Source organism: Myodes glareolus, chromosome 6 (assembly GCF_982192425.1).
Source record: "Myodes glareolus chromosome 6, mMyoGla1.1, whole genome shotgun sequence".
Classification (NCBI taxonomy): Eukaryota; Metazoa; Chordata; class Mammalia; order Rodentia; family Cricetidae; genus Myodes; species Myodes glareolus.
In genome coordinates, this window is record NC_142031.1 from 106,069,171 (window position 1) to 106,213,349 (window position 144,179).

A 144,179-nucleotide genomic window follows, 5' to 3' on the forward strand; every position below is an offset into this window, starting at 1 on the left:
GCAATACACACATTGTTTATGGGAAACAATGAAGGCAGTTCTAAGAAGCAAGTTCACAGAGCTAAGTGCTTCCATAAAGAAACTGGAGAGATCTTATATTAGTTACTCAACAGCACACCTGAAGTTTCTAGAACAAGAGAAGAAATAACATTCAAAATGAGTAGATGGCTAGAAACAAACCCAGGGCTGAAGTCATTAAAATAAAAACAAACAAACAAAACAATACAAAGAACAAATGGAACAAAGAGTTCTTTGAGAAAATCAATAACATTGACAAGCCCTTAGCCAAATTAACTAAAAGGTAGAGAGAGGATACCCAAATAAATGAAACTAGGTATGAAAAGGAGGACATGAAAACAGACACTGAGGAAGTCCAGAGAATTATAAGAACATGCTTCGAAAGCCTGCAAATCTAAAACTGGAAAATCTAAAAGAAATGGATAGTTTTCTCTCTATACACCACCTACCAAAGTTAAATCAAGATCAGATAAGCATCAAACAGACTTAAAACCCTAGCAAAATAGAAGCAGACTTTCAGACTAGAAGTCTTCCTCCAACTCAAAAAGCTCAAGGCCGAATAGTTTTAGCACAGAATTCTACCAGACTTTCAAAGAAGAATTAATGCTAAAACTTCTCAAATTATTGCACAAAATAGAAATAAAAGAAACATTTCCCATTTCTTTTTATGAGGACACACAGCTAGCCAAATAGCTAAACCATATAAAGACTCAACAAAGAAAGAATTACAAGGGCTAGAGAGATGGTTCAGTGGTTAAGAACATGGGATCCTCTTCCAGAGGTTCTGAGTTCAATTCCCAGCAACCGCATGGTAGCTTACTACCATCTGTAATGAGATATGGCATCCTCTTCTGACCTGCAGGCATAAATGCAGACAGAATACTGTGTAATACTAAATAAATCAAAAAAAGAGAATTACCACCATTTCCCTTGTGAACATAGATGCAAAGATTCTCAGTAAAATACTTGCAAACAAACAAAAGCAAGTCAAAATGATCATCACGATCAAGTAGGCTTCATCCCAGAGATGCAACAACGGTTCAACAGATTGAAATCGATAAGTGTCATCCACTGTATAAGTAGACTGAAAGACAAAAACCACATGATCATCTCATTAGATGTAAAAAAAGGCCTTTGACAAAATCCAACAGCACTTCATGATAAAAGTCCTGGAGAGATTAGCGATACAAGTGACGTACCTCAACGTAATAAAGGCAAAGCCATAGTCAACGTCAACTTAAATGGAGAGAAATTCAAAGCATTTCCACTACAATCAGGAACAAGACACGGATGCCTACTCTCTTCACACCTATTCAATAGTACTTGAAGTCTTAGCTAGAACAAAAGATAACTGAAGGAGATCAAAGGGATACAAATTGGAAGGGAAGAAACCAAAGTATCGTTATTTGCAGATATTAGTATACATAAGTGACCCTAAAAATTCTACTAGTGAACTCCCACACTTTTATGTAGTGTTTTTGATAAACACTTTTAACAAAGTTGCAGAATACAAAATTAACACACAAAACCCAATATTCAGTTGGCAGGATGGCATTAGGGTACCTCAGAAATAAACTTGGTATTCCCCATATTCGCTTATGACGACTGAAGTTAAACACTGTCTTATCTCAGTTTCATTGTTTTGTTTGTTTGGTTGGTTTTGTTTTTTTTCTGTGTAGGCCTGACTGTCCTGGAACTTGCTCTGTAGACCAGGCTGGCCTTGAACTCAGAGATCCTCCTGCCTCTGCCTCCCAAGTGCTGATATTAAAGACCTGCATCACCTCTCCCTGTGACTAATGATACTTTTAAAATATCAGTTTTCATTGTTATGTTAATCCCACCAATCCAGAAGAAGACCACTACCACAGTTTAAAACCAAATTTGAAGGAAGCTTTAGCTAAATACTGCCCAGGTAGAAGGACTCTGGCCAGGTCCATCTCCGGGTTTCCAGAAGATGACTCTGAGTCAAGGTTTGCAGCTGCTTAAATATTTCCCATCAGGTCCAATCAGGGGCGTGCTTGCGTCCTGCCACACCTCTAGCCTACATCCACATCAGGGGCAAGCACGCATCCTGACGTATTTCCTGCCTGTCAACCTCCTCCCCCACAAGTGATCAAGCACATTTAGTGCAGATGGGTGGATCAAACTTGTTTAGGAGAATAAAAACACAGGGCTTGTTATCTGCCATAAACAACAGCCTCCAGCATTTCAGGAACTACCTGTCTTTGGGCAAGGGCCTTGCAGATCAGAGGCATTTTTGTTTCCTGGCTCTCTTAAGGCATAATAATTCAAAATTACAATGTAACTTAGGCTCTCACAGTTACACAATGAACACACAGTTTCCATTGTTGTATCAACAAAAGAACGCCCGGTCTGGGTAATTTTATAAAGAGATGTGTGCAGTTCACCCTTCTGGGGTCCCAGGATGACAGCAGAGCCAGTGTGGCCCTGTGAGGATCTCCTAGAAGGTGGTGACACCGTGGTGGGGACAGGAATTAGAGAAAGAGATGGAGGTCTAGAGGGGAAGCCAGAGAGGCTGGGAGGGGCCAGGCTCCTTACTTAGCAGAGTTTTGCCCGGTTGTGAATAAGCTGTCAGTGTCCCAGACTGGCTTCAGGCTCACTGTGTAGCTGAGCTTGAACTCTGGATTCTCCTGCCTCTACTTTTGAATCTGAGGTATGCACCTTCACACCCAATTTTACAGCCACCCTTTGAGAAATAACTCAGGGATCCAATGAGAACTACCCTAATTCCTTCCGAGGGTGTTTCCCAATGACCTATGGACCTCCTTGTGACTTCACCTCTTAAAGGTCCCACACTACTTGCCAACATCACCACAGGAGCTCTGGGAGAAAAGTCACACCCCAACCATGATGATTGGCAAATGCCTTAGTCTCATATACTTTTAATTAAAAGTAATTTAAAAATAATTGGAATATTATTATGCCCAACACTTACTCAGTTGATTCAGATGTGGAACACTGAGGTCCACACCTCCAACCTCAGCTACTCGGGAAGCTTAAGCAGGATCAAAAGTTCAAGGCCAGACTGGGGCTGTACAGTGAGACTCCTTCCTCATTCATTCCCTCCCACCAAGACATTTTCAACCGATTCAAGAGGTAATGAGAACAGCTTCCCAGCTGGACTTTATTATCAAATATGCAATTAAGCTGTTAGACAAATGTGAACCAAGTCCCTGCTTTGCATTCTTGTCACATACGCAGCAGACAGCAGCAAAAAGTGCCCCCCTTAAATCCTGTGTCCTTCCAGCTTGTGTAATGCATCAGGGTTGTGGAACAGTGGTGCGCACTAAGCCAGAGCAGCTTCGAAAGTATTTTCAGATGACTGGGGCCTGTCCTCTCTTGCTCCTGGGAACGCTTCCACTATCACATGAACGAGCTCAGGCAAGCGTGCTGGAAGCACGTGGTGCAGCCAGCAGCCAGCACCTACCAAGGAGCTACAGCCCAGCTAGACTCTGAGATCCACCTGCTGATTGTAGCTGCACAAGCAAGCACACGCGAGAGCCCACACTCCTGGCTTATGTAATCAGGGGTTAATTACGGCTGACTGTGGTCTGAAGTCACTAAAATTTCAGAGCACTCCGTTACCCCAGTCGAGGGTAACTGAAGTAGTCCACACAAATTAAGAATGAATAGCGACAGAAAGAAACAGACTCCCAAGGATGAAACAGCTTACATATAGCAGAAGCCTCTCTCGGATTTCTACACGCAGCCCAAGGAGGCCTTAATGCTGGTGGCATGATCCACAGAAATCAGGACCTTGACAGGGCTGAAGAAACCACCTCACCTCTTCCCAGTGTACTGGTTGCTGGATCACATGTCTGTCCTTGTGGCCATCATCCAAATAAGGCAGAGCTGTGTGGCAGTGTTTTCCTTAAGCACCACAGACCCAGGAGATCACAGAAAGAGTTGTAAAAACTGTAGACTCACCTGCTTTTGGACTGGAAACAACAAACCTGCAGGATGGTCAATGCAGATGGAAGGTACCTAGAGGGCTAGCTAGCACTTAAGCTCCTGTCCCACCACTCAGAAAGAGGGCACAGGGGCTGAGAACCAGTCATTATTTCTTTCTCATAAGAAACATTTTCTATAAAGGCAAACTTTCAGTTTCTCTTGGTGGCACTCCAGGTATGCAAGATTTGTAACCTGCTGTATGGATTGGCACCATTAAAGGAAGTAAAGACAGGATAATAGGAGAAAGACCAGAGACATGGGAAATTAAGAATTTCTTGGCTATGACTTAGTACTTTGATATACATAAATTATATATGTATGTATATATGTATGTATAGAATTTAACCATTTTAAGTAGACCTCTTTATATCTTTGCCAATCGACCTTAACTCTAATATCATGCTACTGTGTCTAACTTTTTGTTCTTTTAAAAAGAATATGATGATGGGATGTCCCGGACGGCTCGCGGAGTCCGACAAGGATGGCCGTGAGTCCCTGCAGCGCCATGCGGCCAGGGGAGTCAGGCGGGCGGTTATGGCAAATAAAAGGCTCATAGGACATAGTATTATTTAAAGAAGAGGGAGACATTTATTACTTAAAGAAGAGAAAAACAGAGAGAGAACAAAGACACACGTACACACGAGACGAGACAAACACACACACGCACAGGCACCAGAGAGAGAGAAAGATGGTGGCGGGGGAAGTCCAAAGTGGCTGGGGTGGGCGTGGTTAGTTCTTAAAGTGGCAGCAAAAGACTAACATAACTCATTTTCAATTTTGAGGTATGCTAAATTGTCTTTTCCAAAGAGGGACAACTGGTCTACCCACCTCACCGGTTGGTATAAAGAGGGGCAGATCCATCCTACTTCATGTGATCTACCCCACCTCAACAGCTCAACAGGCTTTGTTAGCATGCTAACTTTATATACCCCTTCCTGTGTGGTGGGCCTGTCTTCTTCCTATACACCCAGGAAGACCTTCGTGTCTTGCCACGAACCTGATGGGGTGACAGTGACTCTGTATGACTTGTGAGCTGAGATCATAAAATCCAAGCACTTTTGCCTTGTTTTCTTGGGCAAACCACACCAAGAGCCCGGTCCCTGCAGTTAGGAAGTCAGGCTGCCACTCCGACATGCTACCAGAGGTACCTTGCTTCCTTTTCCATTTGCTCTGATAAAATGCTCTAACAAGGGCTTAAGGGAGAAAGGGCTTATTTTATCACCAGACTGACAAATCTGGGTGACAGTCCATCATGACTAAGAAATCAAAACAGCAGATTTGATTTCTGAGCACTGAGTGTTTGCTGCTGTTCAGCTCTTTTTCTCCACCTCCAGTCTGCAATCCCATCCAGGGAATGGTGCTGCCCACAGTGGATCTCCCCACATCAATTAACACAATCAAGATAATACCCCAGAGGCATGTTCAGGAGCATTCTAGAGTCTATCAGGTTGACAGTTAACACTAATCTTCACAGTGGTGTTGTGGCAAAGATCTCCAGCTGAGTGAGGTTCACACTGACCACCAACATCAACCAGGAGACAAGAGTAAAGTTTTAGGCAACTCTAACCTGAACCTGTGTGTTACCACCAGCTCCAACTAACATGCATGGAGCAAAGAAGAGCAAGTGGTCCTGGACACTCAGGTCCATGGTACAATGTGGTAACAAAACAATGACCACTGTCTTTGAAGTCACTAAATTTGTTACACAGCAGAAATAATCCAAAAACCAAAGATATTGTTATATTAGTAAAGATAATACACAGAGGGCTAGGCAGCAAAATATATTGGATTGAAAAGTAGGTATTTTTTTGTTTTTGTTTTGAAACAGGGTCTCACTACATTGTAGTCAGATTTTTCTCTCCCTCCTGCAAGCTTCCAAATCATGACATGGAGGTTTATTATTAATTATTAAAGCTCAGCTGATAGCTTAGGCTTGTCCCACTAGTTCTTTTAAATTAATCCATTTCTATTCATCTACATGTTGCCATATGAATCCTGGAATCATGTCTTCTTCCTTCTTTGTCTGGCTGCTGACTCCACCCTTCTTCTTCCCAGCATCCATTGTGCTTGAAAATCCTGCCTAGCTATTGATCATTCAGCTTTTTATAACCCAATCACAATGACACATCTTCACAGTGTACAAAAAGATTATTCCACAACATTTTCACTTTTTGTTTAAATAAAAAGGGTTTAACTCTAACACAGTAAAGCTATATATAATAAGCAAAATCATCAGATAAGAATTAACAGTCACAATGTTTATTTCATTTGTATTTAACAATTTTGGAGAAAATACTTTATTATTTATCTTATTTTGGTGAGTTTAAAGTTCTGTACCTAATTTATCTTATATCAGAATTAAGGAAAACTATAACTATGACTATCTAGTCTTCAACTCCATCAAAGACCCAAGAAGGATAAAATATTACTTGAGTAAACAGGAAGTGCAGTGCAAACCACTTCCAAAGCTATAGAAATGACAGAAACAGTAGGTTGCCTAGATAGTCACATAAGTTCCTCTGTATGTTGGGGTATCCATCTTTTGCCAACAGGCCTATGACGTCTGACAGACTTTTCTATAAAGCAAGAGTTTTGAAGGACTGTCCTACCTTGTTTTGGCAAAGTAAGACAGTCAGGTTTCTATGTGTCCTACTTGTCTAGTTTGGACAACATATTGTTAGCAGTTGAGACAAGGGCAGCCCCTTGCCTAAATGGTTAGTTTTGCCATATTGAAAGCAAACTCCTTATGGAGTTTCTTTGATGTCCACCATCTTCTATGAAGTAAATTTGTACTGCCATGAGCATACATGTTCCATTATCATGAAAAGTCTTGTGAAGAAAACATTTTAAATGTCATATTCTGTAGGTCCTTGAAGTATTTGAAGACCATCTATCTAAAAATATATCTGTTTGACCTTGAAAACATACCTAACATGACAAGTTTGATTCTTATAGGTTGCTATTAATGTGCATTTCTTTATTATCCTAAATAGTTTATAATAACAATTTTAAAGGTCTAGAAATTTATATTACAGTGTTAAAAGGCTGCATAAATACAATACCTTAAATAAGAATGGAAACATATATAGAGTATAATAAAAATAACCTTAAACTTGTATCAATATACAAAAATCTATAACAATGTTAAACTATTTGAGATTAGTGGTTGTTTAAATTCAATAATTCAACCCTTTATCTCATCATTTTTATACTATATCCCTCCTTTTTTCCTTTAGAAAGAAATCCTTGAATTTCACTACTTTGTTTAGATTTTTTCCTGACCATGACCAATAACAACTTATAACCAACCCCCCTTAAAAATTACATTGATAACCTATCAAATGACCAAAATCTACCAACCCTATCTCTTGGGAATGTGGGTGTTGTGTTCTCTAGACTACTTCCTGTTGTCTGGGAACACTAGCATCTTTAGGAGACCCTGGGGAAATTGGGATAATGGTCAAGTCCTAGGAGAGTTTGTTGTAGAAGGAGTGGGCTGTGTCCCGCCACCTGGCTAGCTTAACCCCCAAAATAACCAAACCAAAATTGTATTAATTAAATTATGGCCTGACCCATTATTTCTAGCCTTTTATTGGCTAACTCTCCCATATTAGTTTAACCCATTTCTAATAATCTGTATATCACCACGAGGTTGTAGCTTACTGGGAAAGATTCTAACCTACATCTGTCTCAGGCCAGAGATTCATGGCATCTGCCTGACTCTGCTCTTCTTCCCAGTATCCAGTTCTGTCTTCTCCACCTATCTAAGGGCTACCCTATCAAAAGGCCAAGGCAGTCTCTTTATTCAACCAATGAAAGCAACACACAAACAGAAGAACCTCCTACACCAGAGTTAGCTGTATTTTTTGTTAACCAGTCTTTGTGCAAAAAAAAAAAAAGTGCAAGGTTTACTTGAAGTCCTGCCTGGGGTAGCCTGTGAGGCTTGATTGTCTCAGCCTTGAAGCTGTTCTGGATGCATAATTCTGAGGAAGCTGAAATAGAGGCATTCTGAGAGGCTGGATTACCTGGTTTACCCATTTTCATTGGTATCTCATCCCCTTACTCTGAAAACACACAAACATTTAAAGGTAACATATATATCTGCATTAATACAAGTATGGGATGTATGTTGTGCACAAGTCAATTAAAGATGAATTTTTATTCTAAGTTTGAGCAGGTAAAATGCATTTGTGAACTTTATACATTCATTTAGACTGTATAATTAAACTAATATAAGTCTCTATCCATTCCATATTAAAGGATGGCATGTAATAATAAGTCATGAGGACTCTGTAGCCAACAAGATTTATCATGTCTCATCCAGTCTCAGAGCTCTTCCCATGTCAAGGGATCAGCTTACACATTGCCTGCCCTGTAGTATTTTTTTTGGTTTCCTCCCCCATGTCTGTAACCATGATACTCAGGTCTCCCCCGATTAAATCTGATCTCTATAAATCTGGAAGGAATCAAGAACCTTTCATTTCTTTTGGAAACAAAAGCAAACCTCTTCTTCAATGCAACACACTGCCCAACTTCCAATTTGAAGATAAGACATTTTCAAATATATAGGTCGATTTGATTTAGTTTTTATAATCCAACGTCTCTCAGCAGCCTTTGTTTGCTCATCAGCAATCAAAAAATTTAAAGACAGCACAATAACATGCAGGATTTGACTCCCATGTATTTCTCATCTCTACATGGCTTGGTTTTTTTTTTTGTTTATTACTTAACGTTCTTTAATGACTTTATTATTTTTAACTATTTATTTGTTTATTTGTTATTTATTTAATTATGACTGTCTATACCCCTTTCTCTTTTTTTTTCCCCTTAAGCCTATGCACATTGGTGAACACACTGTAACCTGTTTAGAGGCTTTCTTTTTTTCATCTGACCCTGCTTTACTGCATATCTATCACCTTTTCTTTCTGCATGAGCAAAATCTTAAATCCACCATGTGGCCAGTGAGGGAAGGAGGAGGAAGAAGGACTCTAGAAGGAAGTGGGAGGGGCATATGTCCATATGATATGCATTCCTTAGGTTATGGTAAAGACTTTTTGGTGCGGAGTAAGATGGAGTCACAAGACTGAACTCAGTGAAGAAACAATATGATCTGACGTTGCATTTGCTAGCTTGATCCATCAGCTTTAGCTAAGAATGCTCATTCAGCCTTACATAAGACATTTACAAAACATGGAGGAGTTATTCAACCATGGCACTGTTAAATATTTATTATTAAATATAATTATAAAATATTAATAATATCTGATGTTAAGGCAAATTATGAATTGGAATATCATGCAAAAATTATAAATGGGATGAAGGTGATTCTTAAAACTATAAATAATTCCAAGAATATATATGCACAGAAAAGAGTCAGAAAAAGTATTTACCAAAGAATTAACAGAAATCAAATCTCTGGCCAGAAGAGAAAGGGGGAAATATAATGGATATTTTTTCTTTGTGACTTCCTTGCATTTTCAAAGGTCCCTATAACAAATATCCATTATTTTGCAGGAAGAAAATTTTTATTGGAGACTAAGGACAAATTATTAAAGTCATTGTCCTGGATGTTTTGTCACCAAGTTGACACAGCTAGAATCATCTGGGAAGAAGAAGCCTCGACTGAGAAAATGCCCCAACCATTGTCCTATGGGTAAGCTTGTGAGGCACTTTCTTGATTGATGACTGATGTGGACGAGACCAGCTCATTGTTGGTGGGGCCACCTCTGGGCAGACAGCCCTGAGCTGTACAAGAAAGTAGGCTGAGCAAGCCAGAAGGATCAATCTAGTAAGCAGCATTCCTCCACGGTCTCTGCATCAGTTCTTTTCTTGAATGCCCACTATTGTGGCTTGAATGGGAATGGCCCACACAGACTCGTGTGTTTGAATGCTTGGCCCATAGGGAGTGGCACCATTTGGAGGTGTGGCCTTGTTGGAATAGGTGTGAGTTTGTTGGAGGAAGTGCATCACTGTGGGGGTGGACTCTTGGGTCTCAGATGTTCAAGCTAGTCCTAGTGTGACTTGGTCTCCTTTCTGCTTGCTGTGGATCAAATTGTAGAGCTCTCAGCTACTTCTCTAGCACCATGTCTGCCTGTCTGCCACCATGTAGACTATCCCGCTATAATAATGGACTAAACCTCTGAATTGTAAGCTAGCCCTGATTAAATGTTTTCGTTTATAAGAGTTGCCATTGTCTGCCAGGTGGTGGTGGCACAGACCTTTAACCTCAGCACTCGGGAGGCAGAGGCAGGCGGATCTCTGTGAGTTCGAGACCAGCTTGGTCTACAAGAGCTAGTTTCAGGACAGGCTCCAAAGCTACAGAGAAACCCTGTCTCAAAACAAACAAACAAACAAAAAAGAGTTGTCATGGTCATAGTGTCTCGTCACAGCAATAGAAACCCTAAGACACCCTCAATGATGGACTGTGATGTGGAAATGTAAAATGAAATAAACCCTTATTTCCACAAGCTGGTTTTGGCCATTGTCTTAGTTAGGGTTTTATTGAAGAGATACCATGACCATGGTAATTCTTATAAACAAAAACATTTATTTGGGATAACTTGCTTACAGTTTCAGAGGTTCAGACCATTATCACCATGGCAGGGAGCATGGGTGGTGTACAGACATTATGCCAGAGTAGTAACTGAGAGTCCTACATCTTGTAGGCAACATGAAGTCAACTGAAACACTGCGTGGTATCCTGAGCATAGGAAATCTCAAAGCCCACCCCCACAGTGACATGCTTCCTCCAACAAGGCCATAACCACTGCAACACAGCCACACCTCCTAATAGTGCCACCCCCCGAGCTTACTGGGGCCAATTACATTCAAACTACCACAGTAATGGTGGTATTTTATTGTTGTTTTATATTTTGCTTTTCAAGACAGGGTTTCTCTTCATAGCCCTGGCCATCCTGGAACTTGCTCTGTAGACTAGGAAGACCTCAAACTCAGAGATCTGCCTGCCTATGCCTCCCTGGTTAATCCTGGGATTAAAGGTATGCACCCCACTGGTTATGGTGTTTTATCACAGCAATGGGAACATTTCCTTAGTTTTACCTTAAAAAGACTTGCCTTGTGTGCTCCATCTCCTTTCTGTGATAATCACCAAGCCAGTAACTGGCATGTGAGCAACTCCCTTCTTAGAAGGAACTGCTGACACCCAGCAGTAACGCTTTACGGAGTTAATGTGAGCAGATTTAACTCTTCTGAATGGTTTCTACCAACATTCTTTCTCTTTCTCCCACTCCCTCCCCCCTCCTCTGCGTGTATGATGCTCATGGTAGTGTAGAAGCCCGAGGTTAACCTTGGGACACATTCCTCAAGAGCAATCAACCTTGTTTTCGGCTGGGGTCTTTCATTAGCTTGATTTTCCTATTAGGTTAGTCTGGCTGGCCAGCGAGCTTCAGGAATCCACTTGGCTCTGGCTTCCTAGCACTGGGAGGCACAACCAGTTGTTTTCACGTGCATTTTGGTTACAGAACCCAGTTCCTCTTGTTTTTGTGGCAAGCACTTGTGACCTCAGCAATGGCTTAGCTCCTTTTCTTTCTTGAAGATCATAGCTCTCTAAATTTATACATTTCCTTTTACTTTGAGATTCTCAAACATCCCAAGACAGAAAACACTCTGTGTGGATAAGAATAGAGGGGAGAAAACCTATTCAGTGGCCATGAGTAGAAGAGCAAGTGACCAAACCTGGGGGTTGTCTATGGCCGTCTGGCAGGTGCTCTCATTTCTAGAACAGGTCTGCTCTTGTTTGCCTTTAGTGTGTCCAACTACCTCATCCCTAGTGGGATACAAAGACAACAGCCACACCTTCTCAAGTTCCTCAGTTCTCAAATGGGCTGGAGCAGCAAACTCCCTCACTCTGGCATCTCATCTGGGTGGCTGTAGTATGATGGCAGCTGGGGAGAGTCATCTAGAAGCTTCCTCCATCAATTGCCTGGTGACCAGCCTGTCTCAAGTACAAAGCTAGGAACCATGGAGATTCTCCAGAGACAGGCAAAGGTGTGCCCAGGGTTCATGTGTGTGGACACCTTCCCAGCTGGTAACACTATTTAGGAAGATTTTTGAACTTTTCGGATTCAGAGCCTGACTGGTGAAAACAGACCCACAGTCTGCTCGTCAGCTTCCTGCCTATTCTGATAACCCATGTTATGATCTTACTGGCACCTTCCAAGCTGCTCTGCTTGGCCGCTTTCTGAAGCCATGAGCCCAAAGGAATCTTTCTTAAGTTGCTTGGGTCAGGTATTTGCCAGAGCAGCGAGGAAAGCCACTTCACTGAGCCTAGAGGTTTCCACTCAGCCTTTGGAAGTAGACTGTTCCCAAGGTCCCAGGTACACCTGCCCTTTCCCTGTGTGACAGCTTGGCTTCCTGTGCTCCAATGGGGCATCCCATTGTAAGTCTCACTGTTCACTGCTCTGGTGGTTTGAATAGGATGTACCTCCCCCCCCCACACACACCAGAGAATCAGGCATTTGAATACTTGGTCCCCAGCTGGTGGTACTGTTTGGGTAAGGAGGACCTATGTCACTCAGGGTGGGTCTTGAAGCTTAAAAGGTTCACTCTGCTTCCCGCCTGATTCTGATGGAAACTCTCAAGCTTCCAGCTCCAGTCACCATGCCTACCTGCTGCTACCTCTCCCCTACATGATGGAGCCCAAGTAACCCATCCTCTGTTAGTTACTGGGTCACGTGTTTTTATCACCGTGACACAAAAGTAACTTATATAACCGTCATCAGGACCAAAAGAAGATGGAGCATCTGGTGCTAGGCAGTCCCTAGACTCAGGCCCTGCCAGCCTTGACCTTCTACACCTCCACTGCAGATTCATTTCTGAGGCAGGAGTCCTGACCCTCGTAGGCCTGCCTTCAGCTGTAGCTTCCGGAGACCTGTGCTCGGGCAAACCACTTCACCTCTCCATTTCTTCATTCCAGGCTTTGCACTGGGCAATTGTGAATATTAAATAACTCTGCTTAGCATGATAGTCCACACACAAGAGCCACCACGGTATGAGCATCATTTCATGACTACCAAATCCTGATACAAGCACATCAAAAGGCCGGTTACGTAGCTTCTCTAAGAGTCTTATTTTTGTCACTCTGTGGTCAACCTGTGTCATACACCAGATAACTTCATGAATTACTTCCTTCTACTGAACTGTCTGAGTGGTGTGATGTGTACATGTTCTGTGTGGACAGGCACTTATGCACAGGTGGGTGGAAGCCAGAAGTTGATTCAATCACTCTCCGCCTTACTTTTAGAAAAGGAGCGACTCACTGAACTTGGAGCTTATCAATTCCTCCAGGTTGTCTGCAGACCGTGAGCTCCCAGGATTTGCCTGTCTCCACCTCCACAGTACTGGGAGGCATGAACACAGTGGCCATGGCTGGCTTTTTATGTGGGTGCTGCCACATCTTGTATGGCAGGTATTTTTACCAACTTGACCGTCTCCCCAGTTCCTATTGCCTTTTTCATTTATGACTTCAGATAGTTTTGGATTGTTAGTTTCTCGACTCAATGGGAATCAAAAAGCTTAAGGAGTTCATTTCCCAAAAAGCAAAAATCCACTTGTGATACTCATTTCTCAGCATTGCATGCAATAAAAACTTCTGCAGTTTTCAAAGTTACAGATGGATTAAATATTTACATGTTTTTCAAATGAGCTAAAAATAGAAGTACTAGGAGAAAACAGAGATAAACATGTCTACAAGTTGAGATATATAAAAATCTTTTTTAAGCACAACCACAAAGGCCAAAAAAACATTAAAGGTAGCATTCTGGTCTGGGCCTGGCAGAGAGATGACTACTAAGAAGGCCAGTTAATAAGGTGCTGAGAACGTACCATTAACAAAGGAATGACTAGTGTCTAGGACAACACCAGGGAGCCAAGACAGCCATCAAAAACTCAGTATCAGCGAAGGGGGCTCAGCTGAGGTTTCTACCTGCATTATTGCTGTCACTTAGTAACTACAAAAATGTGTCTTAAGGCTTACAAACTGGCATTACATACAAATACAAACTTTCACACAAAGCTAAAAAATTCGAGCCAGGTGGTGGGCGCACATCTTTAATCCCAGCACTTGGGAAGCAGAGGCATAGGCAGAGGCAGACAGATCTCTGTGAGTTCAAGGCCAGCTTGGTCTACAGAGCAAGTTACAGGACAGGCAGAGCTATCCAGTGAAATGTTGTCTTGAAAAACAAAAACAAACAACCCCCCCCACAAGTCTGAGCTTCAAAGCATACCACAAATATACAGTTATTAAAAACAATGTGGTATTGGCATTAGGACAGACATACAGCAATAGAAAACATTAGGAGCTTAGGAAGAAAACACATGTTTAATCATTCTCAACCAGATGCAAGACACTATACAGGGAAAGACTATAACGATGCTGGGACACTGGTTGTCAGCATACCACAGAATGAAGCTAGGTGTCCACAACTCACATAGAAACTAATCCCAGGTATAGAAAACACCTAAGTGTAAGAGGGAAAATGATAGAAAATTTGGGAGAAAACACAAATAGAAATCTTTATGACATACTTTAGGCAGTAGATTTTTTAATACACTTGAAGTTCAAGCAACCAAGAAAGAAAAATAGATAAATCGTACTTCATCAAAACCAAGGCTGCCAAGGTCAGAAGTGGTGGAAAGAGAACCCTCAGGATGGCAGAAACCATTTGCACATCATAGGTCTGCCTATAGGCTAGTAGGCAGAACTCAGGAAAACTAATTTTAAAATGAGCAAAGGATCTAGGCAATTCTCCGGAAGTACATAAGCATATGAAGAGGCAAACAGCGATGCAACAGAATCATCACGGAAAGGTCAACCACAGGCAAGCGCTCCCCACCTCATGGCTCCCGGAACGCCATGAACTGTGAAACTGTGAAATGGCACAAGCAAAAAGCTTGGCCATTTTCAGCCATTTCACCAGAATTACCACATGGCCCCACAATTCTGAGGTTTAGACCCAAAGGAATTAAATCCGTGTTCACACTAATGCGAATGGCAACATTATTCAGAATTGCCAAAGTGGAAACTCCTGAGGGAATTCAGTCCGAGAGACAATTGTATGGGACAGCTGGGTCCAATGGGCGTGGTCTTCTCTGGAGAAACGTGACCCCACGAGAGGAGGGGGGCGGTCACAGCGCAGGATCACTTGGACTGAGGAGGGCCTGCAAGGCATGGCTTGGGAACTTCTGGGGACCATCCCTACCGCCACTGGGAATTAGAGGAGGCCAGTTCCGCGGAGGGAGGCATAGTAGCCTTGGTCGGTGTTGCGAGTATACTCTTTTGATTAACAAATCTGACTTGATCACCGAGTTTCCTCCATCAATACCACCCCTGGTCTCCAGCTGGTGGTACTATTTTGAGGGTTGTGAGGCATAGCCCGGCATTGAGGGAGGGAAGTCTGTGATCAAGTCAAGCAGTAAAGAACCACTCCCATCTTGCCCCTGGGTTTTATTGGGCCACTTATCTCCAGAAAAGACCACGCCTATTGGACCAACTAGCCTGATACAATTGGCTATCGGACTGAATCCCTCAACAGGAAACACCAGAGGATATCAAGAAAAAACTATCCATAGGACTATTCGTAGGACATGAATAATTCATGGTAACACACAGATGAACCTTGAAAACATGATGGCTAAGTGAAAGCAACAAGATACAGGAGGCCACATGCTGTCTGATTCCACTGATGAAATGTCTGGAACAGGCAGAGACAGAAAGTAGGTCACTGGTAGTTCCCAGGGCACAGGGCAAGGGGTTGGCGAGAGTTAAAGAACACAGACATTCTTCCTGGAGGGATGGGATTACCGGATGAAAACAGCTGCTTGAGTGTGTGCAGACCAAACACGTGGCCTGCACACCTGCAGACAGCAAGTTTGATGCTTGTGACATCTGATGCTGTGAAGACAAGAGAATGTGGTGTAGGAGGTCCCTCTGTCTATGTGTTGCTTTCATTGGTTAATAAAGGAACTGCTTTGGGCCTATAGCAGAGCTGTAGGGGAACAGAGGTAGGTGGGGAAAACTAAATGGAATGCTGGGAGGAAGAAGGCAGAGTCAGGGGGAGACGCTGTGGAGCCACCGCCAGAGTCAGACATACTGGAACTTTGCTGGTAGGCCACGACCTCATGGTGATATACAGATTAATAGAAATGGGTTAAATTAAGATGTAAGAGTTAGCCAATAAGAAACTAGAGCTAATGGGCTAAGCAGAGAAGTAATTAATAGTTTCTGTGTGATTATTTTGAGTCTAGAATTAGCTGGGTGGGAACCAAACAAGCGGCATCCCCTCCCTCGAAGAACTACTGAAAGAACACAGAGCAATCAAGACAATGACACATGAGCATGGGCACAGAAGACCACAGGGGCTAAAAAAACAAAGGGGCCAGAAAAGGGTGGAGAGAGAGAGAGAGAGAGAGAGAGAGAGAGAGAGAGAGAGATATTTTAATGAAGATGTCAAATTAGTACCATATGGAAAACACCATAGTAACAAATTATCTGGAACAGGCTGGAGGCTGGAGTGTCATACGGAGAAACACAAACCATAAACCTCTTTGTCACACAGCGCTCAAATGATTTCAGCTCTGTCACAGACCTAATTTTTTTAAGAGCTACAGAGAAAAACCTGTGACTATGTATTAGGCAAGAATTTCTTAGGACAGAAAGGCAGGAAGACAGGAAAAGAATACACTAATAAACTGACATGAAAACAGAACATTTTCAGAGGCTAGCCATAGACAAACATTTACATATCACCGAAGAAAAGATTCGTGCTCCCCCATGCTATAACTCAGCAAGGAATATGAGCCAACTAAAAACTGAACAGCCCAATGACCAGAGGTTTACAAAGACCCTCCCCCACCCCAGGAATGACAAGCCCCGGAAACTGATGAAAAGCAAAGAATAAAGCAGACTCTGAAGCAGAGTAGCTCTATCAGAGTGGAGGTGGCAGGGCAGACCAAACAGACTGGGAGTGTAGGGGGTAAATTCTGGTGTTGAACAGCGTTGGAAACGGAAGATGTAGGAGGCACAAAATTAACGATAGCCAATGTGGTCATCAGCCCAAGGACAAGAGACTCACTTTGAACAGGAACAGTACAGGCAGGCACCCAGAGGTCTGAGGAATGAGACCAACAGTGAGGAAGGGAGCTGCATCACATGCCCCAGCCAAGTCCACTCTTCAGTCCCCACTGAAACCAATGTCCATACAAAGACTTGAGGGTTGATGTTCAAAGCAGTATTCTTGAAAACAGCCATCCACAGAAGTAGGAACAATTACAAAATTCTACCAGCTAGCAGACAGATAAAATGTGGCAGAGTCATACACATTATACTAGTCAATAGATGAAGAACGGCTAATATGAACTAAGCACGGGGGAGGGTTAAGGTGCAAAACATCAAATGCAAGAGCACATTGGAGTACGCTGATATGGGCTAGATACCCAGAAATGCAGATCTGCGGAGTGTGATGGTCAGAGGGCTTCTGGCTGGGAAACAGTAGACAGAATGACTGATAATCAAAGCCTTTTTTTTTCTTTCTCCCTTTTTTTTTTTTTTTTTTTTGAGAAAAAACCTCATGCATCACAGGCCTCAAACCTATCATACAGCTCAGGCTGGCCCTGAACTCCTGATTTCCCGGCCTCCACCTATTGAGCGTTAGATTACTGGTGTGCCAATGATTGTGGCACTGGTGGGAAGTGAAACACAACAGTCACTTTCGACAATCTGACAACGTCTTATGATGTAAACACCACACAACTCGGCAATTTTACCACCAATATTTATTGAAGAAAAATGAAGTTATATGTTCACACACATTGTATATAAATGTTCATAATCATTTATTCATAATAACCCAAACTAAAAACAGCTGAGGTCCACACCATGTAACAGCATCTTCATGTAACAGAACACGACTCTCTGAAGAAAACTGACTCAAGTAACAAGATGGACACTTTTCACAGAGCCATGCTGAGTGAAACCACACACAAAATACTGATTTCACCGAGTACACAGCAACACAGAGCGGACAGTGGCGGCTTGGGCTGAGCGGATGGGTGGGAAGCTACTCAAGGGACATGAGGTAACGCTGAAGATGGAATGGTCTCTATTTTTGGTTGCAGAGAAAAGTCACGCAGGTGCATTTCTGCCCAACTCCTTAGGTGCTATTCCCCACGGGTGTTTCTGTTATATGTAAATTCTTAAGTCACTAAAGCTGCTCTGAAAAAGAACTAGTCTGACCAGGACACCACTGCTCTAGCTGAGGAAACGGGGCCACCACGTCTGCCTGGCATCCACAGTGCACACACTGGCTCTCAGTAGCACAACAGTTTGGTATGTGAGGCCACTTCCTGGGCAATAGCCCTCCCTTACTCCTTCCAAGACCCGGGGACACATGCCTACTCAAGAACAGTGTTTCAAACCTGTTGCTTTCTGAGATGGTCTAGTTACGTGGCTTTAGCTGAGCTGGTATTTACCATGGAGCCCACGTTAGCCTCAAAGTCACAGCAAGCCTCCCGTCTTCGATTCCTGAGTGTTGGAATTACAGGCACGTGCCACCATGCCCGGTTTATTCTGTGGTTGTTCTATTCCCAACCTCTTTGTTATACAGAGCAAATATTGGCTCCCTGTCTGTCCCTACAGCTTCACGCGCTCCTCTGGAGGATGAGCTGAAGGCTTATTCCGTGACCAACACAGGCTGGGGCAGCTTTTCCTGTCTCGCTGGAATGCAACATTTGTTTTTGGGAACAGGGTCTTGTGTAGCCCAAGCTGTTCTCTGGCTATGTAGAAAGGGTGACCTTAAACTACTGATCCTCCTGCCTCCACTCCTAAGTGCTGGGATTAAGTGTGTGCTAATAGACCAGCTAGCAATACTATTTTTAACTGCTATGGTCCTTGTTCCTGGTAACTTCTTGTGTTTTGGGTGCTTCTGGGAACTAACTCACTAGGGTCACCAATTCAGGTTCAAGAGAGAGATGTCAGTGCTCGGTCTTGAGGGTCAAAGCTGAGTTTATTAAATGTGAAGAAGATAAAAGCCTGAAAGTCAGAGGATTTTTGCTCTGGAGGTAAAAAAGGTTTTGAGGAACCTACTAAACTTGGCTGTGCAAAATCAATGTTGGAGCCCCGGCGAGTCACTTATTCTTTACCACAGGGGAAAGGATTTATAACATCACCAAGAACAGCTTCTCAACATTCAACAAGAGAAGTTGACTTAACAGGAAGAGCAGAAGAAGAAATGTCAAGAGCCTGGCTGCACAGGTCTGAGGTCTCTTGAACCCTTTCCTGAGTATGGATACCCAACAGAACCACACTGCAAAGATTAGCCTAGAGTCCATGTGGTAAGGCTGAGGCCTTAACAGATTTAAAGAGCTGCCCCTACATTCTCTGTTGCCTCTCAAGTCAATCTTATGCTCGGCCAATTCTGAGAAATTACTGACTTACAGGCATCAAAAGGCACAAACATTTAACATGCCTTTCCCGGAGCACAAGACCCCTCAGCAACCTGGGCAGTGGCCTCAATAATATTTAGACTTCACTAGACTGCTCCCTACACTAGGTTGTGAAGTCTATTTTGCAAATGAGTATTTTGTGGATGAGCTTAACAGCATCAAGCATGAACATGGTAAAGTCAACTGTAATTAGATGGTCAGGAATATGGCCAGGTAGAACTTGAGAGGTGATACATCTAAAAGGAGCTCATGAACAACTCTGGTTAATCAGACCTCATAAACCCTTCAGGTCCTGTGCAGGAGACCGGAGCCTGAATAGAACCATCAAAAGCTGCAGCCACACTGAAGGCCAGAGTTGTCCATGAATATACACAAAAACCCTAATTTTGCAAAGGGTTTTCAAGCTCTTCTTGCTGAAGTTGACACTATTTCCATCTACTTCCAATACAGAGCAAGAGCAGCGCACGTGCAGCTGCTAAACAAAACCAGCTCCAAATGAGGTCAAGGTCTTACTAAGCCTTCAGAACTATCCAGGCACAAAAAGTCAGAAAACATTCCTGAGGAAGAGTTGTCTGAACCCAGACTTTCCAGGACAACAGCCACTGGTCACTTAACTGCTGAGCACTGAAAATAAGGCTGGTTCCAAACAGATCTCAAAGATGGAAAACAAAACAGAAAACCAAAACCCTAGTTATGTATCAGTTGGGGACTTTTTGTCAAATTGATTACATGGCAAGATGGATCTCCATGTCTGAATAGTCTAGGGAAGTCTATGGTTGTGTTCTAACAACAGATGAACTATGTCATTTGCCATCCTTGATGTACAGGACCTGGAATATCTGGGTAGTGATTAGCCTTAGACTTCTTTTGGAGAGTTTCACTACCTATCCCTGGCCGGGCTGTTGTAGACCAGGCTGGTCTCAAACTCAGAGATCTTTTCACCTCTGCCTCCTGAGTGCTGAGACTGAAGGTGTGTATGACCACACCTGACCTAACACTAAACATCTCAGGCATTAACGAGCTACCAAGGGCTCATGATACACAACTGTTTATTTTCCTAAAGTTGTTTTACACTACAGCCAACACTATGCAGCCACTGTTCACCTAATGTTCTGGTCACTCAGCTCCCAAAGGACCAAGTAAATCAGGAATAGTAAAAAGTCAAATTTATTTTATTGGGAAGGTATTTTTTGGTTATAGTCTATCTGACTCCTGTAACACAGTAAGTTCAGGAGCTCACAAAATATTATTAGGAAAAAAGCACTATTTGACAAAATTTTAAGTTTTATATTAGCATAAGTACTACAGACATTTTTTTTAAAAGCATTTTATGTGAAATATGTAAATTTAGGGGATTTTGTCATCTTGGGACATATCTCTCAGGATATATACCACTGTTTCACAGGTCTGGTCTGTGATTTCCTGTCCTCCGAAGAGCAATCAGTTGTGGTGTTGCCATGGGTGTGCTGTTAGACTAGATCATCAGTAGGCTGCCTCCTTGACCCGTACAGCTACTATAAGGTTGCTGCTCCTCCAAGCCTTTACCAGTTCTTTCAGTCCTTTGTTTAACAGCAAAGACTATGAAACAGCAACCTGTAGCCTTCTGGTCCTTCTACAGAGCACAACCCAATCTGTCTTTAAGAGCAATCATCACCAGGATATGGATGTGTACAAGAACCCAAACCAAGTTGCACCTTTGTTTTTCGTTGTCAAGATCTGAAGTCAGGCACAATGGAAAGGAACCCATTCCAAGACAAAACTCTCAAGAGTGTTTCAGGGCACAGGTTGGCACTCACTAAGCAAGGGTCAAAGCAACAGGAGCTAAGGTAATGGGGCTTCAAGAGAGGTCCAACTTAGCCAAGCTAGAGTGCTAAGTAACTCCATGCCCCTCACTCTAGCAGTTAGTGCTGGCAATGTTTGAAGCCCTAAGGCACTGTGACGCTGAAGCAACTGCCATGTATTTGTTTCTGGCTTTGTTCTCAAACCTCTATCCAGTCCCCCACCTCAATTCATTTTCATACGTATGTTCCTTATTTATGGCTCTTTAGGATATTCCTGGCAGAATCGCATTTTCCCAGGTACTGTCAACCTTTCGTGATACATAGAAAAAGACCAAGAGTTGTCCCATAGCTCTCGACGCCTTCTGCAAAGATGACTGCTGAGGTCAATCAGCTTTCCTTCTTAAGTTTCCCATCCTCTTGCCCTCCCTTCTCTTTACTTCCCTCTCATCTCTCGAGTTACTAGAGATTTCCTAACAGGCCTTTCTGCCTCCAGTCTCCCCTTCCCCAGTATGGAATGTAAGCAAGGCCATCTTTTTCCTGTGGAAAGTCCTCTAGTCACAGCTACACACACACACACACACACACACACACCGCATGAGCTGCTGTTTGCTTGCCTCCCTAGACAGAGTGAAGGTTCATTTTCTCATTTTCTGTCTACTGTACACGTCTCTTACCCACTCTCTCCAGAGCCTGGCCATCTATCTATTCTTAAAGACCTAATCATGCGCTCATCTCTTCTGAGTCATATTACATAGTAATATGTCTGCTATAGCTCATTACTTACTCTCCAGTGTGCAACAGTAACTTAAATTAAGCTCCCAGGGGCCAGCTGACTTTCATTACTATGTTCCTAGTTCCAAGAAGCATGGAATCAAAAGCTGCTTAATGTAAAGTTGCTCAAACAGCACTTTCAGCAAATGATAAGAATGGAAATCAGAACCCACGACGCTCTGTTAATCCATGGCTTCTTCCAAAACACAAGTTAGGATCTCAGATGTTACCATCATACTTCATGGTAAATGTATTATAAAAATCATAAATGGGTACAAATGTTTTTGTTTAGTCAACATTTATGTATACTATGTATCTGACTTGGAATACATATACTTTCTTATTAATACAAGAGTCCTGATATCAGAAGACCAAGGCAAGGCACAGAGAATAAAACCCATGGCCAGAGATGCCTAAGACTAGGAGGTCCAGCCCCAAAGCCTAGTTTCTTAATTGGTTCACTACAGAACCCAATGTTGTTTATATCTTAAAAACTGCTTCCAAAAATAAAGGCATGAAACAAATGAAGTCTACAAAGTGTGACTACACACTCACAGAGCACCCTTCCCAACAGGGCTCCAGCTGCGTTTCTATGATAACGTTAAAGGTTTAGATCAGGTATTTCAAAGGACACCTTTACTTACAGTCATGGAAAAACACATACCTTTGTCCATTACCATAAGCTTATGAGAAATTTTCATACTTTTAGATCTAGCTTTGCTATTATGGGTAATAAAATAAAGAGGCCGTAACATCAATTACAGCATGGCAACTTTTCAGCATTCAGATATCTGTTTTATTGCAATGCACTGTCAACTTAGAGACAATAGGTAGGGCATGACAACTTTCTTTCAGAGCACTGTTATTTTCTATTTCTAAAGAACAGGAGAGTTTAACAAGATCATCTGGAAATTTTATTTATTAAAATATCAGTGATGAGCTGTTTTGTTTCTGTCGAGACCACACTAACACAGGCTGTTCCTAACACATTTTCTCTACTTCCGGGGCCTTATTTAACAAGAACAATAAAATACTTTCTGATAGAGGAAATTAAGAGGTATTATAGAAGAGTTAGGGAACCAGGAGCAAATCGATGGAGACAAATATTGTGATTTTCAACCAAAAAAAGCTACACAAGTCACCTGCAGAGACATACAGTGACCGCTAATCAGTGCCACCAAGTCTGATGCTCTGTTGTTTCTTCCCAGACCAATGCCTCCTGACTGTACTATGTACAACCAAACACTCTGACAAGACTACAATCAAACTTTGAGACAAGCTCTCATTTTGTAGTTCAGGCTGGTCTCAAACTCACCGTGTAGCCCAAGCTGGCTTCAAACCTGTGATCCTCACCTCTGCCTCAACCTTTCATGTATACCAGATACGCACATGGTTGGCTAATGAAGGAAACATTTCTGGTGCCAGTTACAGCTGACAATAGGCAAGCAGTTGTGAAGTTTCCCAAATAAATGATCGGTACATGTCAACTCTAACATACTAAATCAGAAATGTCTCCTCAGTGACAGCAGAATGTCACTTATGTCTGTCCAATCTTGAGATCCTCAAGGCCCAGGGACAGAGCTAAGAAACATACAATGCTAATAAATGATACAGTATCACATTCTTCATTTGTGGGGATGCTAGTTCATGCCAACTGCTCTTTGCTTCTCCATAAACAAAGAGACCAAAACAAAATAAAACAACAACAAACAATCTTATTTTCAGCCACTGGTCAAAGTTTGGACATCTAGATGATAACAAACCTGTGAGGTCATTGACAGTGCATATTCAACTGAAACTAAATATCAACATTTCTGGTGTCCAAGGCCTTTTAAGTTCTCACAGAAAGTCCACAGACCTCGGAGATCAGGTATTTCCCACTTAAGACAAGAGAACTCTTTAATTTACATTTTTTTCTATTTCCTAGTTTAAGCACATTTACGGAATATGGTAGAGTATTAGTTGGGTACATTATCACCAAGAATGCCTCATCAACAATTTCAGGAGTGGATCACCACCAGGAGTGAGAGAAGCAGCAACCATCCAGATTCAGCAGATATGAGGAGGAGAAAGAGTGGGAAGTGAAACAGGTAAGGTCACTGCAGTCATATCACACAGCTAAGAAAACATTACAAGTGACATATTTTAGGAAAAATAACAAAATGGGCTCCAAAGTACTGACATGCTAAAAGTTTTTTAAAGTTAAAATATCTGTACAGTGATTGATGAGGGGCATTTCACACTTCATCTCTTGCTGCCAGTGAATGCCGAGTTTACACCAGGGTAAACCAAACCCACAGGAAAACAGCTGAAGGCGCCAGAGTGCCTACAGGTACCAGCAAATGCACTGCAGACAAGAGCACCATTTGCCTCCAAGTAACTCTGTGCGCCCCTGACGATTGGCTCTGGTTTAGATGGAAGCCGCCTCTGTGAAGCATAAGGCTATCTGGTCATAAGGCCAATGTGCAGTGTGGTTATCAGTCAGATTACAGACACCACTCTTCAGTTTGGAGAGTTTCGTGCCCTGCTCGCCGTTAGCTCACTGCTGGGGACGTCCTCTTACTTCACTCAGGTCAGTACAGGAAAGCAGGCACTATTTACACTGACTCCATGATCCCTTTCACCGAAAGGAACATGCCTATGTCTTGCTGTAACATTAAAATGATTGCTTTTATTTGTTTTTGAGACAGGCTAGCCTAGAACTCACTATGCAGCCCAGGCCAGCCTGGACCTCATGGTAATCCTGTTTCCTGAGCACGGTGGGTGTGAGGCACCACGCCCAGAGGGGAATGAGCTCTCTGAAACCTCATCACACCTAGACTTAGAAGCACAGTGTGAAATACGGTCTGAACAGACACTGCCATTCCTGACCACTCACTCAGGTGGAAAGAGCTTTGCTGTGTGTTCTGCAGCTCTGCTCAGGATTGTCCTTGTTATTCTAGTGTCTACAGAGGTGGAAACCGAGTAATTATGTAACAAAGAATGCAGAAGACTTGCATCAGAGAACCCAAACCTATACACTCCAGTCAACATGACTTTACACTGTTGGCTTCTGTTGTCACTTGACAATCGCACAGTCTGATTAGTAGCTTGGTTTGAAAACCATCATGTCTATTGCTCTCGAAGGGCCAAATAAGGTGAACGGATGTCTAAAGAGAACAGTGCCTCTCTTAAATATCTTGGTAAAGAGGAAATGAAAATCCAGGTTAAAGGAGAAAAAATTTGGCAATAGATTCACTATGGACAGAGTGGCTCTAGAGAAACCCAAGTATGTGCCTCCTTCTCCATACACGTGTGACCTTATCCGAGAAGCATTTACAAAGACTCTGCGGGGGGGGGGGGATGATTGGCTGGGTAAGTGAGGCCCCCAGTTTTGATTCCATCTCCATAGTATTTGCTATCAGTAGTTTCAGGTGAATATTCGGATAGCTAACATAATTTTATGATTGATGCTACTCAGTGTCCGCACACAGATAAATATTATAAGCAATGCTATATAAAGTCTCACGTATAGAACATTCCTAGAATAGGAACTTTGAATAGAAACTGGAACATCTGAGCTCCTCTCTTTTCTTCTATTTCTAAATTGTTCTTTATAGGAAATCATTGCAAATAGAATTTAAAGGAAAAAATGCTAATTTTATAAAATTTGAGAAATAAAAAGGCTATTATAATGCATTTCAGTAAATACTGTCCAGACAAGCACGGTCCGTCCGTGTCCTCAACACGGCAGCACTGCGCTCTGACCTCCCCGGCACTTGGCGGCAGCGGTCAAGGCACATGAGCTGTAAGACCGCTGGAGGACAGTGTGAAGGAAGGGTGAACTGAGGCGAGACATCCAGGAAGTTGAGCTTGACACAAAGCAGGTCACCTTCCAGGGGATTCTAAATATTAATTACCACAGCTGCTCTCCAAGAAGAGAAGACAGCAGACATAATTCTTACCACAACAATACACCAGTAGTAGAAAGCAAAGCAATTATTCACATTCTAAGAGCTTGGGGAAAATCAGAGAAGAAAGCTTACAGACTGAAAGATGAAGTGGAATGGATTCAGATTCAGATTTCATATTAACAGAAAAAAAAATTTTTTCCCCGAGGGAAGAGTAACTTCCTACAACTGACTGAAAAAAGGCAGCTACAGAGCTGTGCTGGCAGCTCCCACACTGAGGTTCTGGGTGTCTGACCACTGGCCGTAACAGCCCACGGCTGAACCGCAGGACAGCTCTATCTAGTCTACAACAGGAAAGCAGTGCAGCTCTTCCCATTGTCTGGGAAGACCCCGCCCCTTCTGCCCTGGCCCTTCTGAAAAAGGGGGCAGCAGAAGTCACAGGCTGGGGACAGATGAGAGGTACAAGTAGCAGCATCTGAGAAGCACCCACTTCAACCCCCAGGGCAGCTCAGCGGGGCAGCAGGACTGTGCGGCGTGGACTAGATCGGGAGCGACCTTCTCCTGAGGAAACCGAATGTAAAACTTACTTGTAATATTCTGATATGTTTTTAAAGACATCCACTGTTGCAGCCTGACAGCGCTCTTCCAGTATTCTTAACCATCAGATGTATTTCGGGGGAATATTTATTCACATAATTTTGCTTAATACAGTTCTTTCTACAAAGACTGAATTTAAAAGTATCCACAACATTTTAAATTACAGTAACAACACATTAATAAATTATAAATTAACAAAATCTTTATATTTGCTTAAAAATCATTTATCAAATGCTAACTTCCAGATTATCTGGAAAACTAAAACTGCGAGTTGCTAGAAATCTGGCATCCCAATTATATTCTGATTTTTAAAAGTATATAAAATGTCCCTCAAATTACTACAAGTCCCACTGCAGATGTGTTTATTTCACCCTTTTCATAAGGTATTAAATTTACAACTTGCTAAACATTTTACCAAACATGGGAAAACTGCCTGGCAATGCAAAGCACAATGAAGTAGTTACACAAAAGGAAGAAAAGATCCCTGTTAGGACAGTCACTGCGGCCCCAGCATGAAGACCTGCAAATCTAGACTTTTCAAAGTTGCATAGCTGCAAGATGGTCACTGCTAACAAGCTATTGCGCAGTTTTAGTTCAGAAGAAACAATGTATTTCAGAAACTGCAATTCAGCAGACAGTTCTACATTTAATTAACTAAAATGTAATTATGTAACTTGATTTACTCTTTGGATGACATTTTTATAATATTAAACCTTTAATTCAAACTACTAGCATATTTTAGCTTTCCTACCCAGAAGTCTATTTTTCACATGGGGGGAAAAAGGAAGAACTTAAGATTATCCTCTCCATTCACAGAATATTATACTGTTTTGATTACATTTCTTGGTTTCACATTGAAGAGTTTGTAAAAACTAAAATGGGCGGTTTTCAAGTTAAAAATAGGTGAATGCAAAAACATTATGCTGGGGAAAATAAGAAGTCCCCAAACTAAAAACAATCAGACAAACAAACAAACAAAACAAATACAATAAAACAGCAGCTCTACAGAACTTAATAAAAAGTAAATCAACTTTGAAATTAGTTAACTTTGGCGTCCGAATACAAAATGTTTATCAGTATCATCTACGCAGTGACTAGTACAGGATGTGCAGCATTTTCAAAGTCCCTGTGTGTCCCTTATATGCAAGTTTGGTGCACTCAAGTTCTGTGGTTCCCATCCATCTCTGGACCACTGAGTGTCACAGAACTCAGATCCTGGCTGAGTAAGCCTGCAGTTTTCTTTTTTTTTTTCTTTTCCCAGAGACAGATCTTCAAATCTTCCAGATTTCTCAAGCATCTTGAAAAGACAAGAAAACCTGCATAAAAATAAATTATTCTAAGTCATGGTCAATATAGTAATGATAACAGAAATACAACACCCATTCTCCCACGAAGAGTACTTTATTACTGTCACCTTTCATACTACTGTGTTACTACTTCAGAAATTTATAAAGTTATTATTCTGTAGAACAAACCAAGAAACAGAATGATCAGTTAAAGCTTAACATAGAAGAAATCAGCAAAAACTGAAGTCATTCCCTTTCCACAGTAAGTGCTTAAGCACATACACGAACACACAAAAACAAAAATCACACACACCTTCTCAAACTTAAAATCATCTCCCCAAATAAAAGCAGCAAGCAACTTCATAATTAATGAAGACTGTACAAATTCATGTCTCTATTTTGGATTAGTAATTATTAACTTCTTATGTTGTTGATATAATGTAGGGCCTTTGCTACTTAAAAAAAAAAAACAACAGACTGTTAATTTAGATTTCTGCAGGCAGCTGTGTAGAAAGATCAAGCTATCTCATATAAGTTCATCTCCAAGCTCAGGTGTTACCTAAGGTTGACATGACCATGAGAGGGGATGTGTTCCAAAATCCCATGAGCTCACTGTGACATCAAAGAAAAAAGTGTAGTGATGAGACCATGAAAGAAAAAACTAGGTCTGTTGTGGTTTTAGGGTTTGCTAATCTCCATCACGATAACATCAGAACCTTTCAGGGTCAGTGATCACTCTTCTGCCATCCAAGGACACCTGAGGAATGATCAAAGACACTCTGTCTTCTGGCCCCTTGATCTAGGACTTTCCAGTGTGCAAGAAACAGAGCAGAGAGATTTTGTACCATCAGCCATCTCAGGTACTTTGTTAGGTTTCCTTGACCACACTAGAACATACTAAAAGGAGCATATTTATCTGCAGGTTAAAGATTTAGGGATACACTTTACCATGTTAAACACTAAATACCTTTTTCTGTAGCTTAGCCTCACCCAGAACTTATACCACCATGCCTAGCAAAACTTCCATTTTATTAGTACTGTTTTTTTTTTAAAAAACTATTTCTTTTAAATGGTTCAATAATTTCTCATAACGGTATTGACCCAGACATAGGGCAACACACAACAGTATTTCAAAGCATCCTCACCATCAGAAAGTGTTTCAGAGTTCGGGATACAGCTCAGTGGCAGGGCACCACCTAGCCAGAAGAGAACTTTAAGTTTAAGCTCTAAAACAACAGGATACATATTGGGACTGTGAATGTACCTCAGTGTAAACTGCTGGCATGTACAAGACCATGGGTTTGATTTCCAACACCATAAAACAAAACCAGTAAAATCTCTACCTTTCCAATAGTGAAATAAAAACACAGATGCACATGTGCCCTGATACAACCTGACTACATCCCACTGCTCGGCACCACAAATCTTACTATCCCATCTGTACTTAGGATCCTACGAAGACCCCAGGTGATAGTCCCAGTCTCCCGTGCTTTTGCTTTCACGTGTACCCAGCTGCAGTTCTCTCTTCTGAATCTGTTAAGCTTAAGTTATCCTCACCAATGCTACAAATAAGCTTCTCGACTGCACACCTCAGTGCCTAGACTTCTAAAAAGCAAGGGATACTAATTACAACATTTATTTATTGTCTGTGGAGGTGGGCACATGGGCGGAGGTCAGATAACATGTGGGAATTGGTTCTCTCCTTCCACTCTGTGGGTCCCAGGGATGGAATACCAGTTACTAGGCTTGGTGACAGGCAACTTTACCACTGTCCTAGTTAGGGGTTATCATCGCTGTGATGAAACACCATGATCTGGGTGTCTGACCACTGACTGTAACAGCCCACGGCTGAACCGCAGGACAGCTCTATCTAGTCTACAACAGGAAAGCAGTGCAGCTCTTCCCATTGTCTGGGAAGACCCCGCCCCTTCTGCCCTGGCCCTTCTGAAAAAGGGGGCAGCAGAAGTCACAGGCTGGGGACAGATGAGAGGTACAAGTAGCAGCATCTGAGAAGCACCCACTTCAACCCCCAGGGCAGCTCAGCGGGGCAGCAGGACTGTGCAGCCCTTTGTAAACTACCTGACTCAGACGAAACGGCTTGCACTAAGTTGTACATATGCAACACAAATGCTCCGGTGAGTGTGACACAACCTACTTTTTAAATCATGGGACTTAATCTCTCTGACCCTTAAAGAATGTTCTGGAAAATGTGGTCATGATATGTACCTCACTGTTTGTTTCCTCCCAGTATTAAACTGTAAGTAAATAAACAAACGTGTTTTTAAGTATCAAGAGTATTCTAGTTACTCAATACCTAATTCTACTCAAGAATCAAGAATAGCTGCTTTTAATTAAGTAGCTTTTTGCTGATGTTTTGGGAGTGGTTTTTGGTGATGGAAATTAAACCCAGGGCTTTTGACAATCAGGTCTGTATTCTAACACTTAGCCTCCTTAGTATATTTTTAAATGTGAGTTTTTATATAGTAGTCTTACAAAATACTTAGAAAACATACACAGAGATGCACACAGAAATATGCCTCCGTGAATAAATGGATGAATGACAATTAGAGTTAAGGACCTGAGGGACAGATAGCTCTGCAGCGAGAGTCATAGCTTCAGAACCTGAGTTCTGGGACCTACATGGTAGAAAGGCAGAACCACTTCCTGCAAGCAGGTTGTCCTCTGATCTACGCACACATGTCAAGGCTTGAGCATAACCACATGCTGCAGGCCCATGGGAGCACAGGAACACACACACGCGCACACGTACACACACACAGCTGAAAAAACTGAAGATGAAGTAGTAATTCAAAATAAGATTTTATAAATCAATTAAAACAAAAAAGGGACAAATTACCCATGACACAGGAATCAGATGCTTAATCTGAAGGGTGCTCTGGACAAGATCTATTTACTTCAAACCATTCATCTATGCAGCTAGAAAAGAACAAAACCAGAAAAGTATAAATCCTATGTTTAATCACACCCTACAGTCATAATAAAAATATCAACTACTTAACTTTTAGTGTCTTTGGAAAAAAATCAGTATCTTTAATGATCACACCTGACAAATACAGTAAAAGATATTAAATATACTTCAGTTATTTTACATTATTAAAGGGGAAAATCCTCGAACTATTATGCTATGACATACTTTCAAACTCAAAAAGATTAATTATTACCTTAAAGAACTACCATTTCATTAATATTCAAGAGTTAGAAAAACATCTCCTTTTCAATAGTTACACATAGGCCTGATTAGGTTTGCCTATCAAGGCAATAAAATTAAAATGCTTTAAAATTATAATTCTTGACAATATTGTATAACTTAAAAATTCCATGTTTATGTGTGATTACTGAACCTTTAGTTCTACCCTGCTCTGCAGTCCATATATACACAGACAAAGAAATCCTAATCTATTTGTATTTGTAGAGCATTCATGATCTTTCTGGAAATTCTGCACAGGGTACATACAATTATCTTCTTCCTTTGGGTTTGCGTATGTGTATGTATGTGTGCACACGTGTGGAAGTCAAACACAACCTTGGAGGTCATTCCTCAAGTGTTGCCCACCTTTTTAAAAACAAACAAACAAACAAACAAACAAACAAACAAACAAAACAGGGCTTGCTACTAGCCCAGAATTCGCTAGGCTGGTTAGTGAGGCTAGCTGTCCAAAGAGCCCCAGGGATCTACCCAGCTCCACCACCTCCTTAGCACGGAGACTGCTAGTCACCACACCGGTGAACTTTTCTGTGTGTGTTCCAAGGACTGAATCCAGGTCCTCATTCTTGCAAGGCAAGCACTTTATTGAGCTATTTTCAAGTCCATAATTACTGTCCAGTGCTCAATTAACAACGGAGTCCAGTTTTGCAGTCCCTTTTTAAGTGCTCTCAGTAGTGACAGGCAATGGCTGCTGCACTATCAGCACAGATGGAACACATTTCCCTCACTGTACAAAAAATTCTTTTTACACATTGTTCCTTCACTGTCCCAAATTCACAGAGCTGTGACAAATGACAATATTGATGTCTTCAAAGGACAAGTAACACGGCCAGCAGTGTGTGAGTCACTAAAGCAGGACTCAAACTGTTCTAAGTTCTCACTGGAGGTACTGTTAATTCCTGCATGCTCTACAGTCAGGTCAGCTAGTATCCTGAAGGGGAAATGAAGACAGGCCATTCTCATACTCTGATGAAAACACTAGAAAAAAATGTAAATGACCTCAGTAATCATTCATATCTTCCAAGTGACTAAAGTAACTACTGATACCACTCAAATATTTGCTCTAAATATCAAACCCTAATTTGGTTATGACATGTTTTCAGTCTGGACTGTACCACTGCACCCTAAAAAACCTCCCATCCACAAAAAGACATCTTAAAACAGAATGCTCCAGTGTGGTTACACTCGTAGTCCACTGAATAGCACTTATGCAGTCTAAAACGGGTTCTTACTTTATTAGCCACGTAATCTGGGCTCATCATGAGAAGGTAATAAATAACTCCAGGTCCCATTTCATGTGAACTAATACCAACCCACATAGTTTCTATTGTAAACTACCTCATTAGTTGTTCAGACTGTGATACCCCTTTCTCCTAGCAGCTCCAACAGGAAATCAGCATTCTAAATTTAGTACTTTTTATTCTCAAGTATTTTCTTACCACATAACTCTAAAGGCATGGATTTTAAAAACACACAGCATTGTCCCATGTTTAAAAACCTAAATCAGTGCTATCATAAATATTATTCCTTATTTTTGCCTTCTTCATATGTGCTTTTAAATTTGTATTCCATTATGTAAGTACAGTACATGGATTTGATGCCACAAGTCAGAGTTGCTTGGGTTGCTGAGGCAGGAAGATTAAAGGCTTAAGACCTAGAAGACTTGATATGCTGTTTCAAAATAAATATTGACAACAAGCAAGCCACAATTTACTTATTTATTCCTTTGTTATAGATAGTCCCAATTATCTTTTAACAATCTCTGAAAGGTCATACAAATTATAAATTAATCTTGTCACTAATTACAGTTTGAATTGGTATTTTAGAAAGTCACTGTAAGGCTTTTTCAGTGCTGGCTCACATCCTGCTTTAGACGCCTTCTTTCCTCTTGGGAACTTTGGGCAGTAGCTGCTGTCTCTAGACTTGAGAGTAGAATGACTGTGGCAAATATACTGTAACTACAGCTGCCTACCAACTTCAATCTTCTTTCTGAATTAAGAGCTAAACATTTTCATTTTAAAAACATTTTATCACAATTTATTCATGTGTGTGTGTGTGTGTGTGTGTGTGTGTGTGTGTGTGTGTGTGTGTGTTTACGCTCTGGTGACCATGTGGCAGCCAGAGTCCACGGGAGTGAGTTTTTTTCTTTCACTTGAGGGTTCTGGGGATCAAACTCAGGCTTAGAGATGAGCACTTTTACCCCCTGAACTATCTTACTAGCACCATTTTTTTCTTTTTCTTTTTAAATGAGCTATAGATTTTTTTCTTGCAGATTTTCAAGAACCTACTATTATTTGGGTATCTCAGTTATAAAATATATATTTGGGGTGGGGCCAGGGATCTGAAACAAGGTCTTGCTATGTTGATCGCAAATCCAAGACCTTTCTGCTTCAGTCTCCTAAATTCTGTGATAACAGGTAGATACTATCATGTCTGGCAATGTATAGTGCTTTTAAATAAACTTTTCCACAAAATTTTAAACTCAAAGTAAAAAAGTTTGATGGTAAAACTCTGACTAAAGGCAGACCATGCAACATAACTTGTTACCAGAACAAAGACATGTTCATTTCTAATAAACCCTGTATTTCTGGAACGTAACGAGTTTAGTGTCATATGTATTTCATGGCTTGTTGTAATCAAGTGTGCTCTCGTTTGCAGCTCTACAAAGTAGCACTTACGGTGCTAGGAAAGGTATCACATGGACCAGAGTATTACCACGTCACTACGCTGTCATGCTTCTGTCTGCCAACTGCAAGCATTATCTGCTCTAGCAATTAACCACAGGACTGCATGTTAGCTCAAACACAAAACTTTTGTTGTCATGCCAAAAGTCATCTCCACTACAAAGTCTAGTGTCTACTGCAAATGTAATTTTTAATAGCCACAATTTTTAATAGTCAATATCAACCTTCTAAGTTTATCTTTTAAATTTGTCTATGTGTATGTATCTATGCTTAAATGTATGTAAAGTACCATGTGTGTGCATGATCCCTTGAATGTCAGAAGAGGGGGTTAAAACCCCTGGAACTGGAGTTACAGGAGGCTGTGAGCCATGCTGTGAATGCTGGGAACCGAGCCTAGTCCTCTATACAAGAACAGAAAAGTACTCTTAGCTATTAAGCCATCTTTGAGCACCTCCTAAGCTTATTTTAGGGGGGTGGAGGGAAGAATGGTATATCTTAAGAAAAAAAAATTCTTACCAAAAGGTCAAAAACAATTTTCTATTTTTTCCCTACTTCCTTAGATATTTGAATTTCAGTTATATGGAGACCTAGAATTTTTATTTCAAACTGTAAAAATGATTCAACTATTTTTCCATATCACTAACAATATCAGGCGACCCCAGCACTGCCCAACAGTACACTGTATGCTACACTGTAGCACCGCTGTGTACAGTGTCACAGACACAGTCAATTTAGTGCCAGCACGTCCGAATCCTCACAGCTACATGAAGTTTGTACTGTTGTCCTTAAACATTCAGAGACAAGAAAATCGAAACCTGTCTAAAATCACATACTAAATTAATTAGTGGAAGGGTTGAGAGCCTTGATTCCAGTCTCCATGCCCTTAGGTCCCATGCTGTGGTCTCCCTGGTCAGGCTCATGTGTTTATGGACTTAGTTTTGTCCTTGCTTGCTTACTTTTTGCATCTCTTAGGACATATGTCCTAACAGGATTATTCTCCAAGAGGATGGGTACTGTTCTTTGGCCCTTCACTTGTTGTCCCATATATATGTATTTTTATAAACACTGTCCATTTACAAGAAACTAAGACTAGACTGGAATAACATTAGTTATATAGGCTAATTAGGGTTCAAATATAGTTTTTATAATACTGAATTTTTCTATACACACCATGTTTTACATGTATTTTAATCATATATACCTTACATTTCAATAAAGTTTTAAATTTTTTAAAGACTCAAACATCTTTTCTAGAAATTATTCCTAATACATTATTGCTTTTGCAGCCCTTTTAAAAAAATAAATTTTAATGTTACTATTTAAAGAAAAGTTCTATTTCATTTTTTTCTTTATGGGACATGAAGGCAACAATTTCCACATCACCTATCTGGAAACCCCATAAACTCTCATTGATTTTATTAATTTTTATTCTCTCTCTCTCTCTCTCTCCACCCACCTACCCATCCATGTGTATGCATGTGTGTAAGTATGCAGGAGCCCTGGTGTGTACGTAGAGGTCATAGGGCAGCATACAGAAGCTGGTTCTCTCCTTCTGCTATGCAGGTTTGGGGTAACAAGCTTGAGCTGTCAGGCTTGGCAGCAAGCGCCTTTACCTGCTGACCTATCTCACTGACCCGGTTATAATAACTCACCTGTTATTTAGCCCGAGTTTCTGCTTTAAAGTCACAAACACAAATGACTTTTCCTTAAAGCACCCTCATTTACTGAGTAGCTGTTCATCCCCAGCATAAATCCAAATTGGTCCCGAGGTATAATTTCCACTCATTTATTTGCTTATTTATTTTATATGCGTGTGTTACTGGTAACTGGTGCCAGAACCTAAGGCAAGTGCTTTCCCACTGAGCTTATCCTCAGCATGATACACTATTTTAGACAGGTATTGTTAAATCTGGATTTTTGCATTTTAAGTTTCCTTTGCACATGGTCCTTGTCTGGTGTCCAATCTCTGCTGTTTTCCAACTCATTCTCTGCATGGCAGACTCCACTGTCAAATCATCTCTGAAAGCCTGCTTGAGGGTTCATTTTTCTCCAATCAATGTTTGTCATTTTTCAGATTTAATCTGAACTTCTTAAAGCAGTCAGTAATTGAAGTTTTGAATTTTTAATCAATATTTATAAAATTACACATTATAAAAACTGTCCCTTTGTTAAAATTTCTAATTCAAGAATATTAGCAGTGAGTTTTCCATTTATTCTTAATTTGTGCCAAATTATGTCCTTTTCTACTTTTTTTCCCTTCTGGAGACAATCCTGCTGTAATTATCTCCAGCTTCAGCACACCGCTATCTTCACCCTCCATTTTCTTCTGTCTGCTGCTGCTCTGCCGACTCACCATCTACTATGAAATCCCCCAATTGCTCACTCTAGGCACGTCCAGCTGTTTATCATTGCTCAGTTATAGTTACTTCCCCAGTTCCCTGATGATTTGTTCTGTGACTTACAAATTATTCTGAAGGATATCTAAGAGTAAGTTCTGCTGCCATTCCTGGTGACTGATGACGGTGGAGGTATGGTGCCAGTTGTGAGAATTTGCTGAGATATGCCTAATAGATTAAAACATAACTGATTTCTAAAATATTCTTTGTGTCCTTGACAAGGAAATGTATGCACTCATCAGACTGAACCAGAGGGCAGGGGATCAGTTCACTGAGAAAGAACAGCTCAGCACATGCCCTGAACTCGATCTCTAGTACCAGGAAATGAAAAGAGACTGGAAAGGCGGAAGCCAAGCACAAGAGCACACCCAAAACACCTGCTCTCAGGAGGTTGAGGGAGAACAAGTGTGGGGGCAGCCTAAGCTACGTGCAGATTTTGAAGCTATCTTGAGCTATGCAATTAGATCCTTCCTATCTGCAAAAACAAACAAAATCAAAACTTGGCACGCTAAAATGGTTCAATTTTTCTGCATATTTGACTCATTTATTTTATTTGTTTAATCAGGAAAATTAAAAATTTTCCATTATGATAGCACAGTTGTCAGTTTCTTATGTTAACATAGATCATCAACAAAAATTTCAGTGTTTACCATTATATAGTAACTCTGTTCTAAATGAAGCATCCTTTAATGGTTTACATTGTGTGGCACTAGTACCCAATGTTAGGTTTAGCTATCACTGCCTGGATATAGTTCTCTATCCTTTTATTCCATAATAGCCTGTACCTTTAAAGCACGTTACTTATCAACATTATATTCTAATATTTCACCTACTTTCAGTTTATTCTTATAGATATAATTACTGGCATGTTTGGATTTATTTTAGTCTCCTTATTTTGAATTATTTACTCTGTTTTTGCTATCCTCTCCCCCATTCTTAGGTAAAATTCCATTTTATTTTCCTTGGTTTGAATGCTACAACTTCCTATTCTTTTTTTTTAATTTAAATGTATTTTATTATTTCTTTTAATTTTGTGTATGTGTGCATTTGAGTACCAGTGCCCCCTGAAGACAGGGGAGTTAGATCCCTCTACCTATACCCTCCCCAAAGCTGGAGCTGCAGGTGGCTGTGAGCTGCTTGACACAGGTGCTGGGAGCTGAACTGACCAGTGTGTGCTCTTAACGCCTGAGCCAACACTCCAGTTCCTAATTTTCTATTCTTTATGTGGCTACCTTAAATAGTGGTTTTTTGCAACAGGTCTCTCTACTAGCCCTGGAACTCACTATGTAGACCAGGCTGGCCTATAATTCACAGAGACTCACTTGTTTCTGTCTCTTAAGTGCTGGGATTAAAGAAGTATGTGACCACACCTGGCTTTGTATTTTAAACTCAAAACTGTTCTGTATTATTCTGAAAGCAAGAAGAATTAAAGACAGATGGGCTTGGGAGTCAATCTCCTGGAATTCCCAATTTGTTGGAATCTCGGTTTGCCACTTGCTAGAAATAGAGGCCTGGAGAAACCGCCTCCTTCTCCTTTTCCAGCTGTAAATGAAGTGGCTGCTCGGCTGACACTGACCACCTGCTGATCTACATGGAGACAGCTGCACCACACTAAGGGCTTTCTAAACGGCAGTCTAGCTACAACAGGCGTCTGTTCAGATTTTATCTGAGCAAGGGGGAGAGCAGGAGGTGGGTGGGGTGCTACTGAGATTCTAAATTGAGAGGAAGAATTAGAATGAAGAAACTGCTTAGCCCTAACTACAATGTTTGAAACTAAGAGAATAATCACTTTACTTTAATATCAACCTTGCTAACGTAATACTAAACTTACCCTTTATGATATACACACAGGCAAGGCAGTCGTGCTATGGTGTCTCCCTGCTGCAATTCTTCAAGGCATATTGCACATTCCCCAGCATCTTTACTCAGCACATCCTCTGTGAAGAAAAAAAATGAACTCAGTACAAGAAAACTAGCCTGAGAAAAGAAACGAAACAAAAACCACCAGAGAATGGCTCACTATACCTGTACAACTAACTATACAAAACTCAGCACCTGTACTGGAAGTGCTGTTCACACTGAATGAAGCTCATCACACCTGCTTCACCGGGGCATAAGAGTACCCAAGGACACACTACAAAAGTTCTCAACTCACACAAGAGTCTGCTCCAAACAGCCAACAACTCAGTCATTTGAAATTAATATTCTTTCTGGTATGTATCAATATTAGTGTAGTGTCCATAATAGTTCAAAAAAGTTTAGTGCAGTATGGTTAAAAAGAAATGAATATAAAATACCTTTATAAGTGTTTTAATCAAAGGAAACAAAAAGAAATCACCCTGAACCGAAAACAGCTAAAAAGTTGCTTATCTCAAAAAAAAAAAAAAAGCAGAAGGATGTCACTGCTCTTGTTTAAATTCTGAAAGCGACTTTAGAAACTTGAGGGTTTCAGAGACTGGGCAAGGAGGAAACTCTTCACAGCCCTTTTGTCGACAACGCCACACCAACCCAGATGGTGATCAGAGTGGCTTCCAGACAGTGCTGAAGATATTTTGAAGACTCTATGGTGTTTAAAAAAAAAAAAAAGGAAAATTTCTTACTGCACAGCAGATATTCCTTTAAAGAGCTCTGAAATTGCAGTTTAAATTGTTTTAATATTATTTATTTATTTACTTTTGAGGCAGGGTCTTAATATGCAGACCTTACTGACTTGGATAACTATATACAACAAGCTGACTTCAATTACAGAGATCCTCCTCTGCCTCTGTTTCTGCTTCCTGAGTGCTGGGAATAAATACCCCAGCACTACACCTGCTTAACGTTCAGTTTTAACCCGGCCTGAACTAGCACGTTAGTTAGATATCCGCCGTGACCTCAGAGCTGTGCTAACCATGCCATCACTGCAGAGTGTGAATAAAAAGTGTGGCTCCCTCTCAATGATTCATTCTGAGACAGCAGATGGAGGGAAAATAGTCTATTTTGGTCACAGAAAAGCCTGGCAATGAACAACTTCCATGAATAAAAAAGGTATCAGTGCTCATAAGCTAATGCATTATGATCAGCAACTAACACAGAGATAAAAGAAAGTGTTATACCATTTCCCTTTTCCTGTTTTCTCCCTACATTAGAGTTCTCTTCTGTCTCCTTCTTTCCCCTTTTCTTTATCTCCACTGAAGTCTCAGCATCTAGTATATCATTTAAGGACTAGTTTCTAGTTAAAGCACTAAGCAGACAGATAGCAGAAAGAGTAAAATGGATGGGATTCATTTCCAGCATTGCAAAACAAAGAAAAACCACGCTGTAAAGGTTTGTTCTAAAAAGTACAGTATATTCCTACCACGTAGATTTATCCACAAAGATAAATCAATATAAAACCAAATCTGTGAATGAGTTTTCTAATAAACTTCAAAAACAAGGCACTACTTTTTATGCAACCCATAAATGATTATGAGATGCATTACCAGTTTCATATAACTCAAGTAAGAAAAACATAGCCCTGTAAGTTATGACACATACTCTGAGCACACAGAAAGCTTAGGCAGGAGGACTGCAAGTTCAAGGTTAGCCTGAGTCATAGAGAGACCCTGCTTCTGAAGAAACAAAAGCAAACAAAACTTCAACACACAATGATCTTAAAACAAATCGGTCTCTTCCAGCTGCCTGACAATGCATTCCGGCGTCAGAAGAACTCTCAGACTCATCCCAAAATAAGATTAATGAAATGAGCATTTGAAAAACAAACATCATTACTATTTTCCTGTATTCTATGGAACAGATTCAACATAAAATAGAAATATGTAGAACTTTAACATGCTCTGAATATAGTGTTGAAAGAAAAATAACTGACTTCTAATATTTCTAGGCCAACCTATAACCAAGTCTCATTTCTTTATAACAGTAACTTAAAAAGACTTTGTTATGACAATTTTAGTATTTATTAAAGCTAAAATCTCTAATTAAATTTAAAAATAGTATAGTCTACCTATAAAACTCATACAATCAAGGCAAATTCAATCTACAAAATTATATGAGAATATAATGAAAAATATAAGAATTTATTCTAAGAATTCTAAATAATGCTGTTTTAAACTTGATGGGGGCAAATATGAACCCTCAGATATTTTCCACCTTAACTTCAGAATGCTGTACTAAAGCCAGTTATTTTGATCTTTAGTTCTATTCAGCTCCAGGACAAAGACAACTGTACTTTAATATCAAGATAGGCACCCAGACCCACACCCCAGCAGCTTACAGTCATAGCTCAGCCTCTGCTGCAACAGTGTTAACATGCCAGCTACTCAATGTCAAATGTAATCTGGTAAGCAACTAAGTTAGTTCATTCTTGAAAATAATCACTGAATCAAGGAAAAAATGTTCAGTTTTTCAAAATTTAAAGCCCCCCCCCCATAAAAATCTACCTGAAAACATCTTTACAGTTGAAAAAAAATCACCATGCAATGTAAAAATTGAAGTAAATTTTCTAAGTGTTCGTCACCGACCGAACACACCTGGAGCAGTAAAGTGAACTTGGTGCCCGGACATCATCCTACCTCTCAGGCTCATTAGCTGTGTACTAATTTTGACGTACAGATAAGGGAAAAGGAAAGTTAAGACATGATTTTTAACAAGAGGTGGGTGCCAGAATCCCTCTGGGGGTGCAGTTCATCAAAAACACAGAGCTTCTCAGTGTCTTACAATCTACACCTGCTTCAGAAAGGGGGACTGGTCACTAAAGAAGGGTAGGAAGTGCAGGAGATCTGAAGTTGAGTTGGGTGTGGTGGACAGTCCTACAGCCAGACCCAAGAGGCTAAAATGGGAGGAAGGTATTCAAGGACTGTTAGGGTACACAGTGAGAAACTGGGGATGGACACACACCGACATACACACGCGCATGCACACTACACCCACACACACACTCACACAACCCCCATCCACAAAAATTTATGGGTTGGGCATGGTGGCCCATGCCTCTACTTCCAGCACTTGGGAGGTAGAGGCAAGAGTATCTCTCCATGAGTTCAAGGCCAACCTGGTCTACAATAGTGAGCTTGAGGACAGTCTAGGTTATGAGATCCTGTCTCAAAAACAAAAACAAAACTAAATTAAAAAGCTGAGAATTGAAAATCTAAGACAGATTCCCATTTTGTTAGTAGTTTGACTAATAGTCAACCTCTGAAATATCCTACTTGTCTTTAGTATTAACATAGAATATGTACTCAAAATATTATAGTTAAGATTTTAAATTATGTAAAATACTCTAAATTACAAAACATTACATGAGATTTGCTTTATTAATAGGAAGCACTTTATGAACTTCTTCAAAAACCAAAGCCAATTAGCATCCTATCCCTTCTCCTACTCATCCTGATATTCCAGTTGTTCAAAGAATTCCCTGTTGACTAGGAACGTCTTAGGTACTTCTGCCCTAGCCATCTTTACACACCTGTTACTATGGCCAGACTAGCACAGCAGCATGCCAACGGCGGCCCAATGTTGCATATGCTGTGGCTTCCTTCCCACAGGCATACAAACCAGCACTTTATTACATTCTTTTGGACATACTTATGTTTTATGTTACTCTTATACAATAACAATTGTTATCTACATTTATACATGAGCAAAAAGGCTGGAGGAGGTTAAGTGAGTTCACAGAAGTATTAAATTAGTTGTGTTCTAGGACCAAAACTTTAGCTAAATTAAATAGGTTTTTGCCTACATCATAAATTGTGTTATAATGAAAAAAATTCACTTCATTTTTAAAAGCTTTCACATTAAAGTAGCATAAATATTGATGTAAATGAACAATTTTAGACAACCATAAGATTGTGAAATTCTCAAGCTGGAGAGGATCACATATTTAGGGAATGTATTCTTTTTTTGGTTTAGTTCTGATAAAACTGTGTGTGCTAGTGCCCTGAGGCCAGAGGCGCTGGATCCAAAAGAGTGGGAGTCGTAGGCCGTTGTGAGCTGCCTCAAATGGAACTAGTTATTGAACTGGGGTCTTCTCTAAGAGCAGCACGCACACTCTTAACCATGGAACCATCTCTCACCAGCCTCTGGGGAAGCTGTTAAGACTGGTCACACTTCATCTTCAGGAGTTAATAATAAATTATAAAGGTGGTAGTGCATAATCGCTCAAGCTCCACTGCTTCAACAGCTTAAAGCAATCCTTGCCAACAACATCTTTTATTACAAAAGAAACAGTATTATCTGTGCTATCTACAGTAGCCACATACCAACTAGAATCAGCTCTTGAATTTTCAACTTGTGGTAAAATACCAAATCTCAAAATATATAATAGCTAATGAACATACATTTAAAATCTAATTGGAAACTTCTGTAAATTGGTATTTCAGTTACAGCTTCTCAAGCTCTTTAAGGGTGCACTGTCCAAAGAAGTACTTACAATTCAAGCAGCCAACTATGCAAAATTAAAATATTTAGCAGGTCCAAGCATATATCCATACAGTTGTTGTGGATCAAGACAACATGAAGGAAAGCAGACAGCCAAAAAGTTTCCAAAGCCAAAACAAAACCAAGGCCGAGTGTGAGGCAGCCAGGACTCCATGCACAGCCTAAATCACCACAGTTAACTTTCAGACAAGCACCAAACAGGAGGCTCATCTTTCCAGCCAATACGATGCCGAGCACTATCACAGATCAGGCGTTTTACCTGAAGATTTACTTTTCCTTGAGCCCTCAATGATAGCAGAAGAAAACAAAAGCAGCTGAAATGTGAAATAATCCCTGAAAATCAAGAATTAAAAAAAATCACAATATTAGTAAAAAGCAATTACTCAAATAATGAAAAGTGGGGCTCTTTTATTAATATTTTCAGATATTTCTTAATTAGTTTAACAGAAGTCAATGCTAAGACTTGACATTTCAGATCCATGAGCTGTTTTATTCAAAAACTGTAATGCAGTTTATAAATGATACTGAACAAGTGAGGCTGATTTCTAAGTTAAATATATCAATAAAAGTACAGTATCAACCTTTATTAGTGTGCCTCAAACTAGAAACCCTGGTGAGTATTGGTCCTATCCCGTTCAGTCATGTTCTGGCTCACCTGGAATTATTAGCTTCTTTGCCTTGATGCAAACAAAGTCAGCAGGCGTATGTTTTCCTTTGTGTAAGTATAACTATGTAAGTATAACTAAGAATCAATAATACTAACCATGTAGCTAACCTTCAACTGTACTGTTACAATCTAAAAATGAGATGCTTTTTAGCTTTCAGTGATGGCTCACGCCTAAAATCCTGAGCACATAGGACTAGAGGCCAGCTTGGGCTACACAGTAATGTAGTACATATGTCTCAAAAGCAAACAATAATATTTAAGGGCAGAATTTTTAGTAATTTAAAAATTATATGCCTGGAAACTCACACCTGACATCTCCTCTAAGAAAATGTGACAAAGTAAAATGGACTTGGCTCTGGAATGGGAAAGCTGGAAGGAAAGGGATGGAAGGACGGTTTACAAACACACCCCGATTCCCAAAGAGACCTAAAAGCAAACTTAAAACACAGTACTGAATAAAGGCTTATAGCCTTATAGGCTGCAAGGAGCCATACCAGACACCTAAGGAATTAGCATTCTTTCAAACTTTCAAGCTACACCCCTTTTCTTTCCCACAAAAAAAAGCAAAATCATAATTTGCTATACTCTACTCAAATATTGCCCTAAATGGCACTCTACTTGTAAAAACAAACTGCTGAATACGAAAAAAAAAGATTAATTTGCTTTGAATCACTTACTACAAAGGGGGGGGGGAATCAGTTTTTGAGAAAACAAAAATTTATTATTATCTTACATGATTTTCAAGTTTAATTTATTACTGTGTACTTTAAAATTAGAATAATGCAGGAAGCTATAGTGTAGGCAGGCACAAAATGGCAATAAATTTGAATACAGAAACAAAAAACCCAATCCCAAGCCCATAAAAAAGACCCACCGTGTGTGGGTATAGTTTAGAGAGTTCCAGGTTTGATTCTCAACTTCCAGTTTATTTAGGAGCACATAAGGTGGCAGCTACCTCATAAAGCACTGCCTAGACATGACTATCTAGTACTTGACTATCTAGTACTGCACCAGTACTATCTAGTACTGCACCTGACATGGGACAGGTTATTTCAAAATTATTAATGGTCTATACCATTTCTAATTCATACACACACACACACACACACACACACAAACACACAAACCATTTTAGACAACCTTAACTGTGTGAATTCTCAAGCTGAAGAGGATCATATATTTAGGAAAAATATTCTTTTGATAAAAGTAACTTTCAAAAACTGTGTGTATATGTGTGTACCTGTACATGTAGAAATGCCGCAATGGAAGAGAAAGCAAAGCCAGAAAAGAACTTTAATCCATCTAGAACTACAATGGACCACCATTGTCAGGACCGGTCATTATCAGGGATGCAAACGTATATACAACCTTGACTGAGCAGGATTACAAGGCTAACATATGAAAGCTCATAATTATGTACAGAATGGCCATAAAGTAAATGCAGAAAGAACATGTTTGCATAAACACGAATGGGGATATAGATTAGCAGTAGAGGATATTCATGAGACCCCAAGTTTTATGCTCTACTACACTGCAAAAACAAAACAAACAAACAAACAAACAAAAAACAGACACACACCTAAATACCCTCTCTGCTGGAAGGAGTGTAAGAAATTAAAGCACTTCTGGAGAGAACTGGGGCTTGCTAAGGTGAAAGGGGACTTTTCACTGGGTATTTTCTGTCTCTGTATTGTAACCATGCAATCATACCTATTCAAAAAGAAAAGTTAATTTTAAAAAGGAGCAAAAACAAAGATGGCAGGCAAAAGCAAGCAAAGAAACCATATTTGGAAGGCCATTCTCCCTGGGTCTTAGGCTGGTTTCTGTGCCCTTGGGGCATCTCTTCAAGGACATCTATCTACACAGCAGAGGTCAGTTCCAGAGCTAAGGGGAGATATGCCTCAAGAAAGAGGCACAGCTTCTTTTAACTCCTCTTCATTACATCTGCTCACTGGTGTGGGAGCCAGGGCTTCAGGACAGACAAAAAGGTTTTCTGGCTGTTGTTATTTCATGAGCAACAGAATCCTTTGATTCTGACTCAAAATCAGAGATTTACACGTTGCCACCCAGAGTTCACACAACTATGGCAGGCTAACCGGTTATGGCAAGGTAAAGAAGGTAAACAAAGCATTTACGGGTTGAGAAGTGTAAATTCAAATAATATCACATGCACAAACTGGGTTGTGACCCACAGTGCTGCAAAATCATCATTGCCATCAAATGATGACATTAAAACAGAATATGGTCAAAGTCTTCTATGAGGCAGAGTAAAATATAGCATTAGGGACCAGAGAGATGGTTCAGCAGTTGAGAACAATTGTTCTTGAAGATGACCTGGATTCAGTTCCCAGAGCCCATATGGTGGCTCACCATCATTCAATTCCAGCTCCAAAGAATATGACGCCTTCTTCTGACCTTCATGGGCACCAGGCATGCATGTTGTACACATAAACATGCAGGCAAAACACTAATACACAATAAACCAAAAATATAACATAAAAGATCCAAACACAGTTGTGTGTAATTGGCAATCTCAACAGTTCAGGAGGGTGTTCAACTCCAGGTGAATTCAAGTCCAGCTTTAGCTGCATGAGACCTATCTTTAAAAAGTTCTAATACAAAAAGGAATACTCAAGCTGCATAATACTTGTGCAAATAATTTAACTAAGAAATATGTATTTAAAAAGGCTAACAGGTAGCTCAGAAGGCAAAGTACCCAGTGTACAAGCATAAGGACCTGAGTTTAGGTTCCCAGCGCCAATGTAAAAGCAGGGCCTTGTGGCATGCATCTGTTACCCCAGAGTCAGTAAGGCAGAGACAGCAGACCCCTGAAGCTCTCTGGTCAGCTAGTCTAGATGAATTGCTCAGTTACTGTAAGGCCCTGTCTTGAAAGATAAGATGGAGAGCAAGTAATAGAGGAGAACATCAACTTTTGGCCTCTATACCTATGCAAAAACACCTGCGCGCGTACACACACACACACACACACACACACACATATTACCAGAAAATTTTCTATTAGGTTATTACCATCAACAGACCGAAGAGACTTTAAACCCAAGAAAAATTGGTAAAACTAGTTACAGTGGGGAATTTATTAAAATTTCTAAATCTGTCAGATTTATGTAGATCAAACAATGCTCTCTTTAGAAGGCCATTGAATATTTCCATAATACAACCAACTCAATTTATGTATTAATAAGGTGCTGAAGTAGCTAGGTGTGGTGGCACATGTCTTTAATCTTTAATCACTATCAAGACAAAGACAGGCAGATCTGAATCTGAGCCCCACTTGGTCTACACAGCAAATACCAAGCCAATCAGGGATGCCCAGGGCTATACAGTGAGACTGTATCTCAAACAAACAAACAAACAACAACAAAACAAAATGGCAGAAGATATTTTTCACTCCAAAGGAAACATACTTCACTGATGTTCTAGTTGCTTCTGTGTAATACACCCTGACTGAGAGAAACTCGGGATAAAGTGTTTATTTGGATTATACTTTTAGGTCACAATCCATCATTGAGGCAAGCCAAGGAAGGAACTCAAAATCAAGTAAGAAATAAATTACAGAACAAATAGGAATAATTATTGCTGGCTTGGTCACAGACTCATGTTTAGCTACTTTTTGAAAAACTTGTTTTTATATATATCAACATTTTGCCTGTGTGTATGTATATGGACTATGTGTGTCCTGGTACCTGAGGAAGTCAGAAGAGGGTGCTGGATACCCCTGGAACTGGAGTTACAGTGGGTTGTGAGCTGCTATGTGGGCGCTGGGAAACAAAGCTGGGTTCTCTGCAAGAGCAGTTAAACACTCTCAATAGCTAGTACCTCAGTTAGCTTTTAATTCAGCCCAGGCTGATGGCATCACCCACAGTTGAGAAATGCCCCCAAAGACAAGGCTCCAGACCAGTCTCATCAAGGCAACTCTTCAGTGAGGTCCCTTTGTCCAGATGACTTTAAGTTTGTGTCAAGTTGACAACTAAAACTATGACAGCTTATAATCATTATTTACAGAGAGCAATGCTCTACTTTCACAAATAATCAATGAATTTCAAAAATAGAAAGGTATGGACAGTGCTTTGTAACATCAAAATCAAAATCACTTCTAGTAATTTCTACCAAAATTACCTTTAAAATCAGTAAAAGAAATAAGGCATATTAAATTGGTAAAGCTATTAAAAAGTTATTCTTAAAATGTTTATTATTAAAATATAGAGAATGAAAAATAAACTAGTACTTAGTATTAATTTATTTAAAACTATTATCATCTTTGAAAATACCATTTAAATATTTTAGCTTGCCTAAACTACAAAAACACATATTATAATGAAAAATACAACTGTGAGAAAATACCATATGAAATGTTATACCAATGAAATATAAAATTTAGAGAAAAATATTACTTATTATGTTGAGTAGCTGAAGAAGTGTCTCATATAGCCAGGCTGGCCCATAGTTCTCCTTCTCCTGCCCACTACCTTCTGGGCGCTATCATTACATAACTGCTCCACCACACTTAGGTATAGAAAAGGATTATTTTCAAACAAAATTCCCAGAATGCATTGAGGAAGTGATAACTATGATCAGATGGATGACCGTGTCTTTAAGAGTGGATGGTTTCACCGATGTGTCATAGCTGATAAATCTGCAGCACTTCCTGAATTACAGACTTCAGTGCAAACGACCAGTCTCAAGTCATAATCTTTGCCTGATTATGATAATCTTTACCTCAGTAGTAATGTTATTAAATATATAGCATCAAAGGCAAAAACCCAGCAATATCAGAAACTAATTCAACTCAATTAGACCATTAGAAAAAAAAACTATCAACACAATCTAACAACAAACAAAAAAGAAAAAACTCAGAATCTCAGTACTTGAGGAGGTCAAGATGAGAAGTTTATAAGTTTGAGGCCAACCTGGATTAAAGATTCTGTTTCAAAAATAAATCTAAATAAATCTAAATAAATTTAATAAATAGCTTCTGTTTGTTTTAAAAGAGAAGAAAATGGCATACCCGTTACTGAAGCTCAAAGCAAGCACTCATTCAGCAGGTTAATGCTAAGTAAGAAAAAGCAGCATGCCCCACAGTGTCATGGTTATCCTAAGTAAGCTTACGGGCAATTCAGGAAGACGCAGAACACTTGGGAACAATTCACGTTCAGGTGACCCATGCCCACAAAATCAAGACCCAATGAAGCCAGTATTAGATCTGGTTCTGAATGTCGACTGGCTTAGCGCCAGTTCCCACGCTGTGCTATGTAGGTGAGCAGGGAGTCAACATATACACACTTTTCAAGAACCACTGTTCCATTTTCTCTTGGACTCTCTCCTTTCTGGCCACCAAGAAAGAGGAATACCTTTCCTCTGTTACACATGCCTATCTAACCAGGGCCAAAGCAATGGAACCAAAGAATGTGTCCTGAAAGCAGGGGTCAAAAATCAACCACCTTAGCTGGCTGTTTCAATATTTCTGTCACAGTCACTGAAAAGCTCACCACAAAACCAACTACAGTTAGAATGGAAAACCGTCACTCTTAACCCCAACAGTAGGAATAAACCTTGACACTAACAACACCAATTCTCTGAACCCAATCAAATGCAGACAGACCAGGTTCCTCAATAGAAACATGTAGTGTCTCTGTGGGATGAATCTCAAGCTCTGAGTTATCATTACATTCAGATGTCTGGAACTCACCCTCTCTAAGAGTTCCTCTATAAATAGAGTAGTCTGAAAATAAACCCAACAATTCTAACTGAATTTTTATAGGTAGTTAACAGATACTTCACAAATAAATTTCAAATTTTCAGATTGAGCTACTTCTGGAAGTTTGCACAAGATACAAGTTATTAAGTATTTCACATTGAATGAGTATTTACTTGTTTAAGCATTAACATGATTTAGAGGCCCAATCTAGTTGAGTTGGTGTCAACATTTAGGAATTCAAACACAAAGCTATAAAGAGTCATGTGACCAAAAAGACTTCAGAGCCTCTGTCTCACCTAGTCTAAACTTTGTGATAACAGATAACAGATGCTATGCTTAATCCTCAGGCATTAAAAAGGCCACCTCCAATCAGATTCAACGTGGTAAGTGGTATTCTGGGACTCTTCCTTTAACACAATTACAATTTCCCAAACCCAAGTGATGTAGGATTTCCTTCTGTATATATACTGTGATTACCATTTATGAACAAAGAAACTGCTTTGGACTTATAGCAGGGCAGAACTTAGGTAGGCAGGGAAAACTAAACTGAATGCTGGGAGAAAGAAAGGTGGAGTCAGAGAGAAGCCATGTAGCCTGCCAGAGACAGACACTGGGAACTTTAACCGATAAGCCACAGCCACATGGCAATACACAGGTTACTAGAAATGGATTAAATTAATATGTACTAGTTAGCCAATAAGAAGCTAGACTTAATGGGCCAAACAGTGATTTAATCAATATAGTTTCCGTGTGGTTATTTTGGTTCTGGGCAGACAGGATGAATAAGTGGTCTCCTCCTCCTACACCCGAGATAGAGAAGAACTTACCAAGGTGCCTCTTTTCTGTAAGCCCTGGATCATGATGTACAGCCAAAGATCCCTTCTTCATTCACCTCTGTGTCATCACAATCCCCCAGACTAGTTTTAAAATGGAAAACTACATGAAATTTATGAAATATTTGCTTCTTGCTGTAAATTTTTATCGAAAGACCCAGGCCTAGTTATTTTTCAAAATAGCTTTATCACTAGCAGAGCAATGTGTGTGTGTGTTGTTGTCAATAACTACTAACAAGTACTGTAAGCATTAGGAGAAAACTCTTAACACTTGAGGAGAATCCTGCTGTTTTTTAAAAACACTGCTAACACACCTTTCAAGGGGTTTTGTCACCCCCGCTCCCAGTTAAAAATCTACAGGAGGATTTAGAGAACTCACTAAGGCCAGAGTCACTCTGACTCATTCATTATAACAACCTAGAGTAAACCTGTTCCTTATAATACTAAACAGTCTGCCCAGGAGACCCCACACCACAAGAAGACAAGGCCTTGGTAAGAGCCCAGTACATCCCTTGATTGCTGCAAGTTATAAGCCTCTCTCCATTCTGCATCTTCAGGCTGTGCTCACTGGCTTAGCACTCACCAAGACAATAGCCACTGTTTTTAGTTAGACTTTGAGACAGCCTAGTAGACAAGTTTAATAACCTAAACACGCTAAATCCGGAAATGAAAAGCTGTCAAATATCACAATATTTTTGTAGTGTTCTGGATATTAAAAAATTAAATTACAGAATACTATGATTATGTGTAAATCTATTATGCTTTTTTAAAATTTTTTTCTATTATGCTTTTTAATTCAATGAAATGTAGTTGCAATTTTTAAAAGCCAGGGGTTAACATTAAAGGGCAGTGATTTATGAATACATATATAGTAAACATAATTATGAAGTATAATGGCAGAACAATGGAGCATATACAGAAACATAATTATCACTTTTAGCCTCAAATTCTGAACTTGAATGAGAATTTTAAGTAACTGAATTTCAACTAGATTATGTAAAGAAGACAATTTTATAAGGCAAAAGGTTAGGACATAACCAATACATTTGCTATTCAGAGTAATTGCTAGGAGCTATTTCCACTTATATAATGGTTAATGAAAGAAATGCTTGTCACCACTGTTGATACTAAGGCTAGAGACGCTACCTTCCTAAACCACTTGACAAAGTTATCACAAGAATATATTCATCTCATTGACTCTTTGAGAGGCTGTAAGCCCCACCTGTCTTATTCACTGGATCATAGCACTTAGCATAGTATCTTATATGTAAGGACCCAAAAGATGGTTGCTAAACTTAGTCTGCCAACAGATTTTGCTAATTACTAGTATTCTCACCATTCCCTTCATATCTAAGCCTCAAATGTCTTTTCTTCTTTCCTAATGGCATTTAGGTAGGCACAAAGCTCCTCCACCTATTTCTTTGCATCAAGAGCCAGGGTCTTACTACAGAAACAGCCCAGGGTGGCATCAGTCTTGGCTATGCTAAAGTTATTTATAGGCAAACACCACAAAATCCAACTGAAGTTTGTTTTTCTATTAGCCAGAACTATTTGATTTTTAATTCCTGAATTTACTCTACTTGTTCTATGACGACAACGAAGACTGTATTACTAGGGTCAGGAGAAAAAACCCTGGTTCAACATACTATACCTAAAGCAACAGCCAATTAGTGCAAGAATGAAATTTCTCTGTGGGTTCAAAGAGACAGATAATGGTGACAGTAAAGTTTCCATCTCCACTTCCTGCATTTGTTTTCTCCCATTAGTTGTCTATCTACTATATTTATGAATGAACTTTATCCCTTCTGTTAACAATGCATCATTAATTACAGATTTGTTTAAGAATTACTTTTATGTGTATAGGTGCTTTACCTGTATGTATGCCTGTGTACCACATGTGTGCAGTGACCACAGAGGCCAGAAGAGGGTGTTAGGGCCCCTGGATCTGGAGTTCCAGAGTTATGAGCTACCACGTGGGTGCTGGGAATTGAATCCGGGTCCTCTAGAAGAGCAACAAGTGTTCTTGACCACTGAGTCCTTCACTTATTATATATTCTTAAACACAACTTTTTTTCTGAACAAAGTCATCATGAACACTACTTTCTCTTTAGGCCTAACCTAAAAATTTTATTCAGCACCACAGTTCTCAAGTGCAATGCAGCAATCTTCTGGAGTAGAGAAGTGAGGGAGGTTTGCCGCCCCTTTCACTGAACAAAGCCAAGACTACTTTTACGGTAGCATCACCTGTCTTTTTCATTCCCACTCACTCCTCTGCTCCATTGGAATTTTCCAGGACATCTGTATCTGATGTGTCTTACTACACACACACGAAGAAAGAAAGAAAAAAAAAACAACAACCTAACTGTAGAAATGATCATTCTCTGTCATTAAGCCAGGTAATAAGAGTTTTTTTTTTTTTTTTAAAAAACAAAACGAAACAAAAAACAATGCCACTCCTGTCATTAAATGTCTTGGAAATTTTCACTCATTAACAGATATAAACTAATTAACCTATTTTTAAAACACATATAAAGCTACCTTAAGATGAGAATTTGAGTCCTTCCCTGCCACTTAAATTTTGCTTCAAACATGAAATTCACATTATTTACGGCAATACTAATTTACAACGTTATTTTAAGGCACAGACTTACCATTATAGGTTATTCTTGGCTTTGTTAAACACATCACAAGATGCAAATCCATTTCATCTGAGGGTACAAATTTTGAGCATACCGGGCACTTAAATCCTAAAACATAAAAGAAACCCAGGTTATTTAACTATTCTGAATATCAAGCTATAGTTTTTAAGTCATGGAGGATCAAAAGCATTTAAAACTTCAATATTAAGTCTTAAATAATACATTACAGTACTTATTACAACTCAATTTTGGGGGAAAAGATTTGTGACTAGAAATCAATACGACTTAAACCAGTGTATGAAGATCATCCCATTATCTTAATAATCAAGTCAAATGAGAAGAGAGAGCCCCATCATAAATCCCCTTATCTCATTTCTGATTTTTCAAAAATATACACTTTCTCTAGGTTATTTCATGTTAGAATAGCTTCCTATATGGATCATCTTTGTGAAAATTATCTTTACCAATTTGATAATATTCCTTATAGCTATACAGTACCAGTGATGACTGGAATGAAACTGTCCCCCACAAGCTTATGTTTGAATGTGTGGTCCCCAGTTGGTGGAACTGTTTGAGAAGGATTAGTAGGTATAGCCTTACTGAGAATGTGTGATGCTGAGGGTGGGCTTTAAGGTTGCAAAAGCCCATGCTATTCCTAGCCAGCTCTCTGCCTTGAGGCTGTTGCTTTGGCATGTAAGGTCTTGGCTACTGCTGCAGTGCCATGCCTGCCTACTCCTGTCAGGCTCCCCACCATGGTCAATGGACTCATTGAAACAGTAAGCCCTAATAAACTCTTTCTTCTTTATGTTGCCCTGGTCATGGTGCCACTTCACAGCAGGAGAATTGTCTGTATTGTGTCAATCATATTTTAAATAAACGCTGATTGGCCAGACAGGAAGTATAGGTGGGTCAACCAGATAGGAAGCAGAGGTGGGGCAATGAGAACAGGAGAATGCTGGGAAGGAGGAAACCCATTCTTCCCAGACTCCTGCCCAGACCAACGAAGAAGCAGGATGTGACCTGCCCCGCTGAAAAAGGTACTGAGCCATGTGGCTAACATAGATAAGAATAATGGGCTGGTATTCATTATAAGAGCTAATACAAAGCTTGATCTAGTGGGCCAATCTGTTTATAATTAATGCAGACTCTCTGTGTGATTTTCTCTGGGACTAAAATGGCTGGGGGACCGGGCGGGACAGAACCCAGGCAGGCCCAACGAGCCTGGCCCTCATGTTACAGAATGGCTGCCCAACGTGGATAACTGCATCCACAGAAAGCCTGAGAAAGCTTGGGAAAGAATAGATAGAGTAAAGCATGTTTTCTTGGTAGCAGCAATTTCTTGGTTCTGCTCTGCTTGCTAGAGGCAAGCAAGGGCTCTCATTTAAGAGAGGCTTCCTGACTCAGCTTTAGCTGCAAAACCTTGCAGCTCTTTAAAGAGGTCGTGCCACGAAACACTTAAATGGTGTTGATGAAAAGCTGACTGCATTTTTTTCAGTTTTCAGTCATAGCAGGAAAAAAACTGCGCCGTTTCAAAATGCTGGCTCTCTGGGCCATCCTGCCAGTGCAAACCCTGATTCTTTGAGGCAGCAAGTCCAGCTACAGAGAGAGTACTCCAGTGTTGTTTGTGGACACACTGTTGCAGCTTGCTTGCTGGCCAGGACCTTGAAATGCCATAGAGTTGTGGCAATAAACAGGGCTCCGGCCAGTACCTCTGCCATGAGGCTAGAATGGCAGAAAGCAACGGAATGGGCTGGCTCCAGCTGTCAAGGCCATGACTTTAATCCTACCCATATTGCTTGGTAAATTAAAGACTCATGTAGTCAGACAAAGAGAGATGTACAGTAAAGAGAGATTCAAAGACAAAGAAATGTCTAATGGTTTACAGTGTGTTAAAAATATATGCAGGCTAAAGGTTAAAGCCCTTAAAATAAAAAAGAAAGAGAGTAGTTGGGTGTGGTGGTACACACCTTTAATCCCAGCACTTGGGAGGCAGAGGCAAGTGGATCTCTATGAGTTCAAGGACAGCCTGATCAACAGAGTGAAATCCAGGACAAATATACATAGAAATCCTGTCTCAAAAAGCCGAAAGTTAAAAGTAAAAATAAAAGAAATAGAAGTTAAAATAAAGCCACGTAAAGATGAAAAATACACAGAGAATCTTGATACTGTATGCTATTATGCTCTCTTTGAATTGTCTGAATGCTGAGGAAGGAGCAACAGCTGTTAAAAGAGAAAAGTAACTATGACAATCCCTTAGCACTATTCTCTCCAATTCAATATTTTAAACACACACTGATAAAGAACGTAAAAGCTTTGAGAACAGCAAAGCAGGTCTATCATCATCTAAGACTCCTGAGGCCTGCATTATCAGTTGCACACTTGGAGATGGCTTGTGTTTACACCAAGAGTTCTTATGTTCCAAACTTCATCACCAACTTGTTGGAAATGCAATCCTTTCAAATGAGGCTCCAGTATGTGGTTGTTAGATCAGATGCTCCAAAAAACAAAAAGCAGCTCTTATGGGATTCCAGAGTAATTTTCCCAACATCAAGCTGCTATACAAGTCTCAGCCTGAGCATTAATGGCTTCCTGGTTTCTTGTCTGACAAAGTAATCCTTTACCTCCACAACCTCATCTTCATCCCACACCCGCCACTATGGTGCCAACCACCATGAGGCCTTTGTCAGTGCCAAAGTGATGCCATAAGCCTCCAGAAATGTGAGCTAAAGCAACTTTATGAAATCGGTCGTGCTTGGGTACTTCATTACAGTAATGAAGAACTGACTGAAATGTGGCCTTTCTGCCACACCATACTAAGTCCTAATGCAAATTAAAAATAGCAACAAACCAAGAGAGGCACTTGCAGTTAATTTTGATACTTAAATGCTAGATTCTTCCATGTAATATTCAATGTGGACTAATATTTGACTGAAGTGTTCTACTGAAATCGAACTAGCACACTAAATGGGAGAATGTTACCTACCTCACTTACAAAGACACAGTCTGGAATATTCAAGGGGGCTCAGATGTAAGCTGAATTGAGAAGACAGAAACCAAGGCAAGGAGAGGAAAAGGGGCCTCTGGTCATGGAGCAGATGTGTAGACAGAAGTAGAAGCACTCTGGGAGATGAGCAGCCAGTGAGGAAAGGGACCTTCTACTTCTACTTCTAGAATGCACCAGTTCTTGTTTTTAAAGAACAGGTTTCTCTCAACTGTGAGAGCAAAATCACAGGCACCTGACAAGTTAGACTAGAATCATAGCTCCTACAAAACTAATATAAAGACAGCAGGAAAGAGTTCCCTTACTGTTCATTCAAAAATTCTGTTTCCCTAAGTGAAACAGTCTGAAAAAAACAAAAACTAAAAAAACTTTATTTATTGGAGCTGGAGAGATAGATGGCTCAGCAGTTAAGAGCACTGGTGGTACTTGTTTCTTTCCACTTCTCAAAATTTCCTAAACTGAGAGTGAATAAAACTTCAAAAAGGAGAAATGAACTCAATATAAGTCTGCAGCAAGAGTAAGAAAGTCCATGAGCGAGTTGACAAGATTGCTAAAACAGTGTCTTCAGTGCTATGAAGACAGCAAAGTCTCACTTCCTAATCCTCAAAGGCCAAGATGGAGGACAAGGACGTCCCATGACTTTCCTAATAGTAATTCACAAGGCTAAACTTTATTGCTGCAAGCTTTCAGGGTTCAATTCAAGGCATACAGCAACAAGCAACATCTGAAAACCCGAGGTTTCTGAGTCACTTCTACACCAGAAAGAGCTCCTTGGAGCAAGTGCCTCACATCCGGGTAGGGAGCACAGCCAGTGAGCCCAGAACACTGTCTGCTCTGCACCACAACACAGTGTGTGTGTGTGTGTGGGGGGGTTACTATGGAGAAAGAACTCAAATATTTCTACTAGGCTGTGGGTGTCAGAGTTAGCTTCACCTGCCAACCTAGTTCCCAGTTCAAAGGGAGCCTCGGCTGAAGAACCTGCTCACATCAGACTGGCCTGTTCCTCACTGGGCAGGAATAAGGAAGGCAGCCGAGCAAGCCCAGGTGCAGCATTCCTCTGAGGTTTCTACTTCAAGCTCCTACTTTTGAGATTCTGCCTCAGTTTCCTTAAACAACGGACTGTAGTCTATGCATTGAGACAAACCCTTTACTCCCTTTACTCTGGTTGCAGAGTTTGTCCCAGCGACAGAAGACCAAATTAGGACAGTGGAAAAAAAAGAAGAGAACAGGGATAAAGAAAAAGAATCCTCTCTTCACAGCCTCTACCTATATATACCTATTGAGAAAACTCAAACTGGTGTGGGAGAATTGTCTGTATTCTGTCAATCATGTATTTTAATAAAACGCTGAGTGGCCACACAGGAAGTATAGGTGGGTCAACCAGACAGGAAGTAGAGGCGGGGCGATGAGAACAGGAATATTTTGGAAAGCAGGAAGCTCCCTCTGCCACTCCTGCGCAGACCACCGAAGCAGCAACATGTAGCTGACAACTGAAAAAGGCACCAAGCCATATGGCTAACATGGATGAGAATAATGGGTTAATATAAGCTATAAGAGTTAACAAGAAACCTGAGCTAATGGGCCAATCAGCTTTATAACTTATAGAGATCTCTGTGTGATTGATTTTCCCTGGGACTTGCCAGCTGTGGGGTACTAGGCGGGAACAGATACCCCAACAAGCCGGCCCTCATGTTACACCAAACACCAAGGGCTCCTGTCTATTATAAGCCCTCACAGTCTCTACCTATATACACCTATTGAGAAAACCCAAACACCAAGTGTTCGTCTATTATAAGCCCTATCTTACATATAAAACAGTCAATCAGGGTTTTTAAGGGACCTTTCTATTAGGTAAGATGCAACAAAAGAAAGAAAAAAGAACCTTATAGAGAAATATACCAGAAACAAGTTCAAAAGAATGCAGACAAACAATATTTGCATTATCTATCAAAAGCAAATGGGCAGTATCTTTACCATACAAAGAACTCTTAAAAATCAATGAATAAAGCTAAACACTGCAGTTTTTAAAATGGGCAAAATTTCTAAACAGCACCAAGCACTCCTTGGTGTGATATACAGAGGACAAGATACACCTATGTATATTCCTGTCGAATATAATTAGAATATAATCATGAGGAATTTAGAAAAAAGCCTTTAACATTCAAGAGACCTCAAAATAATACAAACGTTAATCCAGAAAACAGAAGGAAATAAACAGTTCAAATCTTGACCCCTGCACTAAATACATGGGTTCTTACAAGTTACTTTGTTTGACTTCCATATTATTATGTTAAAGATCCCCCCAGCAGGGCCAATTTGTTCTTAATTATCCAGCGATAATTCAACACTGCATCCATGAAACAAGAATGAGAGGCTAGAAAACAATGAGAGAGAAATGGAAGAAAGGAATTAGGGCTGGCGAAATGACTCAGCAGGTTAAGGCGAAAGTCTATGGAGAGAACAGACTCCATGGAGCTGTCCTTGGACACCTACAAACACCATGGCATATGTGACTTGAATACACCTTTCTCTCTCTCTCTCTCTCTCTCTCTCTCTCTCTCTCTCTCTCTCACACACACACACACACACACACACACACACAAAACTCAAAAAAATATAGAAATTAAAAATTCACATAGAGTGATGGGCTCTTGATTTAAGGCAATACTACTGCCAACTAATAATAACTAACATTTACTTTACATTTACTATGTATGAGAAAATTATCTAGATACTTTGAATATATCAATTTAACGCTGCACACTTTGAATTTAGTCTTAATACCTTAAAGATAAAAGCAGATGGGCTAAGAACATGGCTATAGCTAGGAATTGGCCACAAAAGTACTCTAATAGCCCTTCCGGCTCCAGAGTCCCTCACCACAACTTTGCGCAGCCTTTTCAGACTCCCAGGAAGTAGGACCAAAATTCAAGAAAGGCAGATAATAAAATAAGATCAGCTCAGGTGCTCTATTACATAATTAAACAGAGCCACAAAAATGAGGAAAGAGGAAATCCATGTATTTTCCTAAACTGTAGTTAATGAATATGCAGAATGGAAGACTGTAAAAATAAATGAAGACAGGTAGCCATGTTACAGTACATTACTGTGAAATTAAAAAAAGACTTCTTAAAAAATTAAAATATCCAAGAAGAAAAAAAGACAGTCAAACTAAAATCTCTAAAACCCAGCCTTCTTTTTTGTAGCTTTTCAGAATCTGAATGGCATTAGTCTTTTCAACAAAGCTGGAAGCCAAAGTAACTCCAAAGTTCCAAAATGGCGCTTTACTGAAGGCACACCTAAATTAGCATCCACACTTCCACTGGGTCAAACAACACAGTTTTTGATTCAGATAGAAATGGCACCAAAGCCCTCACCTCCTGAGACTATTTTCGAGATGCTCCCAGAGTATGCACTCCACTAAACGCCGGGAGCAGAGAACACTTGAGAAGGGAAGTCTTTGATGAAGAGAGGGAGGTCTAGAAATTATTAGCTGAGATAGTGTGTGGGAGTAATTTCAGAACTCTTAGAAAGAAAAATTAGATTCAAGAAACATGTATCTTCAAATATTCAAGACTTAGGAACCACTCAAGACACAAAGATCCAAGTAAGTGGTGGTGAACTATGTACATGTGTGACTCCACTCCAGGGCCTCCATCTTCTCCTATAATCAGCTCTGCGTGAAGAGTATCACCAAAAAATCTCAATAAGTTGTTGTCTTTCTGCAGCAATCTTTCTTAAAACAATGCTTCTCCACTGGAAATTAAATCAAGTTTCCCTTTGTATTTTTCCTGGTTCAACAATTTCTGTATCACAACAGAGCAAGGAGAATATTATTTATTACACATTTATCTTATTAGCTTAGTAGCCTAATAAAACTTAATTTTGAAGCCCAAAAATATTTGTATGTGGGTACAAATACTGGTTGTAATGATAAAATGTAATACCAAATACACACTGGATTAAAGAGACTATATAGGAAGTGCCCAAAGCACAGTAAGGTGTTCAGCGAGCAGTGGCTGTGCTTCTTTTCAATATCCAAGGCATTCCCTAAATACAAAACCCACACTTCTATGAAGAAGAAAGATGGCATATCTGCTATATCAATTAAAGTGCATATACAAGAACACTGTGAACATCACAAGGTACCTAGTGCTTGTCCATGGTTGATGATAAGATAAGAGGGTTCTTTTTTCTCAATGGCCTAACCATACTTTTACTAGAATATGTACATTACTTTCTCCTAGAAATCAACCAATCATTAGTAAAAGAGAACAGATGCTCAACCTCAGCCTAAATTTGGTATCAGCAGGACAAAGTAATGGTGAGACTTTTTCCCTACCCCAAAACAAAAATGATGCAAAAATCATCCTTACCATCAGTCAGAAACTATTGCAGAAATGGCAGAGAAGTACCCAGGCCCTGTTTTTATATTTGAGCTGTCAGAAGTCAACCCCAGGGCCTCCAGCTAAATAAATCAAAATGATTTGAAATTTATGCCCTGGCAATGCTGAAGCATGCATGGGGAGCCCATATGTGGGGGTTCTGTTGACCTTGTTCATATTGGGTTTCATGGTCTATGTTGATGAAGATGATTGACTAGGTCTCTTCCTCAAGAGGGCATCAGATCTCATTACAGATGGTTGTGAGTCACCATGTGGTTGATGGGAATTGAACTCAGGACCTTTGGAAGGGCAGGCAGTGCTCTTAGCCACTGAGCATCAGGAAAGCACTTTATCAGAGATGGAAAGCCCTAGTCTCTAGTCCTTACTATGAGCTTTTTACATATTAATGCATTATTCTACAACTGCAGCAAACTACCTACATTCAGTCTAGTTAACTACGGGAAGTCATGCTTACCATGCCAGTAGAGAAGCTTTCCTGCCCATACCAGACCCTAGGCAGCAGGGAAAGAAAGGTAGCCAGGTCCAGCCCTAGGCTGTTTGTGTGGATGGCACTGACGTAAGCTTGCAGGTTCTTGCATTTTATTTTAACCTTTATAATACTTTAGTTGGCTAATAGTTTCTAGAAGGTACTGATAGATAGGCTTAAGCTTCTCTAAGTATGAACTGAATAGAAAAACAGTGGAACAAATTAATGATAGACAAATGTGTTTACAAGACTTTTTACAAAGTAATCTCTATACCAGATCTCCAAATACGGCAGTTGTCCTCTCCCATCTTCAACAATGGAGCAAGAAATAATAAAAAGGAGCCTAGAAACTCGCTTGGTTCAATTGCTCACTTAAAGAGAATACAGGTCCAACTGGAAAGAAATCCAAAGTGGCAGAAATCAGCTCAGCTTCTGGCTCCTGGTGTGCATGATCATTACTGCACACAGATGCCATCTGTCTCTGTATGCAGCTTTTCATACTATTTCCCATTATTATCGTAATACAAATTTAGCGAAACAATTTTATATCTTTTTCTCCAAGAAAACACTATGACACCTCTGTAGTTTTGCTCAAGTAAATTTGCTTTGCTTCTTGTATTTGTTAAAAAACCCATTTCTATGTCTTCAAGGTCAGATCAAATTTTACCATGTGCTCTTTTGAGAGCTTAAAACCCAAAAGCTTTCTGTTGGCCTACATATTCATTCTATATATCATCACTACTTCTATGTAAATCTTATCTCTCAAGTCTGACACCATCTGTGAGGCAGAAGTTATATCCATACTCTCTCTTTCTCTCCCTCCCTACTTCCTCTTCCACCTAGATCCATAGACAACACTGAAAACCTAAATCAAGTTTGTCTGCGTTCTACAATGGTAAGAGCAGCACAATTAGAGGCCAAACAAAGAACTCTAATTATTGCTAATCATAACTGCAAGCAGTTAAGCCCTAAACCTCATGATTTTCCAAATGTATATAAAACGAAAAATTGTTTCAAACATACCAATAAGAAAAATGAATCAATTCCTGTAAGCAAACAAGTTTTATGGCGAGTAATACGTGATGTAGAGCCAAAGATTTTGCTTTTGTTTTTTGAGACAAGACTTCTCTGTAGCTTTGGAGCTTGTCCTGGAACTAGCTCTTGTAGACCAGTCTGGCCTTGAACTCACAGAGATTCACCTATCTCTGCCTCCCAAGTGTTGGGATTAAAGGGGTGCACCACCACCTCCTGGCTTTTTTTTTTAAGGTTTATTTATTTATTATGTATGCAGTGTTCTGTCTGCATGTACACCTGCAGGCCAGAAGAGGGCACCAAATCTCATTACAGATGGTTGTGAGCCACCATGAGGTTGCTGGGAATTGAACTCAGGACCTCTGGAAGAACAGCCAGCACTCTTAACCTCTGAAAGTTTTGAAGTCTAACTTGAGAAGACAATTGTTTCAAGTGCTAGTGAGATCTCTTCAGTAATAGGCACATGTAGAATCATCTGTTTAAGAAAAAATTCTCCCCAAAATATAAGCTAAATAACTTACAAAGCCAGGACAAGATGCAGATCACCTACCTTCTTTCTAAACGACCACAGTTCTAACAGGTATAAGTTCAGCTACCAGGGAAAGGATGCTCAAGAGGTCAAAGGAAAAAACAGCAAATGAAATCTCCAGCTCTTTTGTAAGGGAGCAAAGTATGTCTAACAGAATGAAAGCGGCAGTCCGGTGAAAGCCAACTCCAAAATGTAGCAAAATACACTGCAAAACAAGGTCACTTGTTACATTTTAACCTTGTTCAGAAAGTGCTTTGCCTGTCTAAAGATCAGATTCTCTAATGAATCACCCAAAGCAGTCCTGCAGGAGCATGTCAACAGATAAGACTGCATCAAGGGATTCTTAGAAAACTCATTTCATGTGGGTCCAAGTTTTGAGCCCATTCATGAAAGTCAATGTTTTTTTTCTATTGTCCGCCTGTGTGTGACAATTCTTTGTTCATTCTTTTTCAAAACATTACTTTTGAGGATAATGGAAACAGGAAATGAATAAAGCAAAGTTTAGGTGACCTATTTTGCACTACTTTTGAAACACAGTAAGCATTCAAAATCTAAGAGAAAGAACTGCTGGTTGTTTAGACTTGAGGATACTGAAAGGATTCCTAAAGGTCTTACCATCACTTTTTAAAATAAGTCTTCCACAGTTTTCTGTACAGCTTAAAACAAAAACAAAAATCAAAACCCAGAGAGTCCTTCTTCATGAGAAGTGACAGGAACACACATTCTGGGGCTATAACGGCTCATCAGGCCACTGCCTGCCCAGGAGAAGCTGCTCTTCTGCAATCACTCAGTGGCTCAAGGTTACAGAACAGAAATGGAAGTGGTAACTCTAATCTTTTATAGATGAGAAGACAGTGAGGTAAGAACTCTAACTAGAAGTCAGGAAACTGTTCAGCAATAGGGTGAGAAACAGTGTGCTGGGTAGTTTTATGCCACCTGGAAAGTAAGATCTGGCTGTAGGCAAGCCTGTAGGGAATTTTCTTAATTAGTAATTGATGGGGAGGGAGTAGTCCATTGAGGATGGTGCTATCCCTGGGTTTGTGGTCCTGGGTTCCAAAAAAGAAAGCAAGCTGATCAAACCAACCTGCATCAGCTCCTGCCTCCAGTGTCATTCCCTTCTTGAGTTCCGGTCCTCACTGACTTTGACGATAAACTGTTATAGGCGGCTGCGAGTGAAATAAACCTATGGTGTTCACAGCAATAGCAACCCTAACTAAGACAAACAGGATGCTATTACACTTTCCAGCCCACTTATCTCTTCTAGACCTCTGTGTCTGGCATCAGTTAACAAACTCAACCAATAATTTACAATACTTTATAGAGAAGCAGGCTACCGTCACAGGGGTCTATTTTACAGCTGTCTTCAAAAAGAGGTGATATTCCTTGGAGAGCGGTAAAACTCAACACACAATGAATGGCTGAGATTAAGAGCACACATTAAGTACCACAAGTAAAAAAAAAAATCCATAGTGGGAAATCAATTTCTAGACATTTCCACAAATGTACTTCATGTATTTGAGAAACTATTAAGGATCAAGGAAGATCAAATATTTGAGAGTCAGTAATTCCTCCTGTAAAACGGGAACATTTTACAGCCATTGTTCAAGTCATAAAATACAAGCACAAAAGATGCTTCAACTCTTACATCTGACACAGTTACAATCTTAGATCAGACTGCAGAGACATCTGCCCGTTTCTTATTCACGTTCACATTATTTTAACAAGCAATTCTCTTTCACTTTCCTCAACCTCACTTCAGCTGTTTCTCAGCCGGTATCGTGGCTTTTTCATTGCTGAAATATTCACACTCATGCTCTCCCAAACTCGTGTGTGTGCGCGCGCTCGTGCGCACTTGTGCGTAAGTCTATAAATCTGGAAGTTGGAATGATTATAGCCTCTGCGAGTGGGTCACAATCCAGATGCTCTTCCCCGGCGTCGTACTCTGTGCGGAGGAAAACGGACGCTGAAGAGCACAGGCTTAGGAAAGCACAGCACCTGCCTAGGAAAGTGAACCAAGGACGGGGTTTCCTTTTGAAGTCTGTGGATGAATTAACCTATCTTACAGAAGAATGTTCAGTAAAATATGACTGTGCTCATCACAGAGCTGAAAAAGGGAACAGAAGGAAAAGAGGGAGCATAATGGTTGAAAAGTCAGAGATCGGGACAGTCCAGCTCCCGTGGAAATCAGATCAAACCCAGGCAGCAACTGTTTTTTTGTTGTTGTTGTTCTTATTGTTGTTATTGCTGTTTTTGAAAAAGGACACCAGTAAGGGAACAAAAGATCAACACTTTAACTAATAATAAAGCCTGATACAGTACACTTGAATGGTTCCTACCACCAGGGAGCCTCAAAATGGCCTCACATCACTAGTGATGAAGGGCAGTGAAGCAGGGACGGATGATCATTGAGTGCTTACAACCATTGCAAAGTTTCATGATCTGGAAACTTGGTCCTCAGCCTGGTTGTGTTGAGAAGTGATGGAAGTTTTAAGGCGAGGAGACAATGATGATGACTCAATGACGATGTGTGTGTAATTCTCAAAGGACTGCATTAGCTCCTGAGAAAGCAAATATATTAACTAGTCCTTGAATTCCTTTGGGTTCCTGTCTTGTCTTGGGATGTTTTCTATATAGACTCCACTCACTGTGGTACATCCACCATGAGACCTTCAACAAGGTCAGACAGATGGGGCTACATAGTCTTGGATTTTTATCCCTCCAATCGTCAGGCTAAACAAAACTTTCCTTTTCTTTACAATGTCCTCAGCTGCATGTTTTTCTGTTACAGAACTAAGGCAACAGGAACATGTGCAAAAGAGGTCACATGCCAAAACAGGAAGTCAGAGCATGTGTAGGATTATTACTACACAGAATACTAACCACTACCATTATTATACTTTTTAAAAAAATAGTTAATTAATTAATTAATTATGCAATATTCTGTCTGTGTGTACGTCTGCAGGCCAGAAGAGGGCACCAGACCTCATTACAGATGGTTGTGAGCCACCATGTGGTTGCTGGGAATTGAACTCAGAACCTTTGGAAGAGCAGGCAATGCTCTTAATCAGCCCCCATCATTATACTCTTTGGCTTAAAACAACACCCTAAATCTGTAGCATGGGTAAAAGTTCTCCATTTTTAAGCTCAATGTCTCAGAATAATTTTCTTCTCTATATAAATATTGCCAATTCCTTTCAGTTTGAGAAAACATGTGACCAAAGACTGGATTTCATGGAAAATCCAGACTCCAGAGTACCAACCTAAACACTGAAGACTGGCCTGTAATTGTTCTCACTTGTTATTTTACTTTCTGTCTGAAAAACTCCCCTAACCATCATATCCCTATCAACTATTTGTTGTCTTGTCATCTTTTGATTAATCAAAGAAGAAAAAAACTGCTGAAGATTTGGCTGAAATTATCCCAAATTGTAAGTCTCTTAAAATATAAACAAAAAACCCTCTACTCCTTTTAATGTAGTGTGACCAGCTAATAAATACAGTAGACTTAAAATTTATCATGAACCACAGATGCAATTATAGTCTTATTTAAGTCAATCAATCAAATGTCCTTAAGACCTCAAATATAAGTATTAAGTAATTCTAACTGAGAAGACAGTGATTTTAAAGCATGTCTTATTTCCCAGCATCACAAAGCTCTGCCAAAGCAGGGTTCAGTATGAGTGACTCAAACTGGTCCTCTCTCTACAATGCCCTTCCAGCCTGCCCAGACTGCAAGAGAATATAGAGCTCACATCAACAAAGGCAGCTCTGTCAGCTAACAGTCATTTTAAAGGCCATGCACTGTTCATCATGCATTTCCACCACCACTCAAAGATAGAAATTTTAACATGCTGCCCACAATCAAGACATAACCTGAATCAAAAGCAACAAAATATGGACAATTTACATTTTTAACAAGTAGGAAGAAGACAAGAGGGTAGATACAGCAGAATTGCACAGAGAAATTCCAAGTTTATACTTTCTTCATGTTAAATGTTAACTAGTTGTCTGGTGGCCAGTAGCTGACAGCTTCTGCGCAAGTTCATCCATAGTATGTATTAAGTATTCTCATGGTCTACTCACCTACAAGAACTTGAGGTCTTGAGAAAGCAACACAATGAGGCAAACATTCTTCTGATGTTTGCAGTATGAATCCTACCCAGCTCATCATAAAAATATAACTGTTTTTATCAAAACGAAAACAACACAGGAAACCTCTACAGTATATTCTTAGAAGGTTTACCACCCTGTATCAGAGATCCCAACTTCACTTCCTAACAAGGCTGTACTTAAGTCTGACAAAACCTGTTAGCTTCTCTCCCATGGGGCCTGACCTCTGGAAGCTACTACTGGTTAGTAATGTGTTAATTGCCTTCCTAGAGACACTGCTCTTCTGGGACTGCACCCTGCACTGCTGGCTGGTGGTTCCTTGTTTGTATACAGTTTTGCCTCTTGGGTTCCCAAACTCAAACAGAAGAAAAAAAATATAACATATGATAACCGTAAGGACATGTGACACTTAGGGATAAATGGGATTAGCATCTCAATCTCCTTACTCTCTCTTATAAGGGAAATGCACTTGGAGTAACAACTTGTTTTGTACGGCGAGCATGTCAAGGATAACTTTACATTTGTAAAAAGTAAAAAGCATCAGAATAACATGACATATTAAAACCATAGGACACTCGCATTTCAATACATACTGGTAGTTGTACTCTTTATTTTCTGATCCTCACTTATCACAGAAAAAAGAAAGCCTAAAACATTTGCTATGTGGCATTCTCATGCAAGTCTATCTTTATAGAAATCATTAGCTGTTCAGAATATCTGTTTCCAAAGGGGGAACTAAGAAAATCTCTTCAAAAAAGATTTATGACATGACTGTTAAATTATCAGAGAATGTAACCTGAAGGTTGCCCAGGCTCAGCTCAGGGAGAGTTGAGGACCAGGGTGCATAACAGTCAGACCTGTGACACATGTGTTTCTCTCATGGCCATGGTCTAGCTCAAGCACCTCTCCACCCTGAGAGATTTGACCTCTAAGCAAGTCAAATTTAACCGCTTCTCTTGATAGCCACCAACACTCTAAATTTAGCCATAATTATCTTATGTGCATTGGTGTTCTGCCTGCCTGTATGTCTATGTGAGGGTGTCCCATCCTTTGAAACTGAAGGTACAGATAGTTGTGAGCTCCCATGTACGTGCTAGGAATTGAACCCAAATCCTCTGGAAGAGCAACCAGTGCTCTTAACTGCTGAGCCATTTCCCCACCCCAACACATTTACATTTTAAACATACATTATATATTGTGATAGTCAACTTCCTAACCAACATGGCTTAGTATTTAATTCAATCACTGTAATTTCAAGAAAGTCACTAAGTACCAATCTGAACTGCTTAATAACATATTACTTAATTTTTGCCTCCCTAACTATTATAAAAGTCTTTTCACCCCCTTCCCTCTGACACTCTCTTAAATCCAATGCCCAGCATCGTGCAGAAATAAACCCCTAACTACCGGCTGCCTGGGTTCTCTAGACATTGATACTATGAACAATTGAAAAGCAAGCCAGTAGCAGATTTGAGGGCATCTGTCTGGGCTGTCTAGTCACTACTTCTCAGAACTGGGTACCATTTAGTCCTCTACTGTGAATTTTAGCACATAATTGATAAGCTACAGAAGATCTGAAGCATTCTCCTATTCTTAAAAGAATCGTGGGGGGGGGCAAAATAAGAATATAATTCCTTTATACAAGGTTACAAAGTTAATTACCTTATTTAAGTAATTATTTCAGGAAGCCTAGATTTCTCACTGTGTTGGAGAAACAGACAATATTCAGTTTGATCATATGACTAACTGAATTTATTACAGGTAAAAATTTTTGAAAGAATAATTCTAAGTCAAAACCTCCAGCTCTAAGTACCCAAACAACAGAAACTGTAGAATTACTTTGGAATGTTAGAATGTTCTTATGCTAACTCAAAGTTACACACACACACACACACACACACACACACACACACACACAAACCAAGCCCCAGAGAGGGGGATAAGAGAGGTGGCTCAACAGTTAAGAGCACTGACTGTTCTTCCAGAGGTCCTGAGTTCAATTTCCAGCACCCATGTGGTGGTTCACAGCCATCTGTAATAGGCTCTGATGCCCTCTTCTGACCTGCAGGTGAATATGCAGAGCACTCACACATAAAACATAAAATTTAAAAAACGCCCACTTGTATGTAAGACATTGTCTTTAAAACATCATGAAAATGGATCATTATTTTAGATATTCATGTTTAGCATACAGGGGTGAAATGATATCACACCCAGAAAACTGGCTTAAAATAATTCCAAGAATAAACAATGAAGCAAATGTAAGAAAATGCAATGAACCGCAGGCTGTGTGCATGGCACGAAGCTATTTGTCCAGTATATTTCCTTATACTTCCGTGTATGCTGGAAAGTTTTTCTAGCAACATTTTGAGAAAATCCTCAGTAAATTTAAATCAGTTCTTTCAGTAAATCTGAAAAAACAAAATTCAACTGTAGTTAAAAATGAACTCAGAAACCATTCAAATTTTATGTACAAAATTCAAAGCTTAAAATTAGTTTCTATTACAGAATGCAGAGTTACAGAGGCCCAACTAGCCCCAGTGCTAAGTAAAACTGGATACAACCTCCATGGAAAATTAAATTCCCAATCTGTAGTAATGGCAAGCTACAAGTGCACACAGTTGTGGCTCAGAGACACCAGTTCTAGGTGGGTATCCCAGGGTAGTTTCCCACGTTGTACTGTGTAGAGGGTCATCTTGAAAGCCTAGTCTCCTGGACCAATATCCCCAGAGATTCTGACTGAAGGGGTGAGGGGCAATAGATCTGCATTACTAAAATATTCAAGATACTTTGAGAAATATTGTCCTAAAGAAGTACATGTATGCATGTACCACAATACATGCTAACAAAGAATAACCCAGTAATAGTTTTCTTACCAGCAAAATGGAAACAAATGTATAGTTACTAAGTAAATGATTAAATAAAATCTGGTATTTTTATCATCCCAGAACATTGTAAGATGTATTCCAATGACCAGAAGTGGTGTCTAAGAAAACAATCAATCAATCAAACAAACAACAACAAAAACCCATGGGAATGGAAAACGGCCTCCAGACAGCCAGGCTGGGCTTAACTGGGCCACGTTTGCTTTCTTAGTACTCACTAATATTTTTCATAAAAGAGAACACTACAGACTCTATAACAGCTATATTCAATATAAATGTGAGTCTTATGAACAAGCCTTGTAAATGTAATACTGGAGGGAAAGAAGCAAAATCTAAAACAGGAGTATAATCGCATTTACACCAGGTTAACCGGTGTTATTTAGAAATGCACAAATAATGAAACACAAAGCAAAGAAATGATGATCATGAGCAAGGCTTACAAATTACTCTAAAAAAAAGGAGCTTTGTATCAGACGGCACAGGTGACCATGTCTAGGCAGACACTCTCCGCCTGTAAACACTGATGGCTGGGTATTTGGCATATAACTGTATTCTTATATTAACTTTGCTTAAGTATATTTCACAAAAATTAGACATTTGGTTTGCTGACAGAACTCTACCAAATTTCTTTCCCAAAGTTCACTACTTTGAGTTTAGTATTCAAATCCATCCTGGTGCTCTGAATTTCTTTCCAATTATACGTTATAGTAATGAATTTAAAGAATAAAGGATCTGACCTAGTTGTAAATGTAAATCTGAGGTAACTGCATAACAAGCTGCACACTACAGTGTAAGTCCTAAACACATGTGCACCTTTAAAGACACACAACAGCGTCTGATTATCTTGACATCTGAATGAGTTATAATGCAACCTAGAAATTAATAGAGAATTTACTAGAGTCAATGACTTTTAAAAAGTATCATGAGCCACTAGGAGAGGTGGCACATGCCTTTAATTCCACCACTCAAGAGGCAGAGGCAGTCAGATCTCTGAGTTCGAGGCCAGAGTGGTCTACAGAGCCAGTTCCAGGACAGTCAGGACTACACAGAGATACCCTGTCTCAAAAAATAAAAATAAAACAAAACAAAAGGATCGTTAGCAGACTTAGACTGAGTCTAAAGCTCAAAACCACTGGCTATTGTGCTTCATGTCACCCATTTAACAGAGACCTAGACTGCAGGAAAAATAGTGAGGATGCCAGCACAGCCTTTCCCTTCCCTCCCTGACTGACCGCCCCCAAACAAAAACACAAGAAAGAAAAGTAGGAGGTAATGCAAGCTCCAAGAAAAACATACATACTATGGCACACAAACAATGGATGCCATTTGACAAAGCATGCAAGGACAGGTACCTTAAAACAAGTTTGCTTGGCCTACACACAAACAAGGCAACAATGAAACCTGCAAAACCACAGAGACCAGCTGGAGTCTACAAAGTTTTCACCAAGTTGTGTGAGGGTAAAAAAATCCTCACTAGGTCAAAAACTTTGTACTTCTTATTTAAATACTTACCATTACACTACTGGTTCCAGAAGGACTAGGGGTAGCAGAGTAGAAAAAAAAAAAAGAGGGAAAACCCAATCAATACTAATGATAAAAAATGGCAGCTCAGTATCATCAAATTTAGGCACCCAAAATAACACGCAAATAAACAGATGAGGAGGCAGGCAGCCCACTTTCTGCACGAGAAGCAGCAGTGCCCCTCTTTGCTTCCCAGTCCTAACTTTACTTATTTGGAAACAGAGCTTACTCAGTTCTCCCAGATAGCAGAGCTGAGAAGGGAGGAAGGAAGGCCGGTTGGTTGTCCTAGCATGGTATGAACAACCACAATAATCGAATAAACAAAGCAACATCTTATTGCCTCACTTCTATCTCTAGTATTCCAGCAAAGCCAACACTAGCCACAATGGATCCACACAGCTGAAAGGGCTGTTCAACATCTCACTGAGCAAAATGAACAGCTTTATTATTTACTGTTGTGGCTGATACCAACCACTGTCCTGAAACCAAAAGTGAAAGGTCACAATTCTGAATCCACTCATTTTTCTGCAGCTCATGCCGCAGAGGCCTGCTCCAGGAGTTTACTTCGAGCTGTGTCTCTAACTCATTGCCACCTTTCACACATGGTAGTCAAGGCAAATATTGATAGAGAATTATAAATTTGATAATAAGGATGTTAGCTTTCCATCTGAAAAAAATTGCATTGAGTCAAACCTTTTTTTGCTAAATGCTACTCCATTTTGTTTAACTTTTTATTATTGTTATTATTATTATTATCATTATTGAGATGACAGAGGCTTACAAAGTTCATATGATTTAAAGCACACACACAATATGCCCATATCTTTTAAAAAAGTATATTCCTTCTTGTTACAATGAATTCTAATGATTTATAAAAAAGATAAACTGTGGGTGGTTATTTGTTGCAAAAAAAAAAAAAAAAAAAGATCTTTCAAAGATCCCTTTAAATAACAAATGTTTTAAAGACTACGGAACCGTAGCCAGGGTAGCAGATTTAGCTAACATGTTATGAGTTCAATTCCCAGCACAGTCATCAAAAAAAAAAAAAAAAGGTTATTATAAAATTGGGTATTGTAGTAGCGCACACTTGTAATTCCAGCATTTGGGAGATGGTAGCAGGAACACTTCAATTTCAAGATGAGCGTAGGCACTGAATGAGACACTATCTCAAAAGACCAGCTAGAGATACAGAGCTCAGTGGTTAAGCACTTGCCAATCATGCCCTAGGTTCCATTCACAGTACAAAAGACTAGAAGAACAAATTAGCAAAAACGAAACAAAACAAGGTGTATTCCCTCTAATTCTAAAGTATCTTTTGAAATATTTGAGAAAAAATAAAATAGTTTCATATTATCATGGAATTGCTTGAGCACATTTGCTGGGATGGTAGAGAATGGTATCTAAAAAGCAAGATGCTATACACCAAGCAGTATCTGGCGGGTACTGAGCAGCTGCTCTAATGCATCTGATTAAGAGCTGCCTCACAGGTGCTGTCCAGCCTCAACGAGACAATAGCACATTCTTATACAGTGTCCCCACCACACAGACGCAGTGACAGATACCCCAGGAACAGACACAGACTGAGCACCCTACTCCAAAGTCCAAAGTGTGTCAGGTGCAGAGTATATGCCTGTAATCTGGCACTCAAGAAGCAGAGGCAGGGACATTAGGAGTTCAAGGCTAGTCTCTGTTATTCACAATTGGATTATAAGAGCTTGCCTTATAAAACAAACAAACAAAAAAATTCCACCTCGAACTCTTGACAGGTCATAGTCAAAAAGTCATAGGCTAAAATGGCTGTACAAAATTCCATTCAGAATATGTATTTATGGGTGTATTTGTTTGAAACCCAAAAGAGAGCTGGGGCAGTGTGCACACCAGTAATCCCAGCACTTGAGTACGTGGAAGCTGAAGGATCAAAGCCTGAAAGCTGGGCTGGTTGCTCAGTGGATAAGGCACTGGGCTGGTTGCTCAGTGGTTGCTCAGTGGACAAGGCCACACAACAAGGATGAAGCCAGGAGGCTGGGTCCCCAGTACCCACACCAATGGCTGTACAAGTGTGGTGGCTCACCTGTAATGCAGAGCTCCGGGGACAGTAACAGTGGATGCCTGGCTTTTGCTTATTTTTCTCGTCTCCCTATACTTTTTGAGTTTGCAAGAAAGGAAGTCATAATTGTCCTCAGTCTATTCAAAAAGACCTCAGCTAAGTTTAATACAAATGTTCTCGATATCACAGCACAAAGGTTGACAATGTTGTCATATTAATGCCTCAGTTTGCATTTTCCTAAACAGAAAGCTAGTAAAATCTACTCGATCTAATAGAGAAAGCTATTCCATAAATATAGTGGAATAGGTACTAGACCTATCCTTCTAGTAGAAACTATTCAATACCCAAAATTAAAAAAAAAAATCAAGAGCATCAAATGAGCTGGCAAGTGTGTTATAGATTCCTGTGCCAGAAAGCAAGATGGAAACCCACAGACAGAACAGCTGTAATCTTTCTGCTCTGCACTAGAAAGAAGCCCTCAAAGGGCTTTGCCTTCATTGTTACCACAGCCTAGCTTCGATTCCTTTCCATAACCTCCAGCATCACCCTGCACATTCATGATACGAGTCAGGAAAGGGGTAAACCACAAAAATGTAGAATCACAAACAAGTACCTGCAGTTTTTCAGTCTGGATTCATAAGTTTTTGGTGGTCTAACATTGGCCATCACATTGACATTCCTATACTTGAGCAAGCATCAGAGCCACATGAGGTTCTTGAAAACAGACAGCGGTTGTCCTGCCCTACTAGGTTTCCAGCGTGTGGGGACAATAATCTGCATTAACAACCTGGTGATGCTGACACTGCTGGTCTGTGGGACACACTCTACCAGAAACACTGATGCCAAGTGCTCCAAGTGCCCTAAGTTTCAGAAAAGGCCATTAATTTTATGAAAAGGACGTACTACAGATGATTGACAAATGGTGTAGGGCAAATGGGTATAAAAATGCAGACAAAAGATTGACCTCTACCCTGCATCTTACAGAAAACTCAATCCCAAGAGTAGTAAAGTCTCAACATAAAAGGCAAAACTGCCAAGCTTTCATCTTAGTCACTAAGAGCCCCTTTCAGAATGAGGAGACATCTACGGAGTAGGAAAAGACAACTAATATTAAATAAATGACTGTGCCACACTGAAAATGATACGTTTGGGACTTGCTTGGGGGTAGGTATGGGGGTGGGGTGTTGGAACAGGTAATACTCATGAACCTTGAATGTGTGTGATAAGGGTTTCTGTGATACTGTTTTTTTCAATCTTTATGTATATTTATGTTTATCTTTCCTTGTAAGAGGAAAAACCAGCATTAAACTCAGAGATATTTGGAACTTGCATTAACAAAAAAAAGGACATAGACTACATGTAGAAACCTATGAATCACTAAGTAAAATACTAACAAACTAGCAGAAAAGTAAGCATGACATGGGCCTTCGAAAAGAAGAAACATGGGATCATGAAAAAAAAACTATAACCGGACAACCAGCCATGATATTAAGCATCTTCAAACATAGAATTCAAGAAGCTGAAGCAGGAGGATCATAGGTTTAAAGCCAGTCTGGGCCACATAATGATAGCATGTTGAAAGAGAGAAACAAAGAGAAGAAAAATAAAAGAACAAATATGGACATGTATCTTCCCACCGCTCCTAGTTAGCTTCAGCTGCCAATCTGCCACAGCCCAGGTTACCTGAGGGAGTTTCAACCAGGGGACTGTCTCAATCAGATGGGCCTATAAGCACAGGGCACTCTCTTGATTGTGAATTAATGTAGGTAGGCCAAATCCACTGTGGATGGTGCCACCATAGGCAGGGGGCCTGGGTTGTCTAAGAAAGCAGGCTGCACACGGGCCAAGGAAAGCTAGCCAGGAAGCAACACTCCCTGATGGTTCTTCAAGCACCTGTCTTGAGTTCTTGTCCTGACTTCAAGGATGGACTGTAACCTGGAAGTAAAATCTAAATAACCTCCCTTTTACCAAGTTGCTTTCAGTTAACAGTTTATCACAGCAACAGGAAGTAAATCAGAATGCCACTAACAATCAACTAAGAATTTGACAAAAGCAAATATATAATGAAAGAACAGAAGGAATGACTGGGTAACTTACTCACTGCTGGTAGCACTGCAAATTGATAAATTGATCCCAGAAAGTGAAGGGGCATATTCCAGCTGGGAAGATATAAAAACCTTTCAGGCTATCAATTAAAAAATACAGGCTTCCTTCTTATGTAGCTGAAGTGCATGGAAGTGATCATTTGCTCCTCTCCCACTTTATAAAGAAAGTCATACGTCACACCCATTGCAAATTACGTTTGAACACACTAGACAGTAACAAGAGAACCAAACAACAACAAAAACACCTGGCACCAAAGAAAAATACCTGGCACCCCAAGCTGAATATCCCAACATTTTCTTTAATTATATCACCCTATCACTCCAACCCCCTAACCTATATCATTAAAAAACACATGTATGAAGCCTTGGATTCTATTTCCAGAACTGGGGAAAAAATGCATTTCCAATAAAATCATATTTACACTAAGTATATTAAATTTTCAATTTTACTTTTAATTAACTGTGTACTATTATTAAAGTAGCATTTAATGTTTACTGTGTGGAGCTTGATAGTTCAAATTTTAATTTAAAATAGATGAAATCATATAGATAAATATTATTTGTATTTGGACACAGTAAAAAGGGTATTTTTAAAGGTCAGTATTTGTAATGGACCTAAAACTGTATCTACTGAAATGTTCAACTATGACAAAAGATGAAGTGTGGATACTGGACAAAGCGGTTAGGTTTGTTGCTTTGATTCAGGGCTGTGGACCCAATGCAGGGCATCAGGCAGGCTAAGCGAGCACTCCATCACTCACTCACAAGAGCAGCCCCAAAATGCAGCACTGAATTACTTAGTGTGAAGACCACTGCAAAGGAGCACATGGACACCCAAAACCACGTCTCCAAAGGTTCCCAGAGCACTGTTTACAATGCAAAACCTGAACAATCAACCAGCAAATGTGGCACATACATTCAATGTAGCACATCAATATGGAAATAAGCAAACTATTTAAGGTAACAGGGACATGGCACTTAAAACCAACGCCTCCTGGTTCAATGTCTGTGCTGGGATGCACCAGTGAGCAATAAAAGTATAAACTTCAGGAAAACTATGCTTACCACAGGTGCACAGGAAATATACCAAAGGAATGTTGGTAAGGTCAATTTCTGAGCAGTTACCTGGTATACAGGATTAATTTCATTATCTATGTATCGATGAACAGATTTATATATCTTTCTTGTATGTAAAACCCATTTTGTAATACAACTAATTTTAAAAGTTGCCTTATCCAGAAGTCCTATAGAGACAGACATCAGCATACAAGACTACATGAGCAGCTGACCACCAATAACAAAGGCTGACCACCAATAAAAAATTGTGAAATGTGTCAAATTTCCTTACCATGGAATATCATACAGTTATTAAAAATGAACTTGAAGTGCTGAAGATACTGTTCAGCTACTGGAGTATTTGTGCCCGTGCAGAGGACACAGGTTCAGTTCCCAGCACCTATACTGTGAGGCTCACAATCGTCTGTTACTCCAGTTCCAAGATCTGATGCCTCTCTAACTTTTGAGAGAACTGCAAGTGGTACACACACATACAAAGAAGCACACACATATACACATAAAGTAAGCAAAATGCTTTAAATGAACTTTGAAATAAAGTGAGACAAACAAGATGCTAAAGAGAGTCTATAAATCCATGAACAAACTGCACAATCAACCAAGCAAGCATCTGGCAGGTGAGGCTACAAGGGGTAAAGAAAGAAAGGGAGAGAATTAAAGAGATACTGTTATGTGAGGACCTGACTTTGCAAACTCCATTTTTTTGTTTTCCTTTGTTTTTTACTTTTGTTGGTTTTTTTGTTTGTTTGTTTGTTTTGGGTTTTTTTAATTGACTTTTATTGAGCTCTCCATTTTTCTCTGCCCCCCTCACTGCCTCTCCCCTCCCCTTCAACCCTCTCCCTTGGTCCCCATGCTCCCAATTTACTCAGGAGATCTTGTCTTTTTCTACTTCCCATGTAGATTAGATCTACGTATGTCTCTCTTAGGGTCCTCATTGTTGTCTAGGTTCTCTGGGATTGTGATTTGTAAACTGGTTTTCTTTGCTTTATGTTTAAAAACCACCTGTGAGTGAGTACATATGATAACTGTCTTTCTAGGTCTGGGTTACCTCACTCAAAATGTTTTCTAGCTCCATCTATTAGCCTGCAAATTTCAAGATGTCATTATTTTTTTCTGTGGTGTAGTACTCCATTGTGTAAATTGTACCATATTTTCCTTATCCATTCTTCAGTAGAGGGGTATTTAGGTTGTTTCCAGGTTCTGACTATGACAAACAAAGCTGCTATGAACATAGTTGAGCACGTGTCCTTGTGGCACAATTGAGCATCCTTTGCACATATACCTCAAAGTGGTATTGCTGGGTCTTGAGAAAGGTTGTTTCCTAATTTTTTGAGAAATCACCATACATATTCAAAGAGGCTGTATCAGCTTGCACTCCCACCAGCAATGCAGGAGTGTTCCTTTTACCCCACATCCTCTCCAGCATAAGTTGTCATCACTGCTTTTGATCTTGGTCATTCTTATAGGTGTAAGATGGAATCTCATAGTTGTTTTGATTTGCATTTCTCTGATGACTAAGGATGTTGAACATTTCCTTAAGTGTCTTTCAGCCATTTTAGATTCCTCTGTTGAGAGTCTCTGTTCCATTTTTTTTATTGGATTATTTGTTCTTTTGATGACCAATTTCTTGAGTTCTTTGTATATTTTGGAGATCAGATCTCTATCTGATGTGGGGTTGGTGGAGATCTTTTCCCATTCTGTAGAATGTCGTTTTGTCTTGTTGACTGTGTCCTTTGCTTTACAGAGCTTCTCAGTTTCAGGAGATCCTATTTATTAATTGTTGCTCTCAGTGTTTGTGATGCTGGGGTTATATTTGGGAAGTGGTTTCCTGTGCCAATGCATTTAAGTGTACTTCCCACTTTCTCTTCTATGAGTTTCTGTGTGGCTGGCTTTATGTTGAGGTCTTTGATCCACTTGGACTTGAGTTTTGTGCATGGTGATAGATATGGGTCTATTTTCATTCTTCTACATGTTGATATCCACGTATGCCAGCACCATTTGTTGAATATGCTTTCTTTTTTCCATTTTATATTTTTTGTTTGTCAAAAATCAGGTGTTTGTAGGTGTCTAGATTGATATCCAGGTCTTCGATTCCGTTTCACTGGTCCTTCTGTCTACTTGTATTCCAATTCCAGGCTGTTTTCAGTACTGGAGCTCTGTAGTAGAGTTTGAAGTCAGGGATTGTGATGTCTCCAGAAGTTCTTTTATTTGTACAGGATTGTTTTGGCTATCTTGGATTTTTTTGTTGTTGTTTTGTTTTTTGTTTTGCTTTTCCATATGAAGTTGAATATTGTTCTTTCAAGGTCTTTGAATAATTTTTTCTGTGATTTTGATGGGTATTACATTGAATCTGTAGATTGTTTTTGGTAATATTGCCATTTTTAATATGTTAATTCTACCTACCCAAGAGCATGGGAGATCTTTCCATTTTCTGGGTCTTCTTCAATTTCTTTCTTCAAAGATTCAAAGTTCTTGTCCTACAGATCTTCCACTTGTTTGGTTAGAGTTGCTCCACGATTATTTTATGTTATTTGTGGCTATTGTGAAGGGTGATGATTCTCTGATTTCTTTCTCAGCCCTTTAATCATCTGTATAAAGGAGGGTTACTGCTTTTTTATTTTTATTTTTTAGTTAATCTTGTATCCTGCTACATTACTGAAGGTGTTAATGAGTTGTATGAATTTCTTGGTAGAATTTTTAGGGTCACTTATGTAAACTATCATATCATCAGCAAATAGTGAGTTTTGACTTCTTCTTTTCCAATTTGGATCCCCCTGATCTCCTTTTGTTGTCTTATTGTTCTAGCTAGAACCTCAAGTACTATATTGGATAGATATGGAGAGAGTGGACAACCTTGTCTTGCTCCTGATTTCAGTGGGATCACTTTGACTTTCTCTCCACTTATTTTGATGTTGGTTATTGGCTTGCTGCATATTGCCTTTATGATGTTTAGGTATTTTCCTTGTATCCCTGCTCTCTCCAAGACCTTTATAATGAAGGAATGTTGTATTTTGTTGAAGACTTTTTCGGCATCTAATGAGATGATCATATGGTTATTTTTTCAGTTTGCTTATATGGTGGATTACATTGACAGATTTTTGTATGTCAAACCATCCTTGTATCTCTAGGCTGAAGCTTACTTGGCAATATGAATGATTTTTCTGAATTGTTCTTGGATTCAGTTTGCCAGTATTTTATTGAGTATTTTTGCATCAACGTGCATGAGTGACATTCTCTTTCTTAGTGATGATTGGGTATCAGGCTAATTGAAGCCTCATAAAAAGAGTTTGGGAATGTTCCTTTTGTTTCTATTGTGTGAAACAACTTAAGGAGTATTGGTATTAGTTCTTCTTTAAAAATTTTGTAGAATTCTATGCTGAAACATCTGGTCCTTGGGCTTTTTTTTTTTTTGGTTGGGAGACTTTTGACGACTGTTTCTATTTCCTTAGCAGTTATAGGTCTATTTAATTTGCTTATCTGGTCTTGATTTAATTTTGGTAAGTGATATTTATCCAGAAAAGTTGTCCATTTCCTTTAAGTTTTCCAATTTTGTGGAGTACAGGTATGACTCAATGATTTGCTGGATTTCCTTCATGTCTTGTTTGATGTAGGAGGTCCTTCTGTTTGTGTGTTGTGTTCATTGGTTAATTAATAAAAAAAACTGCTTGGCCTGATAGGGCAGAACTTAAGTTGGTGGAGAAGACAGAACTGAATTCTGGGAGGAAGAAAGCAGAGTCAGAGAGAAAATTGCCATGGAGTTGCCAGAGTCAGGCATGCGGAATCTTTCCCAGTAAGCCACAACCTCGTGATGATAAACAGATTATTAGAAATGGGTTAAATCAAGATGTGAGAGTTAGCCAATAAGAAGCTAGAGCTAATGGGCCAAGCAGTAATTTAATTAATACAGTTGCTGTGTGATTATTTCGGGTGTAAGCTAGCTGGGCAGCCGGGACCAAAAGCAGGCCCTCCTCCTCCTTCAACATCTGTTGTTATGTCCCCCTCTTCATTTCTGATTTTGATAATTTGGATATTCTCTCTCTGCCTTTTGGTTGGTTTGGATAAAAGTTTGTCTATTTTGATTTTCTCGAAGAACCAACTCTGTCTCATTGATTCTTTGTATTGTTTTGTTTGTTTGTTTCTATTTTGTTGATTTCAGCTCTCAATCTTATTATTTCCTGCCGTTTACTTCTCCTGGGTGAGTTTGCTTCTTTTTGTTCTTCTTCCCTGGCTTGACACTGCATTTCCCTCGTCCACTATGTTGGTGTGCTGGAGGTGTAGTCTAAACTCCAGATTGAATATTAAAAACCCTCTTGTGCTTTACATCAGAATCCGGTTCTTTGGAATTTCTTTTTTGGGGTTCAGTAACTAGTAATAGTTAGATCCTAAATTAACCTGTAAGCCCCACCTGCCCAAGGACCAGGTAATTTCCTGGGACTCTGGGAGTTGTGGTTCTTGGAAAATAACAAAAAAGTCTCATGGGAAAGTGTGGGAACCCACAGTGACTCTATTTCAATCTTGACTTAAGACCAGAGAGCTTAAGCTTGCCAAGGTCAAATAAGGGGATGTTTGACTAAGTACGTGGTTACTAGATGTTTTGCATATTAAGGAGGTAATTCTGCTTGTTTGTTCCTTGTATCATGGGAAGGAAGTCTGTTTACCCCCCCCCCCCCCTTTTGCTTTGGGTACAAAAGGATGATGAGAAATAAATTCAAGGCTGTTAGTATTCACTGAGAGCCCCACCCCAGCTCTATCTTCTGTCTCTTGTCTCTTTCTTTTTTCAATCCCACTCCCCTTTTCAGGCACTTTCGACAGGTCACCTAGTCCCAACAGGAAAGTACAGTGGCCTATGGGTTTTGTCCATATAAGCCCCACCAACATGTGAAAGTTTCCAGATGGCGGTCCTGAACAAATTCCAACTTGGTCAGTATTTAAAATTTTAGTGAAAATTTGCTTAAATTTGGCCAAAATGGTGGAACTAGTTAATACCAGGATTAACAATACATCAAAGAGTGGTTACAGTTTTAGTGGTAATTTATCTTAGATGATACACTTTCAGACACTTTTCATTTTTATGTGTTATTTCAAGACTTAACAATAGCATGCACTGTTTTATAGTTATGGAATACCAAGAAAGGCACTGTCAAAGTACTATGGTCTCTAAAATAAATAGTACATATTCTTTTCTTCCTTTCCTTCCCCCCACCCCTGCTTTGGTTTTTTTGAGACAGGATTTCTTTCTGTAAAAACCCTAGCTGTCCTGGAACTCGCTCTGTAGATCAAGTTGGCCCGAACTCATAGACATCTGCCTGTCTCTGCCTCCCAAATGCTGGGATTAAAGATGTTCACCACCACCGCCCAGCCAAATAGTATATATTCTAATTGATAACATTAACATAGACTTGCAAAACCAGCCAGTATATGAAATGGATCAAAGTGAATCACAGACCACACTAACCATGCATTGCTTTTTCCCAACATGTAAGCTACATTAATGCTTTTCATAAGGCAATATACATACAAATCTCTTGGACATTCTCCAAGTGTAGACTTGCAGCAGTGAGTTTGGAGTGTGGCCTCCATGTTTCTATTAAGTTTCTAACTAAAGAAGCCATCTGAGCCCAATTTGCCATTTGCTCATTAAAGTTGTAAACTGGCATGAGATGCATCTATACTGTGGTAAATGCATCATTTATTCCTTAACTATGACCTTCTCTAAATAGAGTTCTTCATTTCTAAGAACACAGGAACTGAACTCAAGGTTACAGGGCTAACAAAGACTTAGTAAAAAAGGAAGATAATGTTACCTAGGGTAATTGTTTTAATTAAGACCACTTGCTCTAGACTCTCTACAGAAGAAGAGGAGGAAGAAGAGGAAAAGGAAGAGGAGGAAGAGAAGAAGGAAGAGGAGAAGGAAGAAGAAGACAACAACAATTATTTTCTTTTTTTGTTTTGTTTTGTTTACGAGGCAAGGTCTTGAAATGCATACAACCCAGGTTGACTTTAATTTAATCCTCCTTCTTCAGCTTCTCAAACTGTGATTACAGGTGTGTGTGGCCACACCTAGCTTTCCAAATTTCAGGGTACTGTCTTAGTTACTTTTCTATTGCTGTGACAAAACACCATGACCAAGGCAAGTTATAGAAGAAAGCATTTAATTAGAGGGCTGGAGTTCTAGAGGGTTGGAGCCCATGACCACCATGATGGGGCCATGGCAGTAGGCAGGTATGGTATTTACTGGAGCAGTAGCAGACAGACTAACACACTAAAACAACAACCAGGAAGCAGAGAGAGCATCCTGGGAATGGTGAGCATCTATTGAAGACTCTAAACCCACCCCCAATGACACACCTCCAACAAGACTACATCTCCTAATCCCTTCCAAACAGTTCCATCAACTAGAGACCAAGTGCTCAAATATGTGAGCTTATAGTGAGCCATGCTTTTTCACATTGTCACAGGTACCTTCTTTTGTCAGGGAAATTGTAAGATGATGCTCTACCACAGTTTTAGGAACTTTATCTCAAGGGAGCATGAGGTAAAAGCAAACTTATAAAAAAAATGCAAATTCCCAGTCCACCCTAAATCTAATCAAACAGAAACTGGGGCCCAGTACTGATTCTCCACTATCATGAATGTTTGAGAGTCACAGAATAAAATAAATAAATGAAATATAAAAATAACTATAGAATTAATTTGGGAAATAGTGGTTTAAAATAAGTTAACTAGATTTCTTTATTGAAGAACTTCAGTAAGTTACAAATCTGTGTGGCTACAGAATTAATTTTTCCAGAAAATTTTAAGTGGCCAGTCTTCTATAAAATGAGGTTTCAATGGTGCCATCCCAACTGTTTTCAGGGCACACAGATAGAATCAGATACAAGAGACCTGAGTATAAACAGTTCTAAAAGCACTATTCCCATCTTATCTTTTCTCTACACACACACACACACACACACACACACACACACACACACGGTAATAAAGTTGTTGAAATAAACAAAACACAGTACTTTTTATATTGCAACAATTTCTTTTCAAGGCTTTTTATCTAGCAAGCACATACTTCCTAAGGACAATGATCTTTCTTCATCTTTATATTCCAGTACCAAAAGCTTATATAACTTATTGCAGTAGGCACTGCAATATTTTTATTGCTTTACACACAGCAATAAAAATGTGATACAGATTAAGCATGGTAATTAGAACACTTAAACGTTTCCTCCACATTCAAATTTAAGTGAGCTAAAACACAAAGATTAGCTAAGTCTTGTGCTGTTTTGCTTGTAAAAAGTCTACTGTATCACATTTTTTTGGTCCTCCCTATATATAATTAGGGCATGTAGACATAGCTACAGCAAGAGAGCAGGGTAGACAATGAACAGATTTCAACCTTCAGTGGAGTACCTGTCAATTTTCTCAATTTCTTTTAGAGCAATGGTTCTCAACCTTCCTAATACTGTGACCCTTTACTACAGTTCCTCATGTAACGGTGACCACCCCCACACCATAAAATTATTTTTGTTGCTACTTCATAACAGTAATTTTGCTACTGTTATGAATCATAATGCAGATATCTGATATGCAACCCCTGTCAAAGGGGGTTGCGACCCACAGGTTGAGAACCACTGCCCTCAGGCTTCCAACTCCCACCAAGGAAAACTGTTTTCCTCCCGCCAAGGAATGAGGGCTACAGAATTAGCTTTGCTCTCAATGGAAAGGAGGTGAAATGCCCTCCCTGTCCTGACATGTAACAAAAGCCACTCTGCACAAGCGCCCTTCCAGCACACCACCCACAGGAGCGCTTTTCCAACAGGCACGCACTGCACCCCACACCTTCGTATAACTGCTTCAGTGGGATTTTCCCTGCTGTGGGTCATTAAAACAACCAAACCATAGACATGGATTTTTAAAAACAGGCCAGATTGGATAGAGAAACTTCCAAAAATGAGAAATAAAAGTTTTAACTGACTTTAAAGTAAAATGATGCCTCCTTATATTTAAAAAGTACTATGTCAAAAGTGGATACAGGTAGCATGTGGTGGCCATTTAGGAGGCAGACAGAAGCAGGACTGCTCCAAGTCTGAGGCCGGTCTAGTCTACACAATCAGTTCTAGGCCAGGCAAAGCTACATAGCAAGACCCTGTCTAAAAACAAAGCAAAGTACAAAAAAAAAAAAAAAAAAAAAAAAAAAAACCCAAAAAAACAAAAAAACACATCCCTGATTCCCTGTAGCCAAGACCCTTGCTAGCCTTTGCAGAGCATGCCCCCTCTCTCCCAGCACATTCCCACCTTCACAGGCCCAGAGAACGGCCTTTGCTAGCTCTTCTCATATAAAGCTGAAACCTCCTTTAGTTCCAGTTGTTGTTTCAAATTGGTTAAATTGAATGCAAAACAGTATATTTGATTCATTTATGCCTCAATTGGCTTCTATAAAAACACAAAAGACTACCAAAAAAAAACCGCCATTGCCTATATCTGATTTTTTAAAAGATCAAACTAAAACCACAAATACCTAACATGCAAATTTTTGTTCTCTAGGCCTCTGTATTCCTTGAACAAGTGGAATTCCTCACACACTTTGAAACAGTGATCCGAAAAACCAAGCTCCCTGAACCCTGAATGTGTGGGGATTACAATCTGGGAGTAAGGCAACCACTACACCCCACCACTGCAGTGAGTTACCTAAACCTTGAACAAAAACCTAAAATTTAACCAATAACTGGAAACTAAAGAATGAAGAAATGGGAACAGATTAAATATGAAATTTTGATTCCTCTCTTACTAGAGATAGCCATACACTTCAGTCTAAGTGTCCATCATCAGTTAAACACCTGGTTATCTTCATGTGTGTCCACAAATCACAGCACAATATTACAGTATGGGGGAAGGAGCCCACGCCCTTTCCAATGACTCAATTCTAACTGCTCCTACTTCACATTTAGCCAAAGTCAGTGAGCACATGTGGTATGACTTCACGTATATGAAGTTCAACAACAAAACTAGTTCATGGTAACAGAAACAGAAAAGGGATGCCCTGTGTTAATGATGTGTTCATAGTGTATGCATTGGTCAAAATCTTCAAATGCTACACTTGACATCTTTGTATGCACATGAACCTCCCCTTGAAAACTGAAAACTCCAGGACCAACTTACTACAGAGCTCAGTAGACTTTTAAAGATAGTCAGGAAGAAAGTATTTAAAAAGTTTTAAAATAAAGTTTACAAGAAAAACTTGACAATCACGAAGCTCTATAAATATAATTTTCTGCTGCTACCATCTAGCACTTAGAAACTTAATAAATCTTCAAATATAAAATCACGAAAACATCACAATATGCCCCTGCTCAAGATTATAGACAAGGACTAGAGATCTGGTTTCCAGCCCAGCTGAGGACCTGAGCTCAGATCTCCAGAGCCCATGTTCCAGAGCTCCTACAGGAAGAGGAGGCAGATATGAAAATTTTCAGACTCTCTTGTGCCAGCCAGCTTGCTGTGTGCAGTAGTAAACAAAGCGGAGGCAAGGACCAACATCCAAGGCTGTCTTCTGGCCTCCATGCACAGTAGCCCAGGTGTTTCTGGACTCTAGCACACTCGATGCACAAAGTTAAAAAAATTAGTTAGCAACAAAATGAAACTTAGATCAATGTTGTGAATCAAGTTAGGGTCACAGATTCCCTTTTAAAATCTGATGAAAACTACCTAGTCTATTAAAAGTCAGTGTAAAACACAAATTGTCTATCCCATTCCATGGACTATCAGTTAACCGCGAAGTTCTACATAGTCATTATAGTGTAAGGAAACATTTTAATTACCAGATACAAATTGAGCATTTTATTTAATATGAATATACTACGACAACAACTCTGCTTTGGATTGCTCAAAGTGAAATCAGAAAATACCTTTTCTGCCCCTATGTTTCAAACTCCATCCATTTATGCTGTGTTGGGGAATATTCAGACTGTGAACTCCGAGTGTGCATTTGCATTAACTAAATATAAATTAGCCTTGGGTCAGGAGGCTGAGTCAGTAAGCGGTTGACAGAAAGTAAGTAATCCCAGTGCATCAGAGGGGATCTGGAAGAGATAGATACACAGGAAGAAGTAGGAAGGGATTTAGATAGATGCAGGCAAGGAGATGGCTAGCTAGCTGCAACCCAGCCTCTCTGAGCTAGCAGGTTTTCACCCCAGCCATTGAATTTTGAGTCTTATTTATAAACAGAGCAATAGAGATTTACCTAAAGCTACCTTTAGCAGCAGCAGCAGAGCCGGTGCCTTCAGGAACAGAACTCCTGTCAAGCTGAGGTCTGCGCAGCAGAAGCCAGCCAACAACTGCAGAGCTGCAATCGCTGGCTGGAGTAACATTAAGCCACTGTGCTGAAGTTAAAACAATAATGCTGTTTCGGAGAAAATTTCAAAATACTTATTTAGCTATCTTAGATTTTACATAAAGGTCTTTTAAGTATAATAGTGGTATATATTAAAATTTACTCAAATTACTTAAAAACCCCTTTAATCTCAAATCATTTTTCTTTCTCTCTGGTAGATCAAAAGCATACTTACACAGTAAGGGCATTCAAGAGTTAGACTGAGGTGGGCGGAATGGCCTCCTGGTTATGTCTACATATTGTAAGTCTTGGAAATAGGTTGCAAGGCAAAGAAGAATAAAGGCTGCAGGTAGTATTAGCTAGCTTAATTAGCTGATATGAAAAAGAATAACCTAGGTTATCTGGGCATAGCCAATGTAATTACAAAGGTTCTTAAAATGTAGATGAATCTGGTAAAATCCTAAATAGAGGATTCAACTGACCTGATGCTGTGGCTGTGAAAAGCAGGAAGCAGATCATAAGCAAAGAAATGCAAGCAGTCTCTAGAAGCTGGAGAAAACAAGTGAAGATTCCCTGGGGTCTCAGCAGCATTCTGCCAATAGCTTGATTTGAGCCCCCAAAGAGAGAGTTACTGCAGACTACTGCCCACCAGCACTGTAAGAGCTCAGATCTGTGTGGTTTACAGCCACTACATGTATGGCGATGTTACAGTGTCAACAGGAAACTAACAGTGAAATGGAAAAAAAAACACTGGATTGACCCAGTCATTAATATTGCCGAGCCTTAGTTTCTGATTTATAAAATGGGAGATTATATTAATTTCTTTTTGCAAAGTGTTACTTGGAGACATCAACATGACTATATCCACATGTTTTGAAAACAGAAGTATCTACAGATATAAAACAATACCCATGAGGACATATTAAAATGTTATATAGAGCTGAGTTATGAAACAAAATTCTGCTAGTGTAATTGAAATTCATTCTAATAGATATCTCTCAGTTTTATGACAAAGTATAAAGTCTTTTAATCTGTGGGCAATCCATTAGAAATAGATTTTATATCTGTATTAACTATGTGTGCAGGTGTATGCAGGTGAGCACAGGTGCCTGTAGAGGAAGAGGTCTCAGAGTTCTTGGAGCTGGAGTTACAGGCAGCTGTGAGCACCTGAGGTAGGTGATGGGAATCTGTACCAGGTCCTCTGCAAGAAGATTACACACTCTTTACCTCTGAGCCATCTCTCAAGCCTCCAAGTATCAATTTTATTGGAAAGAATTCATTCTTCTAACATATACTTCTACACAAAGCACACTCCTACAATTATTTAAAGAAATACTATCCAGATTATGGTAGTTACTAGCTTTGACTTCTCATACGCTACCACAAATAGTCTCTTCTTGGTCTTCAACTCTTCCTTATTCTTTAACATAAATGTCCAAAAAATGAGACAAACTAGCTCCATAAAATTTTACTCCTACATTCTACATACATACTACTTCATAATACTAGTTACATATAATCTAAGTCTCTATGAAATTCAATATTATACATTCTAAGTAGTAGTAAAAAACAAAACAAAGTTGGGCGGTGGTGGCACACACCTTTAAACCCAGCACTTAGGAGGCAGAGGTAGGTGGATCTCTATGAGTTTAAGGCCAGTCTGGTCTATAGATCAAGTCCAGGACAGGCTCCAAAGCTACACAGAAAAACCAAAGGGGTGGGGGGAGAACTCCCCAAAAGAGCCAAACTGTCAAATCTCTGTTCTACACATCAGGTTCCAGGTTAGCCAAACGCTTGCCACTCAGTGAAACCATGCCTAAAAAAAGGGGGGAAGAGAGGGAAAAAAGTAAAGATCTTTCTTCTTCATTTATAGAAACAGTTTTACAAATGTCAACTTAATTTAAATTCATAATGCTGTATCATTAAAAACAGTGAGCCCCATTCATAAAACCTTATTTTATAAGCCAGTGGCATGAGAAGAAATGTTTGAAATATGTATACGTGAAAAAACACTCATGTGTTCGTGTGCATTATAAATATACTATAACAGCTAGAAAGTAGCAAAGCTAAAAAAAAAAAAAAACAAGCAGTTCAAACACACATACACATGGCTAACCATAAGCCCCAGAAATGCTCTTTTCACAAGAGTCAAAAATGTAAACAAAAGAGTGATCGACAGAACAGAGGGAAAGTAGAAGTTCCTCTAATAGCAAAGTTAGCAGAAATTGTACTAGCGGCATAGAATAAATCAGTATGCCTTTAGGGATGGTCAATATCTACTGAAAATTAAAATGTGCCTTCTGTTCAACTAGAATTTTTTTTTCTTGTAACTGTTGTATACTTGTCTAGGGTTTTTTTTCCCCCTCTCAAAATTCTGGCAGAACTTTCAAATTTTTTTAGTTTCCCAAGAGGCATTCAGAATGGGAGCTAGGAAGGACTCCTTAAGATTGCAGAATGGGGAGCTGAGTCAACCCCAACCTCCAGGGAGGTTGGATGGAGATTAGAGTCAGACTGTACACTGGCAAATTTCCAGTGAATGTTGACATAATGAAATCCAAATAGCAGTGTGGTTACAAGGCTTGGAAGAACTCTCTGGTGCATGACACAGACCATGGGTTCTGCCGGAGCCACAGCCTGATCCCACAGCGCCCGGATCCCACGGGGAAGGGATGCCAACTCTGTTTTCTGGCTCTGAGGAATCTTGTCCCATGGAGGGCTCCATTTTGCTGGCCATGCTCTGATCTTTATAATACAACTGCAATGGTAACTGTAGTGTTTGTTCTCTTGAGCTTTATAACTAAGTCTTGGCAGTGAATTACAGGTGTGGTGGCATGGGACTATAATCCCAGCTGCTCTGGAAGCTGGAAGTAGAGGATCACAAGTCTGAGGCAACATAATAAGATCTTATCAAAAACAGTAAGGAGAGCTGGGAATGCACTTGCTTAGCATGCAGGAAGCCTTGGACTCAACGCCAGTACTAGAAAATAACCAAAAAAAAACCCTGAGATGTTGTAGCCTTCCTCCCCAAATCTGTAGTCAGATAGGAAGCCATGCAGATGTCCTGGGAAGGCCTGAAGCATGGCTTGCACATGTGTGCAGCTTTCTTGAGCTGTTGCCTTATACCTGAGTCTAACAATAATATTAAGCGATTAGTACCACACTATATTATACCTATTGCTGTCAAAATAGTACCCATACTAGGAAAGTGTGTGCATGTATAAAGACATTCAGTGGTACTACAACACTGGAAAGAGCTGGGAGCTCAGCAGTAGAGCTCTTGACTCCTGACTCTTAAGCAAGGTCCTATTCAATCAGTAAGGCCACAAAAACTAAAACCTTTCTAAATGCTCAGTAATAAGAAAGGCTTAAGGAACTAGAGTGCATTTATATCATGGAAATATAAACACATGCTAGTTACAAACAAGCACTGGGTTTATATGTTATTTCACAAAATCCCCTAAACACATCAAACATAAAAGCAGGTTTTAAAACAGTATGACGACATTCTTGCCCATTAAAAAGTGTGCAGTTGTGAAGTGACAAGGCAACTCTGAGAAGGAAGCACTGAACTGGGGACTGGCTTACAGTTTGGGGGAGGGCAGAGTGAGCTCTGAGAGTTCTCTTCCTCTACCTCCTGGGGACCAAACTCAGGTTCTCAGGCTTGCAGCATGTGCTCTTTCTTATATCTGATCCATCTCACCAGCCAAAAAAATAAAATACAGAAATTAATTATAAAATTAATATAATGACACAGTGAAAATATACTTGGTCTTTGGAAAGCACATAAATGATCATTTCCATGTGAAATTATGAAAGCAGAGGCACAACCTGCTTTACAGCAGACTGGGTCTTGTTGAGTGAAGGCAGGCCCAAAGGGCAACACTGCCTGAAACACCAATCAAAATGTTGTTAGCTGCCCCAGCTGTGTTCCCTTCTTTGAATGGCTAGGAAACCCCAACTGCATTAGGTTTTTGTGTTTGGAGGTACCTTTCTTGACATGAGACAATAGAATAGCCAAAAACAGAGCTATATTGAATCTGAGCAAAAGTAATATTTTTTTTAACACTCCAAATCTTGGGCTGGAGAGAATGCTCACCAGGTAAGAGCACTGAATACTCTTCCAGAGGACCTGGGTTCAATTCCCAGCATCCACATGGCAGCTCCCAGCTGTCTGTAACTCTTGTTTCAGGAAACTTAACACCCTCACACAGAACATAGAGGCAAAACCACCAATGCATATAAAATAAAAATAAATAATTTTTTTTAAAAAAAAGACTCCAAAACTTTCTGACTTTGCTCCTATAACACTGGGATAAAAAAATTATGTCTTGGGTTAGAGATATGGCTTAGTGGTCAAGAGCCTTACTGCTCTAGCAGAGGACCTGGGGTTCGGTTCCCAGCACCCAGAAGGCAATACACAGCCTCCCCCAGTTCCATTCCAAGTGATTCGATCCTGTTCTGGCCACAGCAAGCACCAGACATGCATGCAGTGCACTTTCATACACGCAGGCAAACCATTTAGACACATAAATTAAAAATAAATCTTAAAAACCAATACAAAATATACCTTCCACAGGTGGAGAGAGATAGCTCTGTGGTTAAGAGTACCTACTCAGATCATGAGGAACACGGCCTGAACCCCAGAGCCCATGTAACAAGCAGACACCACAGCTCTGTAGTCAACACACCTACAACCCATCACCCACGTGCATACACAGTCACCCAGACACAAATATACATATAAAGTAAATCTATCTTTAAAAAGCAACGTCTTCAGAGGCAGGCATGGCAGTACACTCATAATTTCAGCACTCAGGAGGCTCAGGCAAGAGTATTAATCACAAGTTTGACTCCAGTTTGGATGCTGTCTTTATAACGGGGGATGTTGATGGTGACTTCTTGTGTGTAAGGAAAGTCATTTCCGGAAAACATGACCAAGCCAAAGAGAAAACGATTTAACATTCCTTAGGGCTAAGAAAGATGACTGCATGTGCAGAAGGCTTCAGATTAGCTTACAAGTGCCCCGGTTTAGTGTTTACATGACCACCAAACATTTGAGGAAAACACCCCAAAGACGACTAAAAAAGCTAAACAAAAAAAGCAACTAAAAACTGAACAATCATGAAGGGAGAAGGCACACACCTGATCATACATGTGTCACATATATAAGACACAGTGCAAGTACATCATCAGTGTCTCAAAGGAAAGAGATACTGTTTCTTACAATAAAAAGTTAAAATCAACTAAATATTAAGAGAAAATGAACACCGAACTTAGAATTTTGTTTTCCAGATCTCCTGGAAGAGAACAAAGCATGGCTATGGCTCGGCATGCGCCCTTGCGACCAATCTTAACAACCTGAGTTTAATGCCTGGGTCCCACACTGGTGGAAGAAGAGAGCCACCACCAAATTGTCCTCTCACCTCCGCACTCTAGTCACAGTGCACACTAATGTGTGCAAACACACATGCACACACATGTATGAACACACAATAAATAAATAAATAGTAGTCAACAGACTGAGAGTGCCTACTACATATGTTACACAATGAATAAAAACAAACCCATCACATGTATTAGAAACAGTGAAAGCCTGTAACTCTGGAAAGAAGAGTCCTAAGAGGCAAGGGTTCACACAACACATCAAAAAAATCAGAACTAGCATCTGTGCACTCAAGAGGCAACAGAAATCAGAGGTAAGGATACTTTTAAAGTTCTGAGGGCAACTAATTACAGTCTGAATTCTATTTTAAGTCAAAAAAAATCAATCAAGAGTGGGGGTAAAAATAAAATATTTTCACACACTGAGCTCTCAAAGTTACACGTATTTTTTCACAGCAGGACAAAGGAAATTGTGCTCCACCCCTGCTGCGGGAGCTATGGATGCCCCAACGGTACAAAAGAACTTTGGGTGACTGTACAGGCAGCAAGATGTCTCTGTCATTTCTAGAGTTTTGGAAGCTGCTTACTTCTTGTTTACTTAGGTAATATTATATCCTTCTGGAGTCTTTGATGGAGTTGAAGAATGGATAGTTATAGTTTTCCTTTGTTATGATAAAAGATAAAATAGATATAAATATTGTGACTGTAATTCTTGCTTGATAACTGTTTTGTTATATGTAATTTTACTCTGTTAAAGTGAAAGCCTTTCTTCTTTGTTTAAACAGAAAAAGGGGAAATGGAGTAGGAGGGTCATCTGTCTATGTGTTACTTTCATTGGTTAATAAGGAAATTCCCTTGGCTTTTTGATAGGGCAGAATTTAGATAGGTGGAGTAGATCGAACAGAATGCTGGGAGAAAGAAAAGAAGAGTCAGGCAGATGCCATGAAGCTCCGGCCCGAGATGGACAGAGGTTAGAATCATTCTGGTAAGCCACAGTCAGTTGGTGATATACAGATTATTAGACATGGGTTAATTAAGATGTGAGAGTTAGCCAAGAAGATATAATGGGCCAGGCAGTGTTTAAATGAATACAGTTTCCATATAATTATTTCAGGTAAAGCTAACTGGGAGCCGGGCCACAGCCCGCTGCTCCTATCACTACAAACCCCAAACAATGGAAGACAGGAGATCAGGGAACCTGCGGAGAAAACATGAAAAAGAGAAAACCTCCTGGGTGGTAACGAGCAAAGGACTCTCAGGGCATGACCAACTATGACTGGGCAGAGCCGGAGGCCCCAGACTGACTTAACAAGATGCGATGCGGAAAGTTGGCTTTGGAAGCCATACCTGTAACCCTGTACAGAAAGTGGAGGCAGGAGGATCAGGAGTCCAATCATCCTGTGCTACATAGCTAATCAGTTCAAGGTTACCCTGGGCTACAAGCTCATTTGGAAGACAAACAAAAATTTTAAAAAAGCTAAAAATAAAACATGCAGAAAATTTTTTCAAAGATGAAATTCAGTGGCTAACATACATAAGATGAGGTAAGATTTACAGAACTGAAAACTGTAAATAAACTAAATAAACCCTTTAAAACACAAGGGAGAAAAAACAGGAAGTTGTGAAAAGCAGTCACCCTAAGCAAGCTTTGATTCCTGAGACCAAGTTCCCTCTCCCCTAAGTCTTGCCTCCAAACAAGTGAAGAATAGAATCTGCCATTCCTATTTCCAGTGAGGTCAAGAGACCATTCTTATGAAACCACTTACCTAACATACAAATTATTATAATAAAATATAAAAATTATTATATTACAATAAAATATATAGTAAATTATTATAATAAAACCATTGCCTCACTATTTTAAAAGAAAGTGGTCCATTGCATCTTGGTTTTAGCTTTTCTGAGTATGTTTTAAGACACTAGACAGAAGCCTCTGGAAAGCGCTGTGCACTGAGGTGGAAATGACTGCACAGAGAGCAGTTAAAGAACTGGCCTTCAGGATAACCACAGTGGGTCCTCCCTCCCATTTTGAGACAGGGGTAGCCCTGACTGTCCTGGAAACTACTATGTAGAGCAGTATGGCCTCAAACTCAAGAGAGTCATCTGCCTCTATCTCTTGAGTGCTGAGATCAAAGGTGTGCACGATCATATCCTGCCAGAGTGCATCATTTTGTCCTATGATAAGTAATCGGAAGAACTGGGAGCCAAGACCTGCCAGGTGGAGGCTGACGACAGAAGAGCTAGTAGCAGAGCACTAGCTCTCAACTGAGCTGCTTTGCTGAGTGCCAGGCTGTTCCAGCTGCCTGAGGGACACCACCTCACACCACTCTGAAGATGCTACAATGTGGCCAGGATGTAGCTCAGTGGTGGAGCACTTGCCCACGTGTGCAGCCCGAGGCTCAAACTCCAGCACAGGGAGAGCAAACTTTTCAGGTTCTGTCCTATAGAATCACACACTTACAAGAATGACGTGCCTACCAATTATTGTAACCATCTCAAAACACTCACACATCCAGACAACCTAAGAATAGTCTGTCACAAATTCAAATGGTTATAAAACAAAAACAAGCTGTAAGCACAGCGTATTTTACTTTCCTTCTAAGGCACAAAAGTATCTACTTTCCTTGTAGAGCACAAATAATAACTACTTTCATTATTCGAAAAGTCAAGGTAACATTTACACAAATAACATACTGCTTTTTTTTTCCTAGAGCAATACATTTTTGTAGATTTAAATATGACAATAGTTTTGGTGACCAATAATCTTGTTTTAAAATATAATAATGTAGCATTCAAATACATTTTAGGAATCAATCAATATTTACAAACTTTTACCACAAACCTGGAACAGTAAGTGTGCTATGAAGCATAATTCAATAGTTTGAAGAGAATTTTGAAGAAATTAACAACATATAAAAAGTAGGGAGCAGAGATAGGTCATCAATACAGTGGTTGTTGCACAAACGTCAAAACTGCAGTCTGGATCCCCAGCACCCCTGGTGCTTGCTGGCAGCCAGTCTAGCCAAGTGGTGAGCTCCACAGCCAGTGAGAAACTCTGTCTCTAAAAATAGGTTGGGAAGATGGTGTGGGTTCAGATCTCAGCACATAGAACAGTCAGATGTACTTCTGTTACCCCAATGCTTACAGGGAGGAGGTAGGCAGATTCTGGAGTGCCGGCCAGTTAATACAGCAGAAACAGAAAGCTCCATGATCAAATAAAGGCAGACAGTAACAGAGGAAGACGTGCAATGTCAACCTCTGGCTTTCACATATGTGCATACTCACATACACACATGGTACCCACCCACACTACTATACTGGTATACCCCCCCCCCCCCACACACACAATATGATAGAAAAGCAATTGAAAAAGAGTCATCCAACAGAACTCTGGCCTCCACACACTGCATGCACACAAATAGCAATAATTTTTTTTTTAAACCGTTGAGGCACGAGAGGTTTAACAAGAAGGTAGACTGGTACCCACCCAAAACACATTTACTTTTTTCTAGTCGTTGCTATTTTGAGCTATGGTTTGATCATTTACAGGTTCTTAAGATTTTCTTTCTGTTCACAATGTAACTAACTCACTTCTAGGTAACACTTTATGAGTTACTTTTGTTAACAAAAAGGTAACAAAACGACAAATCTGTCACCGCAAATGTTAAAGTCACACTTTAAAACAGCTCCCAGATGCAAAGTGCCAAACTATGTAGCTAACAAAATCATTCCTCTAAAGTTGTCTTTAAAACAATGAGTGTGTGACAAAGAAACTATGAAGTACCCAAAGCCATGGATTAGAGAGGTAATTAGAGTCTAATTATGTTTTAGTATTAGAAAATACATGAAAAATAAAGCAGCTACAAAAACAAATTTAACTCTAAAATGAGAAAGAAAGCAATAAAGAATAAAGCAAGTGAAACAAAAATCAATCAAAACCGAATGTATTGTTCAAACCAAGAACAGACCTTTAGGAATAAATCACATGTAATAAACTCAGTATGTACAAATACATTTTATATACGTATATGCTGCATTTATGCCCCACTCCATTTACATGTTATGTAAATAGGATAAATTATGAACTATTCAGGCTAATCATAACTATTCAAGTTACAGTAAGAATTGATTACACTTGGAACTTGAATTATTATACTTAGCTTCACATGTATTTCATAGCTTTGTCTTAAAAGATATACTCAAGACATATCTACTGTTCTGCCACCTCTTACTACCTATGATGCTACAACACCTGGTCTACAGTCATCTTTAACTAGGATTTCCATCTGCTCCCACATAGGGGCCACAGTTATCTTTTAAACCCCACCAGGTTCCATCAGTTCTCTGCTCAAAACCATTCTAGATCTCTGCACCACTCCTTAGGGCAAAGCCAAGAATCTTGGACACAAGGTCTTTCTACCCTCATGCTCACCCAGCCACATCTTTGCTCTCATCTTCAACAGCCTTCTGTGCTCCAGCTACCTAGGCCCCGGGCCGACTTGAGCATGTTCTGTCCCAGACTCAGGGCTTGGTCTCAATTTCTGCTGGGATGTCACCAGAACATCTTTAGAGCTTCTAGGAAGAACTGTGCGAGAGCAACCTCATGTTTGTACCCTTGACTACATGCACAGCCTCTTAAAAAAAAAAAAAAAGATTTATTATGTACACAGTGTTCTGCCTGTATGCATTCCTGCAGGCCACAAGAGGGCAACAAATCTCACTATGGATGGATATGAGACACAATGTGGTTGCTGGGAATTGAACTCAGGACCTCTGAAAGAGCAACCAGTGCTCTTATCCTCTGAGTCATCTCTCCAGCCCATGCACACCCTCTTAAAGGGACTAAGAGTCAAGGTCACTAATATTACACTTGCCACATAAATAACTCAACCACAACGTTTAGAAACTTAAAAAAAAAGTGTATTTAAATTAAAAGGTATGTGTTAACCTGATCAACCCAATCCTATACCGCAGTGGTGCACGCCTTGAATCCCAGAACTAGAGAGGAATTGAAGATGAGAGGAGACAGCTCAGAGACTCAGTCTCATTCTGGGGTTTCCTAGAAGCAGGATCACCATTTTCAGACTGAGGTCAGTGGCTGGCTGCTTTGCTTTTTGGGTCTTCAGGTTGAACCCCAGTATCTGTCTCTGAGTTTTTATTAATCGTGCTTCAAGTCAGTATATTACAGCGATATCTGAACATCCATATGTTCATAGTGGCTCTGTTCAAATTACAAAGTTACAGAAATGGTCTAGGTCTCCTTCAGTAATGAATAAAATGTGGTATATGTACTAACAGTAGAGGTCTAGTCAACCATAAAGAATGAAGTCAAGGAGCTGGAGGGATGGTTCAATGGTTAAGAACACTTGTGTAAACGGAGACTGCATGTTCATCTCCCAGCTGCCCAGACCCAAATAATCACACAAAACTATATTAATTACAGCACTGTTTGGCCAATGGCTCAGGTAAATTCCTAGCCAGTTCTTATGTCTAAATTAATCCAGTCCTATTAATCTACATATCGCCATGAGGTTGTGGCCTGCCATCTCCTGACTCAGCCTTCTTTCTGCATTCAGTTTAGTTTTCCCAGCTACCTATGTTCTGTCCTGCCACTGGCCAAAGAAGCTTCTTTATTAACCAATGGCAATAAAATATATTCACAGCATACAGAGGGGAATTAATGTCACACTTTTTCCTCTAACAAAGGGGCATTCGGTTCCCAATATCCACACGGTAGTTCACAACATCTAGTTCACAACTTTTGAGTTCCAGGGGCTCTGACATGCTCTTTTCAATTCCTTGTGCGGCAGGCATAAGTGTGGTACATATGCATACATGCAATCAAAACACTCACACAAAATAAGATCCTTTAAAATGACATGTCATTTGCAGAGAGATGGACAGAAATGAGTATTATAAAGTGAAATAAGACAGACTCAAACATAAATACTTCATGTTTTTGAGATCTAGGTTTAAAAAGAGAAGGGCACTAAAGGGAACTATCTGGGGAGAGGAAGGAGATGGAATAAAAGGGCTAAGGGGAAGTGAGTGCGACCCTAGAACATGCTATAAATGATGAAAATGTCACAAGCAGGGCGGTAGTGATGTACACCATTAATTCCAGCACCAGGGAGGCAAAGGCAAGCGGATCTCTGTGAGTTTGAGGTCAGCCTGGTCTACAGAGTGAATTCCAGGACAGTCAAGGCTATGCGGAGAAACCCAGTCACAAAAACAAACAAACAAACAAAAAACAGAAGAAAAAAAGTCACAACCAAACCCATTTATTCCATACAATGACTCCACACTAAGAATTGGGGAGGGGGGAGAAGAATAAAGTACTGTGAGCCTAACAACCACAAGGAAATGAATTATGCCAATCCACCTAAGGGAATTTGGGTGCAGATCCTCTGCAGGTGAGAGCAAACATCAGTCACAGTGCCCCCCACCACCAGCCTGACCTGCTAAGCTGGGCTGACTCTTGAACCGCAGACGCTGACCAATGTGTACTGCATCCAACAGCTATATTTGTGATGTGCTGCTAGCAAGCAGCATAGAAAACAAATACTCATACAACACAAAAGTTTTTTTCTGAACCTTTTGTTCACACGAAGTACCATGGTTTCTCCAATTTCTAAAGACATTAATGTCAAACAGTTCAGAACTTACAAAAATTTAAATAAACTGGCGTTTAAAAATGCTTAGGAGTATTACCTAAGAAAATAAACCTTAGAAAGTACTTTGTTATATATAAGTTTTTGCACTTTTCTCTCAGCCCATTTGCCAGTATCCCAGATTACATGTATAGACAGTGAATATGATATGTAGAACACGAAGGCAATTCTCCATATAATTATGCACAAGATGAGTAAGAGACAGGTGGACACCAGCAATAAGAACCTACTTACTGGTCAATAGGCAAAGCAACCAAGCAGAAGGGAGTTGGGCAGGCTTGCTGGTACGAGCACACAGCAGACAGAGCTCTTCCCCCAGACAGTCCTGCAGCTCTCAAAGGGCCGGCCTCTGAACTCATCCCACTCTGCCTCCAACCTCAACGTTACTTCCAAACAGTTCCCAAAGCAGGACCGTCCAGGACAGAGGCCACGCTTCAGCAAGCAACATAAGGCATCGCCTGTGGTCTTTAAAGATAGATGAACTTACAAGTGAGAAGCACTAACCATCCAAGTCCCTTGGCAGAGATGGCAGGAGTAGTCGTTAGGAGTCTGTCTTCCCTATACAGTGCAAGCATCTCTTCTGCTCCCCCCCCAAAAAAAAACATCAACTGAGTAAGAGAAAAATTCAAGAATGAAGATCAGATTAACCACAATTTCCCAATTTCAAATATTCTGGTATCTATGGTAAGTAATAACTGAGAACAACTCCATAAAACCTCACATCTGTGCTGAAAATTCATTTAAATAAATCTTCCTAGGAATACAAATCTTATTTAACACACTCAATTTTAAATGACAGCCCAGGCTTTTTCAATGTAAGTAACAGGAGACACCTGAATTACAGGCTGCTGAAATACTCACAGGCAAGCCACACCCAAACACGCTCAAGACAATTAAGCAGCCAAAAGCAGCAAAGAACTGTTGGTTCAATGCCTTAAATTAATTCACTTTACAATCTCACCACCAGACACACATACACATACATTACTTAAGTCATAGGATTTCTCCAGAAATAATCTTTACTCATTAGGGTATTTTAAAAGCTAACTCACCTCCTTTGACGGCTGCATCAAGGAAGGCTATTTTAATTCCTATTGACAGCTTTTATGAACATCGGTGACTTAGTGGGAAAATGCAGGCATAAAATAAAGTCAACCAAATCCTCAAGATACAAGGTTTTCAAATGTTAGAGATGCCCTTAGAGACCAGTTTTAAAACAAATGGGTCCAGACTATTACCAGTAATTAAGAGAGAACTTCTATTCACTATATACAACACAGTAGTCAATTCACCAATCTACAAAGAGTAAAGAGAAACAAGCCCTACTTCCTCTAAAAACTCCAGAGATTCTAACCATACTCTGATCTCCATGAGAACTCAATGCCTACCAGCTGAAATATCTGAGTTATTCACCTTCCTTCTAGTTACTTAATTCTCTAGAGAAAAGTAAGAATGTATGTAGCCCAGCCTGGTCTACACATTAAGTTCCAGGACAGCCAGAGCTGCACAGAGAAACACTGCCTTAAAAAATTAAAAAGGTGCAGCCAAAATATACATCCCAAAGAAAGCAAAACTCAAAGGTCACCACAGAAAACCTCATTTAATTCGGCATCTCACTGTGATAGAGCAGTAGAACAGCTCACGTATCTACTTGCCACACTCCTAAGCGGAAAGCAATTTAAAGAGCAATAGTTTAGGTTTCCTCTTTCAATACATAACATCGGGAGTCTACAAAGGAACTTTTATCTGAGTGTTTTTAGGACTACATTTTCTGGTTAGGAAACAATACAAACATCAATGCTTTATATAGTTACAGTAAGTACTTTCCATTAATTTTGAAATGTTCTTTTTCTCAATTTTCAGTTGGAGTCCATTATCTATGCCCTAACATTCAAAATTCAGTAAATACTGCACATGCCCAACCTTTAACAACTCTGACACATTGGTATAATAAAAATGGTGTCAATATAAAGAATCAAATCTAATTATTTAAGACTACACATCTAGCTCCATCTCAGAATGATTAGAAACGTGTTTCCACTAGTTTTTCTCATAACCCCACTCACTGACAGACTGGTACAAGTTTCATTAGGCATAGCCTTTACTAAGGATGGACTTTACAGTTTCCCTCTCAACAAGGATTCTAAGGTCACTGCCCTTTTCATTCCTTTCACATAAGAACAGGTCATTTCTGACTCCTTTTAGGCCTCGTCAACTAAAGTTTCTTACATGAATCAGGAAACACAGAAAAATGACAAAAGAACGAAACATCCAACGGTTCATAGTGAACTGGAGGAAAAATTTAAAATCCTCCACACAGTTGATGACTCAGGACTGTCTAGCAATCAACCTTACTAGAGACCTGGATGAGAAAAGCTGCCCCAGCACTGTCTGCTGCCCAGTCTTCCTCATCAGGAGGACTACTAAAAAATTACATACTACGGCCGCAAATCTAAGAATCAAGTTTTTAAAAAAAAAGTAAACAAATAAAAAGCTTGCATTCCAACTCTAGGCAAACAGGTCTTGTCAATTTATTAAGAACTAATAGCAGGAAGGCCAGCTGTCTTCCCTGCTCTGAATACTTAAACTTTAATAAAGCAAATCCATACTGATTCTTGTCAAAGAGAAATCAGCCCAGAGAAAAACTGAATCAAAAGTGGTAATCAGGATATTAAATATTAACTTAGAGACTTTTCCTATTCCCTTTTCTTGTTCCTACTTTTGATGATCATAACTGCTTAGTGAAAACTTCATTTTAAAAAGGTACATATTTCTAAAATGTGGCACCACTCTCAGAAAACTACAGAGACTCAGACCACAGTTAGGGCATGATAACAAGATTTTTTTTTTAAAAGATGCCTCAATTTTAGAAAACATATATATAATTTTAGAAAACAATAATATAATTATTGGCACTGCAAAACTTACCATAAAGCAAGTTATTTAAGTGGCAGGCTAAGTGTTTAGCTCAGTGATAAAGAGCTTGCCTAACAAGCTCAGTAACTTAAGTCAGAGTCTCAGAACCTCACAAAAAAAAAAAAAGGTAGCTAAAAGCTAAGTGCTTTCATATCAAACATGCAAAATATCATTAAGATGGTGGAAACTAAACATGACATTTTTACGAATTAACGCTAGTGTCTGATTGCTTTAGCACACAGATCAGTAAACATGCCACTTAATTTCTTACAACTATAAACACGTGAATAAAAAGGTCTTTAAAACAGAAGGTGAGGTTCACATCATTCTGCGCTCAAATATGAATGTATAATGCGGGACACATAACGCAAGGAAGTGGGAATGTGCGGTCTGAGTTCACATTTTCACAATCAAGTGCACCCTTTCTTCTGTTTCAAACAGCATAAAAGTTCATCACTGACCTCTAATTTTTTCTTTAACTCTAGTCAACACGGCTCTTCGAAAGACCCTGACCAACTACTGCCTCTGTAGGCAGAGTTGTGATCACTGTAAAGATTATCTCCTTAAATAACTGTTTTTGAACAGTTCTACAATCAGTTTTAAACTAAGCAGTACTGACATTAGCCACATGTAAAGTAGCAGTTTCCTGGGGGGAAAAGCAACACTTTGTGTTAACACAAATAACATGTACCCACCCAGTAAGAATACAGAACTATGTAGAGACGCTCGAGGATTACAGCTTTGTTAGGAGTCCATCCAGAGAAATAACTTCCTTTTTGTTCAAGCACTCAAACATCCACGTGAGTCCCTTCTGGCTTTGGGCCTTTAAAACTGCTCGCTCTCCAGCTCCCGAGCAGAACTACACTCGTCCACCGATCACCCCTAACTTCCTGGTACTAAAAACTACAACCACGAGGCTGTTTCGTCAGTTTGTTGTAAAACAATTCTAGTTCCATTCACCTCGTGGCGGGGGAGGGGGCGAGGAGGGGGGCGCGCCCCCCCGCTGGGGAGCTGCTTCGGGGGCAAGGGACCGTACCTCCAAACAAGTGCGGAGAAAGGTGGGCCGGGAGCGAGCCGATCACCAGGCGCGGCCCGCCAGGGCCCCCGCCCGCTGGCCGGTCCCGGTCCCTAGCGCCGCCGCCGTCCTCCGGGCTGCTGTGCACCGAGTCCTGCGAGCCGTACGGGCCACTGCCACCGCCGCCGCCGCCAGGGATGCTGAAGGCCGACTGCGCCGCGCGGCCGCCCGCCGCGCTGCCCACCGCCCCTCCGAGCGAGCGGCTGCGGGGCGCTGTCGGGGCCGAGGCGGCCGCCGCTGTCGCCGCCGCCGCACCGGCCGAGGCGCTGGGCTGCTGCGCGCCGGGCACCGGGGCCACGAACCGGGCCGCCCGAGCGCCGTCCGCCCCGCCGCCGCCGCCGCTGCCGGAGGGCAGGTCCGAGCCCGAGTAGGCGCGGGTGCGGCCGTTGGCGGCGGGGCCGCTCTGCTTGGCGCCCATGTCCGCGCCGCCCCGGGCCGCGAGCGAGCGAACGAGCGAGCAAGCGAGGCCGGCGGGACGCAGCTCGCGGCGGGTGCTCAGGTGGCCGTGTGGACGCGGTCGCTGCCGGGCCGCCGCGACGGGCCGCTACCGCTCGCTGCCGCGCTCCACGGCCTCCGCACCGCCTCCTCCCGGGCGGCCGCCGCCACCGCCGCCATCCTCCGGCTCCCCGGCGGCTCGGAGAGTGGGAGGCGCCTGGCTGGACTGGGGGCCGCCTCCCTGCGCGCCAGCCGCTCGCAACGGGAAAGAAGAACGGGCGGCGCGCGCCCCAGCAACCGTCGCCGAGCGGCCCGCACTGGAGGAGCCGCGGCCCAGCGAAAGCGCAGCGCGGAGATTGGGTCCCGCTGGCCTGACTCTACCCCACAGCCAAGCTCGCCCGCACTGGCCCCGCCCAGTATGTGGTGATGGACAGGCAGGTGGCCCCGCCCTCCATGCAAAGCGTCTGGCACCAATCAGAAGACGGCTCCTCCTCCCGCACGTGGCCTGTGGACGCTGGGGAAGAGCAAGTGCACCTTTTCCTGGCCGGGGCGACCGCGGCAGTTCGCTTAGAATGAGTGGACGTGACCTTCGTTGGTTTTGTACAGACAGAGTAAACAAGCAAACAAACCAACCTCAGCTTTGAGGTCGATTTCAAACAAACAAAAACCGTTATGGGGGCGAAGGACCGAACAAAACACCATGAAGACTGAAGCCAACTTGATCTGAGTTATCCTGGGGTGGGAAGCACAAAATTGGAAAAACGAAGGAAAATCCGGTCTGACCTTCAAGGGTAGAGCAAAAGCTGAGGGTTAGAGACTGTGTTCTTCCTGAAACACTGCCTTTAGGCCCAACATCTAGCCAAATTATGCAGACTGCCCATTTCTTTACCTTTTTGGATTTTTAGTTTCCTTGGCCATAATGTTTGAATTAAGTCTCCAGGGCAATAGCTGCTTTAAAAATCTTATGGTTTCTCTAAATGGAATTTGACAGAATCCTCAGTGCCTTCCTGTGTGTGGTGCTTGGGCCAGTCGGTTCTGACCCTCCCATTTGGAGGATGCCCTATGCCTTGTCTGCATGGAAAAACAGGGAGCCAGTTTGTACAAACTGCAGAAATGAATGCCTTGTCACGGTTTCTTCCCTTTTGTATTTGCACTGAGTCATTTACGTAGTGATTTTAGTCATTGTTTCAAAAGATATGGGAAGAGAGAGTAAATGTTTTGCCTGATGTTTGTTTGCCACATATGTGCCCGGTGCCTGTCGTGGAGGTCAGAGGGGGCATCAAATCCCTTAGAACTGGAATTGTGGGGTTAGCTGCCTCATGGGGTGCTGGGAATCAAGCCCAGTTTTTCTGCAAGAGCAGACAGTGTTCTTAACCACTAAGCCAGCACTTCAGTCTCAAATTTGGTTTGTTTTTCTTTGGGAAGGGGATGTTTTGTTTTTTGTTTTGGCTTTTGGTTTTTTGATAAAGGGTTTCTCCGTGGTTTGAAGCTTGTCCGGAACTCCATAGACCAGGCTGGCCTTGAACTCACAGAGATTTGCCTGCCTCTATCTCCTGGGATTAAAGATGTCCGCTGCCACCACCGGGCTCAAATTGTTTTTTTTAAAAAAGAGAGCTGAGGCCCTCTGAGCAGGCTTGCCTGTATTCCCAGCTTCTGGAGAGACTGAATCAGGAGGATCACCGGAGCCTTAGAATTCAAGGTCAGCCTGAGGTACTGCAAAAACCTATCTCAATAATAAGGAGAAGAGGAAGGAGGGAAGGGGGAGGAAGAAATGTATTTATATTTTTTTATATATTTATACATATAGTGTGTGTATGTTTATGCATTGCACATAATATTCTTATATAGCTACTCTGAGCTTTTATATAAAATATCCTGTGTGACATCATTTGGTTAAATGTCTTTTCCCTGCACATGTTACCAGCCACCCCAGACTGAAGACGATGCTGTAATAATCCCTTCATATTCTGATCATGGTATTAAACTTTTCATTAGACACTCAACAGTCTATGCCAGTACAGTAGCTTTTCCGTGAATGAACATATTTATATATTCTAATCTTGCTAAAATGAGTTTTTAAATGCTTGTACAGTTATTTATTTATTTGTATATACAAATGTATGTGGGTGCACTCATGCTATGAATTTGTGTGGCATACTTGTGTGACAGAGGACCACTTGCAGGAGTTGGTGCTTTCCTCCTTCCATGTGGGTTCTGGGGGGTTTAGAGCCTTTGCTTGCTTACACCACCTCGCTGGCCCTAAAATGATTCTTGAAAGTCGCTTTTAAGTGTACACATTGCTCTTCGATGGCACCTGTGTGGAGCGGCTCTTCTTTGTTCTTTCCTCGGTCCTCTTCACTCTCTCTCTCCGGCCTTCTCGTCTCTCTAGAAATAGAAATGCTCATGAGGACTGTGTTCTATTGCCAAGCAGCTGTAACTTCACTTAATAACTGTCACTGCATTACACCCTACCGGTTCTTCACAGTTCTTTAGTAAACTTGTTCTTCCTTCTGTGTACCTCTATTGGTCCTTTAATGAGAAGCAATGGACAGGCGCCAATCAGGACAGGATTATAAATGCACTCCACAGAGTAGGTAGATTCAAGCTGGTGTGAGGCCTTAATTCTAGCTAATGCTAGCTTTGGGACTGGGGGCAAGCCAAGCCATTCACCCTAACTACACCTATTTCCTGTAAAATATGTAAGTGCCAATGAGCATAGTACCACTCTCGGAGTGGCTGAGAGCCTCAAAAGAGCCGATATGTGTTTGAAATCACTGTCCTGCCTATCACAAAATAATAGTATGTGTATTGTCTATAGCAGACTGTGGTGCTGTGCAAAATAGAATATGCAAAAATGGGGGACTCAATTTCACTCTTTTGTACAATTAAATTGCATTGTTAACACACAAAGTATCCTTAAGAATTGATAGAAGTCGTTACTGTATGTACATCACCATAATGGCTTGACTAGATAAGCATATATAGAAAGACCAGAGGTTATTTGAAATCTTTGATATTTAAAAGTTTTTTTTAAATGAACTTTTCTTTAACACTTTGAACAGTCTTTGGTGTCCTAAACAGGCTTCCGTGTGTCACAGAAATGCTTCATGCTAGTCAGCTGATGAGCAGAGCCCTGTGTTATAGTTAACATAGATTTTAGAACCATTTTCTTTTTCAAAAACAGCTGAGACAGAATGTCAGCACCTGCTAATAAAAATAACTTGATTCTTGTTTAACAAATTAGTATAAAGTTATTAATAAGAGATTAAATATGTGTATTATAGTCTAGTGTCAATTAACTTTGGCTTGCAAACAAAAAGAAAAAAGTTAATTTAATTAAAAAAAAGAAAACTGGGGGCTGGAGAGATGACTCAGAGGTTAAGAGCCCTGGCAGCTCTTCTAGAGGTCCAGAGTTCAGTTCCCAGCAAGCACATGGTGGCTCACAACCACCCATAATGAGATCTGATGCCCTCTTCTGGCCTGCAGGAATACATGCAGGTAGTATTTTGTATACATAATAAATAATTTAAAAAAATAAAAAAAAGAAAAAGAAAGAAAACCAACATCTTGGTACTGAGGAGACACCTTAGTCTATAAACTATTTGCTATACAAACATGCAGACCAGAGTTTGGTTTCCACAGTCTTCTGCACATGTAAAAATACAAGCATGGTAGTACGGCTTGTAATCCTACATCCAAGGAGATGGGCATAGGAGGATTCCTGAGGCTCACTGAGCCATTCTATCCTAATCAGGGAGCTCAAGGACTCAATGAAGAGACCCCTGGCCCTAAATAAATAAATAAATAAATAATCTGTAGGACTCCTAAGAAACGACAGCCAATATTGATCTCTGGTCTCCACATGTATGTACAGATATGTGCACACATAAATGAGCAAACATACTTACACACACACACACACACCCCAACACACACACACACACCCCAACACACACACACACACACACACACACACTTTCTTTCAAAATCCTTAGCTCAAAGCAAACATAACCTATGTTATGCCTTTCCTGCATTCTAAAGAAACTTCTTAGATTCCAAAATATTATAAAAGGCTTTACCGGGGCCATACTGTTGCAAAGATATAAAAGTTAGTGGAGAGAATGTCATGGGCTCGGTACCAAGGGGATGTCCCAGCCTAAAACAGTGAAAAGGAGCTTGGGAAAAAAAAATGGCTCTCTGTTACATAATGCATGGGTTCTCTCCTCCACTGCATGTGCACCATCCTCCAGTCTCCTGCTGCATAATGCATGGGTTCTCTCCTCCACTGCATGTGCATCATCCTCCAGTCTCCTGCCACTCTCACAACTCCCTGCGGTAGAGCGTGAATGATTAAACAGTAGCATGAGACATTTCCCTGCGCCACCTCCTCCCTCAAGGGCAGCCAAAAGCCCCAGTAGAGGCAAGTCCTGTATTTTAGGCCCAGATTGTATAAATCCGCCAAGTCCAGGGGCTCTAGCCTACTACATCTTTAACTCCCCACGGTGAATGCATCACCAGAGCTGAGACAGTCTGTAGGCAGGCGGTTACAGGCTGGTGTGGATCAGAACAACAGGTAGCAGTCATTAATGCATGCCCTAGATTATCACTGACTTAGCTAACTGTTATCACCATGCCAGGTTTGTTGCTCTCAGTGTTGACTGCCAAAGCAGTCTATAAGTGGTCAATTCCCTTAGGGTGACATCTGAATGACCCTGGCCCCCAGTTAGGGCAGGTGGGAAAGAGGTCAGAAACGCAGGATTACCTTTAGCTGGGAATGAGAAAGCAAACTGGGTGGTGAGAGCTACTGGTCAACCTACCACACCCTCTGTTTCCCAGAAGCCGGATGCTCTTTGGCTGAACTCTAGAGCTCAAGTCTGAACCAATAGGTTTTGGAACATAGCCCTGGGCAGGGTCATCCCTGGTACACAGAAACATTAGGATACATCTGGACCCCCATGGAAGACGTCTTCATTCTTAAACAAACATTGACTCCACACTAATGTAATGTCTTCACTTCACACTAGTGTAATGTCTTAACACTAGAGACACAAAATTAACCCACGGACCCTGCCCTCCAAACCATATGTCCTGTAGCCACCATGCCTAGACAGAAAGAGATGGTTCAAGTACAGAGTATTTGCACACTACAGCCAAGGGATGGAAGTTGGGTAAAGAAAAAAGATGCAATCCCAAGTCTTGAGACAGTTGCCTTAGACATCTGTAGATATCCTAGGCTGCATGAGCCTGGATGAAGCAAAGGAGAACTGTGAGTATCCAAAGAACAACAAGCATTTCACTAACTGGAATGAAGAGGAGAAGACAGGAAAGTCTGAGAACCAGCTTTAAGAGTGGACTGGGACAGAGTCCAGCTGGCTTGGCCTGCTGGGCAAGGATCCAAAAGGCAAAAGAGAATCGCTCTCCTAGGAATCTGTAACATGGTCGTTTTTAGATTTTGAGAGGACAGGTTCTCTGGGGCAGCATTTTGGAGAATGGAGTGATGGGAGAGAGGAGAGCACACCTGTAGGGGTTGTTGGAGGCACACAGGCAAGAGGGACACTAGAGTAGCTGTGAAGGCAGGTGACAGACTGGAAGAAGGAAGAGGCGAGGATGATGCGTGAGCTTTCTGGCCAGTGCTTCTCCTGCCGGATGTGAATATGGGGGGAAGGACCACGGGAAGAGGAACTGAACAGTACCGGGTGTGAATATGGAGGGAAGGGCCACGGGAAGAGGAACAGAACCAGTACCGGGTGTGAACATGGAGGGAAGGACCACCTGGGAAGGGGAACTGAACTCATCTATACACAGGCAAAAGGAAATGTTTGTCTGTAGCAAGGCATGGGGTTGGGGGACTAAAGCCAGGATATCCTACACCAGACTGTAGATGGGATGCTCAGAGGCCCGTCCCCCACACCAGCGGCTCTAAACTTCCGTAATGTGAATGTATGCACTGACCCAATCATCCTGTAGCAGGGGTTGTCAAGTTGGGAGCGTAGGCTCCAGCCCCTCGCATCTATCCCAGCCCCCAGGCCTGGTTTGGACTCCAAATCCCAGCAGGCCAGGTCTTGACCCCTTCCTGGGGGTGGGGTCAGGACCACTACCCAGGGAATTTAAGTGATCCCCAAAAGAGGAATGTGTGGTCTCCCTTTCTTCCTCCCTGGGGTCTCGCAGCTTCCAGGTTCCCCCTCGGGGCCACCCGAGAGCGCAGAACTTCCTCTAAACCTGGATATTTTTTTAATTTGACTTGTTTTGATTCGCCTTGATTGGGAATTTTGTGTCGGCGGGGAGCTCGCATTAGGAAATATTCCTAACGGGGGTTACCAGGGCCAGTAGAGTTAGTGCAGTCCAGCTGGAGAATGGACTGAATATTAATAGGGGTATAACAAATTTATTTTTTTTTTCATTGTTGATATTCTATGAGCTAAACCAATTCAGGCCTTTTTATTTATCTTATTGTGATACCGTCTGCCACCTAAAAAAGCACTGGCCACTGGCCCTGGGATTCGCAACCTATGTTGTTTTTAAATTATTATGCTAGATATATGCCTACACACACACCACCACCATCACCACCATCACCACCACCAGCACACGATTCTCCATATATTCAGTCCTGTAATCTGTATATCTGTTACCTTATGTGGCAAGATGGGCTTGGCAGGTTGGAAGGGTCTTGAGATAGGAAGGCTGTCCTGAGTGACCTAGGTTGACCCACTTTCTTCTTCATAAGCAAAGGAGGCAGACTGAAGAGGCAAGGCAGAGTAATGCCCAGATAAGACTAGACAGAGCCAAGCTCGGTAGGCCAGATCTGTAATCCTAGCTGCTACAGAGGCCGAAACAGAGGAGCACAAGTTCAAGGCCTGCCTGGGCCAGTCACTGAGCTGGTGCTTCAAAATAAAACGTTGTGCGGTTTTTGTTGTTTAAGGTTGGGAGTGTAGTTTAGAAGTAAGAATGTTTACCTAGATCACAGGTTTTAGGTTCTACCTCCTCCCCTAGTGTGTGTCTCTGTGTGTGGGGTGGGGTGGGGAGACTGGGTTGATCATTGTTGGCTTTGGAGACAGAGGGAGTGGGCAGTGGGCGGTGAGAGACAAGCCAAGGAATGCAGTGACTCCTAAAAGCTACCAAAGAGGCATGGAAATGGATCTTCAGGAGCCTCCGGGAGCAAAGACTCTGTCTGCACCTTGAACTCAGTGACCTCCCAGAACTGTGAGTTGGTTCTGGTCTAAGCTACCCAGCTCCTGAGAATGGCTGTGTCAGGGAGAGCAAACTAGCTCAGTGACTTTTCTTCAAGCCTACAGAAATGCCCTGATTACAAACTGTCTCTGAAAAAACAGAGGACAGCTGAACCCCCAAAACTGGTAAACGAGGCCACTATACCTCCTGCGGTGGATCATAAACTTTGCCACAGCTTCCTGCCCTCCCACCTCCCCCACCGCCTGCCCCCAACCTCCCTTTGAGAACAGCAGTGACAGATAGGATGCTGTGGCTTCTGAAGCTGGGCCCACCTCTCTGACTTGAAGTGCTGCTTTTAAGACCCGGAATGGAACTTTCCATTGCCTGCCTTGGGGCGTCCTTGCAGGCTGCCTCCCTAATGACAAGCATTGAGAAAAGAAAGTTGTGATACTTAGAAGAGCAACCCTTAATGCAGAGTGCCTTCGTGTGTTTAAAGATGCTGAAAACTGATACTCTTGAAACAGACAAAACACTTGGTGAGATGATGGTCCCGAAGTCAGCCCTGGGTTCAGGAAAGGTCCTAGGTGTTGCTATCTTCTGCATGCAGAGGTGAAAACGTGGTGACTGGAAAAGTCCACACTGACATCTGGTGATGCGGAGCTGCACTGCCAAGGCCTTCAGGAGAAACTGTCAGCATCCATGGATTCCTTCTCCTTGGCACCTCCTGTGGGACCAGAGACTGTGGGTGGGGAATCTCTACAGCAGATCCTTGGGCTTCTTTGTCCTCAGAACTTTGTCTGTGCTGGATTTTAAAAAGTCTGAAGGCTAAAAACCCACAGAAATATAGAAATGACAAAGAGCAGACCTTCGCTTTTTCTTCTGGGCAACAGTTAGAAAAAGCCAACAAAGACTTCTGTTTCCTTCCCTTACTGGGACAAGATCAGAAGCCAAAAGGGATTCTTGTTCTGCTTTATTTGGGTTTGGATGTTGGGGGGGGGGTCAAACCAGGCACTGTGTACATGCTATACAGGTGCTCTACCACTGGACTGAACCCCCAACCCCAAACTGGGTATTTTTTAAAAAAAAAAAAAACACCGAGGAATTATATGGTGGAGTAGTTATACCGAATGCCTCTAAACTGTGTGCTTAAAATGGCTAGAGTGATAAACTTTACGTATATATCATCAAAACTTTAAAAGATGAAGGGCTGAGTAACAGCAGCAATAGAACTGGGAGACTTCGAATGCTGACACACTTTCACATCGCCCTCGAAAGCAAAATGTGCAGACTGGGTGCAAATGAACAGACCTTAAATTCCTTAGAATGCCCATGCCAAATACTGCTACAACTTCCCCTTTAAAAGAAACAGACCTCAATGTTATGAAATAATTTAATCAGGTTTTACAAAGAAGTGTTTTCTCCATACATTTAGAATATTTTCTAGCTTATAAATATCAGAAGCTCGAGCTAATCAGACAGAAGGGAAAATAAAATATGGCACTAAAACACACAGATTTACCAGAGCAGAACCAAAACCCAAACCAGAGGGATACCATGAAGCCGTGAAGCTATTTTTTCCTATGTGTGTTTGTGTGTGTATGTGTGTGTGTGTGTATGTGTGTTTGCATATTATTAGAACACTAATGCGGGTGTGTGTGTGTGTGTGTGTGTGTGTGTGTGTGTGTGTAGGCCCAAAGTTGAGGTCAGGAATTATTCTTGATTTTTCTTCCACCATTTTCAATGAGTGGGGTCTGTCAGTCAAATCCAGAGCTTACTAATGTGCTGGTCTCATTTGGCAACTTCCTGTGGTTCCACCTCCCCACCCAACCCCACCCAACCCCACCCGAAACAGGGTTTCTCTGAGTAACAGCCCTAGGCTGTCCTGGAACTAGCTCTGTAGACCAGGCTGGCCTTGAACTCACAGAGATCCTCCTGCCTCTGCCTCCAGAGTGCTGGGATTAAAGGTGTGTGCCACCATTGTCCTGCCCTGTGGGGTTCTTAGGAGGCCAGTTGATGGGGAACTCCAACAACCAGTCTCATCCTTCATGGCTGGATTAAAGGCAGACCACTGGATCCACCCAGCATTTACACGAATCTTTGATCCTCACGCTTGCTGAGGCAAAGGCTTACCCAGTAAGGTGGCTCCTCAGTCAGTCTGAATCAGTTTGGAGTGTCAGAAATGTAGGAGAGGAGAGTGTTCCACACTTCAGTTGCTTCTGGAAAATTGGAGAAGAGGAAAAAGCCGATTGCCTTTGAAGAAGCAGCATCAGATGAGACCTGTGCAAGCAGCAGGTGGAAGGTTTCAAAATGATGATTTTGGTTTCTTATAGTTGACAATCAATTGTAAAACTGATGCACTGAAATTCCAAGGAGGCATCAGATGACATCTGGAATATTTTTGGTAAAAAAGTAGAATTTCAACAAAATATTTAGGTGTGCATCCATCCAGTTTCTCAAGAATATTGCAACTGCTGCAGACCAATACATCTTCCTGTTTCTTCAAGCCTCCCCGCTCTGTCCTCAAATTATAACGATTAGTAAGACCAGTAGTGGTTCCGAGAATGACAGCTACAATTAAGATTCCATTTTATACTGTATTAAATGCAATTGTATTCTTTTCTGATAATAGCACATCCATTTCAGTTGCATGAGTGTCTTTTGGAGCTCACAGAGAAACTGAGGCTATAGGCCTTGAAAAGCCAAGTAGAAGCTGGGAGTGGTTGATCGCACCTGTGATCCTAGCTACTGACTCCAGGGCTAGGACAAAAGGACTACTTGATTGCAGGAGCTCAAGATCAATGCTGACAACAGAGAAACACCCCCCCCAACATCCCCCACCCCATCTCAAAACTAAATAAATAAAAGTACAAAGCCCTATCATGCATACACTGCCTGTGGCTTGACACACAAGGCCTTCAGAGGAATAAAGGGTTTGGGAAGCCGGGCCATAGCTTCCATTGTTCTCCTGCAGAAGAGCAAAGGAAACAAGTATCTACTGCCTTCAGTGACCAATTCTAGAATGGTAGTAATTAGCAGACAAATGGCAATGGCTTGATAAACTAGATAATAAGAGCTGTCTTGTTTTTCATATTTAATAGACGCTGGCTAATGGCTTATGTGTGATTTTCCAAACCACTTAATGTTTGTTTCTTAACAACTTAAATAATTATCCTTCATGGCAAGCAAAGCATAAAGCTTCCAGATTTCCTCATTTGAGGGTGAATGGCCTCCGGAAGAAGTTTCTGTCTGTCTGAACAGTGATTCCAGAGTCTGGGTTGCTCACCAGCGCGTCTGTAATGAAATGTGTCCACAGAGAAATGAGGGCAGTGTAGGAGCTGTGATGGATGAAGATACACATGGTCAATGTTTGACATTGTCTTTCACCCAAGATGATATCTTTTCTGCTTTCTTGATTGGCAGTAGATTGGGTGGGTGCTGGTGATCCCCTCCTCCTATAACCACTTCTTTCTCTTCCTCCCTTTTCAAGTAATTCCTTACTTGGGACAAAGAGACACTGACAATGCAATATTGTTTCTAAACCAGTTTTTAATTTGTACTGACTTATGAAATCCAGACAGTAGGAAGCTGTTACTCAAGAAGCCGATAATCCCTGCTTCTGGTGTTCTTTGCTGTAACACAGGGCAGTGTTAGGCTACTCCCCATGAGCCAGAGCCCCAGGCAACTTCTCAGCTGCAACAGTGGCTCCCCAAAGGAGAGTGGCTTGGCAGAGTCACTGAGAGTTATCAGACCCATCAGACAAGTACCCTTACAGTTCTAACAGGCCTTTCCTCCCCACCAGCGCATCACCCATCTCAAGCTAAACTAAGAAATCCCATCCAGAAGTATCTAAGCATTCAGTGTGCCTTAGTAGAACTAGAAAGGACCTGGATCCCTCACTTATTAATTCACCATTTTGCCCTTCTCTTGGTCTGTGTTGTATCTTCCTAAACTGAGGGACTTCGAGTGAGGGCAAGTCCTAAAATACCCAATGATCAGTCTGTGTTTTGAGACAGAATCTTCCAATGTATCCCAAGCCAGCTTCATTCTTTTGCCAATCCTCCTGCCTCAGTTTCCCAAGTGTTAGGATTATACATGTAAACCAGACATGGCATAAGGATTCATTATCTCTAACACCAATCTCTCAAACTAAAATTTAAATGTCTCTTTGTTCTTCTAGGCCTAGTTATCTCATTATTCTGGGTTACGGCTTGTGGAAGGCAAAAAAAAAAAAAAATCAAAGGAGAGAAATCAAATTCTTTTGAAACAAAGGTTATACCCCATTAGTGAATCCGGAAAACCCTCAGGTCAAGCAAGACCAGTATATATATTATATATGGTGCTTTCTTGTTGTGTGTGTGTGTGTGCATGCATGCGTGTGTGTTAAAGAAAAAATAGTTTGGAAACACTAGACAGTATAAAAAGTGCTGTGAGGATATTTAGTGAGGATATTGTTCCTCACTATCAGAATATATATTCTGAGATTTAGAATATTTCTTCAAGTGTGAGTTAGAGTTCACAAATGTTTGATGATTGTCCGATTCATAACAGTTGTCTAGGGTTTGTTGGGATTGAACACACAAGGTCTTGGCCATGTTAGACAAACATTTTACCACTGAGAAGCTTTTCCAGGCCTCTGGAATCATAAGATGATCTCTTAGTGCCTTACAGCTCACATCTTTATGATTTTTGACTACGAATCTCACTTGGTAGCTCAAGCTAGTCTCTAGCTTGTGACTCTCCTGCATCAGACTCCTCCCGCATGCCGTGACAACAGGTTTCCACCGCTATGACTGCTAACAAACTTATTTAATGAACCAAGAATTCTTTCTTCAGCACAATAGCCCAACATTCCCTGGACAGGTCAAAGAGTGCCTCTTTGTCCTTTAACCTGCCATCCAACACGGTGTCATCCAAGCCATCTGCCTTGATTGCTCAAGCGAAGTGGATGCCAGGCTGCCCCTGGGATCCCTGGCTGGAGACAATGCTGCGCTCGGTACTGATGATATAGCCATTGTTTGCCCATCACTCAAGCAATGGTGCTGATACAACATGCAGCGGACACGTTCAGGGGGACAAGGGAAGGAAGCAAGCAAACAACAGCTGTATTTTGCCATCTGTCAAATCCCAGAATCTTCTGTTTCCTTCACCGCGCACAGGCCCCTGGGTTGTGAAGGCGGATGATGGGGAATGAAATATGTATCTCACTCTTATTTAAGCATGCTCTATTTCAACAGCTGGGTTTGGTTTTATTACTCCATTGAGTTCACATGGGCAGGTTTGGACAGCTGCAATTATTCTCCTTATTAGTTCACAGATGAAGAAGAAATCGATTTGGCTCTGACATGTTAGATCTTCTAGAGCACATCCCACATGAAAGATAAAAGCTTTTCGTTCTAACTGGAGCCAGCTGTACATGCTCTTGACTTCCTGCCTCTCTAAAGCCCCTCTTCCAAAACCCTTGGAGGACACACAGTGTGCCAGGTGTTGTACCAGATTCACACTGGGAGATGGGACAGAGGTCTGGACAAACTGCCACTGACTGGACCAGCGGGGCGGGACTCAAGCCTCCTTACAGAGGACAGCAGATAGGACAGGCCGCTCCACAGAAAAGAGCCGACTGCGCTTAGCAGCAGAGAGTGTGGATTTGACACGCAGGAAATGACAGGAAACTGTTACGAAGAGAGAACAATGTGCGCAATGAGGGGAAGGAGGAAGCAGGTGGCCTGGTGGAGGACGACGGAGCTGAAGTCAGCTTGACGCTAGATTGTAAGACAAGTCAGTCTTTGGCTTTTACTCAGACAGCCATGAGAGGATGACCACTGGCCTAGCTTTCTATTGTTGTGATAAAGACCATGACCAAAAGCAGCTTGGGGAAGGGAAAAAAAAAAACCCTCTATTTTGGCTTACAATTCCTGGGTCTCACTCCATCTCTGAAAGGAGTCAAGTCAGAACTGACAGGAATCTAGAGGCAGGAACTGAAGCAGAGGCCATGGAGAAATAGCTTATTACCTGCTTACTGACTTGTTCTTTGGGGCTTACACAGCCTGATTTCTTATATCACACAGGACCATCTGTCCACAGTGAACTGGGCCCTCCCACGTGGGTTGCTAATTAAGAACATACTCCCTTATACATAGGCCTATGGGCAATCTAATGGGGGGATTTTCTTATTTCAAGCCCCTTTTCAACAAATATGTCTGAGTTTGTGTAGAGCTCACAAAAGCAACCAGCACAACCACAGAATGCATCATCTACACGGGCCGCTATGGAGAATGAATGGGTATGCCTACCAGAGTAAATAAATCATCTAGCAAAAAAAATATACGTGTGAGGCCAGAAGGGACTTCAGGTTTCAGAAACTTCCAAGAGCAGATGCTGAACAGATCTATGTATTATAGAGGAGATTCTGACATCATGTTCTGTTATAAAGGGGCAGAGATGGCCACCGTCCCAGAGGTCACTAAGAAGGCAGGTAATGGAGAGAAAGAAAGTTCAGAGATGTTTCTGTCAGTGGTTGGATGGAGTGAACATGGAGGCAGACTGAAGGGGAACAGTTTCTTAGTTACTTTTCTATTGCTGTGAAGAGACACCGTGACCAAGGCAACCTACAGGAGAAAGAATTTATTGGGGAAAGGGTCTTACAGTTCCAGAGGGTGAGTCCATGGCCACCATGGTGGGGAGCCTGGCAGTAGGTGTGCAGGCATGGCTCTGGAGTAGTAGCTGAGCGCTTACATCTGATCCATAAGCGTGAGGCAGAGAGAGTGTGTGGGCCTGTGAAACCTCAAAGCCTACCTTGAGTGACACACTTCTTCTACCAAGGCCATATCTCTCAATATACTTCCCAAACAAACAGTTCCACCAAGTGGAGACCAAGTGTTCAAATATATGAGCCTGTGGGGCCCCTATCATTCCAACCACCACGGATAACTAAGGATAACACAGTATCTCCAGGTTGAGGCTGACATGGAGACTTGGAAAGAAAAGAGGAGAAACAACTCTTGTGGGCAGCAGTTTATACAATTTTGGCATGTTGTATTAGAGATACTGCTAAATATCCATGCTGGTATCATTAGACAGAACCACAAGTGTGGAACTCAGAGCTGGGGACATGCAGCTCCCACGCAGAGATCAGAAACACAGCATGCTGCTAGGTAGATGGTGCCGAAATCACCACTGGTAAAGAGAACATCCAGAAGCTTATGAGGGCTTCCGAAAGCGGCGAGTAGCTGGTGTGAGGACCGAGCGGAGGACACGGTGCGGTTGGCACTAGAGGAGTTAAACTAAGAGGGATGATTCCCAGAAGGCAACAGTAGAAGGACATTTTAGGAACGAAGACCAGTTCTTCCATTCAACACTGTCAAAAGTAGCCAAAGGGCACAGAACGATGAATGCTGGCAAGCAGCAAAGCCAGGCGGAGGAGACCATCTGTCACTCTTTCCCTGAGTGGCAGAGGTAAGACGGCACGCAGCATGGGAATGCCTGAAAGGCCATAATTAAGGCCATCTTCCCAGAGGGCCGCAACGATAGGCAGGGGAGGGAGTCCTCAGAGCTTATTGGGATGTGAGATTTCCCCTCTTTGTTTTGCTCTTGGTGTTTACTTTTGTCTTGTATGAACAGGCAGTCAGAAGATTAAAGGCAGCAGAATCTGCCCCAGGCCCCCTGGATCTCACTTTTCCAGTTTCGAGGGCTGACCCTGAAGCTCTTTTCAAAGTCGTGCTCATGAGCCAGCATGAAGCAAGTAGACGGGGTGTTTTCAAGCCGAAATCTGGATGCCTTGACTTGCTTTCACTTACAGCCTAACAGTGGTCCAATTAAGACACTTGACTCTTGTGTTAGTTCTTTTTCTCCTGCTGTAATAAAACATCATAGAAGCAACTTACGGAAGGAGGGGTTTATTTGGGACTTTCTGTTCAAGAGGGACAGGAGTCCGTTACCATCTTGGTAATAGCATGGTGGCAGGCAGAAGGGCATGGTGCTAGGTAGAGGCTGAGAGCACACATCTTGACCCACAAATAGGAAGCGGAGAGAAATAGCTAGAAATGGCATGAAATAGCTAGAAATGGCTAGAAATAGCTAGAAACCACCACAAAGGCTTGAGAATTGTCTGTATTCTGTCAGTCATATTTTAAATAAACGCTGATTGGCCAGGCAGGAAGTATAGGCGGGTCAACCAGACAGGAAGTAGAGGTGGGGCGATGAGAACAGGAGAATTCTGGGAAGCAGGAAGTTTCCTCCGCAGTTCTGCCCAGATCACTGAAGAAGTAAGATGTAAGCTGCCCCGCTGAGAAAGGTACCGAGCCATGTGGCTAACATAGATAAGAATAATGGGTCAATATAAGTGATTAGAGCTAATAAGAAGTCTGAGCTAATGGGCCAATTTTATAACTTATGAAGATCTCTGTGTGATTTTCTTTGGGGCTTGCCGGCTGAGGGGAACTGGGCAGGGCAGAAACCCCAACAAGCAGGTCCCTTCATGTTACAGGCATGAGCCTTCTAAAACCTCAAAGTCTGCTGGCCCACAGTGATATACATACCTCTCGAAACAGTCACACCTCCTAATGCTTCCTAAATAGTTCTACCAGCTGGGGACCAAGGATTCAAACATAGGAGCCTATGGAAGCCATTCTCATTCAACCACCACAAAGGCATAATGCTTTTTGTACATTAATGTTGGAAACTATCCCTTGTAGGTATTATAAGTTCTAAAAGATCAATGAAAAGAATTTTACACTGCCAGGCATAGTGCTACACACCTTGAATCCCAACACTCAGGAGGCAGAGACAGGTAGATCTCTGGATTCAAGGAGGCTAGTCTGGTATACAAAGCAAGTTCTAAGAAACACCAGACTACATAGTGAAACCCTACCACAAAAAAAAAAAAAGAGGAAAAGAAAAAAAAACAACTTTGACACCCTGGGGCCTCTGCCTCTTGGTGCAGACCCCAGCTTAGCTCTTTTCCAGGGACCCTCTCAGACCTCCCTTGTAGCCCATTGCCTTTACTTTGCATTAGCTGAACATTTTTACCAGGCAATCCCAGTGGACATACAAGTCTGGATCTCAGGTCTTCTCAACCCTTCCGGACCTCCATTCCAGTCCCTCCAGTCTTGCCTGCTTACAGGGGCCTTTCTGCCTACCCCAACTCTGTTTACTAGAGACTCCACCTTGGGATAGACCCAGGGTTACACTAGCCCTGTGATCTCTTCTCCAGAAATATTCTTTACTCTGCCAGAATGGGCTTTCAGGAGTCACTCCTACAGCCGCATCTCCACTGTCTGGGGACCCTGCCTGTTGGTATGGTCACTCTTTCCTACAGCCCCTCACATTATTTACTCTCTCGCCCATCTCTGTTCCTCCCTGCTACTCCTCAGTCTGTGGAGGCACTCTCTGCTAGGAACCCCACAGAGATCACATTTGCCTGAGAACCTGAGAAAGTAAAAGCAATCTAAGAATGGAACACCCAGCCAACACAGGCAAGACTTAAATATCAACAGCCACAAATACCTCAGTTATCATAACTTCAGATGCCTAGACCCCAGTGCAAAAGCGCAAACATGAACAGCCAAGACAATTTGTCTCCACCAGAGCCCAGCAACCCTACCACAGTAGGCCTGAGAAGTACAATACATTGGACCCCAAGACAAGGACTTCGAAACAGCAGTTATGGATATATTTAAGGACCTGATTAAATTTCTTAGTGAAAATTGAAAGCATAAAGAAATAGTGAAATGAAATAATGAAAACAGTTCAAGACATGAAAGTAGAATTTAACAAAAAGTAAAATAAATCACTAAAGAAAACCCAAACTGAACCCAAGCTGAAATTAAAATGGAAGTGAAAAAAATTAAGATATCAAATAAAAAAATTCAGAGTCAAGCCTTACCAACAAATTACAAGGCGTGAAAAGAGAATCTTGGGTGTTGAAGACAAAGCAGAATAGAAAACTCAGCCAAAGAAAATGTTAAGTTTAAGAAAGTATAGGTACAAAACATCCAGGAAATCCTGGACACCATGAAAAGACTAAATCTATGAAGAACGGGGAAAGAGGAAGGAGAAAAAAATCCAGGTCAGAGGCACAGGAAATATTTCTAACAAAATCACAGAAGAAAATTTCCCTAACCTAAAAACGAGGTGCCTATCAAGTACAAGAAACATACAGAACAAATAGACAGGACCAGAAAAGAAATTCCCCATTACATATAATAATCAAGACACTAAATGTACTGAGTGAAGAAAAAATATTAAAAGTTTCAAGGAAAAAAACCAAAGTAACATATAAAAGTAGTCTCATTAGAATAGTACCTGACTTCTGAATGGAGACCCTGAAAGCCAGAAGAACCTGAATGGATGTTCTAAAAATCCATTTAAGAGAGCACAGATGCCAGCCCAAACTTCTATACCCAGGAAAGCTACGCTTCACAATTGCCAGAAAAAGAAAGACACCCCATGATAAAACCAAATTTAAGCAATAGCTATCTACCATTTCAGCTCTTCAGAAGGTACCAGAAGGAAAAGTTCAGCCAGAAAAGGCCAACCACACCCTAAAAGACAAAAGGAACAAATACTCTAAGAGCAATAAATCAAAAGGGAGTCAAAGTCCACACCGTAACAACAAAATAACAAGAATCAATGAACGCTGCTCCTGCTATAAAATAAATAAAAAGACACAGACTTACAGACTGGATTAGAAAACATGATCCATCTTTCTGTTGCATCCAAGAAATACATGCCACCCTCAACGATAGAAAGTGCATCACTGAAAAAGGATAGGAAAGGTATTTCAAGAAAATAGATGCAAGTGTCAAGCAGGTGTAGCCATTTTAATTTCTGAGAAAATAGAATTCAAACTAAAAATAATCAGACAAGGTATGGAAGGAGATTACATACTCATCAAAAGAAAAACTCACCAAGAGGATATTGTAATTCTAAAATTTATGTACCAAACACAAGAAGCACAAAGTTTATAAAAAGAAACAATACTATAGCTAAAATCAAATATTGGTCCTTACACCATGCTGGTGGGTGTGATTGTTATTTTTGGTTGTCAACTTGATTTCATCTGGAATTAACTAAAACTTAAGAGGCTAGGTACACATTTGAGGGATTTTCTTGATCAAATTGTTTGAAGTGGGAAGGAAGTCTTAGGATGTTGAACCCAGATCTTCTGAGGCAAGAAGATTCACCTTAAATTTGGTTTTATCATGAAATGTTTTTCTTTCTCTGGCAATTGTTATTAATTGTTTTCCTGGGTATAGTAGTTTGTGCTGGCATCTGGGATCTCTGAGAGTTTGTAGAACATCCATCCAGGCCCTGCTGACTTTCAGTGTCTCCATGAGAAGTCAGGTATTATTCTAATGAGTCTATTTTATATGTTACTTATCTTTTAAATCTAGGCCCCGCCTTCTTGTGGCAGCCTATATAAATGACATGGAAGAAAGAAGTGCTTCCTCTTTGCTTTTTTGCCCTCACTCTCAAAAAGAAGTTCATTCCTTCACAATATTAGATTCTACTTCAAGATTCTGGCATATACTGAAGTCCATCTGAAAATTTAGTAGGCTTGAACAACTATTAGATTTTGGACTCTTCACCATCGGGAGATAGTCATTGTTAAAATAGTCTGACTCTAACCTGTAAGCCATTCTCATAAATTCCATATATATATATATATAAAATACACACACACACACACACACACACACACACACACACACACACACACACACACATATATATATATATATATATATATATATATATATATATATATATATATATATATATATATATATGTTAGAATTTCTCTAGAGAACCCTGACCAATACTCTGGGTGGTTTCAGTACCCCAGTCTCACCAATAGGCAGGTCATACAGACAAAACTAAAAAGAGAAATGCTGAAGTTAAATGATAGCATACATCAAGTGGACTGAGGATTATATGAATGTTTCACGTAAACACTGAAAAAAAAAGGATATACTTTCTTTTCAGCAGCTCATGGTACTTTCTCCAAAGCTGAACACATACTCAGTCACAAAGTAAGTTTCAACAGATGTAAGAAAACTGAAATAACACTCTGCATCCTATCTGATCACCACAGATTAAAGCTGGATATTAACAGCAACCAAAACAAAAGAAACTTTACAAACTTATGGAAACTGAACAGTTTACTACTGAATGGAAAGGGGTTAAGACAGAAATCAAGAAAGAAATTTAATTCTTTTTTAGAATTGAATGAAAATGAAAACACAACATACCCAAACCTGTGGTACATAAGGAAGGCAGTTCTAAGAGGCAAATTCATAGTACTAAGTACTATGTATATGTATATGTATTTAGTATGCACATATATGTATATGTACTTAGTATGCATATATAAATACAATTAGGTGAGATCTCATAATAGCAATTTAAAGGCACACCTGAAAGTTCTAGAACAACAAGAAGAAATAATTCTCAAAAAAAGTAGGCAGCAAGAAATAATAAAACTCAGGACTGAAATCAACAAAATAGAGTTAAGCAAACCAAAGAGTCAATGAAACAAAGAGTTGGTTCTTTGAGGAAATCAACAGAATTGACAAACAAACTCTTATCCAAATTGATAAAATTACAGAGAGAGGAGATCCAAATTAATAAAATAAAAATGATAAAGGGAGACATTACAATAGACCCCAAGGAAAGCCAGAAAATCATAAAGACATATTTCACAAACTTTACTCCACCAAATTGGAAAACCTAAGATAAATGGATAAATTTCTTCATATATGTGACCTACCAAAGTTATATCAAGGTCAAATAAACAACTTAAACAGACCCATGAGCCCTAATGAAATAGAAGCAGTAATTAAAGATCTTCCAACCAAAAAAAAGTCCTGGATCAGAAAGATTTATGAAGAACTAAAAAAAAATTGATATCAAGAAACAATTTGCCAAGTTTCAAAATGGGTTACAGGTCTAAGCAGAGAGCTCTAAAAGATGAAGCAAAATGGCTGAGAAACACTTGAATGTTCAACATCCTTTGTCACCAGGGAAGTGCAAATTAAAACTACTTTGAGATTTCATCTAAATCTAGTCTGAATGGCCATGATCAATAAAACAAATGGCCATTCAGGCTGGCAAGGATGCAGAGTAAGGAAAACACTGGTTCATTGCTGGTGGGAGTGAAAACTTGTATAACCACTATGGAAATCAGTATGGCAGTTCCTCAGGAAGCTGGGCATCAGTCTACCTCATGATCCAGCTACACCACTCTTAGGCACTGTGTAACATGATGGGCAGGCTTGTTGGGGTTTCTGTCCCGCCCAGTACCCCACAACCTGCAAGCCCAAAGAAAAAAATCACACACAGGACTCCATAAGGTTATAAACTGATTGGCCCATTAGGTCAGGCTTCTTGTTAGTCCTTGTAACTTATATTAATCCATTATCATTATCTATGTTAGCCATAATGGCTCAGTACCTTTCTCAGCTGGGCAAATTACATGCTGCCTCTTCAGTGGTCTGCGCAGGAGTGGCAGAGGAACCTCCCTGCTTCCCAGAATTCTCCTGTTCTCATTGCATCACCTCTACTTCCTGTCTGGTTTTCCCGCCTATACTTCCTGCCTGGCCAATCAGCATTTTATTAAAATATGATTGACAGAATACAGACAATTCTCCTGCATCATTTCCCTCTTTTTTTTTTTTAACAAAGGAAAATACTCATAGTCCATTTGTTGGGAATGTGGGCGTAGTATTTCAGGCTACTTCCTGCTGGTTGGGTGCGCTGATAATCTTATGGGGACCTAAAGAAAATTTAGAATTATCATCAAGTCCTGACTGGAGTATCCTGTGAGTCTTGATCATCTCAGGCAGCAGTCTTGAACCTGTTCTGAATGAAGAATTCAGACATCTGGGCCATCTGTTCCTGTCGGAGATTTTTCAGGTGGCCTCCCTTGGTCAAAGGTGATTTTTCTTAACTCTGAATAAATCCAGAGCCTCTCGTTTTCTATGGAAATAAAAGCAAAATCTCTTCTCCAAAGTAACATACCTTTTGACTTCAGTTTTGAAGCCAAGGTATTTTCAAAATACCTATCTTGGGTTAGTTCAGCAGCATTTATAAACAAATGTCTTTTGGCGACTGTTGCTCCTTCCTCAGCATTCAAACAATTCAAAGAGAGCATAATAACATACAGCATCAAGATTCTCTGTTTATTTTCCATCTTTATTTTAACCTCTATTTCTTTTATTTTTACTTTTACTTTTTGAGACAGGTTCTCTGTATATCTTTGTCCTGGAATAACTCTGTAGACCAGGCTGTCCTTGAACTCACAGACATCTGCCTGTCTCTACCTCCCCAGTGCTGGGATTAAAGGTGTTTGCTACCACACCTTGAACTCACAGAGATCTCTCTGTCTCTGCCTCCCAGGCATTGGGATTAAAGGCGTATGCTACCACACCTTGAAGTCACAGAGGTCAATCTCTACCTCTGTCCCTTGAAGTCACAGAGGTCAATATGCCTCTGCCTCCCAGGCATTGGGATTAAAGTTGTGTACCACCACACCCTATATCTCCCTTTCTTTCTTTTTTATTTTTAATGACTTTAACCTTTTAGCCTGCATATATTTTTAACACACTGTAAACCATTTAGAGGTTTTCTTCATCTTTGAATCTCTCTTTACTGTGTATCTCTCTTTTTCTGACCACATGAGTCTTTAAGGAGAGGACTAAAACTGTGGCTTTTACGGCTGGAATTAACCCATTCCCTAGCTTTCCAGCCTCATGGCTGAGGTACCAGCCAGAGCTGTGTTCACTGCCACAACTCTATGGCGTTTCAAGGTCCTTGCTAGCAAGCAAGCTGTAGTATTCTGCTCACAGACCACACTCAGTCAGACTGCCTGCCTTAAAGAGTCAGAGTTTGCCCTGGCAGGACAGCCCAGAAAGCCGGCATTTTAAAGCAGCATAGCTTTTTTCCTGCTATGGCTGAAAACCAAAAAGCATGCTTTTCATCAACACCGTTTAAGTGTTTTGTGGCAGGACCTCTTAAAAGAGCTGCAGGGTTTTGCAGCTAAAGCTGAGTCAGGAAGCCTCTCTTAGATAAAAGCCTTGCTTGCCTCTAGCAAGCAGAGCAGACCCGAGAAATTGCTGCTACCAAGAAACCATGCATAATGCTGTTATTTTGTTCTAGAATTACTTCCCAAGCTGTCTCAGGCTTTATGTGGATACAGTTTTCCACATGTTGGCGCCATATGTAACATGACGGGCAGGCTTGTTGGGGTTTCCGTCCCGCCCAGTACCCCACAACCGGCAAGCCCAAAGGAAAAAAATCACACACAGGACTCCATAAGGTTATAAACTGATTGATCCATTAGCACTGTCTTAGGGTTTTTTATTGCCGTGAAGAAACACCATGACCATGACAACTCTTATAAAGGAAAACCTTTCATTGAGGTGGTGGCTTACAGTTTCTGAGGTTCAGCCCATTATCATCATGAAGGGGAGCATGGTAGTGTGCAGGCAGACATGGTCCTGGAGAGGTAGCTGAGAGTCCTACATCTTGCAGGCAACAGGAAGTTAACTGAGACACTGGGCAGTATCCTGAGCATAGGAAACCTTAAAGTCCACCCACACAGTGGGTTTATCTGTTTCATTCCCATTATCCTGTTCTGCCAGCTCTCCAGTAGGCATAGAAGACCCACAACTCAGTGATGAGACCTTCAAAGTCTCACTCATGGTTATTAGGGCTTGTCTGGTAGCTCTTCCAACAATCCAGTTGAAAGACGGTCTTTAGTTTGCTTGATTTTGAAATCACTCAGTAAAAAATCCTTTTCCCTGGGAGGATTGGTTGGAAATATTTGAAAGCAATGTTTAATTTAAGGGTGCCTTGAAACAGGATGTAGCAGTCATGAAACAAGAGGCTGACCGAACACTTAGAGGAGGGACTGGAGAAGGAGATCTTTAATGGTGTAAAGCACCCTTATTTATTCCTTGGAAACTAGAAGACCACCTCTGTGTGGACTGCACATAAGCCCAGACCTGAGGCCCGAAGACCTCTTTGAGGTGTAACCTAACCCTAAAGCGCTGTGTGAGCCTGGCTAGGCCAATGCTCTACCACTAGACTACAGCACCAGCCTTCTTTTGAGAGTCTCACTTAACTTGAACTTCAAGGTTTACCTTGAATTTTTTCTGCAGCCCAAACCAGTTTTGATCTTGTGATCCTCCAGCTTCAGATTCTCGAGTGGCTGGGACTATGGTCCCGCACTGCCAGGCCCAGTGAATTTTTTTTAAGGTGTGTATCAGTCTGGCTGAGTCAACAGAATAGCCATCTACTTAGTCACATGTGTATATGAAGTACATCCTAAGTTCTTGACTTCTTCACAATTCTTTTTCATTAATTGTCATCCCCTCTGTCACTCTGTCATAGCTCTCTCTCTCTCTCTCTCTCTCTCTGTCTCTCTCTGTGTCTCTCTCTGTCTCTGTCTCTCTCTATCTCTCTGTCTCTCTGTCTGTCTCTGTGTGTCTCTCTCTCTCTCTGTCTCTCTGTCTCTCTCTCTCTCTGTCTCTCTCTCTCTCTTTCTCTCTGTGTGTGTTTGTGGAGGCTAGAACTCTACACCAGGTAACTTCCTCAATTGCCCTGCACCTTATGTTTTGAGACAGACACTCTCACTGAATTGGCAGCTGGTGAATTGGCCAGGCTGGCTGGTAAATGTTCTCTGCCTTCCCAGCTTCAGGATTACAACACACTGTTATACTCAGTTTTAGTGTTTTTTGTTTGTTTGTTTTTGTGGATCTGGGGCTTCAGACAAACTAAGGTTCTTTTACTTGTATGACAAGCTCTTTAATGGGCTAAGCCTGTTTTAGAATATCATTTTAACTAGGCAAAGATATGTTACATTTGTTTATGCTGCAGAATATTACTTTAACTGTGTAAAGGTGTGTTACTTTTGTTTATGCTATATTTGTTTAATTAGGTAAAGATGTGTTGAATTTGTTTCACCTTACACACCTAAGGCACCTGATTGATCTAATAAAAAGCTTGATGGCCAATAGCTAGGCAGGAGAAAGGTCAGGCGGGGCTAGCAGGCAAAGAGAATAAATAGGAGAAATCTAGGCTCAAGGGAAGAGAAGGGAAGAAGGCAAAAAGGAGGAGAGAAGAAGGAAGATGCCTGGAGCCAGAAGCCAGGAACATGCCAGCAGACACGAGAAACAGAGAAAGTAGGTTATATTGCTGTACCCAGACTCTCGTCCCCCAAAGAGACCACTAGGGATCTGGGACTTGGATGCAAAAGGCAAGGTTTATTCCAAAGCGCAGTACGAGCCTAGGCAAGGAATTCATCCAGCACACTCAACGTAGTGAGGGCGGGAGGAACTCCCTTCCAGAGATTACAGGACTTTTTATAGACAATCTTGCAGGACCACCAGCTCTCACCTAATTTGCATACCTGGACCTAGTTGAGAGCAGCAAATGATTACAGAAGGGCGTGAAATTTAATAAGCATGATCTCATTATGCAAATGAAGTATGGACATAAGTTATGATCTCAGTTGGCCCGTTCATATCTGTCCTTGGGGTATGTAAATGAAGCATACTATGGTCATATTTTTAATTGGTCAGTTCTTGGCTATCCGGGAGGCAATGCTCTCCCGTTGTTGTTGGCTCCTGGCCCTTGTCACATATGAAATGTTTTAGCCTAGCGCAAACAGCGTGATTCAGGCAGAAAACAATTAGGTCACTCTTACCAGTTTTTCATTTCTCTCAATATAAAAAGAAAGCAAAAAACTCTAAGACAAAAGGTAGGTAAAAAGACACAGGTTAACTTAAGTTAAAAGAACTAGTCAGAAAGGAGCTAAGCTAAGACTGAGCATTCAAAACTAATAAGTCTCTGTGTCATGATCTGGGAGCTGGATGGTGGCCCAAAAGAAAAATTCTAGTACCTAAGCCATTTTCCCAACGGTATTTTTTTCTTTTAATGCCTTATGATTTTTGGCTGAAACATGGACATCTAAAATTATATCAAGCTATCCCTTGGGAAACTGGTTCTGGGATTGCCTTCAGATTCCACAGTCCGTGTGTAGTTGCCTTATATAAAATGATTGTTGGGGGAACTTTAGAACTCTCCTTTGCTCCCTCTGCCCTTTGTTGTCAGTCCTCGCTGACCCACTTTGGTGTGGAGGAGCCCTCCATTAGGTTTTAGTTAGCCAACTGCAGGGAGTCAAAGTCCATTTCAGGCATGATGCCATGAAGAGGAAAGAAATGCTCCCCAGGAAGAGGCATACCCATCACTAAGCTTTCCAATCAATTCCTCTCTTTTCCTATAAAATCCTTTTGTGCCGTGAATCCCCCTAAAGAGCCTGTGTTCTTCAGGACCACCTTTGAATAAAACTTGATTCCTTCAACCAATGCACGTCTCCCCAGTTTTTGGTTATTTTAAGGACATTTAATTACAGTAACAAATTGCCTTGTCTTTGGATAGAGCCTACTCTGCTCGTTCATATTTTGGTTTTGTGTGTATATTCTTTGTACTGCTAGACATAGAGCCCAAGACCTCACATATGCAAACAAGCCCCCCTCCCACAGCCCTGAGCAGTAACTCTGATCTCCTCTGCTGCTTTAAAACCATCTCCAGATTATTTATGATTCCTGGTGCAATGAAAATGCTGTGTAAACCATTGCTGAACTGTATTGTTTAGGGAACACTAACAAGAAGGTAATCTGTTCATATTCAACATGGGTATGATTTAAAAAACAAAACAAAAAGTAAAACAAACAAAAACATGCCTGGGGACTGGCCAGAGTTCAGTGGGTAAGAAGAGCTCATCATAAAGTCGAAAGGCCTGAGTTTCATTCTTGGGACATACGCAGTGAAAGGGAGAATCAAGGCCTGGAAATTGGCCTCTGGCCGCCACTGGTTTTTACTGTAGCACCCACATGCTCTCCCTCTCTTCCTCCACTTAATAAAATTATAATTTTAAAAATGTAATTTAATTAAAATTTTTAAAAATATTTTTATCTACACTTGGTTGAGCCATATATGTGAAAATCCATGGATACAGCAAGCAGACTACAAAGTGGTAACATGGAAATTAAATGACCACCTTTCCCCAGGTTTATTATTATTACTAATTGTTGCTTATTAATTTAATGCCCTGTAAAAAAATATTCTGTAAAGCATATATTCTGTTCATGTTTGGCCACTGACGTCTCTGCTTACTTAGCTTAGTAGCCATGTGGCTATTAGATGTAGCCACATCTAATAGGTCTTCCTATTAGAAGAACCAGGGTCTTCCAGTCTTCACATAGAGGTCATTTGTAACACTAAGCCATGCAGTTGACAGTTTTATCCCAGCCTTCAGAGTCTGCTTGTACAGAGCTTGGAGTGGTTGCATGATGGAGCAAGAAGAGGCTTGAGATAATGTTACCTTTCATTTTTTAATTTTGTACCATTTGAGAGCATTAAGTAAATGTATGAAAGTAACTATAGGCTTTTGTGTTTGGGGGTAGGATGGGGAGTCTTTCTGTGTAGCCCAGGCTGGCCTCAAATATGCATCCATTGAGTACTGAGTTCTGGTCCCTTTATACACCATGTATATACCACATGTCCTTTTAATACTGTGCTTTTAATATGCAACACAACTACAGACTTCAAATCAAGGACGTGCAATGGTGTTCAGACACGGGAGGATTCTAGTCTATTACTGGGCCCATCCATTGCTTCCCCACAAGGTCCCATCCATTGCTTCACCACACAGTCTGACATCATGATGGCTTTAGCATATTGGCTCTGCAGATATGCACTGCACTGCAAAGGCTCAACTCCTGGTCCTTTTGGTCATTTGCTTTGTGATTCTGGGTAAGTTACTTAACCTTTGTATGTCTCGGTTTCCTTAGTTATAACTGCGGATTGATGCTACTGTTGCTCCTGTCTATGGTACGACCCCATATGCAGATGCAGATTAATGTGCATTAAGGGCCTGGTGTAGTAAAGTGTTGATGGCTGTAATTGTTAACTGACATCAGTAAAGAGGGGAGGATTCTGTCTCTTCGCGCTGTACTCTTTTCATGTGTTACTAATAAGTCATGAGCACTTAGCATGATCTAGACAGATTTCTAAAGTGCTCTGCACGCGTTCTCATGGACTTCTTGCTCAATGAGCATCATAAAGAAGGAATGATTGTCGCGGGCTTTCTCTTGGACCGCCAGCCCCCAAATCATGACACAGAGACTTATCAATTATGAATTCCTGACCACAGCTTAGGCTTGTACTTAGCTGCTTTTGAAACCTAAATCAATCCATTTCTATTCATCTGTGTGCTACCCCGAGGCCTGTTGACCTCATCTACCCTCTGTCCACCCTGCTTTCCTGCTTCCTCCATGTCTAGCTGGCTGGGCCCTTTTCTCTCTGCCCACCAGCCCTGCCTATCCTTCCTCTGCCTAGCTATTGACCATTCAGCTTTTTATTAGACCAATGGGGTGCCTTAGGAAGGCAAGGTGAAACAGCAACACAGCTACACGTAGTTAAACAATTCTTCTGCCACATAAACAGATGCAACACATCTCTACACTATTCTATTCTCTAAACACATATTCTATTCCACAACAAATGCTTATTACCCACCCTGTAGACGTGACATGACTGAGGCCTAGAGAAATGAAAATCCAGCTCAAGGGCACGGTGCTCCTAAAAGGGAGAATTGTGAATTGAAATCCATGTGGTTTGAGCTTCCTTATGGTATTGACAACTCAACAAGCAAAACTGTCAATTCGCTTCTCAGGAAAAGGTCTAAATAGTCCCGCCCCCACCCCGCTGATGGAGTCTGCGATCACCCACACAGTTCACAGGGATGTTTGTCTTCTATTAGTAATAGTAATTCAGCCACCCCCAGCTCTCTACACAACTGAAAAAGGAGCATTGCTTTTCCAAATCTTAGAAATCTTTTTGAGATGCTCTCATTATGTAGCACTGACTGGCCTCAAACTAAGATCTGCCTGCCTCTACCTCCCAATTGCCGAGACTACCAGTATGTGCTCCAAGTCATTTTTAAATCTCTAGGTTTTTAAGGCTCTCCTGGCACCACCAGCAGCTTCCTCAAAGCACAAAGTTAGATCAAAAGACATATCACAACTCTTTAGTGTTACAAAGTTTGTCTGCAAGCATGATATCCCAGTCTTAAAATCCCAGATCTTGGGTGACTGAGACAGGAGGATCTTGAGTTTAAGGCAAGCTTGAGGTGTGTGGCAAGACAATGTCTCAAGACCCCTTTCAGAGAGGGGGAATGCTCTGGAATGTATAGACGATGCTGTAACCCCTAATGTGAGGATATCTGGAGGTGGGCCTCTGGGCAGTAGACCAATTTTGATGATGTCATGAGGCTAGGGCTCTTGGTGGGATTAATGTCCTTGCTGAGGTGAGGAAGAAGCAATGACTCTCCACAGCACAACAACTGTCTCCAGACCAGGAAGCCAGCCCCTGCCAGAACGTGCCAGCAGGTACCATGAGCTTACCTTGGCTTCCAGAACTGTAAGAAGAAAACACCTGTTGTTGAAATCACTCCAGCTAGGGCACTTCATCAGAGCAGCTGAAGTACACCAAGATGGAAGATCTCTGAACACAAGACTTCTTAATATTTAAGGAAAACATTAATTTTATAGCGTTGACAAAGATCCAGGCAGTGGAACAATAAAGGAGCGAGGGAATGGCCTATCTGTCCTGTTTCCCCCAGTAGGGCATAGCAACACCATCAGGGTACAAGTGCTTCTGGAGAGTCAGTGGTGACAAAGCGTGCTGCTGGTTACACAGTCATAATTCATACCCCCACCCCCATACTGTGCCTGCTGTGAGAGGCTACATGGCAGATGTCATGGATTCTGCCCTGGCTGTCATCAGCTCTGGGAGGACTGAGAGTGGCTGTTGGTTCTGAGGCACGGGAGAGGCTGATGTGTTCAACATCTGTTGCAAAGGAAAAGAGAAAGTTAATTTGTAGGGATTTCTATTTATAGATTTTAGAGACATATGTTAAGTGGAATTTATCACTCATTAGTCCAGATAGCTTGGAAAGTCTCTGCTTAAACCATGATAAGTCTCTTACCTGAGCAACAAGCAGATAGTTGTGTATGCTCACAAAGAAGATGGCAAAGACTGGTTGTATTTTTAAAAGGAAAGATCGTAAATGTTCACAGTTTAAATACAGTCTCGCCAGGCAGTGATGGCGCACACCTTAAATCCCAGCATTTGGGAGGCAGAGGCAGGCAGATCTGTGAGTTTGAGGCCAGCCTGGGTCTACACAGCGAGTTCCAGGACAGCGAAGGTTACACAGAGAAACCACGTCTCAAAAAAAAAAAAAAATGCAGTCTCATGCCAGCACAAGCAGGACTGCCACACATACCCATTCCTAAGCAGTTGGCAGACATCAGTAATCCACTACTGAGATAATGTCACTATTCCAGTTCGGGGCTTAGGGGCCACAGACTAGCCTCCAGATGTGAGTCTCCTACAGATACTTGACCATTATTAATTGGACTTCCCCCAACCCATTGGAGACGCAACACCACAGTAACTATTTTTAGCTGTAGCCCCTGTTCTTCCCTCACCCACTTTACCTCAGCTCCAGCTCTTCATCCCCAAAGTGTCCTCAGCCCCTTTGCTTCTCATGTGTCTCCATGACAAGCTCCCTCAGGCAGCGCTGGGAATGCTGGGAATGATGTTCAGTGTATTTAGTGATGGGTGGTCAGCCAGAATGTGTTCCTGTTGACAGACAGCTGTAGAATAGCTCTGCCCATGCACGGTGTGCCTTCCTTTGGAGAAGCTTGGAAGCCAGCCAGAAGGAAGGCATTTTCAGGTAGCGTCTGAAAGATCTGCTGACTTGTACAGTTGATAAAAACAGAACCATCTGGAGACTAGATTCACGGCTTGCACACTGACAAGGTGCAGCCCTCTCCTTACCCTTGGAGCGCGTATACAAGGGCACCAGGGCAGGAGGGAGACAGGATTTTAGGATTCTTTGATTACCACCCTTCCATCAGATCTATCCAGAACCCTCCACAGCTGAGAATTTTTCTCTCTGGCCCATTTTATATTAAAACATCCAAGAAAAAGAAATGGCTCTTTGGAGGTTGGTGCAGCTCCCTCTTAGCATAGAGGGTCAAAAAGAGCTCTTAACCTCTGTCAGCTGGAAAGAACACTAACAAAGGGAAAGCCTCCATCTGGCAAGGAGTTGTTATGTGTAATGTGGACTTTGTGTGTCATGTGATGTGGAAGAGAGGACTTTTCTCCAAGGTGCACTCACAGGTCTTTTCGCCTGCTCATGTCTCTCTGAGCATGTATTAGAACCCAGCCTTCTACAGTGCTTGTTTGTTTTGACTAAAGTCGGCAAACATTTCTTTTCACTGTTTTGCTCAAAGACACGGTCTTCTCTTGAATGTATTTCTTTTCTAAGGCTTTTTCATTTATTATATGCCCATGAGGGGTTTGCCTGCAGGTTTGAATGTGTGCCATGAGCAGGCTCGGTGCTCATGAAACCACTGGATGCCCTGAAACTGTAGCTACGGATGATTGAGAGACATCACGTGGAAGATAGGAACTGAACTCTGCCAGGACAGTAAGCGAGAGCCCTGGCCCATCTTCTCCAGCCCCTTGAACTGGTGTCTTAGTAGTGAAGTCTTGAATATTCTGTTGCTGACCTTTCTTCATCACCTTCACAGTAGACTTTAGTCTAGGAAAGCAGATGTGACATATAGGGCTAAAACATTGGCCTGCACATCACTGTACACCACGTCACTTACTCGGTACAGACCTGCAGGACAAATGATTCATTTGTTTCTGTCTTTCCCATCCAGTCAGCATGGTTGATTCCTATAGATGGCCAAAGAATCCATGCTAGATGATGCCAAGGAACTTGGGGCCATGATGTGACTCACATCTTGGTCCCTCACATCCCTCAGGGCTCTACAAACTCAGTAGATGGTTCTGGGTCCAAGTCCCACTCAACCGAGAACTCAACTAAAGCAACCCCATGCTCTGAAGTCATCCAGGGTTTTTGCTAGCTAGTAACCAGTTCCCACTGGGCATGGTGAAACAAGCCTACAACTCTAGCACTCAGGAGGTTGAGACAGGAGGATCATAAATTCAAATCTAATCTGGACTACACAGCAAGACCCTATTTTTAAAAACAAATATTAAAATGCCACCCCAAATGACTTTCTCCTGACAGCAAAAAGTGTACTCTACATTGAAATTGAAAACTGCTTTGCAGTTTGAGAAACGGTAGAATATAGTTAAAAGACCATGAACTTTGGGCTTAGTTCAAACCTAAACTTGGCTCATTGACGTCTAGAAATCTTGATCCAATGACTAATGCTCTCTGAGCATATGGCTTTTGCTATTTTAAATAACCACAATGCTTCCAATATCTTATAGCTCTCAAGAGGGCTTAATGCAACAGTGGATATGGAAGCCCCATATATTCATGTAGACACGCGGGATGCATGCCCTCAATCAAGGCTGGAGTCCTACCACCAAAAGCCGGGTAAATTTCCAGAGCTTTGCATTATCTCTGCTAACCAAAGTCAGTTAATCATTGACTGACAAAAGGAGGTCACAGAAGACCTGGAAACCACAGGCTTGTCCTTCAGCTCCCTGTTTCCAGGCAGAACTTAGTATTTTATACATGAACATATTATACAGATGTTAAAAATTTAGCACCAAAGGTAATACGGGAAGAAAGACAACTGACGGTAATACGCACATCCACACAGAGACACACTTGGCACATTCATCACGATCTTCCTCATTGGCCGCAGAATAGGGCAGTATGGACTTGGTCCTTTGGCAGTTCTAGAAGGTAACGCCAACTCTGGCACAGAACACAAATTAGTGCCTGGCCCTAGACACCTTCCTGGGGCCGCACAAGAGAGGTGTCACAAACCTCTGGTGAGCAGAGGTCAGGCAGGGTGTGAACTTGCGTGGTGACAGTCACGAGTTTCAACATCCTTTGCCAAATTCAAGACACATAGCTCCCAGTATAGTTTTCATTTCACAATAGATAAAGCTAAGATAGGGTAGTACTTCGGTGTGGTTGTGAAGTCAGGACAGAAAGTATATTTTAAAGTTGGGTCCACTATTCAAACACTTGAGGTTAACCTGCTCAGACCCTGTCTACCCACCCCAAGGGAAGACAAAAAGAACAAGCAGGGACACTTAAAACCTCCCAGCGTCAATCCAGGCAGCAAAAATGCTTACCACCTTTATTTTGGTTCCCCAAATTTGTCATCTCTAAGTCAATTATCTTTTTAAAAACTCACATTGGGGTATTTTTAAGGCTATAAACATGAAATTAGAGAATATAGCCAATTTTAAAAGCTAATAAAATAATAAATGTCACAAGATCCAAGAAATTATGGTTACATTAATTGTCTGACACCTAATTTTCTATACTTTTTTGTATGTGAAGGATTTGGATGTTACTTATGTCAAAAAAAAGTTAAATGGTAGTGTCTACTAAGTAGTAGAATAGACAAAGGGAGTAAAACTATCTACAGAGGAAGAAACTGAGGCCCAGAAAGGCAGTGACTTGCTCAGCAGCTGTGGTTTGGATGTGGTTTGAACCGTGATGGTGACAGTTTTGGAAGGAGGGGTCTTTAGGGAGTGATGGGGTCATGAGGTCTCTATCTTCATGAGTGGATGGATCCATTCAAGGACTCTTGAAGGGTTATCTCAGGAGTGGTTTTGTTATAAGGGGGAACTCTCTGGTGACTGGAGCTGACTTACCACATGATTCCATCCTCCTTGTTATAAGGCCGCACAAGGCCTTCATCACATACTGGCCAGAGGCTGACCCACTGTTTTCAGACTGCTCCATGTTTGGATGGAAGCCACACCCCAGCTCCTGGCATCCATATATCCAAAGAGTCTGGAATATTCTGGTGGAAGTTCCATCCCAAGCACCCTCCCCCGGGAATTGCCTCAGTCCAGACTCCACCCCTGAGAAAGCCCACCAAAAGATGATTCCTCCCCAGAGATGCTCAAGAGCTCTCCCACAGGGCATTTAAACTGCCCCCCCCAGAGAACAAACACTGGTTTTCCTTCTCCAGCTCCTTTCTGGGGGGCTAGAAAGCCATCCTGGAGCATTGCTATCAATTAAACCTGGGCATTTTCTAATTTAGTGTGGTTTGGTCTGATCTGGATTATTGCGTCAGCAGAGGGTCTTATGAGGTGCGGAAACTTTTCACTCAGCTTCCAGAGCAGTGAGATAAATAGACTGTTACTCATGATAAATAACCAATTCTGTAGAATTTTTATTATGGCATAACAAATGGACCATAACACTGGCAAAAAACCAAAAACAAACAAATGAAAAAAAAACGAGTTTGGCTTTTGTTCTGCTAAAGATGAAACAGAAAATTCTCTCGCTATGAGACGGGGGTGAGTATAAACTTTGCTATCTCAACCTAAAGTTTGTATTGGGCTTCATATTCTAAGGACTACTGTCACTGATGTGCAAAGTAAAGTGACTTAAGCTGAGGTAAAGAAAGTTTCATAGTGAGTCAGAGCCCTACTGCTAACAAACAATTGTAAGCCAAGTCAGTCATTTAGGAACATTGGTTTTTCCTGCTGCTTACATTTGTCCTTCAAAAGTCACATGTGTAGTATGATTTTTCTTTGGGCTGCCAGCTCACAAAAAATGACATGGAGACTTATTACTCATTATAAAATATAGATTCATAATATTTTATAATATATAATTATATTCTACTCATAATATAAAATGCCTGTAGCTTAGGCTTGTCTCATTAGCTCTTATAACTCAACCCATTTTCCTGCATCTACGTGTTGCCATATGACTTGTGGCTTTTACCTCTCCTCCTGTGTGTCTTGCCCCCTGTGTCCAGCTGGTAGCTTCTTCTTTTCTCCTTCCCAGAAGCTCTTTCTGTCCAGAGTTCCTGCCCTATACCTCCTGCCTAGCTATTGACCATTTAGCTTTTTATTACACCAATCACAGTGACACACCGTCATACAGTATAAAGAGATATTTCACAGCACACATGAAACTAAAATTGAACTCATATGACTCAGTCCAACCCTTCCTAGGTAGATTCCCACTCTAAGTCAACATGCCACAGAGATACTTACACATTCATGTCTACAGCTGCACTGTTCACAAAAGCCAAGAAACAGAAACAAACTACATGTCCATCTACAGAATAATGGACAAGGAAAATGGAGCACGTGTACACAGTGGAAATCTTCACACATAAAGAAAACGGAATCATGACGTTTTTGGGGAAATTGATGAATCTGAAGATCATTACGCTTAGTGACACATGGCAGATTCAAAAGGTAAATATTATATAGCTTCATAATGTGCACAAAGAGAAGACCGTGAGAGAGGAGAAAATAATCTTCAGGCTTGGAGGAGGGAAGAGAGTGTAATGGAGCACACGTAACAAAGCAGGAGAAAAATGCAGAGAGAGAAAAGGGGCCAGCACCAGGGGAGTGGGGAGGGAAATGAGAGAAGCAAAGAGGGAGGGAATGAATGCGAATGAGGTGTGATGATGTGTACGCCTGAAAATGCCAAAAAGGAGCCCATCTCTTTGTATACTAGTTTTCAACAGCAAACTTAAGCCACATGAGCAGCGTAAGTAGCCACGAGAGAGAAGTTTTATTTGTTAAAAAACTACCTTCCTAGCTGGGCAAAGTGATGAATACTTGAGAAGCTGAGGCAGGGGAATGGCCTTGAATCTAAGGTTAGCTTGAACTACGTAGGAGAAGCGATCTCAAAAAGTAAAACATGATACAAGAAAATGCTCTCCCTACCAGCAGGGGAGTGGGAGTGTTGTTCCCACTCTTGCCTCGTGTTTGGGTTAGGACAGTGCTTTTGTTCATTAGTTTAATAGAAATCCCCTCAGCCCCTGCTGGATGCCGGGCCCTGGATGTGCTGGGGCATGATGACCTCGTGAAACTTATGATCCACTGGGGAAGATAGACAACAGACAATCCCAAGATGTGTGTGCTTTCTGGTAAGATGAAAGACAGCAAGTTGCAGAGGACTGAGTCAGGGGAGGACTGGGGGAAGGGAAGATCTGCCTGGCGGTAGCAGCTTTGCAGGCCATCATCAGCTCAGATGGAGCCTGTCCTGAGCTGCTAACTTCCAGGACTGCTCTTGAGACAGAAGCAAAGCACAGAAAGGGTGGTGGGAGGGAACAGGCAGGCTGGTTGGTAGCTCCAACAATTTAACTTTACGATTTAAGGATGTTACCTTGAAAACTGAGTGTGGGGGTATAATACCTACTAGTGGTGAAGAAAGTCCAGAGTTCAAGGCCAGCGTGGGCTAAGTAGCACACAGTCCTGTGTTTGGCAGATACAGCCCCTGGATAATTTGCCATCAAGGAACTTATCAAGTTGGCTGGTCTCGGCCTAAGAGTGACAAAGGACAGAAGTAAAGAAGGCAGATCTGGATATGTGGGGCATGGGTAATAAAAGCCCAGAGACAGATATTGGGGTTCATGCTGAAGATCCAGAAGAGTAAAGCCACTAGAGAGACCTTTTACCTCTACTAAATCTTCAGACCAAAAGGACAAAGCCTGTTTCCACAAATCCTCAGACTCCACACTCCACTGAATTCCTGTCTCTTCCCCCCTTTATATTCCTCTCTCCACCCAGCCCTATCACTCCTGTCTCCAACTCCCTAGTGCTGGGATTAAAAGTGTGTAACTCCCAAATACTGGAATTAAAGATGTGAACCACCATCACCTGGATCTGTTTCTGGATCGATCTTATGTAGCCCAGGGTTGCCTCGAACTCACAAAGATCCCTATACCTCTGTCTCCTGAATCTTGGGATTAAAGGTGTGTGCCCCTGATCTATATGGCTGACTAGCGTGGCTGCTTTGCCCTGTGATCTTCAGGCAAGCTTTATTTACTAAAACACAAATAATATGCCACTAAAAACATGGTGTGGCCCTTGAGGGCCAAGGCATTTGGTAGATTGATGACACAGGGATGATGACTGTGCTAGGGTGCCAGACCACACCCAGTGATGTGGCTGAGTCACTACTTAGTACTTAAAAAAAGTACTAAGTAAAGTACTAAGTAAAAAAGTACTTTAAAAAGTACTACTTAGTACTTAGTGAAAGACGGTACTTAACTAAGGCGACCTAAGTCACCATCCACTTCCGTTGAACCTGGTGATGAAGTATGGGTACAGCCATGGCATCTTGGAACTGAAGGGACCAGGGAGACCGTCTGGTCCAAGGTGCTCATATCTCACAGGTTGGAACTTACACCCCATCCATTCAAGTGAAGGGAAAACTCCCAGCTCATGGTGGTGAATTCCTAAACTGGCTTCCTGACTCTTGGGCTCCAAAGCACCTTCTCCGCAATCACAACCTTCTCCACATAGCTCAGTTCTCAAGGGCCAAGGTCAAATGGTAGCTGCCCAAGAATTACTCACTGAAATCAATGATTGATCTGCGTCTCCACTCAAATTTACATAGATTCATGAGCTTGCGGTTCATCAACATTCTCCCAAGAAACTGCCATCTTCTCCATTTAAAACAGTATTTCAGATTAAGAATATATAAGGGCATGAAGTATACAAACTATATCGTTGTGCCTATCAAAGAAATCAAATGGAATCTAAAATGGGATTTATTTGTTTACTTTGGCAGGGCTGGGTATAGAATTCAAGGCCTGATGCATGTTGGCAAGTTCTTCTTTTGAGCTAACACCCCTAGCCTCTGGTTCCTTTTAAAATTGAGCTGTAGGAATTGGGAACTCCAGTCTGTTTCTTTAAGGAATAGGAGAAGAACTGGAATCACCCAAGGGGGCAACAACAGATGATTTTGCATCCAGAATGGCTATGCTGAAGAAAAGTCTCCAGTCAGCGACTTCTAGAGTCAAAATAAAAGAGAGATTATAGATAATAATTAGACGATAAGAATTAGCAATTTATTTCAAGTGTATACATTTTAGAAGTATTAAGAGCAGCCAGAAGGAGAAAACATAAAAGACACTTCCTTGAGAATCTATTAGCATGCTGTGTGTGCGTGCATGTGCATGCTCACACCTGACATATGAGCACCGTGCTGTTTCCATGGCGATGTAGAGGGGGCACTAGGAAGCAATCTTCTTACATTTAGACATACTTATAAAGATCCATGTACTGAAAGCTGTGAGGGAGATATTTTGAACTCAAAGGAAAAATTATTCTGATCTTCTTTGGGATGAACTCAAGCAGTCATGCCTGCCTCTTCCAGCCACACTCCCACGTTGGATCTGCTGTGCACCCTTCAGAAGCTCTGGGCATATTTTTCTCACACGGCATCATTGCTCCAAATCCAGCCTTCCCTGACCTCAATCAGCTACTCAGGACTTCTCAAAGCTTTGAGGGCATTCGCGATCACAGCTCCCCCAGACAAACGCTAGGCTCTTTCCTTATAAAAATGTTACACTAATCTGTGTGGAGCTTCATAGTAGCAATAATGTGATGGGGACAAAGACCCCACACAGAGTCTGGGAAGGAGGCTGGATGGGTAAAGTGGTGGCTGTTCAAGTGACAACTTAAGTTCGATTCCCAGCACCAGAGTGAAAGTGCCATGTGAGGTGTGTGCTGTAGCTGGGTTTTTTTTTTTTAACTCTTTGAAGGCCTACTACCCAGCTCCCAAATATATACATGGAGACTTATTCTTACTTACTATGAATGTGCAACCTAAGTTTTCTTTATTTCTAGTCAGCTTTTCTAACTTAAATTTTTCTATTTCTCTTTAATTACATTTTGCCTCTGGGCTTTTTTCCTTTCTTTAGTCTATGTATCTTACTTTCCTTCTTACTCTGTGGCTGGCTGTGTGACTGGGTGGCTGCCCCTGACACCCCCCTCCTCTCCTTTTCTCACCTCTTACTCTTTCTCTCTCAAGCCTAGATTTCTCCTCTTATTTATTCTCTTTGCCTGGCTTCCCTGCCTATTTCTCTCTCCTGCCTAGCTACTGGTTGTTCAGCTCTTTATTAGACCAATCAGGTGTTTTAGGAAGGCAAGGTAACACAGCTTCACAGAGTCAAACAAATGCAACATAAAAGAATGCAACATATCTTTGCATCATTAAGCAAATGTTCCACAGCATAAACAAATGTAACACATTTTAAGCTAAAAGTCCACAACAGTGCATGTGTGTGTGTGTGTGTGTATCTGTCTGTCTGTCTGTAATCCCAGCATTAGGAAAGTGAAGACAGGAAGATCCCTGGAAGTTTCTGGCTAGCCATCTTATCCAAATTGGTGAGCTTCAAGTTTATTGATTCCTTGTCTCAAAAAAATAAGGTGAAGAAGCAATTGAAGAAGATACCTAACATTGACTTCTACATCCCATGTGCACTCACCCATACAGTTCATGCACATGAGCACACACACACACACACACACACACACACACACACACACAGAGAGAGAGAGATATAGAGAGAGGGTGTGTGTGTATAATGGGGTCTAGGGGGACATGATCAAAGTATATTATACAAATGGGTGAGAATGGCCTTATGTGTCCCTGTATAACTTCTTTAAATGTGAGAAATTTGACAGAAACCCGCGGTTCTTGCAGCAGTGGGCCTTTGGTGTGTATTAGCTGACTTCTTTCTGAGTGACTGAAAGATAATGAAGCACAGGTTTTAGGTCTCCACTTTAAGTCTTGGACACGAGGCTCCCAAACCTTTCTTCTGATCTCACTGTGGGGTGTTCACGAATTTCTGTACAATACTAAATGTCTCTGCATTGGTTGGTAGTGAGCAAGTTGACCCCTGAGGTTCTGCTCACTGAGGATGACAGAAAACGGTTTCTACTAGTGACTCTGTATTGTTTCTAATAATTCTTTAAAAATACTACCACCACCACCACCACCACCATTATTATTATTATTATTATTATTATTGTTATTATTATTATTATTATTATTATTATTATTATTATTACTTTGGGGGCTTGGTCTTTGTGAGACTCACTATGTGGTGTGGTCCAGGCCAACTCTGGACTCCCAGAAATTCCACACCCAGCTTTAATTCTTGCAAATAACAATAATTTAGGGTATTTTTCTTCCTTTTTGCCACTTACTGTCTAGAATGTTCAAAAATAGGGATTCTATTTAATTAGCATGCCTCCACTGTCTACATATATTTTGAAAGGAACACACTTAGACAGTTAGTTGTCTATGGAGTCTATGGAGGGTTTCTCACAGAATGCTTTTGTCATCTGCCTTCTCAACTGGAAATCCAATGCAGGCTGCTCAATTTAAAAGCAGAAAATCAGTCAGGCGTGGTGGTGCACACCTTTAATGCAAGCACTAGGGAGGCAGAGGCAGGCAAAACTCTGTGAGCTGGAGCCCAGCCTGGTCTACAGAGGGAGTTCCGGGGCAGCCAGGACTACAAGATGAAGAAACACTGCTTAGAAAGAAGGAAGAGAAGAAGAAAAGAAAAAACCCAGAAAATCAAGAGGATATAAGTGTAAGTAAGCTCAGATTCCTTGCGACGTAATTCAGTTCCAGATCCAGGGGTGGTGGCACACGTTGTAATTCCAACAATGCACAGGTAAAGGAAGATGACTGAAAGTTCAAAGTCAGCCTGGGTTACAAAGTGAGACCAATGTTTAGAAAGACAATAAAAAAGAACATAATCCAGTATCAGAGTAAGGCATGCGCTTACTGTGAGACCTTTAGGCTGCCACTGAGCAGACAGCAAGGCCATCATCACTCAATCCTAAGCAGTAACAATGGCGGCCCCGTTGTAAAGACCTGTGTTGGGCTGAATTAAAGGGCTGTGCAGACAAAGGCGAACGAAGCAAACAGCAGAGAGCTGGCACATAGGTGGCAGTCAGGAAACATGACTGATGCTTAGCTCTGGCCCACATGCCCATGACAAGATATGGAACGAGGAGCCAATTTGAGCAGCCAAACACCCACGCTATACACAGAGGAGCAGAGCCACCAAGTCAAAGACAGTTTTCTTCATACTGGACCCCTCCTATTCCTCTTGTGTGAGAAGAATGAGAATTCAATCCACTTGGTTGCTTGATTCCTTGAATTAGCAGCTAGAGACGCAGTCTGTATCAGTCATGTTCCTCTGAGGGAGCAGAACCGATAGAATGAATATCTACTGAAAGAGGAGTCCTTAGCCCAGCTTACACGGTATGGTCCAGGTAATCAAACAATGACTGTCTCACAATGGAGAGGCCCAGAATCCTGTAGATGTTTGTCCACAGGGCTCAATGTCTCAGCAGTCAAATCCGGTGCTGAAGGCCTAGAAGGTTCCTGGAAAACCACTGGTCTTCCGTCCACACTGAAGCTCAAAGTTGGGTTGTAAACACTGGACAAAGGAATGTAGCAGTAGAAGCAAACATGTTTGGTGAGCTGGCCAGGGAGAGTTCATCAACCAGGCAAGGAGACAGAAAGATGGGCTAAAACCCCCCTCGTCTTCCACCTCCTGCCTCAGCTGCCACAGGAAGAAGGTGCAGCCCACACTAGGGTGGGTCTTCCCACTTTGAATAATCTGATCAAGAAAATTCCTTATAGGAGTGCCCAGCGCTTGTCCTGTAGTTGTTTCCACACATAGAAGAACTGACGAAAGAGAGCAGTCGTCTGCCAGGCGGTGGTGGTGTAACCAGGCACGGGTGGCGTAGTCAGGCACGGGTGGCGTACACCTTTAATGTGCTGGTGGAGTATACCAGCACTCAGGAGGCAGAGGCAGGTGGCTCTCTGTGAGTTCGAGACCAGCCTGATCTACAGAGTGAGTTCCAGGACAGGCTCCAAAAACTACGGAGAGATCCTGTCTCGAAAAACAAAACAAAATCAAAAACAAACAAGTAAGAAAGAGTGGTCGTCACACAGTCTATGGAAAGAGCAGCCCCGCGGATTCTCCTGCGCTCAGTGCTTCAGCCTCAGGGACCAGAAGCAGCTCTGGCTATCTTACTTCCTTTTCTCCTTTTGTTTTACACTTCTCAATGAGTTAAGATGGAGGTCAGCGACGGTCCCCATAGTACTGTTCTGTCTGTGGGCTCTACTTGTCGTGTGGTCTTAAGAACCATGCCAGTGATGCGACTTTGCCAGTGAGACTTGCTCTATATGAATGAATTCATTCAGTTTAATGAGTTAAAGAATCTAAATAAATATAGCAAATGCTGGAGAGGGTTTTGAAAAGAGGAACACTTGTTCACTATTAGTGGGAGTGCAAGCTGGTGCAGTCACTTATGGAAATCAGTGTTTAGGTTCCTCAAAAAGCTGTAAGTAGGTCTGTCCTACGGTACAGCTATACCACTCCTGGGCATATACTCAGATGATCGATATCCTGCAGCGGAGGCCGATACCTGCTCATCATGTTCTTCACTGCTGTATCCTCAACAGCCAGGAAAAGGAAATCGCCTACTTGTCTATCAGTAGATGAATGGACAATGAAAGTATGGCCGTCTAGCCAATAGAATTCTGTTCAGCTGTAAGGAGAAATAAAAGCATACAATTTATAGGAAAGCGAATGGAACTAGAAATTATTATACTAACGGAGGCCACGCCCACAAACACTGACAGTTCTCTCTTACGTGTGGATCTTGGCTTTCATGTGAGTCTATATGAAAGTGAAAAAGGGAAGATTCCAGAAAACCAGAAGGGGCCCCTGAAGGGAAAATTCCTTCCAACAAAATACTGCCCTCAGACTAAAACCCAATAACTATTACCTGTGCTTTACTCAAAACTTAA

The 144,179-nt window shown here is 41.1% G+C and overlaps 1 protein-coding gene and 1 long non-coding RNA gene across 3 annotated transcripts in view; both read right to left on the reverse strand.

The window, feature by feature from the left end:
• Positions 1 to 17,762: 17,762 nt before the first annotated feature.
• Positions 17,763 to 102,456, reverse strand: Znrf2 (zinc and ring finger 2). Of its 2 annotated transcripts, none has more exons than XM_085691051.2 (5): positions 101,855 to 102,456; positions 52,362 to 52,457; positions 37,912 to 38,017; positions 30,632 to 30,711; positions 17,763 to 27,785 (listed from the first exon to the last, which is right to left on the reverse strand). In XM_085691051.2, the coding sequence occupies exons 1-4, from the start codon at positions 102,309 to 102,311 to the stop codon at positions 30,654 to 30,656; spliced, it is 717 nt and encodes a 238-aa protein (XP_085547177.1). In that variant the 5' UTR covers positions 102,312 to 102,456; the 3' UTR covers positions 17,763 to 27,785; positions 30,632 to 30,653. The 2 variants fall into 2 exon arrangements, with proteins under 2 accessions (XP_085547177.1, XP_085547176.1); XM_085691050.2 differs by having other exon boundaries at positions 17,763 to 27,804; positions 101,855 to 102,453.
• Positions 102,457 to 139,382: 36,926 nt separating this feature from the next.
• LOC125404472 (uncharacterized) overlaps positions 139,383 to 144,179 on the reverse strand; it is a 5,219-nt gene continuing 422 nt past the window's right edge. The window contains exon 2 of the long non-coding RNA XR_015738181.1: positions 139,383 to 143,917. This is a non-coding gene — a long non-coding RNA (uncharacterized LOC125404472). The remainder of the gene's footprint in view (positions 143,918 to 144,179) is intronic.

Bases quoted from the DNA above. Each gene is read 5' to 3' on its own strand.
- Znrf2 (XM_085691051.2), bottom strand. From the start codon at position 102,311: ATGGGCGCCAAGCAGAGCGGCCCCGCCGCCAACGGCCGCACCCGCGCC. The intron at 52,458-101,854 runs GTACGGTCCCTT...TTTATGTTTTAG, and splicing joins TTCTCCGCACTTGTTTGGAG to GATTTAAGTGCCCGGTATGC. The intron at 30,712-37,911 runs GTAAGTTTAGTA...GTTCTTTTCTAG, and splicing joins CTGTGTGTATATCATAAAGG to CTGCATAGATGAATGGTTTG.